General features: G+C 35.9%; 2 protein-coding genes, 1 long non-coding RNA gene, 1 other non-coding gene and 1 pseudogene across 4 annotated transcripts; 1 reads left to right on the top strand and 4 right to left on the bottom strand.

The window, feature by feature from the left end:
* Positions 1 to 10,294: 10,294 nt before the first annotated feature.
* On the bottom strand, positions 10,295 to 10,401 carry LOC132425181 (U6 spliceosomal RNA). Its single transcript, XR_009519374.1, has one exon. It is a non-coding gene; the product is annotated as a U6 spliceosomal RNA (small nuclear RNA).
* Positions 10,402 to 12,859: 2,458 nt separating this feature from the next.
* On the bottom strand, positions 12,860 to 13,850 carry LOC132424144 (uncharacterized). Its single transcript, XR_009519169.1, has 3 exons — positions 13,794 to 13,850; positions 13,129 to 13,205; positions 12,860 to 12,995 (listed from the first exon to the last, which is right to left on the bottom strand). It is a non-coding gene; the product is annotated as an uncharacterized lncRNA (long non-coding RNA).
* A 6,569-nt stretch (positions 13,851 to 20,419) lies between these two features.
* LOC132424413 (pleckstrin homology domain-containing family A member 3 pseudogene) lies at positions 20,420 to 21,211 on the bottom strand (annotated as a pseudogene).
* An 81,237-nt stretch (positions 21,212 to 102,448) lies between these two features.
* Positions 102,449 to 128,384, top strand: OSTN (osteocrin). Its single transcript, XM_060009957.1, has 4 exons — positions 102,449 to 102,547; positions 104,964 to 105,178; positions 124,366 to 124,462; positions 128,222 to 128,384. Exons 1-3 carry the CDS (start codon positions 102,449 to 102,451, stop codon positions 124,448 to 124,450), a joined length of 399 nt encoding a protein of 132 aa, XP_059865940.1. The 3' UTR covers positions 124,451 to 124,462; positions 128,222 to 128,384.
* A 3,895-nt stretch (positions 128,385 to 132,279) lies between these two features.
* Positions 132,280 to 143,835, bottom strand: UTS2B (urotensin 2B). Its single transcript, XM_060009956.1, has 5 exons — positions 143,736 to 143,835; positions 139,577 to 139,675; positions 138,352 to 138,389; positions 136,788 to 136,881; positions 132,280 to 132,305 (listed from the first exon to the last, which is right to left on the bottom strand). Exons 1-5 carry the CDS (start codon positions 143,833 to 143,835, stop codon positions 132,280 to 132,282), a joined length of 357 nt encoding a protein of 118 aa, XP_059865939.1.
* Between the last annotated feature and the right edge of the window lie 344 nt (positions 143,836 to 144,179).

Genomic DNA, 144,179 nt, shown 5'->3' with positions numbered 1-144,179 from the left:
GTATGGTTTACCTATAAGAAATCCAGTATTCCACAGACTTCTCCTTAGTACATGTTCCATGAAACTCAAGAATGTTTATGTAAGTCTTGGTCATTTCGCACTGTTAGTTGTACCTGCCAGTGAATCAGGAACTCACCTCCTCTGATGACCATGAGTTCAGCAGCTGGGCTTCAAGCACAGATCAATTGCCCACATGTGATTCCAGGAGTTCTGCTTGTGCAATGCCCCTCATGCTGACTTCTGCTTCTCAGCGCAAATACTTATCAGTTTGCTGAAGCCAATGTTGCTCTGGTGACAGGAGGGGAACATTTCAGCAGTTTGCCTGCCTAAATGTCTCCCAGCAAAGCTCAGGCAAGTGCTTGAGCATTGATGTGTTACAACTCTCAGTGGTATAGGTCTTTCAAGTTACATACACAGCTATCATTCCTCAGGAAACATATATGCTGCAAATGTGTCTGGGACAGAATTCTTTTCTCTATGAGCACTCTCCTAAATGCAAAACCAATACTCCTTTTATCTTTCTGCTCAGTGCTGACTAGCTGTGGCCTTTTTCCTTTACCGAGACTTCCCTGTGCTCTGTCCCACCTTCCCTTTGTTCTTTTTCAGGGCTGCCCCAGCACATCGGTCATGTGTGAATATCCTTGAAACTCTATGGTGGTAGGTACGGCACAGAGATGGTTCAGGCTGTCAGAGTTCAATCTCTCTTTTTTCCTCAGGAGATGCTTTTCTTCCAAACAGATGATGATGCAGGTGAGCTTGTGTGGGGAGAATTTGCTTCTAATTCTTCTTGTCAGAAACAAGGCACTGTTTTAAACTATGTTTTCCCACATTGTCATAGGTCCCAGAGATGAACTATGTAGTTCTATGTGCCTTTTAGGCCTTTGCTCTGTATGTTCTTTGACACTACTAAAATGTATCAGATTGACTTTAAACAGTAGATTGTAAGTTTTACTAACTTGAGAAATAAAAAAGAGAAAAACTAAAATGCTTTTAGAGTCTATTTCTAGAATAAATTCAGACCTCTGGACCTATGACATAACTTGTATTCTTATTTTTTTGGAAAAGCAAAAATAATAACAAGAAAAACACAGAACAAGAAACATTATATGAATTTTTCCCCTCAGAGTAAGAAGTTACTTTTTTCTTCAAAGAAAAATAATTGTAAAGATTTTATTCAGCCATTGATTTATTCATTCATTCATTTATTCTTATTTTTTATTTATTTATTTATTTTTTATTTTTATTTTTTTTGCGGTACGCGGGCCTCTCACTGTTGTGGCCTCTCCCATTGTGGAGCACAGGCTCCGAGGCCATGGCTCACAGGCCCAGCCGCTCCATGGCATGTGGGATCCTCCCGGACCGGGGCACGAACCCATGTCCCCTGCATCGGCAGGTGGACTCCCAACCACTGCGCCACGAGGGAAGCCCATTCATTTATTCTTCTAATGAGAATTTGTCAAATGCTCACCAAGAAGGGTCAGGATCTATTGAACCACTCTAATATCATGATATTTCCAAATTAATACAATAAAAATCAAAAGTACACTGAGATTAAAACAGGATGACTCAACCTCAAGGAGTCTCATATTCATAATAAATGGCATCTTCAAGGAAATTGATTTCGTTTTGTTTTATAACTTCTCCTGCCAGTGAACTATTTAGGAGGGCACTGCCTTAGAAAAACCTAATCCATAATAACTCTCACATTAAAATCAAGGAGGTCTGGCAGATTATGTGCAGTTATATTCTTTTTCTTTACCAAAATTATCTTTTCACTTTATTTCAATGTTTGTGCAGAAGTAACCATGTAGCTCATAAGGGAACGAGCAGAGAAGATTAAAGTATATGAAAGAGAAGACCCTGACAATTTTGGTTCCACAATAAATACAGATACAGTTTTTCTGGAATAATAATAAAAATGAATAAAAAAGTGAAATTCTGTTTACAAGGCAACATATACTTTCAAGTTTTAAACTGATTGTTAGGAATATACTTTTAGTATTTTTTTTAAATAAAGTAAAATCTATCACAAATCTTAATGCATTTAGAAAATAAAATTAGAGTTCTGAGATATGAATTAACTTGAATATCCTTACTTATCCGCTAAATAGGTTAAACAACATACTTAGTGAGTATAAAGCAGCAGCCAGTGTCCTTTCTGACTCTCTTTCATGAGGACTACCATTCTTCACCAACATACTTTGAGAATGAAGTTATTAGTCAAGTTGAATTAGCATCATTTGATAGATAAGGAGCTCCCAAAGGGGAAAGAGTTATATTTGGTTCTTCTATGATGAATTTGTCTGACTGAGAACCCAATAGCTTATCACCTCTCTCCTTCCCCATCCTCTGCTATACCTGACATTATTTGGAAACAGTAAAATTATTTCAAAACACCTTAATGAGGTTTTTAAGTGAGTGTGTAATTTATTATATAATTATGTTTATGTTCTTTAGAGAAGGGGCTATATGTTTCAGGCTGCCAACTTTTTTGTAATTTTTGCCCGTTTGTGGTGGTAGAGAGGTTACGTGTCAGGTTGGTGGAAGCAGGTCATCCATCTTGGTGTCCCTGCAGCTGTTCGGGGTGTTGGAAATCACTCTAGAATTAGAAACAGGAAACTTGGTCTCTCTGCAACATGGGGAAAATCATTTAACTTCAGTGAAACAGGAGTGATAATATCTTCCTTGCCTTCCTCGTAGAGCAATTATGTGGAGCATTTAATTATGAAATTAAAATACTTTCTAAATAAATTTTGGGCAGTATGATTATTTTCACAGGTATCAGAGATAAAATGAAGAGAAGCCAGGAATGATATGTAAGCAGCAGACCCTGAAGTTCTATTAATAATTGAGGACAAACACAGTAACCCCTGCCAGAGATGCTACAGATCAAAGATACCATCTTAGATGATTGAATTAAAGACCGAGTTAAAAAACTTAATTCAGAAGTGGGAAGACCACTGGATTCTAAGTTTGAATCCCTGATCTCTGATATCAGCTACGTGGCCTGGAGCAAGCTAATGTCTGTCATTAACCCTCTCAAAAAAGACAAAGAGGGCTTCCCTGGTGGCGCAGTGGTTGGGAGTCCGCCTGCCAATGCAGGGGACGCGGGTTCGTGCCCGGGTCCGGGAGCATCCCGCATGCCACGGAGCGCCTGGGCCCGTGAGCCATGGCCACTGAACCTGCGCATCCGGAGCCTGCGCTCTGCAACGAGAGAGGCCGCAGCGATGGGAGGCCCACGTAGCGCAAAAAAAAAGACAAAGAGAGTGAGCAAAATAACTTCTAATCAACAGTTTTCGCTTTTTGACATGATAACATCCAGCTCTCACTCCAATTTATATACCATAATATTATTAATGCAAAAAATTTATTTTTACATATCTCTTCTCTAGCTTCCTCTTCTGAACTAAGTGAATGGTAATATATAAATCCAAATATGACATATAAATACGGAAGGAATTTTGTTTGGAACTATTGCATTAAAGTTTCAACAATGTAAACTGTCTTCATTTTAAAGACAATTCAATTAAAGCCCTGAGAGTTTAGATCACTTGCTAACATGATACAGCTACTAATTGTGTGAGTACTGTTCATCTGTATTCTACAATTATTTCTCAGCCATTGATAAAAATTTGTGATGATTAAGCAATCATTGTTCAGATACTCATATAAATGCAGGGCCAAAACGTCTCCAAAGTATTAGCCCAAATGTGTTGTACCCTCACGATATTTTGATTTGCAGGAACTCTGGCTTGCCATTTAAAATCATTAACTATGATGCTTGAGGCCCCAGATGTTTTTAAACAAATAGATTATTCAGATTTGCAGTGTAAGTGAGCTGCCTTTTTCATTGGAAAGAAGGTTCAGAAGAAAGAGCTTGGGTTAGCTGAGAACATGCCTCCTGAAACACATATTGGAGAATAATCATGGACCTCCTTGAATACCAGGTTTGTTTTCGTTAGTGATAGTTCTCAATAGTTAATGGAAAAGCCAGAAGTCATTGCAAATGAGTTTAGTCTCTGGTCTTTCTTTCTGTGAAAAGGCCCTGATGTCCAAGTGGACAAGCAGGTGAAATTTCAGGAAATCTGTAATGGAAAACTCACATTAAGAGTTTCACAGATTTCAGTTAAGTTTTGTTTTTTGTTCTTTTTTCTCCTCATTCAAGTTTGGTCTTGTAGGGAGAGGGAATAGAGTTTACAGATAGATCTATTGAATATGGAATTCCTGGCCTTCCTAGAGAATTGTGTAAAATAATTCTCGTCATCCTATTCTTGCTGATACTCCATAGTCTTTCTCCTTTTTACTTTCTTTCTCTTTTCCAGTTCATTACATTGATGCTACTTTCATTTAATGAATTGCATTTCTGCCACTCATGCCCTTTAAAATTGTTTTATTTTCATTCCTGGTAGAGGAGAGTGTTCAGCAAAACTTTCTTGATTATTAGTACAAAAGCTGTCTTGCTCTTTGCTTGGTTTCTGAAGGAAAAGTCCACTTGCCTAATTTTGACTTCATTTACATTTTCTCACATTGACCTCCCTTTTACAACTTCATCACTTCTATCATTAGCACAGTATCTACTGTGGGTTGGAAGGCTATACCTACTCTGGTTTGGACTCTAAGCTACTTAGACTTGTGCCAGTGTATATATAAATTCTCATTTATTCCTTAAATAAACTTAAGCCATTATTAGCCCCATAGAAGTAAGTGAATCTCACAGATTTTAAGTAGTTTTGTTTAAGACATATATCAGATTAGGGACAGAAATAAACATAATATTTAGTGTTGTTTTTGTCATTATTGGAAGAAATAAAACTATCTTCTATGTCTGAACCCAGATCTGGATAGGTGATATTTCAGGATTTTTACATACTTCAAAAATTTGGAAAACCTCTGACTAAAAAAAAAAAACCCAAGAAAGAAAACAGCAAGAAAACATGAACTGCCTTGTTTTTTCTTTCCCACTATTTAGTACAGAAGAAAAGTATAAAATATCATCAATATTTACATTTCAAAGCAGAGGTTGTTTAGCACAATAATGTTTGATAAGTAAATGGAGGAAAGCTATTCTTTTTTAAAGTTAGGTACAAGCTATGATTTTTGTTGCTGTTGTGATTACCTCAAAATCTTAGAGTCATTTCAACTTCACTTTTTTCTTGTTGCTTGTGGTTAATTACCAAGTCCAATTTCAAATTCATATTATGGCGAGCATCACCTCTATTTTCTTTCCAGGGAACCCATGGCGTTTCTACGTTGGGGATTATACACGTTTCTTAAGAAAAAATTGAGGCTTGTCCCATATGGCCATGCCATGTTTTTCTAAATTATTATTTCCTGCTTCCTTATATGAACCCCGTGTGCAACTAAAGCTATTCTTCCAAGTACATGTGGATAATCTACTTGCCTAGATTTTTTTAAAGAATATTCCTTCTTACTGGAAAGCCTTATTCTATTATAAATCACTGTCTATCAAGTACACATATGTCCACATTTCATATATCCCTTACATTCTAGGATAACTGTACTAAAGGGAACACTTAAATTTTACCAGTTCTCTATCCTTGTAGCCTGAAGCTTATCATTTATCCCTTCCACTCATTATTTGATCTCCACAATGAGGTTAGAACAATAGGACTTTATGATCCTTAGCTACAAATGCCAAAGGAGGCAAATCTGGGGTTTATTTTCTGTACATCACTCTGTACAATTTTTCACCAAATTCTTTGAAAAAATATTACCCATTTGTTTGTGAAAACCTTCAGAAATCCTCGTAGGGTACTGGAATTAAATAATTATAGAACACAAGACATAGGGAATTTAGAGATCTGATAGTTCCTAAAGTTGGAGAAATGCTCTGAAAAAGAAATGAGTTTAAGGTAGACAGCACTCTTCATTTTATTCATTCTATTTCTTTCATACTGATATTTATTTCAATTAATATTTGAAGGTCATTTTATTGACATTTGAATATTTGAATGGCACTGTATTATCATATATTATAAAGCATCTATAATACATTTTAATACATTTGTTCCACCTATACTTTTTTTTTGTCTTAATTATTTTAAAACAAAACCCCGACTTTGTTATTTCACCCCTGTAGCAGTCAGTATTTATATCCTTAAAAAATTACCTGGATATTTTCCTATATAACCAAATTTCTCCAATTGTCTTGAAATATGTTTTTACAATTAATTTTTTTCAAATAAGAACCAAGTAAGGTCCACACTTGCCAGGTGGTTATGTTGCTTACATCTCTTTTTATCTAAAACAGCCATACTATTACATATTGTTGATCTGCTAAAGACAACAGATCACGTGCCCTCTAATACTTCCAACATTCTAAATTTTCTTTGCTGTTTGTTTTGTGATGTTGATTTATTTTTTTCTCTATCCTTAGTATTCTTTTTTTTAATGGCTGCGTTAGGTCTTCGTTGGGGTGCGGGCTTTCTCTGGTTGCAGTGAGTGGGGGCTACTCTTCATTGCGGTGTGTGGGCTTCTCACTGCAGTGGCTTCTCTTGTTGTGGAGCATGGGCTCTAGGCACATGGGCTTCAGTAGTTGTGGCATGTGGGCTCACTAGTTGTGGCTCGTGGGCTCTAGAGCTCAGTCTCCATAGTTGTGGCACACGGGCTTAGTTGCTCAGCGGCATATGGGATCTTCCCGGACAAGGGCCCGAACCCGTGTCCCCTGAACTGGCAGGCAGATTCTTTATCACTGCACCACCAGGGAAGTCCCTTAGTATTATTAATATACTAATTATTGGCCCTACAGATATGCTAAAATTTGGGATTAGATGTTTTGTTTGTTTTTGAAAGAATAGTTCTTAAATGGTGTCATGTATCCTGCATCGTGTTTGGAGACAGGCAATGTCTTATTGTCCCTTCTCAGTGATGTGGTGGGTGATTGTGCAGTTAATTCAGGTCATAATAGCCTGCATATCAGAAGGTTGACTTAACACAGCTCTCTGATTTTTGGCCACAAATAATCTAAATCCTTCCAGCTAGTGACGTCAAGGTATGGATCAAATGACTGTGCATAACCCCTTTCTTGGGTTCTGAGCTAGGAGACTAAAGATCTGGGAAATTAATTTAGATGTGCATGTGTATTCTAACACAGGCATATTAACCAAATTTTAAAAGTAAAGAACTGACTCACAGGGATTATAAAGAGTAATGGAATCTGAGAACCACCCCCCTTTAACTCTCCATGAAAATACCCTTGAAAAGATACAGATAACAAGGAAAAAGCAACAGTGATTCCAGAGACTAAGCATAAAAAGAGTGGAAACAGCAAAATTATGGAGGGATATCTTTAAACTTTGATGACATTACATAAATGTCATTGAGAGCTGATGTATCCTTTAACTCCTAAACTAAAAGAGCACTGGTACAATTTTTGGGCCAATTTCATTCATATCCCCTAAATAATGAATGTGAAATTTAACTTTATGTAGATCTGAGTTTAATTCTTGGATTCTTGCCTCTTATCTGCTCTGTAATTCTGGGGAAGTTACTTCGTCTCTATAAGCTCCTATTTCTTTATTTATGAAATATAGAGTGGATTTCATTACTTTCCTCAGAGTCTGCATGTAGGAATTAAGCTGGAGAATGCATGTATGTATAATAGTATCATGTTGTTTTAAAATAGGTTTTATTATTATTTAGAAATGGTAAGACTAACAGAGATAACTGTCATTGAAAATATAGTTTGTTATACTTACGGATGTCAACTTTACTGTGGTTTCCATGGCAAGGAACAGGCAAGGCAGGTTAAACATTTTTAGGATTGAGTAGTTTGAATAATTCCATTGGCTCTGGGGTCTCTAGTTTTCTGGTACCCGACCCTGGGGTGATTAAGGCAGGTGACTAGTGGCCTAGAATATGAGAATCCAATAGACAAGTTAGTTGGGCTGTGGGCTCTGGATCGCACTTAAAAGGCATGTGGGCAAATTATTGTTTTGAATTTTTCATCCCTTCTCCACTGATCTAAATGATACTGTTTTTATATATCAGGTTCTCCTTTATTCATAGATCTATTTTTCATCTGTGCATTTTTTTCCCATGGGTCTCCTGTATCCTTTCTTCCTGTATAGCTTTTCAATATATACTAATTGTTTTAAACTTTTTGTTTTGAAATAATCTTAGACTTGCAGAAAAGTTGAAATAATAGTACAGAGTTAATGTATAAGTTTCAACCAGTTTCCTATGGTAACATCTTTTTAAAATTTTTTTAAAAATTTTATTGGTGTAGGGCTTCCCTGGTGGCGCAGTGGTTGAGAGTCCGCCTGCCGATGCAGGGGGCACAGGTTCGTGCGCCGGTTTGGGAAGATCCCACATGCCGCGGAGCGGCTGGGCCCGTGAGCCACGGCCGCTGAGCCTGCGCGTCCGGAGCCTGTGCTCCGCAACAGGAGAGGCCACAACAGTGAGAGGCCCGCGTACCGCAAAAAAAAAAAAAAAAAAAAAAAAAAAAATTTATTGATGTCGAGTTGATTTACAATGCTGTGTTAGTTTCAGGTGTACAGCAAAGTGATTCAGTTTTATATATATACATTCTTTTTCAGATTCTTTTCCCATATAGGTTATTTCAGAATACTGAGTAGAGTTCCCTCTGCTATACAGCACGTCCTTGTTGATTATCTATCTTATATATAGTAGTGTATATACGTTAATCCCAAACTCCTAATTTATTCCTCCCTCCCCCACCTATGATAACATCTTCAATAACATAGTACAATTGTCAAAACCAGGAATTAACATTGTTACGCTGCTATTAATTAAATGCAAACCTTTCTCAAATTTAACCAGTCTTTTGCCTAATGTTCTTTTTTCTTTTCCAGGATCAAATTTCAGTTCTTATATTGCACTTAGCTGTTGTGTCTCCTTACTCTCCTCTAATCTGTGGCAGTTCCTCCCTTTCTCCTACTTTCCTTGTCTTTTATGATGGCATTTTGGATGAGTTCTAGTCTGTCATTTTGCAAAATGTTTCTCAATTTAGGTTTGTCTATGTTTACTCATCCTTAGATTGAGATTATACATTTAAAAAGATAATACACAGAAATGATGTTATGTTCTCAGTGCATGGTATCACTATATCTTCTTACTGGTGATGTTAATATTGATAACTTGGTTAAGGAGGTGTCTGCCAGATTTCTCCATTGTAAATTACTATTTTTTCTTTTATAATAAATACACTGATCTTAAGTATAGAGTTCAACGAGTTCTGACAAATGCATACATCTAGATAACCCACACACCTAAGATATGGAACATTTCCATCCCTCTAGAACATTTGCTTATGTGGCTTCCTAGCATCCTCTCCATAGTAACATCCCAAAAAGCAACTCTTCTGATTTCTTTGATGTATTTCTGGATTCTCTCTGCTAAAATTTGTTAAGGATATTTGGATCTATGCCCATGAATTATATTGGTCTATAAATTAAACTGTCTTTTAATGTGCTTGTCTTGTTTTGGTATTAGGATTATTCTGGCTTCAAAAAAAAGTTGAAAGATACTTCCCTTCTGTTTTCTGAAAGAGTTTATGTAATAATGGTATTACCGTTTTCCCAAATATTTAATAGAATCCATCACCGTAACTATCTGCACCTTGAGTTTTGATGGTAGGTAGGTTTGCAGCAATGAATTCACATTGTTTAATAGATACGTGCTTATCAATATTTTCTATTTCTTTGTGGGTATTTTTTTTTTACATCTTTATTGGAGTATAATTGCTTTACAATGGTGTGTTAGTTTCTGCTTTATAATAAAGTGAATCAGTTATACATATACATATATCCCCATACCCCCTCCCTCTTGCATCTCCCTCCCACCCTCCCTATCCCACCCCTCTAGGTGGTCACAAAGCACCGAGCTGATCTCCCTGTGCTATGCGGCTGCTTCCCACTAGCTATCTATTTTACGTTTGGTAGTGTATATGTGTCCATGCCACTCTCTCACTTTGTCACAGCTTCCCCTTCCCCTTCCCCGTATCCTCAAGTCCATTCTCTAGTAGGTCTGTGTCTTTATTCCTGTCTTACCCCTAGGTTCTTCATGACATTTTTTTTTCTTAAATTCCATATATATGTGTTAGCATACGGTATTTATCTTTCTCTTTCTGACTTACTTCACTCTGTATGACAGACTCTAGGTCCATCCACCTCATTACAAATAGCTCAATTTCGTTTCTTTTTATGGCTGAGTAATATTCCATTGTATATATGTGCCACATCTTCTTTATCCATTCATCCGATGATGGACAGTTAAGTTGTTTCCATCTCCTGGCTATTGTAAATAGAGCTGCAAAAATATGGAACGCTTCACGAATTTGCATGTCATCCTTGTGCAGGGGCCATGCTAATCTTCTCTGTATCGTTCCAATTTTAGTATATGTGCTGCTGAAGTGAGCACTGTGGGTATGTTTTGATAGTTTGTGTCTTTCAATAAATTTTCCATCTAAGGGGACTTCCCTGTGGCTCAGTGGTTAAGAATCCACCTGCTAATGCAGGGGACACGGGTTCGAGCCCTGGTCCGGGAAGATCCCACATGCCATGGAACAACTGAGCCAATGCACCACAACTACTGAGCCTGTGCTCTAGAGCCTATAAGCCACAACTACTGAGCCAGCATGCCACAACTGTTGAAGCCCATCTGCCTAGAGCCCATGCTCCACACCGCAATGAAGAGTAGCCCCCTCTCTCTGCAACTAGAGAAAGCCTGCACGCAGCAACGAAAACCCAACGTGGCCAAAAGTAAATAAATAAATAAATTTATTTTAAAAAATTTCCATCTAAATTGCCAAACGTATCGGCACAGAGTTATCAACAAAATTGCCTTATCGTGTTTTAATGTTTGTAAGATCAGTAGGGCTGTTCTCTCTTTCATTCCTAATATTGATAGTTTGTGGTTTTTCTCTTTCGTCTTGATCTACAGAACTATGGTTTTATCCAAACTGATGATCTTTTCAAATTATTAACATGTGAATGTGTTCTCTTTTTTGTTAGTTTACTTTCTATTTCACTGGCTTCCACTTTTTATTATTTTTTTCCTCTTATATTTGGGTTTCTAGCTTCTAAAGGTAAAAGCTTAGAGTATTAATTTTAAAATTGTATTCATTGTTAATACAGGTGTTTAAAGATTACAAATTTCTCTTTCAGTGCTACATTAGTTGCATTCCACACATTTTGCTATGTTGCATCTATAAATTGCTTCCAGTTGTTTCATAATATCCCACATGTCTTTCCACTTACATTACTATCTACAGCTCTCAAGGATGAGTGACTCATGAAGTCTCCAATACTCTAACACCCAACACAAATACTGCTTCAGTAATTCCTAATATCATACCCTTGTATTCTGAGAATTTCTTTGGGGTACATACCCAGGAGCAGAATTTTTATCATATATCTACCTTGCTTCACTCTATTAATCATTTGAACAATTTACAAAAAACAGTTTTTTCTTGATTTCCATGTAAATGGTGTTTCATTTGTGCTTAAAATGCTTGTTTTCTCTTTTAGTCCACATATCTTTATTCTTTTTTTTTCTGCCCCATTACAACATTGACTAGAAGTGTTAATCTTTGTCTTAATCCTAGTTTTGAAAAGACTGTATCTTAGACATTTATGGAAAGTATCTTGTAGTTTCCTGTTTTCAGCCTAAGCTCCTTCTTAGTGTATCATGGTATTCATCATTGATGAATATTAAATTTTAACAAAACATTTCTAAATATACTGAGATTATTGTATGGTTTTTCCCCTTTAATATATTTTTGTAATGATTTATTTTTCCAAATTGAATTCAGTGTACATTGCTGGATAAGCACAATCTTGCCATAATGTTTTTTAAAATATATTGCTTTATATGTTTTTCTCTTTTTTTGGAATATATGTTCAGAAATGAGATTAACTTGTTATTTTTCCTCTCTTGTTATATCCAAATCTTGTTTGGGCATTAAAGTTATACTGGTCTCATAAAGTTGTGGAACAATCTCTGATATTTAGTTTTCTGGAAAACTTTGTAATTCTGTCCCTTGAATCTTTGGTATGTTTCAACTCGAAAAATAGCTGAGTGTGTGAGAGTGTGTATGTGTACGTGTAACTATTTAACAGTAATATGTCAATTTTCTTCTTTTGATTTGATCCAGTTTTTGTAAGTTTCATTTCTCTAGGAAGTTGTTCATTTATTTAAAATTTCAAAATTGGCACATACAGTGGTTCATTTTGTTTTCTTAATAGTTAATCTCTGCTCATCTAGAGCTGTACTCCTTTTATTCCTGTTATTATTTTTAGTTTCTTTCCTTGTCATAAACATTTCATTTTACTTTTTTTATCTCAAAGAAACATCTTAAAATTTCTGCAATGATTTGTTTTCTTTATTTTCTTCTAACTTATTGTGTTTTAATTATTTTATTTCATGTAACATTAAATTGAATGCTTTCTCTTTATATTAATCATATAAAGCTGACTGCCACCAACAAAAAGAACCCCAGTCAGTAAATTTCCAAAATAGAAACCTCCTTCTTTCTCACTTTATATCCAATTAACTTACATTCTGCAAAATGTTTTTCAAACTCAAACCCCTCATTACGTAGGGCTTCAGAGTCCTTCACACAATCTTTGTATCCAGGCTTCAGGCAAAGAAAAGAGAGCATGTGTGGAAAAAGCTCTTTATTCCTCAGAGATGGCAGTCATTACATCCATTCACATTTATTTATTTTTATTTTTTATGTTTTTCGGTACGCGGGCCTCTCATTGTTGTGGCCTCTCCCGTTGCGGACCACAGGCTCCGGACGCGCACGCTCAGCGGCCATGGCTCACGGGCCCAGCCGCTCCGCAGCATGTGGGATCTTCCCGGACCGGAGCACGAACCCGTGTCCCCTGCATCGTCAGGCGGACTCGCAACCACTGCGCCACCAGGGAAGCCCTATTCACATTTATTGATGAGACCTATTGTTTGGCCACAAATCTCTGTAGTAAAACTGGGAAATGTAGTCTAGCTGTGGACTAAGCAAAAAGAAAACACAAATATTGGTCAGCATTGGGCCAGTCGTGCCAGAGTCCATAATTGTACTCACCAAATATCCACTTTCTCCTTCCCTCCATGCTGACCCCCCTGAGAAATATCCCAGAGACATACCCCGTCACTGTACACTGCTCAAAGTCCAGGATCTTCAGGTGATTTGCTGTCCTTTTCTTCAGATTTGAACATGATTCCTGTTCCAGCAGCCAATAAGTAATACAACTAGTTATCTGTTCCCTTCCACACACATTGCACAGTGTTAAAACCAGGGACAAAAAAAAACCACTCCACAAGCTCTGATTCAGAAAGGGGAAGAATAGGAGACCTAAAACAACCATTATTCTGTGTTAATTCAAAAATCCTCCTGAGCAATCTTAACAGGGACAGTACCCTCCTGTCCCTATCTTGGAGGTGTGAGAAGTTCTTTGCATTCTTAGAATCAAGTAGGTTTTGATTCTACTCTGGAGGGGAGTCTTCTTCTATCTGTGGTTCTCTGGGGCCCCAGACTCTAATTACTGTTAAATTATTCCTCTGTCTGTTGTTAGTCCCACTTTCTTTTCTGTTTCATCAGCGTCACCAAGGATAAGGTAGCAAAGCCCTCTTTGAATTTGTCAGCGGCTGCTGACCTCCATAATACTCCCCTGTCCTTTGTAGCCCATCCCTGCTCCAGGTTAGTGGGTCAAGAATTATCAAAATTTGTTCCCCACTAGTCAGTCTGTTTTGACCACAATCTCTTATCCCAGTGGAGCTCTGGATTAGGGCTAGGACAGGATTTTACTTACTTTCCCAGTGGACTTGTCTCTCCAGTGTGTAGTGGGTGGTGTGGTACTTGCTCCCCTAGATCCCTCCTTGCTAGGTTGCAGTGGCTTGGCTGCTTTCTTGTCCTCAAAGTGGCAGATGTTGAAAGGTAGCCCTCTCTATAGAGCTACTATCTCCACATTCTGTTGATTACTCCCTCCCCTCTCCTCTTCAGTTCAGGAGTAATAATGGCTCTCTCACTGACCCTCACCCCAGGGTCAGTTTACCATCCCTCTTTGGATTTCCTTAACCCTACCTATACCTTGGTAAACATGTCTTTATCCAACTCTCCTTGATTGCCTTATGTGAGCACACCCTCTTACTCTTATTGAGACATAAAGGATGATGTAAGCAAATCTGACTTTGAATTCCAACTCTGCCACTTGCTTTAAAAACAAGTTTTGTGACACAGTTAGTGATTATTTTGCATAAAATTGTTTTGCATGATATAATACTAACAGTATTTCTTGTGCTTGAGCCAAACTAAAAATATATATAGCACATGAGTTTGTTGTGGTAGGAAGGGAAACTTCCACATTTTAAAATAATGTTTAGTTTTGGTTCTCCCAAAAAGCAGAGCTTGAGACAGTCTTACATGTGTGAAGTGAGCCTAGGGAACGAGAGTTGCGGAATTGCAAGAGTAAACTGGGAAAGGAAGACTAATCCAAAGGTGCATTATTGATTTGGTTCTGCTATAAACAACCAGAACTAAATTTCCCTGCAGAGTTTCTGAAGACTAAGAATATGTCTCAGAACTGTCAGTCTAAGGACATTTGAGAGAGGGATTTTATCCCCTGACTCCTGTCTCTCTAGCTGTTCCAGAAAGGCTGCGTCAGCTCCCACAGCATCCTGTATTGAGACATAAGAGAAGCCCTAGGGCAAAAAGCAAGAAATGAGGAACTGTTAAGATATATCTGAAGACTGCTGGTTGTCACAGCGATAGCCAGAGCCAAAAGGTGGTGGGAATTTTTAAGTTGGCATAAAAGTTGTCCAACCTATTACCACCCCTCAACTTGGTAATTTACATACGCAGAGGCCAATTTACAAATGTTTGTTCAATGAGAACATGCAAACTATTCTTTCATGGTCGCTTTAGATTTCATTCATTTTGATAAATACAGAATTGTCAAACTCTCATTCAAGTAAGAATTCTGATTTTTGAGCTAGGAACCTTGATGCCGGAGGAGACTAGGAGGATTGTCCTCTGGGCGCCAAGACACATACTGTTCAAATAAACTGTGACAGTCATATATGCTTCCTCTAAAACTTTATGGCTTCCATTAGTTTTGTGTATTGATCCAGACTTGCATTTTCCATTTGTTTGATCATTATTGTATTTTCTTTTGTGATTGTAAAAATGTCTATAACACTTACAGCATTGCAGAGCACTTGAAATTTTTTTTTAAATGACAAATGTTTATGTGTGACTTTTCCTTTGCATAAGTTTATATCCAAATTTCAGGACTAACATATAATCTAATATATTCTATTTGATCTCATCACTCAAATTTCTAAATTGCCACTCTTCCCCATCCCACTTCTGCCATAATTCTTAGTAGGATTCAGGTGAACTCTAAGATATGACAAATCCTCTTAAAAATAGATGTACTGGGCTTCCCTGGTGGCGCAGTGGTTGAGAGTCCGCCTGCCGATGCAGGGGACACGGGTTTGTGCCCCGTTCTGGGAGGATCCCACATGCCACGGAGCAGCTGGGCCTGTGAGCCATGGCCGCTGAGCCTGCGCGTCCGGAGCCTGTGCTCCGCAACGGGAGAGGAGCCTCTCACAAGAGTGAGAGCCCCGCGTACCGCAAAAAAAAAAAAAAATAGATATACTGTTGAGCATCTTTTCATGTGCCTCTTGGCCGTCTGTATGTCTTCCTTGGTGAAATGTCTATTTAGGTCTTCCACCCATTTTTCAGCTGGATTGTTTGTTTTTTTGATATTGAGCTCCATGGGCTGTTTGTATATTTTGGAGATTAATCCTTTGTCTGTTGTTTCATTTGCAAATATTTGCTCCCATTCTGAGAGCTGTCTTTCCATCTTGTTTATGTCCTTTGCTGTGCAAAAGCTTTTAAGTTTAATTAAGTCCCATTTGTTTATTTTTGTTTTTATTTCCATTACTCTAGGAGGTGGGTCAGAAAAGATCTTTCTGTGGTTTATGTCAAAGAGTGTTTTTCCTGTTTTCCTCTAAGAGTTTTAGAGTGTCTGGTCTTACATTTAAGCCTTTAATCCATTTGGAGTTTATTTTTGTGTATGGTATTAAGTGGAGTTAGGTAGTGTTCTAATTTCATTCTTTTACATGTAGCTGTCCAGTTTTCCCAGCACCACTTATTGAAGAGACTGTCTTTTCTCCACTGTATGTTCTTGCCTCCTTTGTCGTAAATTAGGTGCCCATATGTGCATGAGTTTATCTCTGGGCATTCTATCCTGTACCATTGGTCTATTATTAGAGAAATGCAAATCAAAAGTACAACGAGGTATCACCTCACACCGGTCAGAATGGCCATTATCAAAAAATCTAGAAACAATAAATGCTGGAGAGGGTGTGGAGAAAAGGGAACACTTCTGCACTGTTGGTGGGAATATAAATTGATACAACCACTACGGAAAACAGAATGGAGCACCCTTATAAAACTAAAAGTAGAACTACCATATGATCCAGCAATCCCACTACTGGGCATATACCCTGAGAAAACCATAATTCAAAAAGATACATGTAGCACAATGTTCATTTCAGCACTATTTACAGTAGGCAGGACATGGAACCAACCTAAATGTCCATCAACATGTGAATGGATTAAGAAGATGTGAGACATACATACAATGCAATATTACTCAGCCACAAAAAGAAACGAAACTGAGTTATCTGTAGTGAGGTGGATGGACTCAGAGTCTGTCATACAGGGTGAAGTAAATCAGAAAGAGAAAAACAAACACCGTATGCTAACGCATATATATGGAATCTAAAAAAGAAAACAAAACAAACAAAAAAACATGGTACTAATGAACATAGTTGCAGGGCAGGAATAAAGAGGTAGACATAGAGAATGGACTTGAGGACATGGGGTGGGAGGGAGAAGCTGGGGCGAAGTGAGAGAGCGGCATGGACATATATACACTACTGAATGTAAAATAGTTGGCTGGTGGGAAGCAACAGCATAGCACAGGGAGATCGGCTCAGTGCTTTGCAATGACCTAGAGGGGTGGGATAAGGAGGATGGAAGGGAGGCTCAAAAGGGCGGGGATATGGGGACACGTGTATGCATATGGCTGATTCGCTTTGTTGTGCAACAGAAACTAACACAGTATTGTGAAGCAATTATACTCCAATAAAGATCTATAAAAAAAAAAATAGATGCACTTGGTTTGGTTTGGTTTACTTGGCCAGTATTTAAAAGTAAAACTTCACACTTATGAAGAGCATATAAAATGTTAAAACACAACTTAATTTAGTGAAAGTGGACATGCAAATTAACTTTTTTGACAGTTTTACTGAGATAGATGGTTTGTAGAGTCATTATGCTTTGTTGCAAGTTATACGATCTTCTCTTTATAAATTAAATTCCATTTTTATTTTTAAGACCTGTAATTGTTGAATTCAGTCTTGGAAATCAGAGATGCAGAAGCTATTAAACTCTTAAGTCATTGGGAGTACTTTAACTCATTTCAGATTAGGCACTTTTCATGTCTTTTCTCAGTACACAAGGAATATGTGCCACCTGCAGATAACTAACTTGATAACAAATTCACACCTCTAGCCTCTCCTTACGCCTCACCTCCCAAGGATCACAGGAGTACCTGTCTTTTTCATTTCCTTCTCGTTCCTTCTTCCTCTCCCGCTCAAGATGTGCTTTATTTCGCTTCACAAATTACCAAAACTAATATAAGAAGAATCAGAAAATCTGAACAGCCCTGTGTGTTAAATAAATTAAATTTATAATAATAAAATTCCTCACATAGAGAACTCCAGGCCCAGACGGATTCATTGGTGAATTCTACCAAATACTTAACGGAAAAAAAAAAATCCAAGAATATACAAGCTCCTTTAGAAACTAGAGAAATAGTGTGCATTCCACATCTATTTTTATGAGCCAGCATAACCCTGGTATCAAAATCAGTCAACAACTTTACTTGAAAAGAATATTACATATGAGCATAGATACAAAGTGATAGAGATACAAATTTTAGCTTTATTGCTAGTAAAGCTGTTTGATATACATCTCTCAGGTCTTTGGTTTAGAGTCACACACATCTTTATTTTAATTAAAACAGGTGTGTATTGTACATATTGTTTTATAATATTTTTATTAGATTTTATGCCATGAACATTTTTTCATGTCATTAAATATCCATCTATAACATAATTTTTAGCCCTTCTCAAAGTAATGCCTATCTGTTTAATCAGTTCTGATTGGCTTTATAGAAGTACTACTTCTGAGAATTTTACACATTCCTTGTTCTGTGTATTAAAACGCACACACAATATGAAAAATTCCCTTTATAGTTGAACATAATAATTTTTTCTTTTAAAAGTTATTTTGGTTTATTTGATCTAAGTTAATCTCTCTCTATCCTTTTTTTTTTTTTTTTTTTCCGGTACGCGGGCCTCTCACTGTTGTGGCCTCTCCCGTTGCGGAGCACAGGCTCCGGACGCGCAGGCTCAGCGGCCATGGCTCACGGGCCCAGTCGCTCCGCGGCACGTGGGATCCTCCCGGACCGGGGCACAAACCCGTGTTCCCCTCATTGGCAGGTGGACCCTCAACCACTGTGCCACCAGGGAAGCCCCCAACCTTTTTATCTTTTAAGAAAAAAATTTAGTAAGAAACTTCCCTGGAAAAAAAAAAATAGTGGTTGATTACATTTCTGTCTTCATTTTTTTTAATGCAAAAACCACATATTTATTAAGCATATGATTAACTTAAAAACACCAAACCAGTTTGTTTTAAAGTGCTCCTCATCCAAAACCTTGGACAAAACCATCACTCCAAAGTGAACTGAAAAAACAGTTTACAAGGCAGACACTGACAATAGGTATGGACAGGCACTACCAAAAAATGCTATTTGTTCTTTAATTAAATAATGCCATTCTCAAGTTATGTAGGGCAGTCACCTTGACATTCCTTTTTTATAAATATTCATAAATTAAAAATGTCTAGATATTCTAAAGAGCTGCAAACATTAATACCTTACAACAGCAACTTAAGTCTATTTTCGGAAAAAAGCACTAAAATCCTCTTCCATTACAAGTCATTTATTTCTCTGGTGGAAGTGAGCAAGGTCACTACAGTATTAACCTCTTTTCTAGAACAATGTAAATAACAAGGTATGCACATCTTAAATTTGGTAGGTCATAAAAGTTAGGATGAAATCATTTTTTTTTTGATGCAACAGAAAAATAAGTAAGTAAAAATTAAATACTTTAACCCAGTATTTGGTATTGACAAATCAGTAGTGTCAACTTCATATACAAAGGACAGCACATTCTGGTTTTTAAAAAATCCTCAATGTCATGGTATTTGGGGTAAAAATATTTCGAATATTAAATGTTTCCTTTTTGCTTAAAGGAATATAATACAAACACCATCAAGCTGCGACCGTAACTCAGTTTCAGCTGGGGTAAAATGACCATTTGGTCCATGGCACAAGTTACGTATATCACACTTCTGTCAAACTGAATGAAACCTTAGGTTTATAAGATTTCATGTTTATAAGCTACAATACACACTGACTAAGATGTCAGTCCCTCACAGTTTTTTAGAAAAAAATCTACATTTGTCCTTACAGATGTCAAAATGTTACACCATCATTTGTTCAAAAAACAAGAAGATGCACATTCATACTGTGAAGTTATTAGGAAAATACTCTTGCAAATAAACTATATAAAGATAAAATACACTTCAAAGGTATGTGGGTTGTTTTTTGTTTGTTTGTCTTATAATATTCTATAAAGTGCAGAGTAATCCTAAGGGAAAAATTACTCCCTATAACATAGTTTAATTACAGCAGCTTTTGCAGAGCAATACTTAGAGAAAGGTGGACACTTCCGTTTCCTCAGGAAGAGAAGGATGGAAGAGGATCTTCCGATTCAGATTTTCTTTTGGCCATAAGTCTGCTTTCTTCAGGAATGGTTGCTGATGCCAAATCTCCATTAAGTGTATTTCTTGAACAGTGAACAGGTCTATGTGGGTCTTCGAGAGGAACATCATTACAAAAAAATGTCATGAAAAACCTAGGGTTGAAACAGGAATAAAGACACAGACTTACTAGAGGATGGACTTGAGGCTATGGGGAGGGGGAAGGGTAAACGGTGACAAAGCGAGAAAGAGGCATGGACATATATACACTACCAAACGTAAGGTAGATAGCTAGTGGGAAGCAGCCGCATAGCACAGGGAGATCAGCTCGGTGCTTTGTGACCGCCTGGAGGGGTGGGATACGGAGGGTGGGAGGGAGGGAGACGCAAGCGGGAAGAGATATGGGAACATATGTATATATATAACTGATTCATTTTGTTGTGAAGCTGAAACTAACATACCACTGTAAAGCAATTATACTCCAATAAAGATGTTAAAATAAAAAAATAAAAAAATAAAAATAAATAAAAAAAATATAAATAAATAAATAAATAAATAAATAAATAAATAAATAAATAAAAAAAAAGAGTCTGTATCTGTGTAGGTTCTTCGGCGCCGCTGGGAGATTCGGTGAAGTGTAGACACTGTTTCTTTTATAGAGTGGCTACTCCTCTCTGAACTGCAAGAACCAGGGTGACTGACAGGACGTTTCATCATTTGAACAGGATTAGTTGACACAGGAGAAACTAAGGGATCCAGATGGCACAGCTGAAACATCCCGGGTTTAAACTTGGCATTCGCTATCTTCACACATTCCTCAAGCGTTGTGATGAATGTATTACACGTCGCCCTAAGTAGAGAAGAGGCTTCATTCATGTTCTCTATGCTGGGAGATGAATGATTCTCATCATGGTGAACAAATTCTTGGATCGTATGAACTTGCTTCATTAGGAGGTCACAGTAGAGGCGAAGCTCAGACATTTTGGTTTTCAGAGATTCACTGGTTTCATTTATTTCTTTTTCTTTTTTAGTCCTAGTATCAGACAAACAGGCTTTGGAGCTCCCCAGAACAACCAGCCACCTTCGTCTTTCAGCTGCATTCACTGCCTTCATGTAGAAATGCTGCTCTCCTGGAATGATTAATTCCATTCTTGTGTTGTCTGCTGAATGGACTTTAATTTCACAAACTACCATCTTTACACTTCCTTTGCTCCCTTTGCAAACATCATCTGGTGAATCACAGTAGGACAGGATTCCATTATCTAAAACAAAACAACGAGGCTGCCAACCTGTGAGATAGTTGGTCCACTTGTACAGAAGTCCCTCCATGTTTCAGAGCCCGGCGCCGCGCATCCTCCTGGCCCGGCGCCGGCCGCGGTGAAGGGGGAAACGCGGGGCCTGGGCAGCCCCTCCCGGCCCGCCCGGGCCCCTCCCCCGGCGCCCCCAGCCGGCACCGAGCAGCCCTCAGCCCGCGCGCGCTGCCGGGGCATGGCGGCCCTCAGAGGCCGGGACGGCGGCCGCCGCGTGGTGCTCGGGGGCCTTGAGACGAGACATCCCCGGGCGAGCCCCGGCGGCGACGGCAGCAAGGTCGGGACCGCGGCCGGCCTCCCGCTCGCGCTTCCACCGCCCGGCTGCTCCCTTCCCCGCCCCCTCTGTCTTCATATTTTTAAAAGGGGAAATGTTTACCATACTTTAAAGGCTTCTTGAATATCCATCATCAAATATTCTAAGAGCAATTGCTTAGAGGGTATTTTTGTTCACCCAAATTTTAAGCAAGGCTTTAACAATTTTTTGGCAACTCTGTACAACATTGCCAGCTTATTTATGAGCATATATTACCTGTGTACAAATAACAGAACATGTCGTAAAGATATGATGATTTTTCAAATGAACTTATATTTCCTTCATAACCCAGGAAGATTATGGAATAGCTACCTTGATGTACTTCATGAAATAAGGATTGTTTAGCGTCAAGTGCAACCGTGTATAAAACAATCTTCCCAATTAGATTCATTCATTGAAGACTCCTGATATCCTTTCAATCTTAATATTGGTTTAAATGTTGATCAGGAAAATTGACAGTCTTCCCTAATTTGAGTTCAGATTTTGCTCATGAATTCCATAGAGCATTTTCCCTTTAAAAGTTTAATGAAACTTAACTTTAAAAAGGTACCACAAAAGAGAAGCAGCTGTAAATGCCAAGGCTTGCACTGACTAATGTAATTCTAGTCTATAATCACAGACTCCAATCTGCCCCCAAACAAATTACACTGTGACAAAAACTGTCTGCAAAAGAAGAGTCAAAATGAATATAATATTGGAATCAGCTTCAGTGGAGTGACCCAACAGAAAAGTCACTAAAGATTAAAATGGGATCTGACAACAAGGCAGGATACAACTCCGGGATCCAGAGTACAGAGGTTTATTGCCAATGCTGAGCTGGAATCCTGGCCTAGAAAAGGGGGATGTCCAGAAGGAAGCCACACTGGGATTGGAAAGCAGGCTTTTGCCCATAAAGGTTAGTGATACCGAAACCTCAAAAACCTCGGAGGTTCAAATTGGGTAAGTCAGTATTTTGGAGTGGCAGGGTAGGGTTACCTTCCTGGTTCTGCTGAGTAGCTGAGAACACAGCATACTGGAGCCAGGCATTTGGGGTTCTGTTCCTAACCCTGGCTCTTATTCTCCCAAGAAATCAGTGTTAGCCACTTAACGTTCTCTGTCCCAGTTTTCTTCTAACTATAATCAGATGAACACATTGACCACATACTGAATTTACTAGGATGTTACCAGTTAGTGTTTTAAAATAGAAGATAATAAAATAGAACAGAACAGAAATTATAGAGCTATAAGAAATTTTACAGATCCACTAATCCAATCCTTTCAACACTATGGCTTTGAGAGAAGAGACAAATCACACATCTAGTGAGTGCTTTGAAAGCTTCTCTTTTTCAACTTGGAAATAAAAACTAGAATACGTCCTTTGAATATTTTATTGTATCCGGGGCTGGACAAATAGGTATTGTTTTGTGGAGCATTAAAAATTATGAGGTAGATAGATATGTAGTGACCTGAAAAGTATTAATGATATATACCTTAGTGAAAAAAATTACACAATAGGGCTTCCCTGGTGGCGCAGTGGTTGAGAGTCTGCCTGCCGATGCGGGGGACACGGGTTCGAGCCCTGGTCTGGGAGGATCCCACATGCCGCGGAGCGGCTGGGCCGGTGAGCCGTGGCTGCTGAGCCTGCGCGTCCGGAACCTGTGCTCCGCAACGGGAGAGGCCACAACAGTGAGAGGTCCGCATACTGCAAAAAAAAAAAAAAAAAAAAAAAAAAAAAAATTACACAATAATATGTGCAATACAAGCCTGTCTCTAATAAAATTAAATAGGTATGCATATACCTCTAAGAGAGAGACCTGTTGTCAAGTCAGTATTTTATGGTGGGGTTATAGGTTATTTTCATTTTCCTCTTTTGGCTTATCAGTGATTTCTAATATATTGAATATGTATTTAGTTTATAATAGAAAAAAATTACATTCTGTGTCCTAAAATGCAACATATATTGAAATCTAAAAAATATAGGTTTTATTACCCTAAACTGATTCCTTTTGATCTTTTGACTACCTGTACAAACATCAGAACTGTACTGTTAACTCAGACCTCTCTTTGAAGCTCCAGACACAGTTATTCAAATTTTCTATGTATAGTTTAGGGCCCCATTGCTCTCTACTTAGAGTCTCCTCTGGGACATTAGCTCTCAACCAATCATAATACTACCCTGCCTTTGGAGGCATAATTGAGTACTTGATATCAAGGCCTCAGGCCCACTTTTGATAACAAAGAAACAGCTAGTTCCCAAAGTGCAAACCTTCTTTTGTCAGCACATAAGTTATTCTACCTTTCAGAACAATAATTAAAATATCTCAGATTCTGACCACAGTCTTCTATAAATTCCATCTTATTGGATCATTTACCCTCAGTACAGCTGAACTTCAACCTCAGCGGAATCATTGATTTATTAAATCCTCTGCTTTCCCCCATCTGTCAGCTCTTTACTCTTCTCCTATCCAGGTTAGAGTCCATGGTCATTATTGCAACTACTCTCTTCCCTAAAGTCAGTGCCCCCTTTCTCTTTTCATTTCACATTTTCAACAAACCACATTCTTCAAATTAATGACTTTTTGATTTTTCTGTGTCTGTACCCAAGGTACTAAAAAAAACCTTTTCCTTATAAATTCACAATCATTGATCTTAACCCTGCAAGACAATTACTCATCCCTCTGATTTTCCCCTTACATTCCACCAAAACTGCTTTCATCATTATTATCAATGTCATCTACTTCACCAAATCCAGGAGAAACTTTTTTGTTCCTTAGCTTATTAGATCACTTAGTTATCTCCAAAACAGTCATTCGCTTTCTCCTCTAAAATATTCTGTTCCTTTAGCTTCTAAACCCTAGAGAATTTTAATTTTCCTTTTTTCTGGCTATTTAATCTTAGTCTTGCTTGAAGGCTCATCTTCCCATACTGAGCTGTAAGAATTTTCTCAGGGATCTGTCCTAGGTCTTCTTGTCCTCTACTCTTCAGTCTCCATCTAGGACTATGGCATCTATTCCACTCCTTTGATTTCAATGAGCACCTATATTCTAATGGATACCAAATCTATACCATTAACCCACACCTCTCCTTTAAGATCCAGGTCATTTATTCAACTGTCTACTTCACATCTATATTTAGGTGCTTCACGGACACCTTAAACTCAACAGATATTTAAAACTAACTCGTGGTCTTCCTCTTTCTCCAATAGTGTTTGCTCTTCATTCAGTGCTGCCTAGTCAATGGCACCCCCTTCTACCCATATGTTCAAGGCAAAACCTGCTTGTCATCTTTGACTCCTGCCATCCCCTATCCTCCCAAACTAGCTTCACCAGTTAATGCTATCTCCAAGATAGGTCTCATTCCACACATCTCTCTCCATTTCTAGTACCCACACCTTAAGCTAGGCTACTGTTATTTTTCACCTGTAATAAACTCTGATAGGGCTTCTTCCACCTACTCTTATTTTCCTCCAATATATTCCCCACATTGCTGTCAGCTTGATCTTCTAAAAACTAACATTTGATCATTTCTCTTTCCTACTAAAAATCTTCATATAGCTTCCCATTGCCTGTAGGGCAAAGACCAAATTCCTTAACACCATCTGCAAGACCTTGCCTGGTCTGCTTTCTACTTACTTTTCTAGTCCCATTCAATGATAGTCCTCTATAAAACTATAACTGTGGAAAAGAAATATTATCCCCATTTTACAGCTCAGGAAACAATTCCCTAAGAATTTAAACTATTTAAATTTAAATTATTTTCTATTGTCAAATGCTTAGAATTTAGTAGAGCCAAGATTCTGACCTAATCAGGTTGGTTCCTATCCTCTTTTTCAGAATGCAACCTTATCTCTATAGCTCCAAATTTATTTAAAATAATATATGTCTCAAAAGAGGATAGTATTGAAATCAAACAAATATTTCACCTTAAGGAATATGCTTCCAGAGATAAGACAAAGATTCACTGAAATAAAATATAAATTATGGGTTTTTGTTATACCAAATACTAGTAGATGCAATGTTGATAATAATACCCAAGATGTATTGAGCACTTACTCAATATGAATACTTTATACTCATTCATTCATTTATGCCCCATAAAAACTGATTGAAGTCTATAATATTATGATCCCCATTTGACAAATATCTAACCTGAGACATGGAAAGATAAAGCATTTGTCCAAACTTACATATGAAGTACAGGAGCTAAACTTTGAACCCAGGCTATCTACCTCAGAAGTTTATTTTTCCTAACACTCTTTTAATGTATTAATATTGTAATCTCAATTTTTGAAAAATGATGGAAGATAGGAAGTAGACTTCATAGGGCAGGATAAAATCCAAGCCCTTCACTCACTTTTCTAGATTTTTCACCACCATATGGCCTCCCTGTGACACTCTCCAGACTTTCGGCACAAGATACCACTCACAAATCCCTGACTCCTGCAGTTTTCAGTCTGTGTGCACATGATCACATTCAGTCTGTGTGCACATGTTCTGCATATACATTACTACATCCTTTTTCTTTTTTTTTAATAAGTTTATTCTATTTATTTATATTTGGCTGCGTTGGGTCTTCCTTGCTATACGCGGGCTTTCTCTAGTTGCATTGAGCGGGGGCTACTCTTCGTTGCTTTGCGCAGGCTTCTCATTGCAGTGGCTTCTCTTATTGTGGAGCACGGGCTCTAGGCACGCGGGCTTCAGTAATTGTGGCTCGCACACTCTAGAGCGCAGGCTCAGTAGTTGTGACGCACCGGCTTAGTTGCTCTATGGCATGTGAGATCCTCCCGGACCAGGGCTTGAACCTGTGTCCTGCACTGGCAGCAGGATTCTTAACCACTGCACCACCAGGGAAGTCCCTACATCCTTTTTCTTTTCATAATCTTAATTATGAAGGTCTAAGCCCTTAAACATAGATAGCGCATTATAAAGTAGCACTAAATAAATGTGTGGTGAATTGAACTGGTCCTCCAAAGATAAGAAATACATATTTCCTTAAATGCACATATTGGTGGCCTAAGGTAAACAACTGAAAATCCCTATTAGTGTTTCAACTTTGCCATAAAAGTGTATCAAAACAATGATTTGTATCTCAATCAGTAGAAAGAAAACTACCAGAATATTATTAAATAAAAACTTGCATATTAGAAAGCAATTTATATTATGTAGAATATTCAGAAAACAAAAAATGAAGCTGTTAATTATGTAAGTGTCTTTAAATGTAAAACTGATTTCTTAAATCCACACATAGAAATGAACCTCATGTCTGTCTTTTATTCACAGTTGTCATGCTACCCTTACTCATGATATATATAACAAGATTTTCTTGTATTTTTTTCCTATATTTATTTTATTATTATTTTATTTTTTTGTGGTGTTCGGGCCTCTGACTGTTGTGGCCTCTCCCGTTGTGGAGCGCAGGCTCTGGACACGCAGGCTGAGCGGCCATGGCTCACGGGCCCAGCTGCTCCGTGGCATGTGGGATCTTCCCGGACCGGGGCACGAACCCGCGTCCCCTGCATCAGCAGGCGGACTCTCAACCACTGCGCCACCAGGGAAGCCCTTTTTTCCTATATTTAAAGGTGTTATAAACAACATTCTTCCTGTCTTACATGCTATGGATACACCATAATTTTATTTTTTGATATTTTTCCCATTTGAAATTTGGGGAGAGAAAGAAGCTTAAATTTAGATATTTAATATATAACACTATATTTGGTATCTAGTTCAACCAGTAAGTCTGGTTTCTGGGCTCTTTCTTCTGTAAGAGGAGACTTTCTCATTATAGTAGCCGAGCACTTAGTCACAGCTTTAGGAGTTCTGCGGAGGCTGACTACATGTCTTATGAATATGTAGGGTGTGGTTGGAAAAGCCCCGGGAAAGGAATAATTATACTTGCCTTCTATGCTCAGTCATTCAACACCTCCAGGCAAATATCTTCTCAACAATTAATTGGGGGATTTGTAATAAATGATTTCAAAGGTTTGTCCTTCTTACCTTAGGATCTATGATTCTAGGTCAAGTGGGGAAAATTTTACAAAGCTAACTTCTTCAGCTCTTGTCTCTACTATTGTTTGACAGGGAATATAGGAAAATTAAAAGGACTAAAATTCCAGTCTGAAAAGCCAGAATGTTAATAAAATTTTGATACTGGTCATTTCTTACGTATAATTTTTTTTTTTTAAACCATGACCTGGTGCTACTCATAGAGATTCCAATTTTTTTTTTTTTCTTTTTTGCGGCACGCGGGCCTCTCACTGCTATGGCCTCTCCCACCGCGGAGCACAGGCTCCGGACGCACAGGCCTAGTGGCCACAGCTCACGGGCCCAGCCGCTCCGCGGCACGTGGGATCCTCCCGGACCGGGGCACGAACCCGCGTCCCCCGCATCGGCAGGCAGACTCCCAACCCCTGCGCCACCAGGGAAGCCCTCTTATGTATAATTATAGCTTATGTTTCAGTGCATCAGCAGTTTATCCAGGAATCTGAAAGTACATGGGCATGGCAGGCATTTATAACATTAATAAGGACATACATCCAAGCTACAAAGTAGGCAAAGAAAAGCTTTTATTCTTTTTTAGAACTTTGAAGGATCAGAAAGGGATCTCTGACTTTCTTAACAGAGGCTCTGAGATGGAAAATAATTTTGATCAAATAGCTTAGAAAGGAAAACAAATTTAGTTTCCCTATGACAGCCGAGTTCTGAAGATGACTTCATTTCAGAGTCCTGTATTTGTGACTCAAGAAAACCAAGAAAGTGTTCGTTACTCAAAGCTGCAAGAAGAAGGGAAATAAGAAACCCAAAGTTAAGCATGGCCATCCAGCTGGCACATGTGCCCGGGCCACAATTGGCTTTGGCAAGTCTTCATCCTCAAGGTCTCCAATGGCTTGGAGACACCCACCGCAAGAAAATCATGGGTTTTAAAATACAAGAGTTAAAGAACACGTTGATGTCATTTTGGTGCAGGAGCATTTAGAGAAATGTGTTCTTGTCTTTGAAGGTTGGCTAACCTTGTGAATGCTTCAGACTTGTAATGGGACTCTTTGCCTGGGAGTTGGTGCTACCGTCTCTGAAGAGATTTGTCTTATAAACCATCGCCACAGTGCAGCCTGAGCCTTTGTCCTTTCACTGCTCCAGGCCCAGGAGGAGAAATTTCTACCTAAACTTCTTTTTAAAATCAGAAGTATCTTTATGCATACAGACTAGTCTCCTAGAGTCTTAGAATAACCAGAAACCAGTTCTTGAAGTTACCTGGAAGACTCTCAAATGATCGTATAATCTCTGCTTAATCGACTTCTTTATGAGGGAATTCTTAAGAAGTTCTTCCACATAAAAGAGTCAAATTTGTCTCCCTTTAATTCCACCCATCCTCTAAGAGCTACAAAGAATAATCTACCCTTCCCCAATCTCTTTTCCAGATTAAATATTCCAATTCTTTCACCTAATAATTTCAAGTACTTTGCCATCCTAACCATTCTTTCCTGCATGTGCCCAGCTTAATTTTCATCTTTTAAAAGTGATTATGGTAATTTTAAAAAATATTTTGTCTGGATTGCACTGAAATACTCCTACAAAATAAAGCAGAATCTTGATGCCCTATAAAGTGGGTTTACTCATATAATTCTGGCTTTTAGATCATAAAAAAATCTCAATAGAATAGAACTCAAGTGGAATCTGTCTACAGTCATTATCAGTTGGATTTGATAAGCACTGTACGGTGTGACCCTGTCAGATAGAAAATAGAAGTATAGGTCTTTACAGCAGTCATTGAACACTGCCTCCCCACTCTAAACATATATACCCAGAATAGAATATTGACCCTGCCAGTCTTTCCCAAATAAACATGGTTTGGACCAAGAAGCTCTTTCACTCTGACATTATTTCAGCTCTGACACTCCTGGGTTGTAGCTGCGGTGAGCCTGTTCCTTTCCTCTTCCTTCTCTTGGTTAGGTTTTAATCAACTTTGCTTCTCAGCTGGGCTTGATATCTTCATCCTATACTCAGCTCTGCTCCGTCTTTCAGCTGCCAGCTTTCCTTGGCAACTCGCCTCCACCTCCACTCTTTCCCAGGGAAACCCTTTGAGTCCCAGTCACCAATTACACTTTGAAGCTTTATCCTCACCACCCTGCCATTGGATATGCTCTTTACTTCCTCTAATAACCTATGAACTCATCCTTCAAAGAAGATAGCATTTTTTGTATTAGAATAAAAATCACATTGGATATTTGTATCTATTTCTCTTTCTTTAAATTGAAGTATAATTGATTTACAATATTATACTGAATATTAGTTTCAGTTATACCACACAGGGATTCAAGATTTTTATAGATTATACTACCTTTAAAGTTATTATAAAATAATGGCTATGGGCTTCCCTGGTGGCGCAGTGGTTGAGAGTCCGCCTGCCAATGCAGGGGACACGGGTTCGTGCCCCGGTCCGGGAAGATCCCATATGCCGCGGAGCGGCTGGGCCCGTGAGCCATGGCCGCTGAGCCTGCGCGTCCGGAGCCTGTGCTCCGCAACGGGAGAGGCCACAACAGTGAGAGGCCCGAGTACCGCAAAAAAAAAAAAAAAATAATAATGGCTATATTTCCCTGTACTGTGCAATATATCCCTGTGGCTTATTTATTTTATACATAGTAGTTTATATCTCTTAATCCCATACCCATATCTTGCCCCTCTCCCCTTCCTTCTCCCTACTGGTAACCACTAGTTTGTTCTCTCTATATATGAGTCTGTTTCTGTTTTGTTATATATATTTGTTTGTTTTATTTTTTAAATTTCAAGTATAAGTGATGATAACATAGAGTATTTGTCTTACTTTGTCTGACTGATTTCACTAAGCATAACACCCTCTAGGCCCATCCATGTTGTTGCCAATAGCTGAGAGAGGATTCAAGCATGTTCAGTACCCTTACTGTTATCAAAAGCTTATCATCTAGTAGCAGTCATTACTACTTTTGATGATAGTAGGGGTACTGTACATGCTTTAATCCTCTCTGTGTGATTCATCATGCCCAGCTCTGCTTTGAATGTAGAAGTTATTCAGCATGTATTTGGCTGAATGAATGAATAAATGATGTAGCTATGTATCCAAGACTAGATGGTCCATCCTAGACAGAATGAGCTTCTTACTCAATCACAAGTTATTATTCTTAGTGAGCTTGGGTGGCGAAAGGAAGGTAATTAATAAAATTAGTTTTAGGGGCAGCAGTGGTAGAGGGTGAATTCTGATTTAGGAAAGAAAATCATGACCTCATTTTTCTGTGAGTCTTGAAAAAGTCACCTACTCTTGCCAGAACTCAGTTTCCATATCTATGAAAAGAAAGTGATCAACAAGCCAATCTTCATGACCTCTTGTAGTCTGGGCATTCTTGAATTCTATTCTTAGATTTCATTCAGTCTTGAGCTAAAATGAACCTGAACATCTGGATCATCCCTGGAGCCAAATGAGTTTTAGGAACAGGAGCTAGAAATTAGATTTAAAGAGGTCCTAGTTGTTCTTTCCTGGATCTGTACACTTGAGCCCATGTAAGAATGAATTGTACTCTACAGCTGTTGAGCTCAAATTACTTCTTTCAAAATTATCTCCTTACATTCACTCTGCTGATGGAATTCTCTTTTTAAAATAATAATCTATTAAATCTAACATTTCAATAGTATTGTTATTGTAAAACACTGTATTCTAAAAAGTATGTGAAATAAATGTGCGTAAATTAAATCCATTTTCTGATGGAACTTGCAATTTCTGAGATTAAATACATTTTTGATTAATTATCAAACTATTTTTGAGGTTAAATTTCTTTGATAGCCCGCCTCTCTGTGATATATTTACTTACATCTTTAAAACAAAGAAACAAATATATTAAATGTCTTCTCTTAGAGTGATTCCTAAGGGAAGAACTCTAGTTATTGGGAGATAAGTCCTAATTAATCAACTCTATAAATTTGAATGCTAATAGTTCTGATCTCTTTAAATTAGAAGATATCGGACCAACTATTATACCTCCAATCTGATCTTTTCTATAATACAGAAATAAAAATTTCTAGTTACAGAGTTCAGGTAGTCTACAGTAGCCTTATAATTCATCACTTTTGTTATTTGGCTATAAGTAATTAGATTGAGTTGAAAACTTTCATTTCTTCACATCTATGGTTTTACATTAGATTACCAAAGTACTTTTCATATAATCATTGCATTTAATTATAACTGGTAGCACTAATCTTGGAAGAAGACAGAATACAAAGTTAGGACTGACTTTATGGAATAAAAATGTAGTGTCCAAAATATTCATGTTTTATATTTTAAATCCAATTAAATTGATGCTGTTACTGGGAAGAATATAATGTGAGTTCATTAGTGACTTCGCCTCTGACAGAACTGTCTTGGACAGTGGAGATAGTTATTCCTACATTAGAATATGTTGTGCATCAAAAAATCAGCTTGTTTGCTTGTATTGGTCTCTTGTAACTCTCTAGACTTGGTCAAGAGTGGCCCCAGTTTTAGCCTCATACTTTAGAGCAGTACCACTTCATGAGTGGATCCATGACAGAATAAGAAACTTGTATCAGAATGTAAATTAATATTGGTTTCTTTACCTAGCCGTTCTAAAGAAAAACGTTAGCAAAAATAAATAACATGCTTAGTGATGTAGTTCATTTACATTCTGGTGAAGCAAATTATCTCATCATGGAACAGTAACAAGTAGTTCATGGTGTCAGTTAGACTACTGTTCTATAAGTAGTACTGCTTTAGAGATATCCACTCTGCCCCTCCTCCAGCCATGCCCCTCCCACAGTGTGAGGAATCTGAGGGACCTAGGAGACACAACTAACCAGAAACACACTCCAACTTCTAAACCGTGATCTGGGCACACAAGACCTTGGAATTCTTTGTCCAAACTGTCTAAGGTTATTTGGGCCTCCTCCTCATGTCCTTTTTCCCAAAGATGAATCACACTACTAAGTGCCTTTTTGTAGCTACATAAAGAGAAGTTGGTTGTGTGGGTTGGAGTTTCCACCTTCGTGCACAGATGCTCACAGGACAGGTCAATGGAATTTGGAGTGAGGAGGAAGGGAGTGGTCGACTCTTCAGGGGCCAGGGCCAGCTCTTCATGCATTGCCACTTTTCCAGCAAGTAGCTAATTCTAAGTTTCTACCTGGTCTTCTAGTTCAGTGTAGAACATTTCCCTGTATGATATGTAGAGCTCCACTGTACTCTTGCCCCAGCCCTGCAAATGTTAGGGAAAGACTCCTTCCAGCCTATGGGCATCACTTTGAAAAAAAATCAAAGGGATTTTAAAAAACATGCAACTTTTAAAAATGTTCAATCCCTACTCTTCTAATAGCATTTGCTTGGTTTTTTTTTTGAAGTTTTTAGAATGCAAAAAAAAAAAAAATGTATGGTACTAGGATTTTTATATGCCTTCATTTTCTTTAAGGAAATCATGTTTTTCTTATGCTATTTTATTTACCAGAATTTTTTTTTCCTCTCTTGTTCCCTAGTGAATAGTATGCATCCTTTAAATAGTTTTCAACCAGTCCTGACCTTCCCCTCACTTCTCACACCTTTTAATGTCCCAACTTAGTGATAAGATCTCTCATCTCTAGAATTGGCTAAATCCCCCAGAATTCTAACTGCTTCCTTCAGTTTCTTTCTATATTTTATAGGACACTGTTTGAAGTATTATTTCTGAATAAACTTCTTTTCAACTTCACTGTTTTCCTCTTTTCTTTCATCTCTGTCTCATCATGTATTTACGTATGTATATATTCAGATATTTATATGTATATAATTTATTTTTATATTCATTTCTTCCCCCTTTGTTGTGAGTTTCCTTCAGGCCAATGACTATATCTAATTCTTCTATTTTTCCACAGCACCTAATATAGTGACTGTCGCATAGACACTGAATAAATAATTCATGTTATTTAAATAAATCAAGCAAAATAAAATTGTTATATACTATTAGAATAATTTACAGAGAGAAGGAGCTGCCTGGATATTTAAGATTTTAAACCATACTTTAATAATAAAAGTAGAACATTCTTCTATACCTCCTATAAAGTTGAATGTCAAATTAAAGATTCAAAAAAAAAAAAAAAGCCAATATAGAAGCAATGCCTTAAAACTCTGGAGAGGCCTTAGAAAGGGAAAATCATTTTTGATTGGCTTTGTTATTGTTTTTCAAGAATGGGTATCTTCATTTTGAAATGTATTATTTTAAGATCTAAGGGTTTCCTGCTAGTGCGAAGTTATCTTTTTTTATATTTATATTTGGCTTACCATTGAAACCATTCATTTATTCTGTTTCCATAAAACCCCTAATAACTACTTAAATTTTTTCTGTTCTTGGCTCTTTGCAAAATCATAAATACAGGTTTGAAAACTAAATTTGATTTTGGGGCAAATTATTCCCCTCCCTGTGCCCATCCCCACTAATTGCTAAGGAACTGTGATTGTATCCATCAGTTTTACTTATGATAGACTCATGTCTTATTCCCTAGGAAATGGAAAGCCTGCTATATTTTCTAGCCCCAAACTTGGGGGGGAAGGAGCTTAAATTTAATTTATCTACATTGCAGCTGTTCTACAAATATTTGTTCTTTGCTGTTTTCTTAAAAGCTCTCAGGGAAATTTTCATAACCATAACAAAAGTCTATCTTAGGGCTTAATTGCTTTAGGCTTTCTAATTTCTGATATAAATCTCTCCTTCTATAGTTTTAGCATCTTCTCTCTGAGGCTGAAAAGTTAAATCAATCAATCAATCTACCCAATACCATTCTCATGATACTTTTAATCCACTCAGTTTTAAATTTCGCCAGAATCAATTACCTAGGCCACAGTTGGATTAAATGATAATAAAAATATTTCACTGTCCACTTCACATTACTGAGGTGCTATAAAAATAATATTATGACCCAGAGTTACTTTAAAAGACTTGAGAGATTAAAAATGCTATGTTTTATCATTTTTGTTTTGAGAGACTGAGGTTATTTAAATCAGAATTATTATAGATTATAATAGTTATTCATTTTATACTGTTATTATATACTATATAGTTATTCATTTTATCACATTTTTAGCTAGAACCAAATTCTTTGTCCTGAAAAATCACAGAAGAATAATCATAAGGGCAAAAGGTAATGTGTAGCAAATAAAAAGCTTCCCATTCAGATGCTACTAAAGGAAGTGAAAGTCATTTTTTAAGCATATACAATGGGCCAGGCTATGTTCTAGACACTTAGGTTTCAGCAGCAAACATAACAGATAAAATCCCCTGTCCTCATGGTTCTATTGGAGAAAATAGACATTAACAAAATAAAAATGTAAATCAGATAGTATGTTAGAATCACTGGATATAAGTTATATGTAAGTTCAGCTTTAATCAATACTAACAAAGAGTTATTTAAGTAGTTGTATCTATATACTCCCATTGGTAGTGTATGGGAATTCCAGTTGCTCCACATCTTTACCAACAGTTGGCATCATCTATCTTTTTATTTTTACCTATGTTGGTCAGTGTGAAGTATTATTTTTTTTAATTAAAAAAAATTTTTTAACATCTTTATTGTAGTATAATTGCTTTACAATGGTGTGTTAGTTTCTGCTTTATAGCAAAGTGAATCAGCTATACATATATCCCCACATCTCTTCCCTTTTGCGTCTCCCTTCCACCCTCCCTATCCCACCCCTCTAAGTGGTCACAAAGCACCTAGCTGATCTCCCTGTGCTATATGGCTGCTTCCCACTAGCTATCTATTTTACATTTGGTAGTATATTTATGGCCATGCCACTCTCTCACTTCCTCACAGCTTACCCTTCCCACTCCCCATGTCCTCAAGTCCATTCTCTATGTCTGTGTCTTTATTCCTGTCCTGCCCCTAGGTTCTTCAGAACCTGTTTTTTAGATTCCATATATATGTGTTAGCTTATGGTATTTGTTTTTCTCTTTCTGACTTACTTCACTCTGTATGACAGATTCTAGGTCCATCCACCCCACTACAAATAACTCAATTTCGTTTCTTTTTATGGCTGAGTAATATTCCATTTTATATCTGTGCCACATCTTCTTTATCCATTCATCTGTCGATGGACACTTAGGTTGCTTCCATGTCCTGGCTATTGTAAATAGAGCTGCAATGAACATTGTGGTACATGACTCTTTCTGAAGTAGTATTTTATGTTGATTTTAATTTCCTTTTATCTGATCACCATTTGAGAGCTTTATTGTCTGTTTGAATATCCTCCTCTGAAGTGCTTAACCAGTAATTCTATTGTTTTCTTCTTACTGAATTGTAGGAATTCATCATATATTTGAATATAAATTTTTTGTTATATGAGTTACATCTTATTGAACTCTGTGGCTTTCCTTTTCGTTCTGTCAATGTCGCTTCATGAGCAGAAGGCCTACATTTTAATAAAGACCCATTTTTCAAGTTTTTATTTTTATGATTAGAGTCTTACTGAGTTCTACTTAAAAAATCTTTGCCCATCCCAGAGTAATGAAGGTATTCTCCTGTTTTCCTATATGACATATATTGTTTTATCTTTCACATGTATGTCTACAATCCTTCTGGAATTGGTAAGTGTGAGGTACAGGGCAAAATTACTTTAATATAGATTTCCAACTGTCCCAACATCACTTATTGGAATAATAAAAACACCTTGTCCTCCATTGCTATGGCACTTTGTGTAAAGTGGGACAAATTTTGGTAAGTTTGAATATTGATAGGGAAATCAAGTAGAGAAGGGAAAACTGATGATGTGGGAAAGGGAAAACAGAATAAACTGGAGTAGGCTACTGTGGATGTGCGTTAAAGTACAAATGGAGGGCTTCCTTGGTGGCGCAGTGGTTGAGAGTCCTCCTGCCGATGCAGGGGACACGGGTTCGTGCCCTGGTCCGGGAGGATCCCGCAGGGACACGGATTTGTGCCCCGGTCCGGGAGGATCCCACATGCCGCGGAGTGGCTGGGCCTGTGAGCCATGGCTGCTGAGCCTGCGCGTCCGGAGTCTCTGCTCCGCAGCGGGAGAGGCCACAACGGTGAGAGGCCCGCGTACCGCAAAAAAAAAAAAAAAAAAAAAAGTACAAATGGAGATGCTGACCTTAGCTAAAAGCATAGGCAGTCATTAATAATGGCAATATTAGTGATGATAATCAATAACACTTATATTATTTACCATGAACCAGGTACTTACTGTTCAAAGTACTCCACGCACACACATATATACATAGGAACTCATATATATGTAGATATAAATATGTTTTTAATCTATTTTTTTTCTTTTTTAAACTTTTTAAAAAATTAATTAATTTATTTATTTATGGCTGTGTTGGGTCTTCATTTCTGTGCGAGGGCTTTCTCTAGTTGTGGCAAGCGGGGGCCACTCTTCATCGCAGTGTGTGGGCCTCTCACTATCGCGGCCTCTGGTTGCGGAGCACGGATTCCAGATGCGCAGGCTCAGTAATTGTGGCTCACGGGCCCAGTTGCTCCGCGGCATGTGGGTTCTTCCCAGACCAGGGCGCGAACCCGCGTCCCCTGCATTGGCAAGCAGACTCCCAACCACTGAGCCACCAGGGAAGCCCTGTAGGTATATTTTTTTATGTGTAAATATATATGAACTCATATATATATATTTATACAAATATACGAATTTTAATTTGTAACAACACTATGTACATATGTACACAGATACATGTATTTTTATGTACATGCACAGTATTGTTAGAAAAATATATGTATACATGAAATTAGCTATATATTCTATACCATATTCACTTCAAAATATACTATGCCATATATACTGATTTTATGCAAGAAGTACCTTAGGCAGAGAGTACATAAGTAATTTGGCCAAGAGTGGTAAAGCTGGGGTTTAAATCCAGGCAGACATTCAAAATCTCTAGGCTTAAACTTCTATGCTGTATTCATCCATAGACACTTTTTTCAGTCAGATTAGTTACTAGTGAATTGATAAATATTATTAAGCATCTATAGTTAACAGACGTTTAACCCAACAGCTAATTTACCTATTTTCCTATGTTTTGAGACATGTCTTACTAACTAAGCTTAAATTAAAAGAAATCTCATCTCTCATGTGGCTTTCATAAATGCAGCTGCTAAAATTAATAGGAGAAATAAATTTGATCAATCACTTTGAGTTTCCTATGTGATGTATTTTTTTTTTTTTTGAGTTTACTTAGGGCATGCTTTCTTTTTTGTGTGTTTGTGATGTATTTTTTTTAAAGGAGAATATTCCTCCTTTATCTGAAGACTGTCACTCAAAAAAATACATGTCAGTAACAGATTTAGCTTTCAAAATTCCATTTTTTGGTTGTATCCTGCCACACTCTTAAAATGTGAATTGAAAACTGTGTGGGATGAATCCAAACACTACATTGGTATCCTCTTTAAACACATGCAAAATTGCTCTAGTGGTACTTGTTTTATGTAATATCATGTTTGGAGGGAACATACACATGGTTTTATAAACACACATTTTAGTCAAATTGCATGTTCTAACATCAGCATAATATTTGTGTGGTTTTGCAACAGCAAAGTCCAAATAAGCTCCTTAGCCTTCTAACCTCTGGAAAGCAAACTACAGCATGATGCACATCAGACATTATAAGTTATATTTCTCTGTTGTCCATTAAAACGCTGGCATATATCAGACAGTTTGGTGAAATTCAGACCAATGCAAGCAGAATGAAACTTGAACTTGTGTTTAATGTCACCTAGGTTTGAATCACTTCCCTTAGTTTCCCTACAATTTCCCTGAGGCTTGCCATTTGTATGTCTTTTAAAAATATATACATTGCTCATTTCATTTCATGATTTAAAAATACTGCTGTAAATAGAGAGTTGCTAAATATACCACACATACACCACCAATTTTCAAAGCAGGGAGACAACATTCCGAGTACGAGAAAAGCCCAAAGAAAAGGACAAGCATGTCACAGCATGTTTGGGAAACATGAGGCAATAAGCTTAGCGGGCGCAGTGGGTGATGGTTAAAAATGAGTAAAAAGAAAAAAAGCAGAACTTGTATGGAGTCAAATGATAAAATCCTGGAAATTAAATTGAGGTGTTTAATTAATTAGTTAATTAATTTTAATAATACTTTGAGTACTTAATTCAGAAGGCACATTGTTATGTGCTGATGATTCAGATTTGAACATGATATGATACCTGCTCTCAAGGAGCTCAGAATTTCACATGGAAAAAAATGCATGAAAACAAGGCAATACAGTATGATAAGAGCTATAGAAGGGGCATGTTTAAAATGCAATGAGGATTTAAGGTTAAGACTTATTCAATATTCCTAGGAAAATGAGAGTAGAAAGGCTTCGCAAAATAGGTTTCAGTTGGTCAAAGTGTTAAGACCAAGTAATGGTTTACTGTGCATTTCTCGTGGAGGGATCAGCAACTACAAAAATCCAGAGGCAGGTATTTTAATTCAGATGGCACACTGTCAGGTAAATTTTGTTGCTCCCTTCTCTTTAAATATCACAACGACTAATAAAATATACTTCTAAAAATAAAATTTTAAACAGAAACAAGTTTGTGTTTGACCGAAACAAAACTTTGCAGGGACAATTGAGGACTTCAGCCAATGTTTTCTACACCCTGGTACCAGAATCAGAGTGAGGTAATTAATTTCTCTGACTACAGGGTATGTATGTATGTCAAGTGACGCAAGCCATGTTTATTCTATTAAATGAGAAGCCAAGATTGGCTGTTCCAATCAACAAGAGAAAGGCTAAAACACTGTGACCACTTGTAGTGATTACTTAAGTAGAAATTGTATATCTGAGTTGCTGAGAGAAAGAATACAAAGCCATACACAAAGGACCTGTGTCAAGCCATCTGGGGTTCAGTGAATGAATAAGTCTTTTCATAGTTTTGTCACAGGAGAGTAGCACTCAGTTGTAAATATAGGACCTGATTCTGGATTGGGGGATGAGGATACAGGAGTGCATCTGCAAAATAGCTATATTGGATCCAAGGACTACAGATACCAAGAGCATTATAACAAACAACAAACAAAAACCTCCCACTCAAACTAAGCCTGAAAACAAAATGTCTAAAGCACAGAAGGAAAACTAAAATTGAGAGAGCAACTCTTAAAAGTCCTTTTTTTTTTACATTAGTATTTATTTCATGGATGCAGTTTAGACACTCACTAATGAACAAAATTAGAATGCAGACAAATATACAAATACCATAATAAGCATTATCAAAGAAAATAATTGGCACTAGTATTATAAGCATATTAATGGGCCTGGTGAGAAAAGTGATGAAAGAACACTGCAGCCAATGGCATTTTTCTTTTTATCAAAAGAAAACACTCAGTAGCACCATAATGGTAATACTTAAAAGAAACCTAAGATGGAACATTTTAACTGTTAACTGTTATCACTGAGGTTAGCCTGTTTTATTTAAGTGAATTATACTGGAAGTTAACAGTACAGGCAATATTTTGGCCAACTTCCGTTTATGGCAGCTGAACATCTTCCATAAAGAAAAGCAATGGAAAATAAAGCCAGCCATATGTGGACCCCTCCTTAGTACTTGGTACAAACTCTGCACTAACCAGAATGACCTTTTTGACTAAAACCGTATAATGCTGAATAAAGGGTGTTTGAAATGCCCATGTACTCACACATATGCACATACACACGCATCTTTTAAAACTCATTTTAAAGTGACGTGAAAATAGAGATATGTTGAGCAGAATAAACAAATAAAACAGAAACCCCGGGATGTGTAGGGTTGTATACCCATTTACTCTGAGAATGTCTGCCAAACCACGGAGAAAACACTTTGATGACTACACATGATATGGGAGCATAAGGTGAAGTTCAGCAAACTCTCAAGTTGACATCTCTCAGATAAAACTGGGACCCCCAAAGGGCTCTACAGGAAGTAAGGGTGAATCAAACACATGACACAGACAATGAGAATTTGAATTTCTTACCTCTGACACTAGATGGAAAGGGAGAAAAACGTGATACCCCCCTAGAAATCTTTTTTTAAAACATTTTTAACGAGGATAACATGCATATATTAAAGTTCACAAGTCTAAACTATACAGATGTTTGAATTTTACATTTAACCACAGCAGAGATGAGAATACAGAACATTTCCATCACTGCAGAAAATAACCTCTTGCCCCTTCCCAGTCAATACAGCCCCTATCCCTGGGGTAACTATTCTTTTGGCTTCTAGCATTATAGATTCGTTTTGCTTGTCCTTGAACTTCATATAAATGAAATCGTACAGTGTGTCCTGTGCGTGTCTGGCTCCCTTCACTCACTGTGATGGGGAAAATAATGAACTTCTAAAGGTATCATCAATCACTTCAGCTAAAACCAAGGACACATTTCTTATCATCTTTTCCAGTTGAAGTTAGGTGCCTGCAACAGTTTGGAAGAGCCATGTCAGGGTATCTTCCTTCGTGAGGAAGATGCCAGTGGTGGATCTTAAAGAAAAAGATCATTAATATATCTCTCTCTGCGGGATTCTATTGTTCCTTCCACAAGTACCTGGGTTATTATTTCACCTCCATTGCCACAAAGTTGGTATATCCCATTGCTATATCTGTAACATTTTTTTCAGCAATCCCCTGCTCGTGCCATACCTGTGGTCTAGAAAGTTCAAGTGCAAGAGGGTCAAAGGCATTTTCATAAAACTTACACAGGTTTAGTATGTCACCCACTTTGGCTCTTGTGTGCTACTTAGGGGTGTTAAGTGAGCAGCATATGCAACCAAGTAGTAAATTATTCCCACGTCCATCCAACTAAAGGATACAGGTGGTGAACCACAATTAAGTTTGAACACTTTTGTCCGGGTGGCCACTTGAAGGACGAACCAAACAGTCCAGCCTGGGTTGCTGTTAGGGGAAAGAAAGAAGTATGTTCAAGAATAAAGATGGTGCAATCCAGAATTTTCAAAACAGGAGTGACCAGTTTTCAATATAGGAGATCCTTTTCTGAGAAACAGCCATATTTAGTGACCACATTGCCTTACTAAACTGTGTAGCTCATGAGGAGCTGAGAAAGACGAGTCAGAAATATTTTTAAGTCCATATCTGAGGAGGTTGTTCCAGTGCTCGACAATTCCAAATACCTGTGAACGGATCATAGGGATCATGGAAGATATTTCAGTCCCCTTGACTATACGTCCATCGAGTCCCCTCCTCCTGCAGTGTGGCCTCTCTTACCACGGATCAAATGAGTCAACTTTGAACAGAACTAACACATCAGACATTCAGTGGTAACCTCTGCATTAGAAATATTGGGTCCTATAATGTGTGCTCAGTCCACGTGATGGACGTGTTTCTGTGTCCAAAGCAATGGCAGTCTAGGCAGTGAAATCTTCTTCAACAGTTAGATCCATCCAGTCTCTAAGACTGGGCCCATACCATGGGCATCTATATAAGTGACCCAGATAGTTCAATCAGCAGCTGCAGTTTGTTTCAACAGTTCATGGATCCAAATAAGAGTATCCTAAATCTGCTAATCTGTGGTTTTCCAAGGGGAAGATCCAAAAGCTAGACCAAGGGCAACAGAATCAAATATAACAAAGTTCCTTCAGCGGAGTATGGCCAGAGCTATGAGAATGGACTTGAATTCTGCCCACAGAGAGGAACAACCACAATCAATTTTGCTTCTACATTACTAGTACTACGGTTGAACAGTTGCAGCAGCCCAGAACACACTGGTGAATAGCAGTTTAGCTCAACCGGCAGCGTACCAGGACTAGGTGTTTAGGAGACCTCTGTGAATCAAGGGCTCCACTGAGCTAGCGACTTTGCTTGAGGCAGTGGAGTGTAAAATAAACTTTCTCCCAAGTGCACAAGGTAAAGCTGAGATGCCTCTGGGATGAAGTTAGCTGCATTCTTGGATATACCATTTCCATTTGATGAGCAAGATATTTTGAGGCCTTCCTACTATATTATTTACTGTATTCAAGTTGACATATCTTATCAGACTATCAGGCTGAAGAGTAACAGGAACCTATGAGTCAGGTGTTTCTGTGGAAAGTTAACAGCTGCCTTTCAAAGTGGATATAACTGTTAGACATGGAAGAGAGGCAATCAGTCCAGAATCTCAAGGGGAACCTCCAAATGGAGGCTGCTTCATTTGCTTGAGTCTCCAACTGGCAAAATCATCTGTCACAGAAACTTGTAGCTCAAAGTTGTCATTGGGATTGTGGGGCCCCAAAGATACTAACACTTCTCTACATGTGACTCTGTCCAATTGAGAGAATCCACTTGGCCACAGATGGAATTGAGAAATAAAAGCATATAAATATCAATTCCTATTATATATTCAGAAATAAGAAATAACAAAAATTCATCGAGTTTGTCCAAAGATACCCTTCTACAAGGTCACCTTAGTTTCCCTTCCAAATTGTGAACTCTGCTCAAACTTGCATAAGGTGAATCTAGGCACCCCCTCCTGCCATGGGACTGGGTAAGATGCTGATTTGTGGTACCTGTGTCAAATAGAGCCATAAAAGTGTGAGTTTCTCCTTTTCCTTATGTTTTTTAGTGTATTGAAATCGGTGCATAAAATGGGGGTGAATAAAAAGAAATGAAATTGAGTTATTTGTAGTGAGGTGGACGGACCTAGAGTCTGTCATACAGAGTGAAGTAAGTCAGAAAGAGGAAAACAAACACCGTATGCTAACACATATATATGGAATCTAAAAAAAAAAAAAATGGTTCTGAAGAACCTAGGGGTAGGACAGGAATAAAGACGCAGGCGTAGAGAATGGACTTGAGGACACGGCGAGGGGGAAGGGTAAGCTGGGACAAAGTGAGAGAGTGGCATGGACATATATACACTACCAAACGTAAAATAGATAGCTAGAGGGAAGCAGCTGCATGGCACAGTGAGATCAGCTCAGTGCTTTGCGACCACATGGAGGAGTGGGATAAGGAGGGTGGGAGGGAGATGAAAGAGGGAGGGGATATGGGGATATACGTATGCATATAGCTGATTCACTTTTTTATACAGCAGAAACTAACACAACACTGTAAAGAATTATACTCTAATAAAGATATTTAAAAAAACTGTATACAAAATATTGTTATTTGTGTATTCCACAAGCATTTATTCAATACCTTCCGTGTACTTCAAATTATAGAAGGCAATGCCAAATAATTGGAAAAATACATTCTTTGGAGTAACGAGACATTAGAATACAAGGTAGAAAGCAACACATTGTAAAATGAGAGAGAAAGAAAAAGAAGAGAGATTGTATGTGCTTGGGAGGATCCCAGAAAGCATCACGTTAAAACAAGATGTTTCCATTTGTCTTCAGCAAATGTCAACCACAATGGAAAAACATTAAGACCGCTAAGTATAAAATACTTCATCATGACTCTGTTTCCATGGTGTCAATTTTGTATGTTTATATAGACTATTTTCTTGGTCTCATGAAAAAGATTTTAATAAATCTATAAACACAAAAGCATTGAAAGCCATATTTGCCACAAGATACCAAAGTTCTTAAATATTAGTGATTTGGAATATTACTGTGTATATTCCCATCCTGGATTAGTTCTCTTTTTGAGATTTGGGGAATTATTTTCAGACTATCTGTCTTCAGAAACTATTGATGCTGTATGACTTCAGCAGCACAAATTAGGTCCATGAGTAGGAAGGTAAGTGCTTACTTCAGGAGCTCTGTTTTGACTTTCACAAATGGGAAGGGCTAGAGGTGGCTTTATGAGCCAATTACAGTTCATTTCAGGACTCCTCTTGCCTTTAGTGTATCTCTGAAGAGATATTCTCCAGAAGATGTGCTTTCCTTCTTTAAATAAGTATATGCATTCGTGTGATGAAGGGAGAAGCAACAAAGAAATCCTGCTCAATTAATACATGCTGGAACATTGCCATTAATGAAGGATAAATAAACCTCTATAGTCGTTCATTTGAAACGTCAAGAAAAACAATGGATTTTTTAAAAATAACAAACATTTATTTAGTTCCTATAAGGTGCCACAGTTTTAGGCATGGGGGACCTTGTAGTGAAAAGGCAAATGGCCCATGCTCTCCATGCAAGACATTTTGCAGGTATATGAGATGTGGGTTACAGGGAGAACGGAGGCAAGAGATTGGAGAGGAGAGGAGGTAAAATACATGCACTTAACAAGTAAAGAAATTTCAAAATGTAATTTCAAGTAGTGGCAAGTGCTATGAAGACGATAACTTAGGGAGATCTGATAAAGAGGGAGTTGGCAGAGACCTTAGGTTAGGTGGGCAAGTAAGGGAGCCATATATAAGAAGGTGATATTGGAACTGATACCTGAGTTATCAATTTACAAAACAACAAGCCAGGTAACAATCCAAGCACAAAAGCAGTAAGGGCAAAGGTCCTATGGTGGAACACAGCTTGGAAGATTCCAGAAAAAAAAAAAAAGACTAGTATAAAAGAAGCATGGTGACTGAGGTGTAGGATGCTCCAAAGTGAAATTGTAGGGTTTGGCAAGATCATGTAAGATGATGTAAGCATATAGAAGCAGTTTGGATTTTATTTTCTTAAAGCTCTGATTTGAAGTCATGGTAAGGATTTCTGTATACTTTTGCATACACTAGTGAAAGGAAATTTTGATGTTTATATTTATTCAAAAAGCAATTACTGAGGAGCTCCAATGTGCTACAGTGTGGAATTGGAGTAGAAAGTAGACAGGAGGATAGAGAGTACTTACTCTCTAAGAATTTATAGAGTGATCGAAGAAAAAGTGCTAAAAGTCCCAATATATTATATTACATTTATAAAGTATTTTGGATAGTCTAAAAAATGATATAACTTCCAGATGGTAAGATCTTTTCATATAATATGGCATATATATTGAGCCTTGAAATATAGGTATGAATTGAGTGTATGGAAATGGGGGCATGGGTAGGTTCTGGAAAATGCATTAAGATAGAAGGAAAAATACAAGACCTTTTATGGAATGCAGGGCATTTAACCAAGTGTTGCTGATACTGGCCATATATGTCAGACAATGAAGGGACATTAATTAATTCTCTCATTTATTCAGTGAATATTTATTGAGCAAGTACGATGTAGGAGGTGTCATACTAGTTGCTAGAGAACAGTAGTGAATGAGATAAAGTCCTTGTTCTTATGGAGCACTCCAGTAGGGGGAGACAGACAATAAACAAATAAGTTAATATAGAGTACAAGAAGACAGTAAATGCTATGGAGAAAAATAAAGCAGAGAGTAAGGGAAAGCAGTTTGTAGGTACTTAAGCTTTTACAAAATTGATCGAGAAAGACTTCTCTAATAAGTGACATTATAGCAGAGACCTGAAGGACATGGGAGAGTGACTCATACAAACATCTGGGGAAGAGTATCAAAGCAGAAGAAGCAATAGGTGGAAATGCCCTGAAGTGGGAACATGCTTGGAATGTTCAAGAAAAAGTATAGAGACAGGTGTAACTGCAATATTGGAGATGAGCTGGAGAGTGATAGGAAATGAGTTTGCAGAAGTGCTTTGTAACAAGGGGATTTAGACATGAAGCACCTAGGTGATAGCAAGTTGGGAAGCCATTGGACCACAGTGAACAAAATGGTGGAATGTTCTGACTTTCGTTGTCAAGAGATGCTATGACTAGTGTGGTGAGAAGGCCCAAAGAGGATGGAACAGAAGCAGAAGACTATGGATATTATCCAGGTGAGAGGTGTTTGTGACACAGATCTGGATTTTTATGGAGGAAGTGATGAGAATGGTCAAATCCTGGAAATACTTTGAACAGATAAAATTTGACAATGGGTCAAATACTGATAAAAGAGGAGTCAGATTGACACCAAGTGTTTTAGCACAAGTAACTGGAAGAATAGAGTTGACATTCACTCAGATGAGAAAAACCCCAGAAGAACAGGGATTTGTTAGGCAATCTACATGTCAGCTGTAGACATAGTTTGAGAGGTCTATTTGTAACTAAGCAGAGATTTTGATAGGCAGTTGAATGTATGGGTCTAGAGTTCAGGGCAAAAGACTGGGCTAGAAATAAAAATTTGGGAGTCATCAGGAGATACATGGTCTTTAACACCTTGTGACTGGATTATATAAACCATGGAATAAATCTAACTGAGAAAAGAAGGCTTGGCATTGAGTCCTGAGGTACTACAGATCTAGAGGCCAGGGAGAGGAGGAAGAATCAGCAAAGAAAAGAGTGCTAATGAAGAAAGAAGTAATAGGGGAGTCAAAAGGAATCAGTGCCGCAATAACTTAATGAAGCAAAAAGAGAGTAATCAACAGTGACAAATATGTTTAAGTAATTTGGAAACTGAAAAGTGACCATTGGATTTGGTATCGGGGAAGTAATTAGTGACCTTGACAAGAGCTGTTAGAGTAGACTGGTAATAATTAAAACCTCACCAAAGTAGGATTAAGAGAGAAAAGATAAAGAAGAAATAGTGAAAGTTAACTCCTCTGAGAAGTTTTGTTGTATAATGTGCCAAAGAAATGGAACAGTAGCTAGAGGAAGAGATACAGTCAAGAAAAGTTTTGCCTCCTGCACTGCTGGTGGGAATGTAAACTGATACAGCCACTATGGAGAACAGTATGGAGGAAAATAGAACCACCATATGACCCAGCAATCCCACTACTGGGCATATACCCTGAGAAAACCATAATTCAAAAAGAGTCATGTACCACAATTTACAATAGCCAGGATATGGAAGCAACCTAAATGTCCATCGACAGATGAATGGATAAAGAAGATGTGGCACATATATACAATGGAATATTACTCAGCCATAAAAAGAAACGAAATTGAGTTATTTGTAGTGGGGTGGATGGACCTAGAATCTGTCATACAGAGTGAAGTAAGTCAGAAACAGAAAAACAAATACCATATGCTAACACATATATATGGAATCTAAAAAAAAAAAATGGTTCTTAAGAACCTAAGGGCAGGACGGGAATAAAGATGCAGACGTAGAGAATGGACTTGAGGACATGGGGTGGGAGGGGAAAGCTGTGGCAAAGTGAAAGTTGCATCGACTATATACACTACCAAATGTAAAATAGTTGGCTGGTGAGAAGCAGCAGCATGGCACCAGGAGATCAGCTCGGTGCTTTGCGATGACCTAGAGGGGTGGGATAGGGAGGGTGGGAGGGAGGCTCAAGAGGGAGGGAATAGGGGGACATGTGTATGCATATGGTTGATGTGCCTTGTTGTGCAACAGAAACTAACAAAGTATTGTGAAGCAATTATACTCCAATAAAGACCGATTAAAAAAAAAAGATTGCCTGAGATGAGACATAGGTTAGTCTAAATTGAATGCTGCTGGAATGGTCCAGTTGAGAGAGAGAGAAAAACTAATGAGAGAAAACAGAAAAGGAGAACTACATCAGTAATGTATTTGAGTGGTCAAGGAAGTTGCTTTCTAGCGCACCAGTGGTTTACCCATACTAATAGGAGGGAAAGCAGAGTATATTGGTACTAATATTTACAGGTGAGTAGATGGGGTAGCAGAAGTTTGTAGACAATTTTTTTTATAATTGCTTTCTTCTGCTTGGTGAAATAGAAGGCAATTTTATGAGCTGAGAGTGAGGCCAGGAAGGAGGTGGTTAGAGAAGAGTGGTTAGAGAAGAGAGAAGATTTAGAGGAGTCCTCTAAGGAAGTAGGAAGAAAAAAGTACATTTCCCTAAATGGACTATAGGTCAGGATAAAATGTCTGTCTGAGATTAGCAGGCTGCATTTAAAAGTGATATAATTAAGCAGAGCATGTAGGTTTTACTCATTACGATTGCAGGGTGAGTGATGGTTTTGATCAACTTTAATTTTGTAAAATTAGTATGATGTGAGGGGCAGTATGATGCATGGATGGATTCTAAGCTATATGAAGACAAAAGGGGTATAAGTACAGTGAAAAGGTGATAAGATCTAAAAGGCATAGTCCCTGGAGTATTGGAGTTTAGATACAAGGTAGACTGATTTAGAGCTGGTGGGTTTGAAGATGTTACAGTTACCCGCATTTGATAAAGTCTAGTTGTTTTCATTAAAGTGAATAGTCAAAGACGGACAAAAAACAGATTATTTACAAAGCGGTAAAGAAATCAGGATAAAATGATTAATTGCCAGTATAAGGAATAAGGACCACAGACTTAATCTTAGAGTATGTAAGATGTTCTGAAATTCTTAAGAAGAAAAGTGACATAATCATTACTTTGAAACAGGTAATCAGAAAGGAGCATGGAAGGGGAATATATGTAGGCAGAGACTGAAAGCAGGAGAAAAAAATTAGCAGTCTCATGGCACCATGAATAGCAAAAAGACGAAGGAGAAAACTGAGGAGAAGTCGGGTTGTGTTTTGCTCTTAATGTAAAGAAACATATGGACTGGATGCATTGTCTCAAGAATTTGGCATTCAAACCAGGTAGATAGGCATGTAAATAAATAATTTTGACCAGATGTGATAAATGCTATGCCACAGGTATGCACAAAATGTTCTGTAGATGCCAAAAAGAAATTGAACCATTCTGATGATCCTGCTATGAGCAAAATTGAGGGATAAAGGAAAAACTTAATTGAAGATATAAATTGTTAGCTGAAAGCTGAGGGGTAATTTTCCAGGTAGAGTAGGTAGAACAGGGTGTGCTAAGTAGAGAGAAGAGGAAGCTTAATATCTAAGGACTGTAAAGAATACGACGTGTCAAGTATGTAGTGCTGTTTGGGATTAGTTTGAGCATGGATGCTAGAGGAGACATCATGGGAAATAAGACTAGACTTAGAAGTTGAAGCCAGTTGTGAGTGACTTTGGATTTGATCTTTTTTCCTGCAGGTAATGAGGATTCACTAAAAGTTTTAATTGTGTACTTTCAGAGGTTGTGTGTGTGTGTGTGTGTGTACAGTGAACATGTGCACATGTGTCTGTTTAAGACAGTGCATGGCGTTCCTTTTTTTGCATAAGTCTGAACTTATTTGGTCACACTTTGATCTCCCATGAAATGAGTGACAACCTAAACTTGGATTGTGGTTACAATTAAAGAGTGTAAAATTAGCCTTCCTTTCTAGTAATCCAATTGGAAACATTGGCCTCATCACTATTACACTTTAACAAATGAAACTGATAAACAGTTATGTGATAGGAGCAAAACCAGAGCCTGGCCAATATCGTCAGGGGTTTAGATTCTCTTTGAATCCACGTCTGTAAAGTGGCAGATGGGAGATGGACATATTTGATAACTCTAAGGTTTTTTCCACGTCTAAAAGTGTGATTACTCCATGCTAAGAAGAAAAAAGGCAAACTATACCTAAAATTTCACTATGAATATCCACATATCAGAGAAAATAAAAATCAAAGTAGCCATCTTCTTTTTCCAAATAAAGAATAAAATGTAAAATACAGTTGTCCAAAATAGAAGTTGGTTAATATACTATTAGGCCAACATTGAATAAGTACACAATCATATTGAATGCTAGTACATCTATATTGATTTTCAAGGATAGTGTGGAATGTTGCTGTCTAGTCTGGTTAGCATAATTTTTTTTTTTTTTTTTGCTGTACGCGGGCCTCTCACTGTTGTGGTCTCTCCCGTTGCGGAGCACAGGCTCTGGACGCGCAGGCTCAGCGGCCATGGCTCACGGGCCCAGCCGCTCCGCAGCACGTGGGATCTTCCCGGACTGGGGCACGAACCCGCGTCCCCTGCATCGGCAGGCGGACTCTCAACCACTGCGCCACCAGGGAAGCCCGGTTAGCATAATTTTGTTGATGTTCAGTTCTTACTGAATTTATTTCATTTGAATTCAGAGAAATAAACCAAAACTTTAAAACAAAGCCAGCAAGTTTTTCCTGTGTTTATATGTTTATGTAAATTTTGTGACAAAATTTTGTGACAAACCCACAGCTTTCAGTGGGTGCATGAGGTTTAAGTGGTTTCATCTCAAACTGGAACCAGATGTGAGGACTGGTGAAGTGACCAAATGTCATATTGCAAAACCAAAACAAAACCACCGTTCACTGTCTTCGTCTCTGCTAAGCACCAAAATGATGTGTTTCAAGGACCAGCAAAGGTCTGAATGAAATTTGTCTTCATTGGGAATTAGGACTTAATTCAAAACCAGCAAAGAATAAAATCATCAAGGGATCTGGGTGAAATATTTGAACAATAGATTTCAGAGGAAACTGCTAATTGTTGACCAAACCCATGGAGCCTGATAATTAATCATATGGAGGTATTTTCTCTGTTCTATTGTACAAAAAACATATTCATACCCATTTTAATATTCTGCTTCTTTATATCCCCAAGTGAGACTACTTTCCTCTTTTTTTTCTCTTCAGTCTCATTACTAATCACTAATGGTCCAGCTCAAATTCATTTATGAAATAACACTTGCCATGAAGACTCCATTCTTTCACTAGAAATCATTGAATTCCCTTACTTTATAAATGGGAATCTATGTCTCAGAGATATTTATTACATTATTATATATAAATATTTGATTATATAAAGATATATTACATATATAAAGGTTTGGTAAAGTCATACTGTTTATTGGAGATTTATAATTCCTCTAAATTTCTACAGCTTTAATTATCTATAACATAAAATATATTTGCCATAACTAGAGAAGGGTACCTCCCGGTTTATGAACATTCAATTTGTGAACAATATAATCCCACGTTGAACATTGGGGGAGCTACCTATTAAAAATTCTAAGATGTGAGAAATATCCCCTGAATGCTACAATCTGTTGTCTACACTGATGCTTTCTTCGTAGTTCCAGAAATATGGGGAGAGCAGCACTCTTTTTAATGTCTTTAAGGGGTTTCAAAGTCTGAAACTAGCACTTTAGTTTTACAGGTCCTCTACTATTGCACCATAAGGTATTTTTATTCCTGTAGTATTCAAACGCCCTGAGTTTTCTAATTCCTTCTCATCAATTATTCAACTAGAGAAGAGTAGCAAGATAAATTTTACTGTTCACTTGACATGAGCAAAGCTTTCAAAATAGGTAATGTCAAGTCACTTGGAATCAAGTAGTGACCTAGGAGAGAAAATAACACAGTAGCCTAAAATTGTCATATATATATATATTATACATTTTATATATATATATATATATATATATATATATATGTAACCTCACATATCATATAAACTAAAACTCAGAAAAGTAAAAAAAAAAAAAATTGTACAAGATCACCCCACTATCTCATAAAGCTCCTCTCTACAGTGGTGATTAATTCCTTTTAAGGTTGTAATTGGTAATCTTCTGAAAAGACAGACAAAATATTTGTTTCCTCCTCTGAAAAATGTAAAGGGCTTACAACACATGGCATGAAATTAGGACACCTAAACAGCACCCAAATATGTGTAGATAAGTAAAGCCTTTTTACATCCTGGATCTATGGTGTGATACATTCAGGATGTTGTTGAGGTCTCAGACACTCTCTAACCCAAACTTATAAAGAGGTCCCAAGTGAGTGTTTGATTTCCTGACTTCCCCTAAGGGTAATGGCCTCCAATACATAATCCTTCAATAAACTGGCTAATTTAAGTAAACACCAAAGTTGGCAATGGTCAAGGATATAGGGATTTAAGGTAATAATAGTACCGGCATATGAGGCCTTAAGGAGCAGGGATTAATATTCCAGTAAATTGGCTTCTCATCTCTTCTGCAATTCCATTCTCTGAATTTATAATTTTAGTAGATACCATTATCATCACTTACATTGACTATTATTCAAAAAACATGGAATCAGACCTGCATTCTATACTTTTGTCAGTTTATAGTTCAAATAGTAAACATATATTGATCACCTAATATATGTCAGGTACCATGCTAGGCTCTGAGAATATAAAAGTGAAAAGAGTGATTTTCTTTGAGGGGTTTGCATGAGAGCAATTTCAGAAAACCGAGAAGACCGAAGCAGCAAATTACAACGTTCATTTATTAACTTATAAGTAAGAGACGCAGCAAAAAAAAAAAAAAGTAACACCTTACTTCTACAAGGCAAACATTTGGTTGCAGAGGTCAAATGCCTCCTGAATAAAGACTTTGTTAGTTTATTTACATAAAATTGTTATATAAATATGAATATATAAAATATATTCATAAATTAGTTTATTTATATAAAATTCCAAATCCCAAGTCTAGCAGGTGAAAACACAAATGAAAATACATAAGTTTTCATCCTTTCATATCTCCAAAGAAAAGAGGGGTACAATTTGTTCTTTACAATATTGATTCTTTATGAAATTATAAATGGGCAAATGAAGCATTGCTCCTTTATTATAATATATTTAAAAATCTAGCAAAATAGATGCTTAAAATATATAAACTTTGCTCATTTATAACTATATATCTATATATACTTAAATATCTAACATATACTTAAACATACAAATATAAATGAGTAATGTTTATAGCAAAGAAAAGGCTGTAAAACTGAAAATCCAATACTACAGAGGGAACAAGAAAGTATATTTAAAGGTATATTCTGACCCAGAGGAACTAATATGTCCTATGTTATGTAAACTCTTCTAAAGTATTCATTGTAGATAGAAAACTGCTCAATCATTATAAGATACTAGATACCAAAACCACCAACATGTGCATGCACACGTGCGTGCACACACACGCACACAAACACTCTAAACAAAGTCCCATTTTTATACTTACATTCAAAATCTCCTAAATAATGTATTTTTAAAAATCTGACAAGTAGTGAACTAAGTGTGCAATATATTTTGTAAAAATAAAAAATTTCCCAAGAGTACATCTTCTTCCCCTCATTTGATGTTTCTGTATTTTGTTAGAATTTGTTAAATATAGATTAGAATTTGCCTGACATATGTTATATTTCAACTTCATTTTCAACTGTTTTAAAAGTTGTAAGTGTCTCTTCAGAATAGTGTTTAACTGATCATTTTTGTTAGTTTTTTATTAACTCGTTAGCTTGACTTTACCCAATTCAAAAGTGTCTACCTTTGGAAGGGGATAATTAATCCTTTTATATTCATTGTAATCCTTATCTGTTGATCCTATTTCTCTCACCTGTTTTTTCTGTAAGTATATGGAAATATGGAAAAGGGATTGTGTTTTTTTATTTCTTCCTTTCATATATTTTGTTGAAATTTCTAGAAATTTTTCTTCAACATGTGTACCTCTCGTGATATATTTACATCATTGTGATATATTTATATATCTAGCCTGGGGCCTCCTTATTTTAGTGTGAAAGCAAATAGTTTTTGTGAGGTGTTAAGTGCTGAGCCCCTCCCTGATGGCAGAAAATAAGCTGAAAGATCTCTTTTGTCTGTAAGGACTTAAATGAGAGGGTGAACCTGCAGGAGTTTGGGGAAAGAACATGGATAAATAGTACCAGATCCCAAATTTGGATATCCGAGTCCCATCCAAAGAGCAGCTCAGAGATTAGCCAGTGACATGCAAGCATCAGGACAAAGGGCTGAAGGAAATAACAGGACAGCATACAATTGCCCAGGTCCATGCAGCTATTGGGCAATAACTCCAGCCCAAGAATGTCTCATCAAATGCAAGATAAAATTATAGTTACAACTCTGATTATTCAACTTAGTATTTGACCTTGGATACCTCCCTTTATCCTTTTAAACATCATAAATTAAAGTGATAATGATTTTATAATTAACTAGAACCTCTTCAAAACTCAAATTCTTGGGCTTCCCTGGTGGCGTAGTGGTTGAGAGTCCGCCTGCTAATGCAGGGGACGCGGGTTCATGCCCCGGTCCGGGAAGATCCCACATGCCGCGGAGCGGCTGGGCCCATGAGCTATGGCTGCTGAGCCTGCGCGTCTGGAGCCTGTGCTCTGCAACGGGAGAGGCCGCAACAGTGAGAGGCCCAACTCAAATTCTTGACAAAACTTATTTTCTCAGACTATGCTGCTTTTGTTTATCACTTAGGACAACATGAATTGGAAATTCCTTTAGAAAAGAGGCCAGTTTTAGGCTATTCTAGGTTTGTTTCACCTGGTTATCATTTTATCCCATATTTGAGAAGCCAGAAAAGTACCTGGTACAGTACTCACTCTTTCCTGTTCCCCTCAGGTGACTTTGAAATGATTGCACCAGACACAACTTATGGGTCCCCCAAAAACTTTCAAACAATAAAGCTGTAATTTTAGGAATAGCAGTGAAGTTACCCTATTCTTGTTCTTCAATTAGCTAGAATGTTTGGGGCTGGAAATCTTTTTGGAACAATCCCTCACGCCTAGTTAGTCTTGCTTGTCAGTTTATATGATAGGTCTCTGGGTGCCAGAAGACCATGTCAACCCTGGAATGTGATCTTATGAGGAAGCCCATTTAACTGACAGTGAAAAAAAGGGGTTAATAACGATCATGTGCATGCAATGGTCCATTGAGCTGACTGACTTGCGAGCATGGCATACTTTTGAATGTCAACTCAACTTGTAAAAAATCTTGTACTCAAACACTTAGGTCTGTATAATAATTTAAAAATACAGGTTAGAATACCATGGAGTGCTTTGGAAATTTATTTAGGTAGACTTTATTCCAGGAAAATCTCATCATGTAAGTTTGATAACTAAAACAGTGTGGTAAATGTTCCAGGCAATTGCCTGCTAACTTGAAATCTTGTACACTCAGTATAAAAATTATGGCCACTGAATTTTCAAGAAAAAAAATGAAAAAGTTTTAAAAAATTTTCTTCTTGTAATTCCACAGTATATTTATACTCTTAGCTCATGGAATTAATAAGAAGAATGGATTCAGATACCATCTGACCCACTCTCTTTTTTTTATATTAGGAAACGGAGGCTTAGAGGGGAGAAGTGGCTAATTTGGTTTTACAGACAATTACTGCAGATCTACGAATAGAACACAGCTTTCCTACACCCAGTGTTCTTTCAAGGCACTCCAGATTATACTAAGCTAATTGTACATAAATGTGGTTATGTACAAGAATGCAAAGTTTCAACCTCTAGTTCTGATATATTAACTACTAAAACGAGACAAATTCTTTTTTCACTCAAATAGGGTAAATTAAATAAAGTTTTGAAAGAAAACAACAATTTCCAACATATATAATCATTAATAGTCTCACTGATTAAGAAAAAAACAACAAATTTATCTTTGAATTCTAATAAAAATCAGATTTTTAAAATAATGAATTTTAAATATGAAAGGAAAATAACCAAAAAAAAAAAGAGGAAACAGGTAGCCTCTAGGGATATTAATTCAAATGTAAACAAGCACCCTTTTAACATGCCATATCTATGGAGCTGGAACTAGAAATGATAGAGAAAAAAACTTGGAAGAAAACGGCTTCCTCACTGTGTCTTCCAGTTTCCTGGGTTATACTCTGTTGCATTATGGTTTAAAATGCCATGCTGAGCAATGTATGGGGCCAATAATTTTTTTGACATTTTATAGTTAAATAAATTTTAGGTTTATTCAATTATTCAATCATAAATCATCCAGCTTGATTTAGATTCAAACTTATTCAAAGTCAAATCAGTTTCTTCTATAGCAAGGACGTGTGGTGGGGAGGAAGCAACAGTGATAAATACCACAGAAGATGTTATTTTATATGAATTAGAGTATAAACCTATATTTTATTTGCTCTTATTCAATGAAATGAAAAAATTGCCAACCTGAAATGGTAAATACTTATAAATTTAATCTTTTTTCTACCCTTTTTTTTTTTTTGGACTTTTGTTTTTAAAGATAATGAGACTGAAAAAGTTGTGTTTAACATGAAACACAAAGTTTTATGGAAATATTCAGAGGAAATTGTGACTGTTTAAGAAAATGTTGCTTCAGGGTAGTGACACCACAGGGAAGGGATTTCTTAAAACAATCCCTTAAAGATGGTTGAGGTTTCTGACCCTTGGCTCTGTGGACTTAGATTGAGGTGTAAATTTTGTAGACCAAATTTTTTGCAATAGATAATATTAAAGGGAAAAATAAAAAAAGAAAATATATCCAGAGTGTTTCAAATTCCTTTATTTTCATTCATTTTGAACTTTTCTACTAACTGAAGGTCATTCATATTCAGAATTATATAGCTTCATCTGATTTATCAAACTTTCTCTTTTATAGAGGGAACTATATCTAAATGTTAAGGTATTTGTATATTATTTGCATATTAATTTATGGAGGTCAGAAAACAATTTTAAGGTAATACTGCTTTTTCCTTTGTTCTCTGAATCTTTCCTCCAGCCTGTGCAACTCATGTAAAACCTGAAACATTACTGTTGCTGAAATAAGTGTTTTGGGTTTTTTTGAATGAATGAATGAATGAACTCATATATATTCAAGTTTAATCTTGGAGAAAATGTTTGATGAAAGTATCACTAATAGTATTTTTATTATTATCGACTCTAAGTAATATGTAAAAATTCTTTACCAGGGTCAGAGTGGATAACAACAACGAGTGTTCCTTGCAAATTTATTCTGCATCAAATTCTTTGTTAAAATCCTTTCATAGAAAAAAAAAAGGAAAAAAATCCTTTCATAGATTATTTTATTTAATCATCAAACGTTTAATCATCAAAACGACCTTAGTCGTTACCTTAGTCGTTACCTTAGTATTATTAAATATATCCATAATGAAACTGAGAGAGCTTAAGTAACTTGACATATATTACAGAGTTATCAAGGAGCATAGCTAGTTAGCAGCAAATATGGAATTTAAACTTAAATAGTACAATTCCAGTGCCCTAGGCTAGACATTATCAGATTGTTTTTTAGGTTGGAGGAATCGATCTATTTAGGAATGGTGAAGACGGACATGGCAGCCTGAAGTAAATGCCCTTTATGTAAAATTTTGAGTTCTCTTACATAGGCTTAAAAGGTATATAAAGTATATACCAAGCTGTACTCCAATGATGATTTAAAGAGAATTAAAAAGCAATAAGCAATGTCTAGTTAAAACAATTCTTTTGTTCAGCTTGACTTTATCAATTTATAATTTGTGAACTTACGATCCACAGTGTTCTGTCTGACATTTTGCTTTCCTTTCTTGCCCTTGTAGTCTCTTTTCCAAACATCAACAGAATGATCTTTTAAAAAAATAAATCAAATCATCCCATTTCCAGATTTAAATCCTCTAGTGGCTTCAGTCACGTTTAGAATAAATCCCAGTCTTTACTAGGCTCCGCAAGGCCCTATACGAGCTAGCCCTTGCCTATCTGTAATAATCTCTATCCATTTCCTCCTTAGTCACCTTACCTTCCAAACACTAGAATCATCGCTCTTCCTAAAATATGCCCAATTCTTGCTCTCCATGAAAAGATCTTCAACCTCAGATTATTAAATGGCTCAATTCATCATTTAATTCAGATCTCCACATATGGTATCTCCTTAGAGAGGTTTTCCCTCGGGAATTTTTAAAAAACCACCCCCAACCTCATCACTCAATTCCCTTCATGGTTTTCACTACCTGCTTATACGACATGATAGTTTACTTTTTTATCTATAAGTTCCATGGGGGCAGAGACTTAAGAGCAGCAACTGTTGACAGCTGTGTGTTCATTGCTCTGACAATGCCTGACAGTAAGCATTCATTAGCTGTATGTTAGAAAATAAATTTTATAATCTTGAATTATTACAAAATCATTTTTTAGGTCTGGTCAGGCACACTTGTTCATTTTAAATCAGATTGAATAAAGCGTTGGAGTATAAAGATGTTTAGGAGACAGCAAATAAGTTTATGAAAGCATATTCTAGCCTATATTTTTGCTTTTGCTAGTGTTTAAAGGAGGAGGAATGATAGATAGATGGATTTTATTTCTGAATACTTACATATTTCAAAGTGAATCATAAAATAGCTGAACCTCTTTGATTATTTCAAATAGCTACAAATGGAATAATAAGGATAGATGACCCAGCAATGAAGACAGGGCTCTCTGGCCTGTTTCCCTCATTTGCAAAATCGAGGAACTGGACCTAATGTTCTCTAAGACCCATGTGGTTTATTGTCCTACAAACTGAATATTGTAATTTGAAAAAATAAATCCTCATCTGTAACTCTAAAATATCAAAAATAATAATATAATTTTACAAATTTAATTTTCATAAATTATAACTATAAATGGCAATAACTTGCAAAAATCCTTTTTGATTAGTAAATACTACCACCCAAATCCTCCATTTAACTAATTGTGTGACATTAATGGAGTAGCTTCACCTTCCCATGACTCTATTTCATCAATTGCAAAGTGGAATTAATTATACTATACACCTTATAAGATAGTTATTAAAATGAAATGGGCTAATGTGTGATACAACATTAATGTAATATGTAGCATATTATAAGTGCTAAATAACATTAACATAATTAATTAACTTAAGGGTTTAAGCATAAGTTAAAGTGAAACATTCTACCTAATCTTAAGAATACTGATCAACCTCTACACTCCTTTTTGAATAGGAGTGGGGATGTGGGAGATATTTCAAAAATAAACTTATACATAGAACTGATTTAATTAACACAAATCTGAATCCTTTCAGTTCAGACAAAAGCAATAAAACAAGTAAACAACCTGAAGTAAAGAACACTCGTGGAATATGAAATGTTGTAAAGTCAATTTCTTAATTATTATAATAAAAGAGAATGTGAATTATTTGCAAAGAAACTTCAAAGAATAAGTACAAGAAATAGAAAAAAATAAGACAGCAGAATATAAACGGTAAACTAGAAGAAATCAGGAAGAATATTGAAAATAACAATGAAAAAATATTAAAATTTGAAAATACACTAAGATTTTCAAGACATGGAATAGATATCATTAGAACAGTAGCAATGAGGTAGAAGACAGATGAGTGAACATGCAAAACCAAATGGAAAAAAATAGTGACAAAAATGCTGAAAGACAACAGCTATAGAAAGCAAACAAAATAGACCCAATCTAGACATAAATGGTATTTCTGAGGAAGAGAAAAATACATAAATGGAATGGAAAATACATATGTTAAGAGAGATGCTACTCAAGTGCAGGATAATATGGCAAAATAACAAGCAACCCTGACTCCGTCTACCATGCTAAAGCTTAGATACCAGAGAAGGGGGTAAGAAAATTTATAAATCCCAAATGATTAAATAAAACAGAGCATTATAAAAGGGTAATAAATGTAACATAATATAACAAAGATTTCTAAATTAAAAAAATTATCAATTAATAAATATAATACATCTAAATCTAATAATATAAATGTAAACTTACATAAATAATTTGATAATTAATACTGAAAACATAAAAGTAAAACATTCCTTATAATTTTATTATTTTATACAAGATGGTAAAGGAATGTCATCAAGAACATGATAAATAGGTTTCAATGGAAACTTGCAAAATTTGAAAACCTACATGGACAAGATAGAAAGCTATAAAAAAATTGGACAGTTGACATATCAAATAATCATTTTGAAAAACCGAAATGGCAATCAGAGAACAACTCCTCCACATTCTGAAAAAAATCCCCCAATTAACACAGCTGTATGATCAATTCTCACAAATTTGCTTTAACCACATTGTTATTAAAGAAAAAATGGGGGGTGGGAGGAGCTGTGTGATTTATCTTGTAAGGCCATGTGAACCTAAGCCCAAAAGTGGAATAAGAATAGCACAAAAATCATAGGTCTAGTTCACCTATGAAAATAGTTGTAAAAATCCTAAACAAAATGTCTGATAATCAGATACAAAATGCTTTAAAATAATATATTTAGTTCAGTAGACTTACCTTTGAAATTCAGATTATCACATTAGTGAAGAAAAGGAGAAAATCAAAGAATTTTTCAATAGATACAGAAAAAGCATTTGATAAATATTAACAAGTATTTATGTTTAGAAAAAGAACTTAAAGCTAGGAATAGTCCAAAACTTTCTTAATTTGATCAAAAACTCAGGAAATCTCATGATTATGGAAAATCTTTAGTTAGCCATATATCTTTAAGATCAGAAATAGGATGAAAAAGCCTGGTAGCTCAGGCCTATGATTGGGGGAAAAAAAAAAATCAATAGGTGAGAGAATGATAAGAAGGGAAGAGACAAAACTGTCAGTATCTACAGGTGATAGAATTAACTACATTGAAAACTCAACAGAATGAAAAATGTTTTAGAATTAGAGAGTTGCATTGGCCTTCTAAATAAAAAAAATGAACTTAAAAAGTGTAAGAGCATTTTTTAAATTAAAAACATTACTTTTTATTGGTAACATCCAACTGGAGTATATATTAGATACCATTCATAATAGGAAAAATAAATAGGAATTAACAAAGAATTTACCTTGCACAGCAATTTATGGAGAAAAAAATTTAATTATATTAAAGGCCATAAAGGGCATAAACACAGGCTAAACATTACTTTCATGTTTATGGATGGAATTTTTAACACTATAAAGATATCAATGCTCCAGATTAATCTATAAATTCAACACAAATTTGAATCAACATCCAACAGGGCTTTATTGAGGAACTCAGAAAAATTATTCAAAAATTTACCTTGAAGAATAAAGGTCTACAGAGGGTTATTTCAATTTGGAAAGAGAAGAACAAAAATTTATCCTACCAGGTATTAAGATATATTACAAAACACAGTAATAAAGTACATCGTGCAACTAATTCAGGAATAAATAACCAGACCGAAAAAACAAAACAACAGTGGACTTAGAAAAATATCCATGCACACATGGAATGAAGGTGAGTAGAATGTAGAGGTTAAAAGTATGAATACTGGAGCCCCACTGCTTGAATCCAAAACATGTTTCTGGAACTTAATAGTTCTGTGACCTTAACCTAACTATTCACCACTCTGTGCCTCCATTTCCTCTTCTGTAAAATAGGAAGTAAAAATAGTGTCTTCTTTATTATTTTATTATTATTACTACTATTATTATTATGGTGAGAACATTTAAGTTCTACTCTCAGCAAATTTCAATTATACAATACAGTGTTATCAACTACAGTTACCATATTTTACACTAGATCCTCTGACCTTATTCATCTTATACCTGAAAGTTTGTGCCCTTTTACCAACATGTCCCTGTTTCTCCCACCTCCACCTCAGTCCCCAGCAATCACTTTTCCACTCTCTGTTTTCTCTGAATTTAACTTTTTAAAAAATTGTAGATTCCACAGAAAAGTGATACCATGCAGTATTTGTCTTTCTGTGTCTGGCTTATTTCACTTGGCATAATTTCCTCAAGGTAAATATGTAAAGTGATGGATATGGATAAATAACTAGATGAGAGGAATCCTTTCACGATGTGTATATATTGCAAATCACCACGATGTATCTTTTAAATATTTTATAAATTTTTATATCAATTATACCTCAATAAAGCTGAAATTTTTAAATATATATATAATATAAACAAAAAATAATGTCTTCTTTATAGGGTGTTTATAAGGATTAGTTGAGTAATGCACTTAGAACACTAGTGGGCATAGAGTGAGCTCAGTAAAGATTAGTTATTATTAATACATATCAGAAAGGAAAATGAGCACCCCTTTAGCAGATGGTGTTGTGGATACTGGCTCGATATCTGGTAAAAAAGACACTAAGAACCCCAGGTGAATTTTTTAAGTTAAGTATGAAAGATAAAATTATAAAGTTAATGAAGAGAATTTCTTTTTTAATTTTAAAAATATAAGTTATAAGATATGCACTTGATAAACTTGACTACCTTAAATTTCAGAATTTGTGTTCATGACTGATGCCATAGACAGAATTAATAGAAGGGGAAAAGAACAGGAGGAGATATTTGCAGCCTTTAATACTAATAACAATCTCTAGACTATAAAAGGAGCACATAAAATTTATTAATATCAAAATCCACCAAAATAAACAATGACCCAAAATAACTGTAAATGGAAGAAGTTATACTACAAAATAAAACTCTGTAAGCACTGAATTCTTTTAAATATAAATAATATTAAACAGCTTTGAAAATTATGGCTATTGAAGAGGATGTAAAGTTGTAAATCTTTACCCTGTAAAAATATCACTCAATAAAAATTTAGATGCTGGAAGTAAACAGAGGAGGAAGGAAGACATATGTACACAAACGTCTCATCCTTTTAAAGCAGAGAAACAATAGATAATGTTCAAAGTTAATAAACTAGGGAACAGTTTTAAGAAACAATTATAATCAGAATATAGCTGCCCAAATTACCAGCAAAATATGAAAACAAAAGCACATAAAACAAAGCTAACATAGACTAAAAGTAAATGAGATCAAAAGAAACACTGAAAACAAAATCAAATATAACTTTAGAAATCAGAAATATGGAACATGTGCTCAATTTCCAAAGCCTATCATCTACAATATTTAATATGCTCCATGTTTGCTACCTTACTGTCAGCATCTTGAGAGCCGGTTTAATGACTGATTCACCTTCTTGCCCAGTTCCATGCACATTAGTAGGCACTAAAAAATAAATTCTTGATTTATAATGAATGTATATAGAGTTCACCCTTGAATAATGCTGAGATTAGAGGTGCCCTACCTCTGCACAGTCAAAAATCCACATATAATTTATAGTGAAAGGAACCTTCCTTAGCAGTTCCTTCTTATCCATGGTTTCACATCTGCAATTCAACCAACCACAGATGCAGATGAATGATGTAGTCCGGTAGCAATTACCCCAGGAAAAAAATCCATGTAAAAGTGGACCCAAACAGTTCAAACCCTTGTTATTGAAGGGTCAATTGTATTTAGAAGCCTAGTTAAAGGGCTGCAAAATACTTTAAACATAGTATTCAAGGTTGATTAAATCCTACTTCTGATGACAATATTTTAAGGAGGTTTGAAGAACAATTAAGAATAATGTATTAACCCTTGTCTGAGTGGTTCAGTCTACTGTCTTAGCAGGAAAAAAAAATGGCACACTTAAATTGAGTAATTGGAGGAGGGTTTCAAAATGTATTCTTGGAAAAGTTATGGGTCTGATGTAGGGAAGCAATAAGAAATGTCACAGAGACTTCCTTGGTGGTACAGTGGTTAAGAATCTGCCTGCCAATGCAGGGGACACGGGATCCAGCCCTGGTCTGGGAAGATCCCACATGCCACAGAGCAACTAAGCCCGTGCGCCACAACTACTGAGCCTACGCTCTAGAGTAGTGAGCCACAACTACTGAGCCTGCGTGCCACAGCTACTGAAGCTCACACGCCTAGAGCCCGTGCACCGCAACGAAGAGTAGCCCCCGCTCACTGCAATGAAAGAAAAGCCCATGCACAGCAATGAAGACCCAATGCAGCCAAAAAATAAAATAAATACATTTATTAAAAAAAAAAAAGAAATATCACAGTATCCTAGGACTAATAACAGTGGAGTTCTGACACCATCCTGAGTCCTGGGGGAAAGTGAGTTTTGAGAGCAGGAAAGCTACCTTTCTGGAGCTGTGACCCACCATATAGGGAGCCGGCCCATTACAAGCCCTGAGGAAGACTGACCAGGGCAATAAAACCCCGAATATACTTCTTTCCCACTCACCGAATCTCCTAGAGTGCCTCCTACCCCTCAAAATCAACTGAACTCTAGAGAACAAGGAGCCAGCTGATACAGCTTAGAGTTCAGCCTCCCTGAGCAAAGTGCAAATAGAGAAAGGTGAGTAGAGGTTCTGGAGGGGCAAACAGAAGCTATATGGCACAGACTCTACTTCGCAAAACTGTAAGAACAAGGTCTATGTCAACTGTTTTCCATGGTAGGCAGGTAAATATTTATTCATAAATACCATGTGTTGGATTTGAGCTTCTATTTGACCCATAATTACAATCTCTATCTTCTGTGTATCTAATATATTCTCAAATAAAATGGGAAAACTGCATTCTATTCACTCAGAGAGAGTTCTCAGCCACAGGTCTTATTTTGTTTTCCCTGGGTTAGGAAATTGGGTCTATGATCTAGTTTCTGGTCAATAAAAAATAAGTCATGAGTGACTGAGCTAGTTCTCTATTCAGTAAAAATGTTCTGACTGTGCAATTCTCAGTACAGCAAAGATATATTTCTTTCTCTGCAAAGCAGATCCAAAGAAGCACCTAAAGAGTATCTTCTCTGTTGGTTATAAGGGTAACCACTATTATGGTGCCAAATCTTACATGACCCTTTTTACCACATTATTAATGAGGACAGATGTTTTGAATTGAGAATCACACAAAAGCCAAAATATGCTCCTGACCTTAAAAGACAGGATCAAACTTCCACTGTACTGTAATTTTTTTTTCATCCAGAGGCATTTATTTTAGGATGCATACTTTTTGTTAGAAGATTTCTGTCAAATGAATTGAAATGCTTTCTTGGTCCCTCTTAGCTGGTTAAATCTGAGCACTGCAGAAACTTTTCAACTGGGCTCAAGACAGGCAGAGAGTATAATGTAGAAGATATTCTTACCAAAGAATTGAATTTTAGGTCTCATGTTAAAAAGAGGCAGCCTGGGGCTTCCCTGGTGGCGCAGTGGTTGAGAGTCCGCCTGCCGATGCAGGGGACACGGGTTCGTGCCCCGGTCCGGGAAGATCCCACATGCCGTGGGGCGGCTGGGCCCGTGAGTCATGGCCGCTGAGCCTGCGCGTCTGGAGCCTGTGCTCCGCAACGGAAGAGGCCACAACAGTGAGAGGCCCGTGTACCGCAAAAAAAAAAAAAACCACTTCCAACAAACAAAAGCCCAGGACCAGATGGCTTCACAGGTGAAATCTATCAAACATTTAGAGAAGAGCTAATACCTATCCTTCTCAAACTCTTCCAAAATATAGCAGAGGGAGGAACACTCCCAACTTCATTCAACAAGGCCACCATCACCCTGATACCAAAACGAGACAAAGATGTCACAAAGAAAGAAAACTACAGGCCAATGTCACTGATGAACAAACATGGAAAAATCCTCAACAAAATACTAGCAAACAGAATCCAACAGCACATTAAAAGGATCATACACCATGATCAAGTGGGGTTTATTCCAGAAATGCAAGGATTCTTCAATATATGCAAATCAATCAATGTGATACACCATATGAACAAACTGAAGGAGAAAAACCATATGATCATCTCAATCGATGCAGAGAAAGCTTTTGACAAAATTCAACACCCATTTATGATAAAAACCCTCCAGAAACTAGGCATAGAGGGAATTTCCTCAACATAATAAAGGCCATATATGACAAACCCACAGCCAACATCATCCTCAATGGTGAAAAACTGAAACCATTTCCACTAAGATCAGGAACAAGACAAAGTTGTCCACTCTCACGACTATTATTCAACATAGTTTTGGAAGTATTAGCCACAGCAATCAGACAAGAAAAAGAAATAAAAGGAACCCAAATTGGAAAAGAAGAAGTAAAGCTGTCACTGTTTACAGATGACATGACACCATACATAGAGAATCCTAAAGATGCCACCAGAAAACTACTAGAGCTAATCAATGAATTTGGTAAAGTAGCAGGATACAAAATTAATGCACAGAAATCTCTTGCATTCCTATACACTAATGATGAAAAATCTGAAAGTGAAATTAAGAAAACACTCGCATTTACCATTGCAACAAAAAGAATAAAATATCTAGGAATAAACCTACCTAGGGAGGGGCTTCCGTGGTAGTGCAGTGGTTGAGAGTCCGCCTGCCAATGCAGGGGACACGGGTTCGTGCCCTGGTCCGGGAAGATCCCACATGTCGCGGAGCGGCTGGGCCCGTGAGCCATGGCCGCTGAGCCTGCGCGTCCGGAGCCTGTACTCCACAACAGAAGAGGCCACAACAGTGATAGGCCCACATACTGTGGAAAAAAAAAAAAAACCTACCTAGGGAGACAAAAGGCCTGTATGCAGAAAATTATAAGACACTGATGAAAGAAATTAAAGATAATACAAATAAATGGAGAGATATATCATGTTCTTGGATTGGAAGAATCAACATTGTGAAAAGGACTCTACTACCCAAAGCAATCTACAGATTCAATACAATCTCTGTCAAACTACCACTGGCATTTTTCACAGAACTAGAACAAAAAATTTCACAATTTACATGGAAACACAAATGACCCCAAATAGCCAAAGCAATCTTGGGAACGAAAAACGGACCTGGAGAAATCAGGCTCCCTGACTTCAGACTATACTATAAAGCTACAGTAATCAAGAAAGTATGGTGCTGGCACAAAAAACAGAAATATAGATCTATGGAACAGGATAGAAAGCCCAGAGATAAACCCATGAACATATGGTCACCTTATCTTTGATAAAGTGGGCAAGAATATAGAGTGGAGAAAAGACAGCCTCTTCAATAAGTGGTGCTTGGAAAACTGGACAAGTAAAAGTATGATATCAGAACACTCCCTAACACCATACACGAAAATAAACTCAAAATGGATTAAAGACCTAAATGTAAGGCCAGACACTATCCAACTTTTAGAGGAAAACATAGGCAGAGCACTCTGTGACATAAATCACAGAAAGATCCTTTTTGACCCACCTCCTAGAGAAATGGAAATAAAAACAAAAATAAACAAATCGGATCTAATGAAACTTCAAAGCTTTTGCACAGCAAAGGAAATCATAAACAAGACCAAAAGACAACCCTCAGAATGGGAGAAAATATTTGTAAATGAAGCAACTGACAAAGGATTAATCTCAAAAATTTACAAGCAGCTCATGAAGCTCAATATCAAAAAACCAAACAACCCAATCCAAAAATGGGCAGAAGACCTAAATAGACATTTCTCCAAAGAAGCTATACAGATTGCCAACAAACACATGAAAGAATGCTCATCATCATTAATCATTAGAGAAATGCAAATCAGAACTACAATGAGATATCATCCATACCGGTCATAATGGCCATCATCAAAAAATTTAGAAACAATAAATGCTGGAGAGGGTGTGGAGAAAAGGGAACCCTCTTGCACTGTTGGTGGGAATGTAAATTGATACAGCCACTATGGAGAACAGTATGGAGGTTCCTTAATAGAACTACCATACGACCCAGTCATCCCACTCCTGGGCATATACCCTGAGAAAACCATAAAACACAGACCTACTAGAGAATGGACTTGAGGATATGGGGAGGGGGAAGGGTAAGCTATGACAAAGTGAGAGAGTGGCATGGACATATATACACTACCAAATGTAAAATAGATAGCTAGTGGAAAGCAGCCGCATGGCACAGGGAAATCAGCTTGGTGCTTTGTGACCACCTAGAGGGGTGGGATAGGGAGGGTGGGAGGGAGGGAGATGCAAGAGGGAAGAGATATGGGAACATATGTATATGTATAACTGATTCAGTTTGTTATAAAGCAGAAACTACCACACCATTGTAAAGCAATTATATTCCAATAAAGATGTTAAAAAAAAAAAGATCACACCGTGGTAGCATGATAAAATAATTACATGAAGAAATTAGAAATTGTGAGCTCATTTAGAGGCTGTGTTAGTTTTTATGGCTGGCATAACAAACTACCACAGACTTAGTGGCTTAAAACAACACAAATTTATCATCTTTCACTACTGTGGGTCAGAAGTCAGACATAGGTCACACTGGGCTAAAATCAAGGTGTTTGGTAGGGGTGCCTTCCTTTATAGAGGCTCTAGGGGAAAATCCATTTCCTTGCCTTTTCCAGTCTCTAGAGGCCACCTGCATTCCTTGGCTCATGGCCTCCTTCAAAGGCAGCAATAGCAAGTTGATACACCTAAAGTTACATCTCTCTTACTAGCTACAGCTGGGAAAAACTCTTCACTTTTAAGAACTCATATAATTAATGTGAACCCTCTCAAATAATCCAGATTAATTTCTTCTCTAGGTTTGTACACTTAATTATAGTTGCAATTCCCTTTTGTCATGTAACTAACATATTTACAGGTTTTCAGCATCTTTAAGATTAGAAAATGGGCATCGTTGAGTGGTCATTATTCTGCCTAACATTGCTTAACACTGGTGGTTTTTAGGAAAACGTCTTAGTAATATTTAATTTAGTGACATTTTAGTAATTTTGTCATACGTAGTAATTTAGTAACTTTAAATTTAAACAGATATTTAAAGTAATATTTAAACAAGTCTTTTGCAAATTTTATGTCTAAAAAGATACTGTGGGCTTCAAATTGTAGAAAGTCCTCATTATCCAAAGACACTTAAAATAAATCTTCTTAGAAGGGGAAACATATCCTAATAAATAAAAAAAAATCAATTTTAACTAAAATCAATTTGAATTAATTTCATTTCAAACTTAATTTAAGCTATAATACATGGTAATTCTTAGAATAAAAAACTGAAACAAGAATGAGTCTTTTTAAAAGTAATTTTTCAGCAAAACAGTATGATAGCAGAGTAGAACACTATTTATATTGATCATTTAAAGCAAAACAATAAATAAAGGCCTTTTGGCAATTAGGAGCCCATTTCTGATTAAGGAAACTTAGTTAATTTAGACCAACCCTTCTACTAAGGGTAACTAAAGAAACTGGGATAGATGATAGATAAACAGAGACAGATAGATAAATGGATAGAAAAAAAGGTAGACAGACAGACAGATGATATATAAAGAGAAAGATAGATAGATGAATAATCCATTAGAGTGTCCTTGCAGAGCTACTAAGACAGTAAAGAATTGCCTATTCAGTGTAACTATGTAAGAAGGAAGGAGATGAGGCTCTGGAAAAATGAGTCTAGCATTTTAGACACTTTGCCCCTGGAAATATCTATTGATTCTTTTAAAGACTACGAAGAAGAAAACAATTTGAATCACATTTTGACAACCTTACAGGGCTGGGTGGATAAAAATTGGAGTTGAGGACCTGCTAAGGTGGCAGGTCTCTGTTAAACTTCCGCATATTTTTGGTTGAAATTTGAAAGAGCTATATCCTGGAAGAGAATGTGCACTCAATATAAACTGGCACTTTCAGGGACTGTAGTCCGACTTCAAATCAACTCAAAAATTTTCAAATATACGTGGTCAAAATAATCAGGAACACATGGCCACAGAATGCATGAATTGCATCCAGCACAAACAAAATGTAATAGAAGCCTATTCAATGGAGCTCCAGATATTGGAGTTGCTAGACCATTTTAATTATTCTTAATATATTCAAATAAATAAAAGATGAAAATCTATAGAGTAGAAATTCTGCAATTAAAAGATTTTAAAACAAAATTAATAATTTAACAATAGAATTTAATAATTTAGACACAGTTAATAATATAATTTAATAATTTAGATATAGCAGCAGCCATATGTGAAGAGATAATAGATGAGAATTATCCAGTGATAAAATTTAGGAAGGTATGTGTGATCCAAGCAATTCTGACCTAACTATATTTTACTGATATTCCTGAAAACTGGAAACAATAACAGTGTGTAAAAGAAGCTAAAAGCACACACACAAAAATTTTCAAAGGAGCAACAATTGGACTGAGAGCTGAATCCTCAACAAAAGTAATAAAATAAAATAAAATAAAAAACAGTGAAGTATACTTTTACAGTACTAAAATAAAACTCTAGATTGCTATACCCAGAAAAACAAAATAAAACAAACATTTTCAAAAATTAATGTGAAATAAAATTACCCTCATATAAATAAAAATTATGAGAATTTTTCTTAACAGACAAAATGAATTACAAGGAGTAATTTTCAAGCAGAAAGAAAATAATTTCAGATGGAAGATCAAAGATACAGGAAGGAATGAAGAGCAATAAAAGTGGTCAATATCAGGCTGAATCTAGTAAACATTGACTATATCAAATAATAATAATGTCTTAGGGTACATAGAGAGAGAGAGAGAAAGAGAATTAAAATATGTAACAATTGCATTGAGATGAAATGTAGTGGTAAAAGGAGTTAAAGTGTTTTAAGTCCCTTGGATTTTTTTAAGGTAAAAGTGACAATTAATTTAGATTAAGTCAAGGACATTGTATTCCTAAAGCATTCACAAAAAGAATAACTACAAATAATTTTCACCTAACAGAAAAAAAATGGAACCAGATAAATATGTAATCTCCCCAAAAGAAGCAGAAGGTGGAAACAAGAAAAGAGAGAGGAAGAGAGAGGAGAGATAAATAGAAAGCAAATAGGAAGCTGACAGATTTTAATACAACTATATCAATAGTTATATTACTTATAAGTAGATAAGTGCTCTAATTAAAGGAAAGATATAAAAATCAAAAAATAATAATATACTAACTGCAAAAAACATCTCTAAAATATGAGTACTGCAAGGTTGAAGTTAAAAGACTACAAACACTAACCAAAAGAAATCTTCTAAGTTCTATCTGTATCAAAGTAGACTTTAGTACAAAAAAAGAAAATTTAGAAATAAAAACAAGACGCATCAAATGGTAAAAGGTTACCCACTAGGATCATAGAGAATAAAGACATAAAATATACATTTTGCACAGTGTCATTGTCTCAAAATATGTGAGAAAAAAATAACAAATGTACAAAAAGAAACAGACAAATAAGTGACAGGGGATATTTTAATGCAGCTTATTCACTAGCTGATAGAACAAACAGGAAAAAGAAAACCAGTAAATATAGAGAAAATTTGAACAATGTGATTAGCAAACTTGACCCTATTGAAATATATGGAACATTGCTCCCAACACCTGCAGAATACACCTTCTTTCAAAAACACTTGGAATATCCACAGAAAATGACTAAACAAAATAATTTGAGAACACACTATTGGCATTTTCTTCTAAAGTTGAAATAACATGCCCTACCTTATGACAGAGGAATTCCACTAGTATATTAAAAAAAAATCATACATAGAGGCATCAAAAGACACAAACAAAATTATTCATAGCAGCAGTATTCATAATGGTCAAGAACTCGGAAATACCGAATAGCAGAAGAATGGCTATTTAACTGACAGCACATTTATACACTGTAATAGTATATGGTAATGAAAATAAACTACAGCCAAAGGCAACAACGTATTCGAATATCACTAACCTAATATTTATCAAAAGAATTCAGTCAAGGATAATATATACTGCATGTTTCCACTGGTACGAAACTCAAAAACTAAAGGGTTTAGTAAAAGCTAAACTAAAGGTAATATTAGAAATCAGTATTATCATTATGTTTATTCAGAGGGAAAAAATAGTGAATGAAGGGAGAGTGGGTGCTGGCAATATTCCATTTCTTGAACTGGGTGATGATTACACAGATGTTCTCTTTGTCATAGTTAATTGAACTCTGCAAATATGTTTTCTCTGTGTTTTTTTCATATATGTGTTATACATTACAATTATGTATGGGAATGTATAACTATATATGTATATATAAAGAAAAAATATATGCATATATGTATATACATATAATGGAGTAAGAGATGACATTACTTTCTCTAATTGAAGTCAACATACTATCAAGTCTCTGACAACTGATAATGGACAGCACTTGACCTTGACAAATAAAGGTGTCTCAAGCTCTTCTTTATAAAAATAGTCTATTTTGGGTAGTTAGACTAGATATAGCACCAGCTGTCCTCTCTTCTTTGGCCCAGATCCCTCCCCTCACACTGTAGTCAGCATCTCCTCTAAATTAATATTGAACACATATTTAAAGGCTATAATATTTAACCAGTGCTAAAATAGTAGGCTTCATAATACACCTACATGACTTGGTTGAGGCTATATATAAACTATCTGAATGTACCTATTCTAGTCCCAAAACCAATATTATTTCCTTTAAGTTCAGGTTTCATATCTAACGTTCCTTTTATTTTTGATTCTCTTGCCTAAAATAATTTACTCTACAGACTAGGCATTCATCAAATTTTTGTATTAACCATTGTCATATGATTTTTAAGGTAAAGTATTAATATCTACATGTTGAATAAGAGGAAAATAAAATTTCAAGAGATAAACTACCCATGAGCACACAGGTAGAAAATGGCAGAGTTCATATTCAAAGTCTGACTCCACAGCTTAGGTTCTGTCTTCCAAGTTCTGTACCCTCCCTAAACAGAAAGTTAGACTCAGAACTTTTTTTTCTTAGTCCTCTCATTAAGACTCAAGAACATGTTCACAAGAGAAAGGACAAGAAAAATTTCCTCTTCCAAAGAGATTTGAACTAATTTTTTTACACATCTCAACCCACTCTGCGACTCAGAGTTCTTTACTATAAAACTCTTTGGTTTGCCATGCAAAGAAATTCCAGATGAGTCCCTACCGTTGATCCTCCAGACATCCCAAACCTGTCTAAATTCTCTAGTTTATGCTAAAATAAAAACTGAGTCCCTAATACATAAAAATGACGTTTGTTTTTCTACCCCCAAAATAGAAATTTAACTTTGCATCATGTGAATTATTCTAGTATCGTTATTAAAAACTCATCTTTTCATCTATGTCTGTTCTCCCTCTAGCTGGTGAATTTCTCAAGAGAAGAATGTTTGTTCTGATTTTTCTAATCATTTTCAAAGCACTTAAAACAGTGCCTAGTACAAATAAACATTCAGTTAATGTTTTTTGCTCAAGTTTTCATAGAAATGAAGAGAATTAAGTCAAGTCAAAAGAGCAACAGGAAAATCCACTGTTGTGTCTTTATTATTAAGGTTAATTTTTTTGGCTTAGTTTATGCTAAATAATCAAGGTCATTTTCTTTCATTCTCACCTGCTTTTCATGTGTCAACATATTTAAAAAGGATGCTAAAAATCACCCCTAGTAATATGTGTAGAAATATTTCCTTAAGCAATTATATTTGCAAGGTTTTTCCACTTTTACCCTAAGAATTGGTAGTTGATGGAACAAGGAGGGCCAGTAATAACAGTTGCTAATGGTAACATATCCTGAGGACAAACAGGAGGGAGATCCTGGGAAGTAGCTTGGAGAAAACCATAGCGTTAAGGGAGGATATCAAAGTAAAAATAGAATACAAAGTAAAAATAGATGGTTAGAAATCACCATCTTTCGTTGAATGGATATCCTGGCAGTCAAAGTCCATAAACAGAAGCAACTTGAGCCAAGACTTCCTTTGAAACCACTTCTATTTCATGGAAACTAATTTTTAACATGCTCAGTGGTTTAGGAACATGAAGAGTCAGTTTACAAATCATTATGCACTTCATGAAAAGAAAAAGAAATTGTCAAGAACCCAGATTTTAAAACCATATAATGGAGTTAAACATTATTAAGTCATGTGACAAATTAGAGGGACACCAGAGTAATTTCAACACAGTCAAATCATCAGCCTTCAATCTTCATAGTGATTACGCTCTCAGCTTACATACATCTCTGCATTACTGTGGTGTCTTAATAACATCTGTTAAAAATCCTGACATGTTGGTAATGTGAGGAGAGAACATCCTTCAGTGTACCTATGCCAATAAGCAAATGTCTGTTCTAGTTACTGAGGTTTTTAGTCTTTCTGACTATATATAGCTCATACTTCTCTGATCTCCTTACTTCAGAATACAGTGTATCGAATAGCTCAATGAAAACCAGCAAGTTGTGATTATTAACTAATTCATATGTTGGTTTGAAAACCCAGGTCTATGATAAAATGCTCTAATAATAGGAGTGAGGCAAGTGTGCAATAAATCTGGACTTGGTAGGATAATTGCATTAAATTTATCTTAAGTATAAGGCAACCATCTTGTTATTTGTTAAGATATTTTTTTATTTTCCATTTCTGATATTAAGAAATTATACAATTATTGTATATTCTGGACCAAATATAATACCCTCTTCTTCTAGAACATGCACTTTAATCCACAAACACCTCTGTATGTGTTTCTCATCACTGAGCACTTGTACACATCCTTCAAATCTTAACTCAACTCATGTATCTCCTACTTTATGAAACCATCGTCTACTCCCCCAGGCAGAGGAAGTTAGGCTACTTCCTTTACGTTACCACTGAATTTACAGCAGCCGTAGCACTTATAATAGTGTGCTTATTTTTCTCTTCTTTTGGAATGAGTTTCTCAAGTGTAGAAGTGGTTTGTTTAGCCTAGCTCTGGAACACAGTTGAGAAAAATAATAATTTGTTAAATGAGCCAATCTGCCTTCTGGATCTTATCTCCCATAATACCTCACACCAGTACCATGTATGCATTTCATTATGCTTCAGACACAGAGGAATATTTACCATTTTAAAACCTTTCACACTTTTTGTTACAATAGTTTGGTTCAAAGAGTTGTTTCAGTCTGCATGGCCCATCTCCTGACTGAGACAGAAGACATTCGTTGATAGACAGTACAGGACACCTGTTCTCTGTCGTCTTTAAGGAACTCTAGAGAACTGCCTCGGTTGCCAGAGCTTCTTCCATCAAGCATCTTCATTTCCATCACTGCCCAGTCCTACGGTAACTTGCAATTACTTCTGAGAAAGACCAACCATTCATTTCCCTGCATGTTAGCATGCTGATACTTTCCAATATGCATATTACCTGAGAGTGAGACCACAATTTGCTCAAAGTTCAAGACAATCTCTACACTGTATTGGGTATGTGATTTGGAGCCGGCAACTTAACTTCACTTTGTCTCAAGTCGTCAGCTGAAAAATTATGATACTGAAAGTAACCACCTCAAAATACTACCTATTTTATAAAATTCGATTGAATGTGAAACTGCGATGATAGTCACCATTTATTGAATACATATTAAGCATTTACATTTGCTTTACATACATTATTAAATTTAATCATCCCTACAGAATTACATTGGTATCCACTAATTAATTACAGAATTAGTATTGGTATCCACTTTCTACAGAAATGTGTGTATGTGTGTGTGTGTGTGTGTAGGAGACTATATCTAGTATTGTAATCTGGTCACAGTTAATTGAAATATGACAGGTTGGAGTAGGGAGATAAGACCCCTCAACTAATATGGATTTTTATCAAGTGTAATAATAAGGTTGTTAAGACAATAAACCAGCAATCAGCTTTCAATTGGGAGCTGTTTTTTTTTTAACAAAATAATGTAAAATCTAAGAATATGTTAGCAAATAATCTGGTTTTTCATGCCAGTTCTTTGGATACTTTTCTTTCCAAGCACCATCCCCCTACTTTCTTCACATATCTTACTCCACCTGGTAAAGGAAAATAATAATTTCTATCCCCTTGTCAGATAAAGTATGCGTGAAAGGTGATTCCAGGTAGGACATGTTCCCTATGACTAAAATAGAGCTCAGAATGGGAAACTTTTACCTTGATAACTTGAAAATAGGGGAAAGATTCCAGAATTCATGCACCAAAGATTAAAATACAATGGCAAGTAAAAAATCAAATAGTCAATCCAAGTAGTAAGGTAACCAGTGGGAATCAGTAACAAAACCAACTTGTGATTTGAGAAACCAGAAGAACTAAGGATAAAAAGTTGTGGAGTAGACAAAATGGAAGTTATCTGGAAATGTTCCTGAAATGGAGCAAGCATGGCTCCAGTAGCCAAACACAAGGCAGGTAAGGGTTTTGTAGGTCAGGAGTGTTTGATTGAGCCTGAGAAGAACAGAAGGCATACTCATCCTTCATATCAGGAGATATGAACAGTGTATACAAAAATAAAGCCACCTTTTCAATTTCAGTTTCCATGTATTAGCTTGTCTACTTGGTCTGTCTACAGGCTCCTTAGAAGCAAACCTCTTCTTGAAGCAGATGCAAACCTGTCTTTTAAAAGAAACATTTGGAGAATCAAAGTTTTTTCTCTGCCCCAATAAGGGTGGTAGAGAAAACAAGGCTTCTGAGAAAGTAAAAGCTAATTTTTTAAAGTTGTCTAAATAAGATGAAGTAATAATAAATGAATTATACTGATTATCATGTTTATACTCCCTTTTAATGCTTTTGAATTTAAGCATAAAATGCTATATTTTAGACCTAGAATCAGTATTTTTAAATCAACTAAGAAAATACTAAATTAAATAAATCAATTTTTGCTTACTGAGTTAATTCAATCAATCAATCAATAAAGCTTTCATTGTAAGACATTAAATGTAGAAAAACATTTCCAACAGACACTTATTTCAGAGTAGTTCGATATACTAATAGCCCTTGCATTCTAAATCTCCAGTTCTACAGAGAGCTTCCTATCTGAGATCTTGAATTCTTTGGACCAAGGTAAACAGATACTGGGCCAGATTCTATATCTCTACGTCTAATTTTTCCTTCCTTAATCTAGCCTGCCTTGTTTCTAAAAAGAGACGTTTATACACATATGTGATCAGTATATCCTCTTCCATACACTTTCTCCTAATTTTCCCAAATACTTTCTTCATCCTAGCAGAAGTTTTCTGGAAGAAAAGAAAAGAAAGAATGAAAAGATACATGTGTAATTCTAGGTAACTTGCTCTAGTTTAAAGGGTGAGTAGACATTACTTATATTTGGGAGGTTTATGATATGTAGTTAGAATATGGGCTGTGAACACATCAGGTTTGAATCTCAGCCCCTACCACTTACTAGCTGGTGAACTCTACTAAGGCATTTAAGCATTCCATGCCAAAGTTACTTCTTTTCAAACTTATGACTAATAGTAATACCCGCCTCTTAAATCTACTTTGAAGATTAAACCTGATACGGAATGTAACACTATTAGCAGAGTACTGGCTCTGAGGAAGAACTGAATAGATGTTAATTGTTATTACTATTATTACCAGATGTCATATTTTGGTAATATGGAAATGAGCTATTCTTTGTTTCAATTTCTTTTGCCTTAGTCTAAATATCACCCTTCTGTACACAGGAACAGGGGGGTCATGAAGCTGTTTAGATTAGATAATCATAACCAAATAGATAATTAAATACATAGATAATTTTTCCTCAATAAGACAAGGTTCAATAAATCATGATTATTTAATAGTGTTATGCTCAAAGATCCATGAATAAAGTAATGAAGGGAAATATGTTATTGGGAGTTTCATTGCTTAGTGAACTCAGAATCTTTGAAAACTTCAACATTTATTATTTTGACTGATTTTTACTTCCTTCTGTTTGTTTTATGTAAATAATGAAATTAATATTCTTCCAGTAATTTAACCTATTTTTGTTGTTATTTCATGCTAGACTTTAAGTATGAGTAAAAAACAAAGATGAGATGATAGTTCCCCAGTGCTGCTCAGAGAGGACTGGACAAAACTGGGAAGTATTATGGGACAGACTGGGAAGAGGATGGTTTTTCTCCCAGATTTGACTTTCATTGCCAACTCTCTGCACAGTTAAACTCCATCTTTACATTCAGCTTCATTACCATGTCCACATTTATAATTAGATTTAAGGCTAAAGCCTACATTGTAATGAAATGTAGATAGTTCTGCTTCACTTTGGCAGGTCAGTGAATTCTAATACCTTGGCAGGCAAGTGAGTGAGAGTTTATTTCAGATAATGAGCAAGGTTCACAAGTGCTGAAACAGAAGTTCAATGTGAAGAGTAAGAAACAGTATTTTTTTTAATATTCTAAGAAATATAAAGGAACAAGGCTAAGCACATGTGATTTCTATTCAAGTAAATAGTTAGTGGTGATAATTGTAGGTAAGATAATTTTAGGGCTGGACTTTAGAGCTTCATTTTGTTTTACATCCATGGAAGCTGAAAGATGATGTGAATCTTGAATATTAAAAAAAAAGTTACTTTTCTTCCTTTATGATTGTAATCGTGTGGACCTTAAGGGCTTCTTCTAGTCTTGGCCTGTGGATGGTAAGATACATCCTTATTCAAAAAACATGTGTGCACACACTGAATGTTAGGGTGAGATCTGTCAGCCACTCTTCAGGCAGCCTGGCAACTAAAATAATATGACAGAAGGTAAATCTCTCAAATCGTGTTTAAAATATGCTTCTATAAAACTTTTGTTATACCATTTGGATAGCACCAATCACATGGAAATGTCATTATTTTTCAAATTAACCCTCTCCTCGGCAAGACCTTAAATTACATGAGGATGTGGGCTATCTTGTACAAACTCTTTACCCTATACCTTGACTGTCTCAGGACCTGGCACACAAAAGACTCGAAGGAGTGTTCCTCTGTGGAAATGAACACTCAATCAGGTAGTCAATATAGGCATATTTGCAAATAAGCAGTTACCTGAGTTGGTAAGTCAAGGACATTTGACAATTGGAAAATTCCTTCCAGATGAGGATCTGGAAGCCCAGAAAATGTAGGACTTGTCCAGGACCTGCACAGGACAGGGAAGAGCCAGTCTCACTCCCCAATCCCAATTACATCAGTCTGTGGAGGACCAAATGGAGGCAGGGGGAGGTCATTGTTCCAGTAAGTATCTTATTTCTAATCTGCAAAGGGAAAACCTGTGGGATACTCCTAAATTAAATCATGCTGGCAGCCAAAAGTCCAGTTTTGCAGAAGACCACGGGATATGAAGATTCTGCACGAAGAAAAAGGTAACTTGCTTGCCTCTGCTAAATATCTACTCACTTCCAGTGCACAAAGTCATAAAAACATTAAAAATGCCAGTGTGTGTGTTTGAGAGAGAGAGAGAAAATGAATGAAAGAGAAAAAGATTTGGATAAGAAAATATTTCCCTCAAATTATATTAACTGTATGAAAATAAATTAATAGCATTTAGATTAGACATAAACGTTAACTTTACAAAAATAAAAAGGAAAATATTACCTTTACTAATTCCTGACTATTTTTTTATGACTGAAACCTATTGCTATTCCAGCTAAAATTGACACTTGTCACTTTCTTGGCACTATGCACTTTCTATTATCAATAAAAAGTAATAGTTAGGAATCTGGCCTCTGAACCATACTGAACCTGTTGATTAACCTCAGTATACCTCAGTTTCCTTATTTTCAAAATGAATATAGTAAAAGGATTAACCTCATAAGATTATTGTGATGATTTTAAATAAACTGGTACATGTAAAACACCTTAGAGCAGTATATGGTTCATGGTGAGTGCTCAGTAAATGTTAGATATGTATTTAACATGTATTTAAATAAATAAAATATGTATCTTAAGATGTATTTCCAGTTCCTAAACATTGAATTATAAACCTTTCCATATACCTCCTAACTTGAAACTTGAAAGGAAAGGAAATTCGGAGTTTAAAGAACTTCCAAATCATTTGTACGTCATTCCTTCCTTTGTCCTCAGTTTGAGTTCATTATTAAAAAGACAGAGAGAACTACCATGAAACATTTGTTTTAGCTTGAGAAAACAATGAAATCAAACGCAAAAAATTATTACTGTAGAGCCATCTGCTTGTGGTTTGAACAAAACACTGTTATTTAATATATGGAGGTAGTCATCAGAGAGATGAGTGAAATCTGGCAACAAATATTCTTGCCTAGGGCTTGCATTTATACCTACACCTGTCTACCCCCATTTGGAATGAAAATATAAGTTTGTGAGCAAATATAGTTTAATAAGAGAACTAATTCTGAACCAAAAGAGATGAACGATTGTATCACATATTACATGTATGTTTTATTTGACCAGTGTATCTGCTTAGGTAACAAGATGTGAATTGATTATAGGGCAAAGATGAGCATTATCAAATGAAAACTTAGTTTGACTTGCCCAATATGTCTGTCAACCTCACTAGGGTATATGTTTTATATTTTAAAACTTTCATATGGTAATAACTTTGATCAATAGATGATAGGTTATATAAGCAAGCCACCTCTTTATCTATTTGAAAGTAAGTCTGTAGATACTTTTCAATTTGTTGTTAATAGAATCAAAAGGCTTAGGAGAACATAACTAGTTCTCTAATCTGAGATTAGAAGTGATAATCATTTCTTCAACACCTGTAATAGATCTGCTTTTTCTTAAGTACATTTTGATGTGGAGGATCTTCTTTGAGGGAAATAATTCTATCATCAAAACATCTAAATAAAATGTTATTGACAGTCTTTTCGCTCCTATTGAATTCAGATCTCTCTTCCTGTACTTTACGACCCAAGATAAGGATGAGGACTCGGTATAATTTTTTTGTCCTTCAAATTAAACATATCCATTCTTCTAAATGGTTTTTAGAGTAACTGTTTTCCAGGTGCCACCCTGACCTGGGTCCCCATTTTGGGACACTCTAGTTTACCTGTATCTCTCTCAAAGTATGATACACTCTGACAAGCATAGAGTAGAGTAGGATGATTACCTTCATCCTTTGGATATCATCATGTTGATGTCAAAAGGTTTTAGGCATCCCTATTGTAGTTAATTTGCACTGGGTGTTTTACTTAGAGTAAAGCTTTGCTGTATCAGATGCCTAAGAGAGTTTAATAATCCTGTTAGTGGCTGTATGGTCAGGCCACCCAAAATGGCTCTTCTCTTGCTTTCTGTACATCCCCTGCTCAACCAGTCAGCGCCTGCTTCACCTACACCCTACTTACATGACTAGCCTTCCTACATACTTGCCCCAGGCCCCAGCTAGTGACTGTTCTTATCAAAGGGGTGGTGAGGGGCATACCCTTCTGCTAGTTTCCCGGTAACCAATGAGCCCACCTGACATCAATTCCCCCATAGCTGGTAACATTTCCCTGCCCCCGGAGCAAAGCTTGCCGCCATGTCCTGACCTGCATCTGCAGCACCAGTGGGGTGTTGCTCCAGGACCTTGCTTCAGACATGTAAGCTCCCCCATCCATTAAACCATTGATATCTCTGTCTCTGACACCAGGCTCTTACTTCAGCCTTGAAGCTGGGCAAGCACAGGGCCTGTAGACCTGCAGGGTGCAGCCCAACAGTGGCATTTCCTACTTACTTAAGAGGTTCCAGCTTACTTATCTTAGTTGCCACAGTATATTAAACAAAATTTATTTATTTTGTGATGCCTGAGGCTTCTTCCCAGTGTGAACTCACAGAGATGAATTTAAGGGATGTATAATTCAGAGACATGACTTCTCCACAATGATGGAAGTTGATGGCCTAAATAGATGCATTCCAGGAATGGCAGGGATACCCAGGACTGTCACACTGACTTCTCAACATCATTGGTGTAACACAGTGGAAAACAGTGTTGAGGAAGGTTTCAAGAAGAGGTTTTGGAGGAGTCACTCATGAACATAAATCCCAGCTCTCGCATTTATACATGCATGACTTTGAACATATTCCAAACCTCGTTTCCCCATGATTTAATTTTGGATAATTCCTACCTTGTAAGATGTGTCTAGAATTAGACGGAGAAACAATATAGTGTAGTTGTTAAAAGCATAAGCTTTAAGGTCAGAAAAATTTGATTTAAATCTTGGCTTTACCACTAACTAGTTTATTCGCTTTAGCTACGTTTTGGTTTCTTTGGTAAAAAGAGAATAGTAATTTCTCCTTCACCGTGTAGAAGTGAAAATTTAACAATAACACAGTCACATGGTAAGTTCTCAATGAGTTATGCTGATTATTACAATGACTGTTTAAAAAACTGTAATACAGTACCTGTCTCATAGAAGGTCATCAAAAATGGTTATTCTTATTATACAGTGTCCACCCCTATAATTTCCTATAACTTTAACTTAAAATAATAGTTCCTGACTCAACATGAGAGACAAACACACTTGATATGATAATTGGTGAAAAACTTTCTAGAATATCAGGTAAGCCATTAGGAAAAGAAGCCCTAAAAACAAAGATGCAAACAAGAGCTAATCAAGGGTTGAATTCCTCACAGTATAGTATGGAGTCCATCCTGGAGTTATTTGCATTTCAACTTTGCCTTGCCTATTAGAATATATGTTCCTAGAGAGCAGAGTCACAACGTCACAGACACAGCAGAATTCCTTGCACATCCAATGGGACAGGTAAATACAATTCTTTAATATTCAGAGTTTTCATCTATATAATGGTGTTAATAGTAGTTGCCCTATTATCTAAGAGTATTGTATCACCAAGAAAACAATTACTACAGCAGTAATATAACTTATAAACAGATTTGTAAATTTTGATGTGCTATTTGCTGATAGGTTATTATCATTATATCAGTACATCATTGTACTAATTTAATGATAATCAAGTGATTTTCTCCTGGAGTGTGTGTGTGTGTGATAAAATGACAGTTTGGTCTTCTAGTGTAGCTTCTGGTGTTTCCTACATTTCCATGTCCTTAAACTGATCAAGTCAGTAATTTGAACTGTTACAATTTAGCGGATAGAATCCTGTAGCTAAGGTAACCAGTAGGGGTGATCTTAATAAAGGAAGGGTGTAAAGGGTGGAGGTATCAAATGGCAAAGGCATTCCATCAGGGTCAGCCAATGTTGCGCGGTAAAAACAGTTCTTGAAATAAGGCCAACGAGTCCAATCGAGGCTCTAGGCCCATAAAATAAAGGTGAAAGCCAATGCACTTTGGCTCAAAGGTGATCTGTAAACCTTCAGTTTGTTTTAAAATCTCCCACAACTGCAACTACATAAATACAGTGTGCCCTAGACATGGGCTACATCCAAAATCAATGCAGGGACTTCCCTGGTGGTCCAGTGGTTAAGACTCCTCACTCTCACTGCAGGGAGCCCAGGTTCGATCCCTGGTCAGGGAACTAGATCCCGCATGCCACAACTAAAGATCTCACATGCCGCAGCTAAAGATCCCTCACACCACAATGAAGATCCTACATGCTGCAACTGAGACCAGTGCAGCCAGATAAATAAATAAATATTTTTTTTAAAAAAATCAATGCAGACCAGAGTAACATGAGGAGTTCTATAGAGTCTAGAGGTAGAAATAAGTCTTCTGACCTGGGAGATTAGCATATGGAAATGTAGCCTTTTGGAGTTCACTTCAGGATAAATACAAGGGAAATATGAGGGGGCTTGTGAATGCAGTTCTTACACCTCTGAATTTCATCATTAAAGGGATGATTTATACAGATGAAAAGTGCAGTGGAAAAGGTAGGACAGGACTTCCCTGGTGGCGCAGTGGTTGAGAGTCCACCTACCAATGCAGGGGACACGGGTTCGTGCCCCGGTCCGGGAGGATCCCGCGTGCCGTGGAATGGATGGGCCCGTGAGCCATGGCCGCTGGGCCTGTGCGTCCAGAGCCTGTGCTCCACAGCGGGAGGGGCCACAGCAGTGAGAGGCCTGTGTACTGCAAAAAAAAGGTAGGACATAGCTAAGAGACAGGCTTTGCAAATTATTTCTATAATATGAGTGCTTTATAAGCTGTTTTCACATCTAAAAAATTGGGATGATAATAAATAGAATATTGTCCAAAAAATGTAAAGGAATTATTGAAATATTGTTATACAGCAAAACAAGCATAACAACATAAGGAAGAAGACTTATGTTACCTTTTAGTATATAGGAAGCCACAAGACAACGTCACTTTCACAAAATCATGCAAAACTTTTAACTGTTTTTGAGACCATCAGGGATTTGAGGTCAGTAGATAACCAGGGTTAATAAATTTCAAATACTTGCAGTTCCTCTGAGGGGAGAGAGGGCATACAAATAATTTCACCCTTGGTAGAACATTTGAAGAAAAGGAAGCCAACGTAAGAGTGGTGAAGAACAGAAGAACTGTTGAAATTTTAACAAATTTTTAAAGTAAATGTGTCAGTGGCATGAGAGTTTAGAGTTCCCAGAGGCCCAAGATGTAAGTGAAATCCTCATTCATTTGCTAGGCCTATAATATATTAAAATTACACACACACACACACACACACACACACACACACACTACCAGAGATTAGAATAAGAATAGGAAACAGTAAATGAATTTACAGCTAGGTCAATAGAAACTATTTCAACTGAATTATAGGGAGAAAAGACATAAAAAAAATCAGACCTCCCAAAAGGGATAGGACAATATCAAATGATCTAACATACATGTAATTAGAATAACAGAAGAAAAAAGAAAGAATGAAACAAAAAATATCTGAAGAGATAATGGCCATTTTTTTCCCAAAATTAATGAAAGAAAACAACCAGGAAACTCAGAAGCCCTCAGGATAAATATAAAGAAAAATACAACTAAGCACATCATAAAGCACATCACAGGTGAAGAGACTTCCAGTCAGACTACACAATAATAAAGAAGAAAAGCTATCACCTCAGAATTCTACCGTGAGCTATAATAAAATTTTAAAATGAAGATAAGTTAAACACTGTCTTGGGCAAAAATACTATGAGAAATGTTAAGGAAAGTTCTTCAAGCAAAAGGAAAGTAGTACTACTTGGAAATGTGAATCTAAACACACACACATACACACACACAAACACACAAAAAGCAGCATCAGCAATGGTAAATATAAGTTTAAAATTTTTTTTAAAGCACTAAAAATTATTAACTGTGTAAAACAAATATAGAAAAAAGAATTGGGTTTATAAAACAGAAAATTAAAATGTGTACGATAATACCATAAAGGATGAGAGGGATAACATGGAAGTATACTATTGAAAGATTGTTACACAATATGTGAAGTGGAAAAATATGATTTGAAGGAAGGCTGTGGCAATATAATGATGCATACTATAAATCTATAGCAACAACTTAAAAATAAAACACAGGTATAAACTATAATCCAAAATAAAGTAGAACGAGAGGAAATAGATGAGACAAAAAATCCCAGTTTTTAAGATGGTAGTTTTAAAAATAAGTATATCATGTAAAAAAAATAAAGTATATCAATAATTGCAGTAAATGCAAATGATCAAAACACACCAATTGTAATTTAGAGATTGTCAGATTGGGAAAAAATTAGCAGAAACCAATTCTATTCCATTTATAGGAACACATTTTAAATGTAATGGTACAGATTGACTGAAAGGAATATGATGTGGGGAAAGATATACCATGCCAAAAATAATCAAAAGAAAGCTATATGAACATATTAATATCACACAAGGTAAACTTCAAAACAAAGAATTTTATTAGGGTTAAAAAGATAAATTACATAATGATAAAGAGATATGCACCTAATAAAGAGCTTAAGCATTCATAAAGCAAAAGCTGATAGAACTGAAAACAGAAATAGAGAAATTTCTCAATGTACTTGAAGATGTCAGCAAGTCTTCCTCAGTAATTGAAAGAACAAGTAGACAAAAATCATTAAAAATGTAGATTTAAACATCATCAGCCAACTTAACTTAGCTGAGAATTATAGAACACTCCACTCAATAATAATAGAACGCACGTTCTTTTTAAGCCCACATGAAACGTCACCGAAGTAGACAGCTATATTGTCAGCCATAAAATAAATCTTGACAAATTTAAAAGAATTGAAATAAAACAAAGTGTGGTCCCTGAGTACAAAACAATTAAATTAGAAATCAATAACAGAAAAATATATGGAAATCACCAAATGTTTGGAAATTAAATGACAAATATCTAAATAAACAATAGTCACAATTTTAAAGAAAATCAGAAAAAGTTCCAAATCAAATAAAACCTGAAAACAGAGCATATCAAAATGTATAAAATTTAGCTAGAGCAGTACTTAGAGGAAAATTTATAGCACTAAATGCCTATATTAGAAGAAAAGAAATATCTATAATCAATAATCTAAGTATCCATGTTAAGAAAATTGAAAAAGATGAACAAAGTAAACCCCCATCAGAAGAAAAGGACGGAAACAAAACATGGCCCAAATTAGTGAAATAAAAGGATGAAAATTGAGAAAATCAATGAAAACAAATGCTGATTCTTTAAAAAGACAAACAAAATTGATAAAATTCTAGAATGACTGATCAAGAAAAAAAGACTGAAGAAAAAGAATGCCAGAATTAAGAATAAAATAGAGGATATCATCACAGATTGTACAAATAACAAAAGCAAAAAAAAAGAATAATATAAATCATTTTAATTTAATAATTTAATGAAATGGACATATGATTTGAAAAATGCAAACTATAAGAGTACACTCAGGAGAAAAAGATAAAATGATTAGCCCTACACCTACTAAAGAATTTGAAATTTTAGTTAAAAACCTTCCCACAAAGGCAACTAATGTCACAGATGACTTCATTGGCAAATTCTACCAAACATTTCAGGAGAAAATAACACAAATTCCATACAAACTCCTCCAGGAAACAGATGAAAGTTGTTATGGGCTGAATATTAGTTCCCCGCCCCCCACCAAATTTATATGTTGATATCCTAACCCCCAATGGGATAGTATTAGGAGGTGGGGGTATTTGAGAGGTGATTAGGTCATGATGGTGGAACCCTCATGAATGAATTAGTGCTCTTATAAAAGACACCCCAGAGACCTCTCTCATACTTTCTGTCATGTGAGGACACATTGAGAAGTTCATCATCTATGAACCAGGAAGTAGCCCCCAGTAGACTCCAAATGGTCAGACACCTTATTCTTGGATTTCCCAGCTTCCAGAACATGAGAAATAGATGCTTGTTTTTTAAGCCTTCCAGTCTATGGTATTTTTGTTTTAACAACCTGAAGGGACTAAGACAAGGGTATAATTCTTCCCAATCATTTTATGAGACCACCATAACTCTCATACCAACACCTAAAAAAATATATTTTAAGGAACTGAAAAGCCTATCTCCTATCTCCCTCATGAATAAACATCCTTAAAAAGTTTTAGCACTCCAAATCCAGCAATGTAGAAAAAGAATAATACGTTGTGATCAAATAGAGTTTATCTCAGAAAAGCAAAGTTACAATTCGCTTTCAGAAAACTAATAACAGAAGGGAACTTCCGCAGCCTGATAAAGGGCAGCTATAAAAACCCTACATTATCATATTTAATGGTGAAAAATGAAAGCCTTCTTCACCCCAAGATCAGGAACAAGGCGTGGATGTTCACCCTCCACTTCTATTCAGTATTGCACTGGCAGAGTTGGCTGAGGCAATAAAAAATTACATACAGGTTGAAACAGAAGATACAAAACAGGTTTTCTTCCCAAACAAGAGAATTTTATATACATAGAAAATCCTGTTTAGTCTGTAAAAACCTACTAGAACTGATAAATAAGTTTACCAAGATCACAGAATAAAAGATCAATATACAATAATCAATTGTATTTTTGTAAACTAGGAATGTCCACTTGGAAATTGAAATTTTAGAAACTACATTTATAATAGCATCAAAAAACATCAAATAATTAGTGATACATTTAACAAAATACATACAAGATTTGTACAGTTTTGAAATTTAAAAACATTGTAAAGAGAAATCAAAGATCTAAATGAAAGAGAAACATACTATGTTCACACATCAGAATACATTTTTTTTTTTGCCGTATGCGGGCCTCTCACTGCTGTGGCCTCTCCCGTTGCGGAGCACAGGCTCTGGACGCGCAGGCTCAGCGGCCATGGCTCACGGGCCTAGCCGCTCCGCGGCATGTAGGATCTTCCCGGACCGGGGCACGAACCCGTGTCCCCTGCATCGGCAGGCGGACTCTCAACCACTGCGCCACCAGGGAAGCCCCAGAATACTTTTAAGATGTCATTTTTCCTCCAATTGATCTATAGATTCAATGAAATCCCAATAAAATCCCAGATAGTTCTTTTTTGTACATTGATAAGCTGATCTTAAAATCTATACGGAAATGTAAAGGACCTAGAATAGCCAAAAGAATTTTGGAAACTTCTAGAAGGAAACACAAGAAAAAAATCACTACAAACCTGAGTGAGGGAAAGATTTCTTAGGGTACATAAAGCATGCTCCATTTTTAAAAGATGGCTAATTTTACTTCATCAAAATTATAAATGCCTGCTCTGTGAAACGAAACTATGAGAATGAAATGACAAGCTACAGAATGGGGAAAAAAATTGCAAAACATAAATCATAAAGATTCTTGTATCTAGAATATATAGCGAACTCTCACAACTGAATATTAAGCAAAAGTTTTAAACAGACGCTACACCAAAGAAGATATACAAAGGGGAAGTAAGTACGTGAAAAGATTCTCAACATCATTAGTTTTTATGAAAATACAAATTAAACACAATAAGATACCAGTATACATTTATTAGAATGGCTAAAGTTTCGAAAATGGCAATGACTGTCCAATGCTAGCAAGGATACTGAGTGATTGGATCTCTCATACATTTCTGGTGGAAATGCAAAATGGTAGAGCCACTATGGCAATCAGTTTGACTATACCCTATCAAGTTAAACATACACTTGCCACGTGATCTAGGAATCCCATTTCTATGTATTTGCCCAGGTGAAATGAAAACATATATCCACTCAAAGACCGCTATATTCATGTTTATGGCAGCTTTATTCATAATCACCAAAAGCTGGAAGCAACTCAAATTTTCACCAACTGGTAAATGAATAAGCAAATTGTGGCACATCCATCCAATAGAACACTCTCATTATTAAAAAGAAACCAAGTGCTGATACATTTAACAATATGGATAAATCTCAGTCAGAAGCATTATTCTAAGTGAAAGAAGCGAGACACCAAAGATTATATACTGTATAATTTCTCACAGCCTTCTGGAAAAGGCAAAATTATAGGGACAGAAATCAGATTGGTGGTTATCAGGACCTGGGGGTGGGGTAGAAGATTGACTGTAAAGGGCAGGAGGGAAATTGGGGGGGGGGGTTTATAGACATGGTCTTTATCTTGATTGTAGTGGAGGCTACATACTGTCTACATTTGTCAAAACTCATCAGACTGTGCACTTTAAAAGGGTGAATTTTGTGTATGTAAATTATCCCTCAATAAACCTGACTTGAAAAAAAGCATTAGGAAGTATGGCATAATAGTGTGGGTAATGGTGGCATTTGCAGTCATGTTGATCTTTACAAAGGAACCCATTTGTATGTCTCTTAGCGCAATTTTGAGGTTAAACAACGTGCTGGGTCCTTTATCTCTCAGGGTTTGACCAGCGGTAAACACAATAGGAGATTGTATCCAGGAAGCAAAGTGAAATGTCAGTGTTTGTTTCCTAGGTTCCCTCCCCTGTAGATCACTCTTGACTACCTGTGTCCCTTGATGAAATGTTCCACTTCTGCCAGGCAACTTTCTCCACTAAGATCCCTCTGTTCTGGGTCCCTGTAATCTCACTTTTATTCCTTCAGGTTTAGGAATACCTGGCTATTAATGGGGGTTCAGTATACTGCATGATACTTTCTGGTTCCTCCACACCTGCCCACATTAAATTATTCTCAAATTTCTCAATTTGAGTGTGCCACCTCTTTCTTGCCAGAATCCTGACTGATAAAGAAAGCGAGATTCAGCTCCTGTTCTCATCATCAATTTTAAGCTGTGAGCACTTGGGCTATCCCTTTCACATATTTGAGCTTTAGTTTTCTCATCTGTTATATATGAATAATAATACCTCATTAGCAAGGTTATTATGAGAATTAAATAATGATATAAGTTTTCAGTAATTTTTTTTCTCTTTTTCATGTTAATCTCTTCATCTATTATTGGGTGTTTATTCTCTTTCTATCTCTTCATATGCTTCTATTTTAGTCTCTCTTTTAAGTAACAGAATTTCTTTATCATGTATAAATGCATAAGTCATTTACATAGGGCTTTGTAATGTGCAGAAGCCCATATGAATGGCTTAAATGTACCATGGTTTTGTTCCTGGAATAAACTGTTGCTAAAGAACAGTTAAGTCAAACTTTTGAATTAGGTCAACAAAATCCACAAATAGGGTGGAATCTTTGGACTGTCTAAGCAGGGACAGATCTGGAATAAATCAGCCACAGATATCACTTGTCAGCATGCTAAGGGAGGCATTTCCAATAAGGGTAGAAGGTACGTCAAGAATATTGGCTTCTAGTAGCATTATGATGAATCCGTTAAATCTATATTGAGAGTTTCCAGCATGTGGATTCAAGTTAACGTAATTGTTTTATGGCAGTAATGTCTAAACAAGGACACGATTAGGCTGTATTTTTATCTTGACTTGTGAACTATCACTGCCAACTACTCAAATTTCAAGCTTGTTGAGACATATGTTATCCCTGGAAGCCCTTCACAAAAATGAAGCATTTTACTGTCCCACCAATTCAGTGTGCTCCGGTCAGTTCTCCATCTAGATCTAAATTAACCATGTGCTAGTTCCTATACAAGCGAGTAGCATTTTAAATGCCTTTTAAAGCAAAACCAAAAAGAACAAATTTATTTCTATTTGTGCAAAAACATAATCTGATTTGGATTCTCTTTTCCAACTTTTTAAATAGTGAGACAGAGTGAAGTCGTGGGAAGAAAACTGGATATGGAATTACGATCTGTGTTAGAAAACTGGCTCTGCTGCTACTTCCTAGCTGTGTGATCTCATTAACTCATGAGACTCAATCTCTTTATCTGTTAAATGGGGATCTACTGGTGAATTAAATGAGCTAATAATCATCTGACAACATATTACCTTTAGGACTTAATAACTTATAATAACTTATTTTTTATAATTCGTGTATGTAAAGTTACAAATGTGATTAGTAGGAAATGGGAATGAAGGAAAATTTCAGACACAAGCAGGGATGTTTTGATTAAAAGGAAATTAAAATACTGGAGAACAAGAGCAAGATAAAAATGATTACAACGACTGCATTTATAGCCCACATGTCCAGTTCAGTATTTATAGGTTTGTTAGTGACAGCCTTCCCAGTATAGCAATGTTAATTACAAAGTAGCTGTCAGTTTCACTGACAGGGCTGCCGCACCTGACTGAGGCTGAAACTACTCACCATTTCCATACATGATCATTTATTTAAGGGTCCAAAATATACATCAATAAATCAGTTTGCATTTCTGATTTTGTTTCCCTAAATCTTAGTTTGAAATATCCTAGTGACTTTCTTTTTAATAAATCTTAGTGCATTTTATTTCCCAAATGTGAGTTGTAATTATCAGAGCTGGACTAAAACCTCAGGAAGAAGTGATGGGTCTAAGGCTGAACACAATACTAAATGTATACTTAAATTTTCCGGAGCCCATGCTCCTTTTGCTACTTAAATTCCATGGTCAAAGCAGTAGATAGAATAAATATGGAGAGGAAGAACAGGAGAAGGAAACAGAGAAAGAGAGATAGAGACTGGGAAAGACAGAGGAAAAAGGATGAGAGAGAGAGAGAGAGATTGAGGAGAAGCTTGGGAAAATGTTCAGTGGAAAATCTGTAGAAATGATGTAAGAGAAAGCAAAGGCAGGGATTGGAGTAAGGGGTGTATAACTGAGACTATAAAAACTCAGAGCAAAAACTCACCATCAGAGCTGAGTTTGGGAGAAACTGCACAGACAGGACTCTAAAGTGAGAATCTCCTGATTTTTCACAAGGTAAGTTAAATATAAAAGCTGATGAAGAGTTAGGCTTTTTCCTTTTAACTTTTTAAAAAAATTTCACATACTTTTTAAATGTTTTGATTTTATCTTGATTTAGCTAAAGTCAGAAATGTTTTTGGAAATACTTTCCTCTCTAAAAATGAGTAAAAAATCTAAGATATTTTTGTAATGCAAACTTAGGGTGGAGATAATTGTTTGCTCAGGCATTTTATATTTATTATATTACTTTTGCTTTTATATTCTATTTTAAAACAGAGAGAAAGGGAACTCAAGATAATAATCCTATAAGTGTGTTAGATGTATTAATTTTGCTTTCATCAAATATATCCAGTGTTAGGAAATTCTTAAATGTACAAAGTAGCCTAATTTTAAAAACCTAGCTAGAAAAGAAAGTTTTTCTCTTATCTGTATTTCTCTTACAATTGGAACTTAGGAAACATCCCTAAACTAATAAAATTCTGTATTCTATATTCTTCAAACCCATATTATCATCTGATTTTATGCTTACAAAACTCAAATAGGCAAGTATAATATTAATAACATAGCTTAGAGTAGACTTAGATCAATGTCTATTCTTCAGTATTTGAAGAGCTCTTGCTATTAAGTTATTGAAATAAGAGTTAATCTGAAACATACATTTGAGTTCTGTTTAAGAAGAAATTTAAAATTTTGTTTCAGGTTTTGACCTGTGGAAATAGTGTACACTCAATAAATTCAGTTCTAGCAAAACAAAATATAGCTCCTTTGAATTACAATTATAGATATTATAGGTTTAGGAATGAGATTATTATTTATTTCTGAGTTATCTTTCTAGAAATTAGATAATTTAAACAATGATTTATGATGATTTTAGTGCTCATGTAAGCTATGGAATTGATAGCACTATATTTAATGGTCTCCCACAAGCATCAGCACATTTTGTGTCTTCTCTTTACTTTGGTACTACTCTTCATCACTCTTAATAGAACTTTTCTAAGAAGAGCTTCCTGCAGATATGTATTCGTCTCCTCTTTATAAGTGAATTGTACTGTGGCTTCATTCAATAAGTTATTTAAGGTATTTAAGGTTATTTGCTTTCACTCTTTATTTCTCAGGGTTTTAAACTGATTCCGATACAATGAATCATGGGCAGTAAAGAAGCAGATATGTTTAGTAGACTAGGTATGGGGACCTCAGGGTTATAATTTTAACTTCTTATTCAAATACTTTCAATGATTTGAACATTAATTAATAAACTTAGATTGGTTGAGCTTGTCTCAAATGAACAGAACTCAAAGTAAGCAGTCTCAAAATATTACCCCAACTGTGTCACTATGTAGTTGTGCAACTTCATGCAAGCTTAAGCACACAGTAGGGCTCGACAACATTTGTTATTATTGAAAGAGATGAAAGAACTAAAAGTGCCAGTGATACTGAATGTGAGAATGACCTGGGGAAGCTCCCATATCAGTCACTTTTCCCTATATTAGAGAATGAGGACTCAGTATCACAGAATCTTGGGGCTAATCCTTAGACATCATCTAACTTAACCTCCTTGCCAATATTTCATCCACTGTGATCTCTACACATCAGACAGAGTTTGCTTAGGTTCAATGGTGTTATCAGAGGAACACATGCTTTGGAGTCAGGAAACCAGCTTTTTAATCCCAGTCCTGTCTTCAACAGCTTTTACTCAGCTTCCTAGGGGCATTTTTCTCTCCTCAGTAAAACTAGAGTCTGTGTGGGTACAAATGATGAGTCACAAGTTCCCTCCTAACCCTAGGCATGGCTCTACACAGGCCAACTCCCATGTGCCTAAAGATCTCTCTGACTAGAGATATTTTTAGCTGAGTCCTCCTTCTTTCTGCAAATAATTTTCAGGGTACCTCTCTGGAGCAATGGTTAGCATCACCAGCCAGTAATTGCTGGTGCCTTGGCTGGTTTGAACTGGCTGTTGCTCAGCCTTGCCTCTTCTCCCTTATCAATGCCTCATCAGCTCTGGTCTCAGAACAAAGCACCCACTCCCTGCAGAAACAAGCCCTCTGCCATGCCTCCTCCTCTTAATCCATTTTACATCTCTCCTTCATTTCCTCTCCCTCAGACAAGTTAATTACCTCTGAGTCTGGCTCTTTCCATCTATTGAGGATGGTAAATTCCACAGTTTCTAATGAGAGCCTCCTTCCTTTCTAAAACCCTATGCTCCTATGACACATAAGACTCTAAACATGTGAAAAATGCACGTTTAAAATATCACCTGGGCCACCACTGAGAACTTGGCTGCTGACCCACCAAGTAATAGCTGTGGCTTTCCATGGACCTCTCCATGGCTTCCCTGTGGTCCCACTTTGGTGGTTGCATTTCCTTGCAAACTCTGACTTGTCCATCGATGCTGGGGCACTAAGAGGTTTAGGAAGTGACATCTCCTCCTCTACCTCCTTGGCAGTCCATCCCTCCCTGACTGCTCCCATGCTTGTGTAAGGTCTAGTTCCTGTAACAAGCTCCTTAATTCCTGTAACACTCAGGCTGGCTCTGCTTCCATGACACAGCCTGAGTATGCTACACTGTCAATATTACAAAAACTATGGGAAAATCATGACTGTAACAACATAATTAGTGATTTTAAAAAAAATATTTAATAGAGATATCTTATGAACTATAAAACAAAATATAAATCATATAAAATCATATTAAAATTCAATTAAAATTTAGTTTTGTTAATATAACTAGAGTTTGAAGAATAATTATGTTTTAAGTATAACAGATTTCTTCCCTTTGTTTTCTTCTCATTATAATATTCTTTGTAGTTGTATGCTAATATTTTCATAAAATATTGTGGCTGAAATTAATAATAATGCATAATATACTGTAACATTAAATGTTAAAAGCGATTGCCATTTATAATTCTCTTTAGTAAAATTTCCTTCCCCCAATCAATATTACTTTCTTTATTACATTTTATTTTCTATCACCCTGCTATAATTCTATTTTATTAAATAGTATATATAAGTACAAAGTGGGGTAAAGGGTGAAGGAGGTGGTAGTATTCCACATTACCCTGATGCTAATATATGCTATGTTTAACTGCAGTTATCCAACTTTACCCTTTGAAAGCCTTTTTATACCACATAAAAATGACCTCCGTATCAAATGGCTAAACAGAATGTTTATGTGCAACTCTACCAGCTTTTCCCTATCTCTAGTTTTGAAGATTCTTATTTTTCCCATTATTCATTATTAGAATTAAAGAACAAATTCCCTTACCAGAATTGCACGCAATCATACACCAAGTTCTCTTGTCTTTCTAGATAACATAGTTTTATATGAAGAAACATAATAATTCAGGGATCTGAGCACAAATTAGTGTTTGATAAGGAGAAATCTGAAACTTTATTGGCACAATGATTAGGGAATAATGATGCATGTCTCTTTCATTAGAATGAGAATCTGTGATGTGAAACATTAATGGACATACTGGGATTCTGGCATGAACTTCATCATATATTACTGTAGGTGTAAAACTTGGGCAAATCTCTTCCCATCTCTAAGCCTTAGTTTCCATATCAATAAAACTGGGAAGTTAATATCTGTCCCACATTTCTGTTTACCTACTACATAGGGCTGCTTCATTCATTCATTCATTCAACACATAATGTTGACTCTCTGCCAGGCGTTATGTTGCGTGCTGAGATACAATAGTGAACATGTCATAGTTCCTACCGTCAAGGAGTTTACAGTAACATTTAAATAGTTTGTTAAACATACATACCTGGGCTTTTTAATAGTGGGATCTTACTAGTGTTATTGTAGGTTTCTGCCTTCTTAACTTTGTGCAAGAAAGATACTAGTAGTATGATTGAAAATTCCAAATAGAAAAAAAAATTGAGACATTTAACAACAAAATTTTATGATTTATGGCAGTAGTGTCTGAAAAAGAACAAAAATGTTGCCAGACAGAATAAAATCAGTTAACACATGTATACCAGTAAATAATCATTCTTCCTGATTTTTAGCATTCAGGGAAATTCATTTCAAAGAATTTTTTTTTTTTTTTTTTGGCTTTGTTGGGTCTTCGTTGCTGCACGCAGTCTTTCTCTAGTTGCGGTGAGCAGGGGCTACTCTTTGTTGCGGTGCGTGGGCTTCTTATCGTGGTGGCTTCTCTCATTTGGAGCACGGGCTCTAGGTGCACGGGCTTCAGTAGTTGTGGCACTCGGGCTCAGTAGTTGTGGCTCGCGGGCTTAGTTGCTCTGTGGCATGTGGGATCTTCCCGGACTACGGCTCGAACCTGTGTCCCCTGCATTGGCAGGCAGATTCTTAACCACTGCACCACCAGGGAAGCCCCCCAGGGAAAGTCTTTTTAAAATGCAGGTGTCTGTCACATTAAGAACACCTCATCCATAAACATTTGACTTTATAAGCAATCTGTTTTGGAGATGGGAAAATGTTTATACTTCTACGAATAAGTTATACTTGAAGGAGCATGAAACTGAGAGTCTGAAAGCATTATATTGTTGTTCTGGCTCTTCTTCTAACTGGCTATGTGGCTTCGGAAAATTAACTACTGCCAACGGAAGAGCAATGAGAAATGAGAAAGAATACATTCCTGACATTTTCATTTCTTAAAAAAAAAGGAAATGTTAAATTTCTCAGTCTCAATTTGCACCTTCCTTTCAAAATCACACTCAAAATATAAAGCAAATACCCATCACACAATGCACTGAAAATAGCAAATTTCATAAAGAGAATTTTAAACAAACGGCTAAACACCATGAGTATTTCTCAGATGTATTTCTGTGAGAATGATATAGATGATATGTATGCTAGTGACAGAAACTACCAGTTGTAATTCAGTTGCTCTTGGGTGAAAATCCTCAGTGATTTTAAATCTAGTATTTGACTTTATGAGGATCCAAAACTAATCCCCACTTCTGAAGTTCTAAGTGCCAAAGCCACACTTAGTTCTCTTGTTTGTGGAGCCGATTGCACCATAGGCAGTGGAATTGCAGCACCAATAAAGAAGAGACTCCAGCGTCCAAGTCTCTGCTTTCTAGCAGGAAAGTGTCTCAAGCATCTGGTTGCTTCTCTCATCAATGAAAACTAGACACAAACTTAATACCCTGTTCAAATGTCACTCAGTGAAATATCAAGGTTATCTGTATCATGTCAAACTGTTATGTATCCTCTTGATTGTTTAACATAAGCTTTGCTGATTGTCTCTATCAATGGCCCCAGATTCCCTAGGTGGTTGTTGAGTATAAGCTTTACTTTCCTTGGAAGGACTTGTCGTCAAACACTTGCCTTCAGCTCAGAAATAATCATTTTTATACCGTGTAGTTAATCTTTCCATATTATCTTATAGTTTTCAAAATGTTTCCATGCAAAATTTAGAGTCTCCATTGAAAAGTTCACCTATGACAAAATAAGAATAAAAATGATGCAGTGTTTTTTCACAGATAAATGTATATCTTTATATGTTTTAATAAATAATATTAAATATGAAAGTAAATGTTTTTATTGCTCTTGTTTGACAAAAAAGGCAAATCCATAATGATTTGTGCTATTTGTAAATTAATTAATTTTAAATTAAACAAAATTAATTAATTAAAATGTGAGTTCATAAAATGAGTTTTATTAGACAATTTTGACAGTTTAAGCATCTTGCTCAAGGTTACCAAGCACAGCAAGGATACTTATCCCTATCCTTCAAGTCTAATTCTGAGTTTTTCCTCACCATCATAGAAATACTTTTCTGATGATCAATGTCTATTTATTGACTGAAAATTTTTATTTTTAAAATACTCATTAGTTTATCTAAAGATTTTTAGAAAAACATTGTGTGAAAAATATATGTACATATGTGAAAAAACTATGTGTATATGTGAAACTGGTGGTGTGTCTGATATCTGAAAATTTATATTTTCAAAAATTCCTATTTTGTAACCAAAATAGGAGCTTTTGATAATAGTGATTTTGTATCCACTAAGACTTGTGAGTACTCTGAAAATATTCAAATGATTATTTTCCTTTGATAGACTGTTAACTACAAATGCAGAGGAATAAGGAATCAATCAAATCTTTAAATTTTTTAACATTATGTGATTTTTAAAATTTATAACTGATAATGCATTAAATATTGTACAATGCTTTCTTTCTCTGACCCCAAAAGAGCAGATATAACTGCTGCATGCTAGGGAATCTGGATCCTCCCTCAGCTCTAACAATGTTTGTTTTGAAAGTATGGGGGAATTGAGTATACTATCTTAAGCATGATGAAAAAAAATCCAAGTAAACATTTGAAAGTAAATAGATATAGCATATTTCATCCATTCTGGGCACATTTAACATCTCTGAAGTTGGAAGGTCTTACACTTGATAACATGGCGTAATTTAATCGGTAGCATTTTTTCTTTCTTAAAATACATTTATAAAATGGGATTGCTTACCATAAATGAAATCTTAAAATCAAAGATTTGAAGGCCCTGTCTTTTCAGCTAGAAATACTTAAAATTCAAGAGAAGCATATTTATGTGAAAACCTAGATGCAACATCTTATGCATAGACTCAGCTGATTTGAGGGACAGCAGAAAGGTTTTCCCAGCCAAACCTACACCAACTATTATCATTACCTACATACAGAGTCTGTGCTTCCACCAGAAAAGAGCTGGATTCAGAAACGGACTTTACAAAAGCTAGAAGCAACTTTAGAGGTCAGGGAGACTAACCTCAGTTTACTCAGTCTAGAGAGGAAAGGGTTTGTCCAAAATCATACAGTGAATTAGCAGCCGAGCCAAGGCAGGGCCTGAGTCTCAGAACCTCTAGATCAGGTCTCTTTGTATCACAGCGAGCCACACAGACTGTGTTAACCACTGTCCCTTTTAGGCCCGTCTTTAAAATAAAAAATGATAGTTATTCTGCTATCTACTATCCTGGAAGCTTTCCTCTATTATCAAAAAGACCTGGGTGACCATGACTTTATGGGGCAGGGTAAAGGGTACATTGAAGAAGAACTTACTCCGTTTTACAGATTTACTGCGGGACCAAGCTGATCCACCACTTGCCTAGAAGACCACCCCCGTTTTCAGAGAAAGAAGATTTGGGGAGTGCTGTGTGCAGGTACACACGGTCATTTCCCAATGTCAGAACTAGAGACCCTTCAAAACACGTCCTATTAAATCTCACTTAAATGTCTGCAATGCCAAAGCAGAAGAAGAGGATTAAAAATAATAATAATTACTTTTTTAAAGTCCTTTATCTTTAATTAAGGCTTTATTTTTAATTTCTGTTGAAAATAGGGTGGATAGAGTCTATCTGGAATAGTTCTAATCAAGAAATTATCCCAGAAGTTATCAAGAATCAACCCCAAAACTCAGTCCTTTTGTGAATTTCTAATGGTTAGATCTACTATCCCTAAGTCAGACGTTGTTGAAGAGGAATTTCCTTCGTCACCTGAGTGATTTGTTTTTCTTCAACACCAGCCCTCAAAGGCAGATAGTTTGGATCAGTGGCAACCAATCTTTCTCCCACAGAGCCCACTTGAGAGATCATTTTTCACAGTAACAATGACTCATTGCAGCACTGATTCTCAATAATGCAAACATCTTTCTTCATTTTAACAGACTTCTCATTTAATCCTAGTTTAAATATAATTAAACCAGTTACTTTACTGCTGGACTTTCAGAGCTTAATCTTCTTATAAGGCAGATCCCATGCCCACTGTCTCTTTTGAAGCTCCTCACATTAGAGGAATGTTATTCAAAAATTACTCAATGAAAAGTATAGCTGTACTAAAAAAAATTGCAAACACCTCCAGTATCATGTATTCACACAATGAACATCCTTTGAGTGTTCTTTCTGTGATCTGGAGTATACATGGGGCTGGGTAGATTTTTAGTCATGGGCTATATTTATCCACTATCAACAAAATAGGAAAACGGAGCTGAACCTGGTCTTTTCCTTCCCTCCCTATAATTTCCTCTGTTTCTAATTTTGTAGCAATCAAGTTTCAACTAGTTAATCAAATGTCTTTTGTGTGGCAGGTGCCAGGGTGTTTGTTTTCATTAGTGTACCAAATGCCATATTTAGGAACTTGGCCTTTTCGTTAACTGGCTGCAAGCATGGCTTTAAACCATTAAATGGGTGTATTTAAACTCAGCATTTATTTTTATATCTCCCTATCCAAATAATCAGGATGTGGTTATCTGTAAGATGATACATGATGACTTTTTTCCTATATACACCCAAGCACAAAAATATATGCCTCAGACATAATCATCAATATTACAAACACTCATCATCCTGTGCCTTTTATAAGATTGCAGAGATGAAGAGAAAACTGGTTAGTAAAATGTGCATAAAAATAGTTGAAGGAAATCCACATGGGGAAGCTCATAAAACTGAGCAATTTCACACTTTGTAACCTGTTTTTAGCATGATAAAAAAAAGTGGAAGAAAAACATCACAACCATAGTTTATCTTTGATTGAATGAAAGAGCTATTTTAAAAAAAAAGATATGCCAGAAATATGAGCTCATTGTAAAAATACACTTATGTTTTTGATATGTCTTCCCTTTTGCTGAGGGAAGTCAGAGACAGCAGCAAAATCAGAGGGAAGAATGATTCAATGGCTGATTTTCTAAAGAAATAAGTAATGCAGTGTTTGGTTGGTATTTTTACCAGATAACTTTTACATTCATGCTTGTTATTTTTCTCCTGTCTCAATTTAGAGAAATAATCATGATTAGCTGATTTTAGATACTTATCAAAAAACTCAAATATTAAATGTAAGTTTGTCAGAAAGAGAACACAGAATTTACTGCTCCCTTCCAGAAATTGTGGAATACAGATAAACAGCTAGTGAACAACATTGTATGACTAGATTGCAAAGTAGAGTAATTGATGACATAATGAAGAACTAGTTTAGGCTGCATTACGTGAAAATTAAGATTATATTTGATAAATAAATGTTATAGACAATACTAAAATATTTTATCTCCATTTTAAGTATTAATACACATTTAATACAGATGTTACTCTGTCTAGGTCTTATTTGTCTGTATTCTAGCAGATACATTTATTACTAAAATCCACACTGAGGTTTCACAGTAACAACATTTTAAGGAAATGTCATAAAGAAAATCTTGGATCACACCAAAGAGAATGTAGTTATTAAAGAAATATTTAGTAATATCTCATAAATGTTCTTTCACTTACAAATTATAAATGCTATATGGGATAAAGAGGTTATACATGAATTAATCCAATCCTCTCAAAAAGTTCTTCTGAGGTCAGAATTACTCCTCATTTCACAAATATGGAAAATAAAGCTCAAGTAGGTTAAATGACACACACTCAAGGTCACACTATTTCTAAAGTAAATATGAGTCAAATCCAGTTCTTCAGATCGATCCTAGGATCCCTTTCTTTTTGCTCCCTGTAGGTTTCCAAATGATTTTTTTAAGGCAACAGAAGTTTACTGAAACTTCTCATTCATGAAGGATGGCCTGGGGGACTTCCAATGTCATGTGCTAAGTGGTGAAGTCAAGCCCGTTCTGTTGGTAGCTCACAGCCCGTGAGCTTCTCCCAGCAGGGCAAGGCCTTCTGCTTTAACCAGTGGCAAAACTGGCATCCCGTAGGCCTGATCTCGGTTGTAGATAAGCTTTAATTGGATTTATAGTTTTTTTTAATGTAAAAATTCATAAATGATATACCTTTGTGCTTACTACACAGAATTAACAAATGTAATCTTTTAACATGTTTGCTTTACTATGTATATAGAGAGAGATAAAAACTGAGTCCCTTATGTTTTCTCCATAATCTCATATACTCCCCACCCTCCCCAGAAGTAATCATAGTCATGAATCAAGTTCCATTGGTTTATATTTTAATTATATGTACAGATTTCAAAATAGATGAAATTGCTTTACGTATTTCCAATTTAGGTAAATGGTAGCTTGGCATATGTATTGTTCTAGAACTTCTAATCTCCCCTCAAATCTGTTTTTTTAAATCCTTGCATATAATTACACATAACATTCAGGTCATTTGTTTTGAACAGTAGATAACACCCATATTTAATTTACTTGAGTAAAGTCCATAGTATGAATTTACCTCATTTGATCAATCCATTTCCTCTTGAGTAGAGTACTTGAGTTGATTCATTTTTTTACTACTATATAAAATGAAGTTATGAACTTTCAGATACATGTCTCCTTATAAACTTTGGCCCAGTTTTACTTGTGAGTCTGTTTTTAAAATTTTATTTATCAGAGTTATTTAAATGTTCCAAATGCTAAACTTTCTTTTTTATATCTGTTGAAAATATATTCCATTTTTAATTTGGTTTTTATTGTAATTTGTTTATTGTATTTATCATGTAGAATTTTTCAATTTTGATATAGTGTAATTCGTTAATTTTTTCCATGAGATCTACCTTTTGAATCTTGCTCTAGAAATCCTTACATATCACAGGACATAAAGATAGTCTCCTATTGGAACTGTGGTGTTTCTGAAATTTTGAATTGAATTACTTTTAGACACAGCACATTCTCTCTTGCTCACCACAAATCCCACCAGGCCTTAGTCTCTCATACCTAGTCAATTTAATATATTTCCCCTTAGGTACATGAGGTTGTAGTCTGTGGATTAGAGAGTCAAAGAATAAAGTTACACAAACTAGATTTTTCAGACTTGGCTTAGTATTAAATTATGATTATACCTCTACAACCCCAGTCTAGGTTTCCATGGAAATGAAGCCTTGATAGAATTCATTCTGGGAGATCTACAGCTTCTATTAAGTATTATATAAGTTTTGCAGAGGTGCACTCCAACATAGAGAAGCTGAATAATTTGGTTTATTACCTGCCTATAACAAACTTTATAGACATTTTTGTTTTCTATCTTGCCAGACTAATCAATGTTAACCATGATGTGTATGATCCTTAGATGCTGGACTGGAGATTGGCAAGTGCACATTTTATCCTGGCTGTGACGTTGGTGGTCTGGAGCTCAGGAAAAGTGCTCTCAGTGGATGTCACAGCAGAGGTAATGGAAACTAGCTTAAGGGACCATACTTCTTTTATGAACATAAGCCATTTTTACTAATGTCAGAAGCAGGTGTTGCTGACAAGTAGGGAGAAGGTTTGATAACACAAAAATCAAGTAAATAGGCATTTCTTTCTATACCTTGTCCTCACCGTGGATTCAGAGAAAACCAGGTATCTAAATGTTAAAAAAAAAAAAAAAAAAAAAAAAGCTGTAAGTAACAACAAAGATTTGTATTCCATAGACCAAAAACTATAGGAGAAAATTCATTATAATTTCAGCCATATTTATAATTGAATCAATTACATGAAGATAAAGTGATTTTATGTGAAATTTGAAGTCATTTACATGTCAAGATTTGAGTAGTTGGGCCAAAATTTTATCACTCTACAGATGTTTTCTTGCTGCCAAGACTAAACTATAAAGGAAAAGAAATGTGAGGACATCGCCACACAGAGAAAAGTTAATTTGGCTCATTTGATCTTAATAGAAACATACATTCTTTGTGCTTCTTAAATAACATAAAGTGAGAATCTGAAATGTGTTTTACTGAAGGACAAGTTTTATACAAGTTTTGTGAATTTTTCCTGATGATTAAGAATATCTTTAAAAAGAAACAAAAATCTACTTTGTATATACATCAGTCGAAAGAATGAACACATAGTTTTTGGAAGAAGCTCTGAGAGATAATAAAAGATCTCCTAAATTTGCCCTTTGGAGGTTTGCCTCCTGATCTTAAGAGTTTCTTTCTCATGATTATAACATCCTTCCCCTCTTTAGTTTCTATGCTGCCAGGCTTATGTAGGGAAGTAACAGAAGTTGAGGTTTTCTTTAAAGTTGTGGACTTTGAACTATGAGTTACAAAGAGCTATAGAGATTTTTAATGTTTTTATATGATGAAAGTAGTGTTTGGGGATAATTAACTTCATGGCAGTATTCAGGACAGAATAGAAAAAAGAGAGAGAGAGAGAGGAGATAAATAAATTATATGCTGATTGAGAATGTGCACTAAGCAGTGAAGAGGACCTGATATAAATCTCTCCTCAGGGGAATCAGAAAGCGCAGGGCAAGAGGGGTTTTCCAGAAAGAACTGGCCAGACTTAGAGCAGATTTCACTGGTTTAGGAAAGAAGGAGCTCAATGACTTTAGGTCTCAGAGCTTTGAGGTAGACTCTAAGTATTGCAAAAGAGAATTGTGTGAGTCAATGATGAAAAGGCTTGGAAAGTACTACTGTTTCATTTTATTGAGAAAAAAATGAAGGGAATAGAAAGAGAATAAGAGCAGTAACTCAAAAATAAAGACAGGAAGTGAAGAAAAAGAGTCTTTCCCAGACCAAGAGTCTGGCAAGAATGTGACTAAAGGAAGAAAGGGAAGAGACCCCTGTAGTTATTAACCCTTCTTCCCACAGGGGAATAGTCTCAGGCTCTTGGGAAAGAAGTAGCATCCCCTTTACAACAAAATGACTCCAGATTGCTAGCAGGAGCATTTTCTGAAATGCTGTGACTGCGCCTGAGAAAGGAAGACAGACTTCACAAACCGGAAGCTTACACTTCTATGGTTTGGATGACATGCCAAGTGGCAATATGTGTAAACAAACAAATAAACAAGAAATCTGACATGGGACAATAAAGTCCTTGGGATAGCTCTGACTCATCGTAGACACTCATTAATATGTGTTAGTAAATCACATGGGTGGAGATGGTAAGCTCCTTCAGGGCACAGACTGGATTTTACTCATTTTTGTATCTCTTGGGTCTAACGCAGGACTTGCACAGTGGATGTTTAGTGGTTTGAATCAGTAAGGAATGAATGAGTGGTGAAAAGAAAATAACATGAGGTTTAGATTTTTTCGGAATTCATTCAATAAATATTCAGCAGAAATTTACTGAGTACTAACTATGAGCAAAATACTGAGATAGGCATTGAATAGAGCAGATAAAAGACTAATTAGACATAGTCTTTGCCCTCAAGTTACTCACAATCTAATAGGCAATACAAATATATTGTAGCTAATCTAATACAAGGGAAAATGTAATGATGGCAGTGATGAAAGAAGTATAGATAAAGTGCTTTTGGAGTAATAAGGAAGGATGCAGTTGTTACTGGGAAAGAATCTGAAAGAATAATCAGTTATACTAAATTTTAGAGGCAGGCCTCCTTTAGAGGAGTTTACCCTTTCTTTTTCTTTCTGTGTATGTGTATGTGTGTGTGTGTGTTTAGTTTCCCTTTCATTCCTTTTGGATAAACCTCATCTCTATGTGTTTTTGTCCCCAAAAGTCTTTCTCTCTGGATCATAACTCATGAGAAATCAAGGTTCATGACAGACATGTCAGCTAAAAATAGCAAAAGCCAAATGCAGATGATTGTATGTATTTTCTTCTCGTCAATGAATGGAATCACCTTTCCTGCCCTATAGGCCTTTGATTCTAGAGTCTTAGATGTTCAGTCACCACCCACAGTCAAGGAAGAGAAATCAGCCACAGATCTGGCAGCAAAACTCTTACTTCTTGATGAACTTGTGTCTCTGGAGAATGATGTGATTGAAACAAAGAAGAAAAGAAGCTTCTCTGGTTTTGGTTCTCCCCTGGACAGACTCTCAGCTGGCTCTGTAGATCATAAAGGTAAACAGAGGTAAGTGAACTCTTAGAGAAGGAACATTTTCATTTTCTAATTCTTCCACTCTGGGTTCAGAAACAGAGAAGTCCACATTAAAAAAATACAATGAAAACCTTGTAGGTAAACAGATTTAAAAGTGTCTTAGCTAATTTCTGAGTTTAATGGCATCATCTTAGAAATAACGTTTAGGGAGCAAAATAACTGCTATGGTATGCACAAATATTTTTGTCAAAATGTTTTCTGAAGAAGATTCTGTTGCATGTAAATATAAAGTAGTTCTTACAAGACATAACAGCATTTGGGAAGCAAGGGGAAACGTGTGTCCTATGAGATAAATGTTCTGGTCAGTTGCATTTTCTAGTTAATAAAGGTAACCACAATACCATTTTATTTTTACCCTTGTTACACAGCATTCCAAATGATGTGAATAAGTCCCCTTTCCTATACCAAGAAGGCAGTGAAGAGCTCTCAGGACCTGGAGTCAGGACACATATGTTTAAATCAAATTTCTAAGCATTTCTAGCCATGCGACTTGTATAAGAATCTTATTCTCTGTGATCTTCAGCTTATTTATCTGGAAAATGGGGATAATTACTTACCTCTATAAAAATCAAATGAGTACTTTGTAAACTGTTAACTATTATAACAGAATTAGAATAATTAAATCTCTCTTTAATCATTGAATAAGTGTCAGTACTTTAAAGCAGTCATTCCAAACTTAATTCATTTTCTACCCCCTCAGTATCTGTTCCTCATGCAGTACATTTCACAGCAGCAGTGACACAAAAGATCACCCAATTCCCCAAAGTCTGGAATTTGGGGAATTTACTAGGATCCCTTTTGCTCACCAGGATTCCATTTGCTTAAATGAAACGTTCCATTATTCACTAAATTCTCTAAATCCTACTTGTTTTATATGTTTAATATCTCCAGAATATCCTTTTACATTAAGGCTTTCCTAATTCTGGCCTAAATCATCTTTTTGACATGTTTTCTTTCTCCAGTCTTTCCCCATCTCCAGTCTTTCCCCATCTCCACTTCCACCACCATCCTCACCCCTTTATTGGTGAATGCATCCTTTACTCTGCTACCAGGGGGATCATCTAACACAAAAATCTTTTCCTGAGGGCTTCCCTGGTGGTGCAGTGGTTGAGAGTCCGCCTGCTGATGCAGGGGACACGGGTTCCGGGAAGATCCCACATGCCGCGGAGCGCTGGGCCCGTGAGCCATGGCCGCCGAGCCTGCGCGTCCAGAGCCTGTGCTCCACAACGGAAGAAGCCACCAGCAGTGAGAGGCCCGCGTACCGCAAAAAAATCTTTCCATGAAAAGTTCCCATTGCTTACAAGATAAAAACAAACTCCTTAAGGAAATTCTATGAAAATTTTCATAATCTGGCACCTCTTTTCTTCCTGCACTCATTTCCACATCCTTTAGTCCAGTTTCACTTAGTTACTTGGAGTTCTAGGACACATCACATTTGTTCCTGGTCCGTGACTTTGCTTTTGCTCAATGATTCTCATCAATACAGGATGCAATTTGCTAGACTTCTGAAAGATTCTCAGAGTTACACAAGTAAATAAAATCATCACTTTGGGACTATAATTTATCCAACATGTACTTGAAAAAAATACCACACATGTGTTTTGAAATTCAGATCGTATTCTAATTAAACAAATGTAAGTTAGTTCCACTTATGTTCTAGGCACTGTGTTGGGCTACGGTGGAAAAAAGAAGGAAAATACAGTCTTTGTCCCTCAAAGAGATCACATACCAGTAAGAAACATAGAAATATTTATAACAAATTATAACACAAAGCAAGAAGAGAGGCAATTTTTAAAGAAGGTTATAGAAAGCCAAAGGTTAAGTGGAGAAAATATTGTGCCTTCTAATAAATAGTATTTCTTAGATTCCTGGATCTTGCCGTACAGTCTACAAAATAGTTTGAAAGTCAACATGTAAACATTTATGTAAATATTTATATATGAATTTATGATAGCATACATAGCATATACACCAAATATTTATTACATAAATCTTATATATAATCTACATTGAGATTCCATCATAACAATTTCTTTAGGAAGTGTCATAAAGAGATACTATATTAGGAGATATAATCTATCTAACATAGCTTGGCTTGTAAGAAAAGGAAATTGGCAAGCACATATTCATTTGAACAGATTTTCACATATAAAGGCTAAAAATAAACTATTATAAGTGTGTAAAAAATTAGGGAATATTCTTCTCATGAGTACTTCTCGAGGAAGCTACTGGATGAAATTCTTCAAACAATCAAAATGACTGGAGAGGTAACATCATAAGAATTGGTGTGAACATAACTTTAGACTTAAAGTGTGATGATGGTTACAAAAAAAAAAAGAGTGCCATGTGTTATAGTTATGCAGTCTGACAATATAGAAACAGCAAAGTATCAAGCAATTCAGGGACAGTAGGGGGAGCATATGAAATTTAGAATGAGTTTTTGATTGCTTCACGGCTATTAACTGAGCATAAAAGGATATTACAACAAATAGCTGCTTGCAGACATGGAGAAGAAGGAAAACGTGGAATTTTCTCTTTATAGAAATTGTACAGCTAAAGCAATGAAGAAACAATAGAATTAGTAGATGTAGAAATTCTCCTTTATAGAATTATCCCAGCTAATAAATGAAGAAGGAGTGGTAGTATTAGAATGTCTCTATTTTGCAAAACCTAATGAAATGATGGCTCTAGGCAGTGATTGTCAGTTTCTGCTAGCATCACAAAAGGAAAAACAGTGAGTCATTATATGCTCCCTGGTGGAAGAACTCAACACTACCTATGTAACAGAATTGGAAAGAAAAAAATTTCTTGCCTCTAGTTCTACCTGCCAATTTCCAGGAAATATAGAAGACAAAGAAATGACTTCAGAAACATTATAGGGAAGCAAACAGCAATTCAGACTGTAGAAGACAGCAGAATAAATAACCTAGTTTCTTCAATAAATAATTTACAAAGATTTGAAGAAAAACAAGAGGTGGAGGAGGGAAGGGATCCAAAAGATCAAAGTAGATTTAAGGGACTTATTAACTACTCACAATTTTGGGGGGTTCTAATTCAAGCAATTGTCTGTTTAAAAATTAACATGTGTAAGAGACAATTGTGAATGTGCACTGTGGCTACTTAATGATTTTAAGTAATTATTGTCTCTTTTTTATTTTATTTTACTTTTTTTGGCTGTGTTGGGTGTTTGTTGCTGCGCGCGGCTTTCTCTAGTTGCGGCGAGCGGGGGCTGCTCTCGTTGCGGTACTCGGGCTTCTCATTGCGGTGGCTTCTCTTGTTGCGGAGCTTGGGCCCTAGGCACGTGGACTTCAGTGGTTGCAGCACGTGGGCTCAGTAGTTGTGGCTTTCAGGCTCTAGAGCGCAGGCTCAGTAGTTGTGGCGCACGGGCTTAGTTGCTCCGCGGCATGTGAGATCTTCCCCCACCAGGGCTCGAACCCGTGTCCCCTGCATTGGCAGGTGGATTCTTAACCACTGCGCCACCAGGGAAGTCCTACTGTCTCTTTTAAATATGAAAATGGTACTGTGGTTACATTAAAAATTAGATTTATTGTTATTTAAATATTTAGTTGTAAGTATTTGTCTGGGATTTGCTTCAAAGTAATACAGGAGTGGGAATGGAATAAATGAAACAAGACCTACCATAATCAGTAATTGTTGACTTAGAATGATGCATACATGGGAGTCTATTATACTAGTCTATTTTCACCTGTGTTTGAAATGTTTCATAACAAATTAAAGAAATGAAATGAAACAATAAGATAAACAAGAGATTAGACCTGGCAGAAGAGTAAATACATTCACCAAATGATAACGCTAAGAAAATGACTCAGAATATATCACAAAGGTATGCAGAACACAAAGAGAAATTATAACATACAATTTAATCTAATTAGAGTTTAATGGTGATAAGTAGAAGAGAATCACTATTTAAAGAAATTATGGGTATTTTTTCAATAATTTTCCAAAAATGGTGAAAAAAGATGATTTGCTGAATTCTGTAATAACAGCAAATTTTGACCCAAATAACTACTACTATTTTTGAAAGGTTAATTGGATTAAGAAAAATTATTCTGTTAAAAGGAAGTCAGGTAAGAGATGGCTTAAAAGCATGAATATTCAGGACATGTTCTTGGGGTGACTAAATAGCATGGTGTAGGTTCAGTATCAACCTACAACCTAAGAAGCAGGGTTAAAAATAAAATTGAGAAGGAGAGTTAGGACCAAACAGGGATGCTGTATTCAGCAATCATTCATATTGTTACCCTCCGGACTGTGCAGTACAAAACCTCTATAATCTTAGTCAGTGTCTCTGGAACCAGATTGTGATGGTCCCATTGAGTGTTGTATAAAGAAAAGATATTAGTAATTAATGATCTTCAGAGGTCAAAACTGGTCAATTTTCTTTTGCCTTTTTCTCTACCTTTCCCTTCACCTCCAGCTACTTCCAGAAGGTTGGAAGTGTTAAGGACAGCTAATGCATTTGCACAGAAGTTTACGCATGAGCTTGAAAAATTGAGGATTTCCCCTAATCAAGACTCTATATTTTGTTTCCTGACTATAGTTAGAATACAGAGACTCTGCTCCTTTGTACTCTATGGCTTAACAACAAAGGTGACCTCCTATATCCGGATTGTTTTATTTAGCATTTATTTAGAATGACATATACAAATTAATAGTTTTCTTTTTTACATATAATTTATGTCTTTTATACTTTTATTTTTGATAGTGGATGTTTTACCCCTTCGAATTAGATTCCAAGGACACTTCTTGTGAGATTTTCCTTCAGGATTCATTTTTTATTCAGGAATTCCTGTTCTTGGTTTTAAAGCAAACATTAAATTTGTCTATTAGAGATTTGGAAAACAATGGGAGATAAGTAATAGATATTGCATAATATATTTCTATACACATTCTTGAGTTTTAATTGAAAAATAATTTTAGATTTCTTTCGAAGTATAATGCTAACTCAAAAAACATTAAATGTTAAATTTTTCTATCATCTGTTGCAAAGATATTTGAGAATCATTTAAATGTATATGATAAAGTCACAGGACTAAAATGAATGTTTTCCTACATTTAGTAGCAAGAATATACAGTTTAGAGTTTTGCAACTATTTTATTAAAAGATTTCTAAAAATTATAGTAATTTTGCTTGGGAGAGCTGTACATAATGTTATTTGCTGTTCTTTGATTACATTATATGAGATAAGACCTTTGGTCCTTTAGTCCAGATAGCTTTACTACTTCTTTACTTGCTTTTGAATTATTCACAAGGCCAGGATTATCTTGTTACCTTACTATGCATGAACGTATACAAAACAATTTCTTTGTTGCTTACAAACACTTGTGATGTTCATGTATATGCCATCAATTTTTCTCCTTCTCAGGGCGTGCATTTTCTATTTTCTCATACTCACCGAGAGAAGGTTATAGGTCTGAGATCCATTTTCCATACTGTAGCCCAAAGATTTCACCCATAACTAAATCTAGGAATTCATAAGCTCTTTCTGTGTCGTGGGCCACTGTGGACCCCTTCTCAGAATATTGTTTTTAAATGGACAAATGTCATGAGTTCAAAGGTTACTAATATATAGAAACAGAATTATCATAATACTTAAAATGAATTTGTAATATGACAACATATATGCTTCTTTATTAATGCATAAAATAAGATCTAAAAGACATGTCTAAATAACAATAAATTCAAGTAGTGCTGAACATAAAAACAATTTCAAAGTATCTGTAATGACAAAAATGTGATCCAAATGTATCTGTGATTTCTACTGTGACAAGGGTTTACTTACTACTAACACCCTTGTGATTTGTTCTCTACATTCGTAAGTGAAACAAATGCTATATTTCAATTAGAGGATAATGAGACTAAAGGTGTAACATTTCCCATCCATGTTTATGGATCCTTGAATTACATGACTCCGGATTTTAAAACTCTGTCTCACGCATATGAAATGCATTATTTTATTTTCTATTACTATAAAATATTCAGAAAAGAAAAATTTTAAACTCTGCTTTTGAAAAGGTCCATAAGAGATGGAAATGTGAAGAATGAATGAACAGCTAGGGAGAAAGAAAAAAGAAAACAAACAAACATAAAAAATACCAGGGCAAAGTCCATGTCAGATCATCATAAAATGAAGCAAAGAACCATCTGTTGTTTCCTATTTTATACCATATTTAACATTTTTTTCACCTGAATATGACACTAGCTTCATTTTCAATTGGATGTGCAAGTTACTTTAATTCTCAGGGCAGGGTTATCTCAACTATGCTTTGAAGTTCAAAATATTCCTTCATTCGGTTCACTTGTTTAAAGCCTGAAGTTAATGGTCATTCAGCTTATGAAAAATAAAAGGAAGCAGCTATGACCATATCCCTAGCAAAATCGTATCTACTATTTGAATGACACTTCAATATTAGAAGGTATTGGAATTTTTCTAAAGGGTGGTTTCTCTCACTTCTTCACACAACCCTAAAAATGCCTTCCAAAATATTAACAAAAATAATAATACTTTATATCTGAATTTAATTAGGATAATCATTTTCACAACTATTATTGTTTTAATTCTCCCATTAATATTTTGAGGTCAGCAAAGCAAGTAGTATCATTGTGTCAGTCGGGGTTCCTGCAGGAAACAGGCAGGAAACAGGAAACATTTGAAATAGGAAAATTTGAGAAGGATTTAGACACAGGAAGACTATTTACAAAAGGCTGGGTAGAAGCAAATCATAATGGATGGCACAACAGCCCAGGACCCTGGTCTGAAGAGTCAGATGCCTTGGGAGAAGCCGTGACCTTCAGTTAGGAGGAAATGATCTTGCAAGGAGGCAGCGAGGGGAAAATTATCCTGACTTCACTTCCTCTCTCCTTCCACTCTCTCCTGCCAAGGCTGCCCATTAGGCCTGTCCCAAACCAAAGCCAGGGAGCACAGGCACTTTTCCGGGATCCAGAGAGGTTAGTTTCCTGGACTGAAAGTAGGGTGAGAAAAGTCAGAGAGTGTATCTGGAGAACAGATGGAAGACGCCCAGCACAGTTATATACATTCTATAGATTCAGGTCAATAAACACTTTGCTCTCTAACATTGTTATTATAACCACTTAATTGAAAGAGAAAACTCCATAGAACATAATTAGAAAAGCAACTTTATCCCTCACCCACATGCATTCAAACCCATTCAGTAGGAGTTGTTTCCTATCTCTTGCGTAAAAACACAGGCAGGTACTATGACTCCACAGGTCACACTGAAATAATAAAAATTTGTCTCATCGCTTTTATTAGAAAAACAATCATATTTCAGTAATTAAAATAATAAAAATAATATGTTTTAGCTCAAACTATGAATATTAATAATGTTTCTCCTTTTCAAGCTGGAAAGCTGCACTGGGAAGAGGTGTGTGGTCAGTTTGTCCTCACCCCTTCCTCTACCACACTGGGCTGCTTTATGTCTCCTCCAGTACTGGGGATGTGGGTGCAGAGAAGTAAAGAAAAGTCTTACTTGACTGATGCTATCATGACTTGACTTTTGTGCTCTCTGGCCTCAGTAAATGCTCAAAGATGATTCCTCACCATGGGCCGTTTTATGGGGTCACTGCATAACCCCCGTAGGGAACATTGACGTAAATACCTTGCCTCCAGCAGCGCTTCTCTTTCAGCAGGTCAGTTTTACTCCTCACCTTTATCCTACCCGCTCAGTTTCTTCATTTGACACCACCAGCAGCATCCTGGTGCCTCACCCATAACCCCTGACCAAAAGCCCTTCGGGGAAGTTTCCTTTTATCATTAGCCTAGGCCAACTCTACCCACACGCCCGCTCTACATCTGTTCCACAGAAAACCCACATCCTTGACTCTGGTCACTGAAAGTAAAGCTGTCGCTTATATAACCATTTCTTCACTCTGGCATCGAGCCAATTCTTACAGCATCCTGCCCTTTAGATTTCATAGTCTGTTCTGTGAGGTCTACCCTGCTTCAATGGGTATATGTCAAGATTTTCTTGAAGCCCTTTCTCTATATGAAAGAAGAGGGAAATGTTACTGTTCTCCAAAAACTTGCTCCAGAGAAATTCTCCTTCTTTACCTATTCGGTATCAATCTTTTTCTTGGATGAAGGTTGAGAAAATTAGTTTGTAACAACCTCCTTTACAAATAGTGCATAACTCTAGCACCTTACTTTGGAATGCAAGAGAAAATACCACTGTTTTTTTTTTTGTTTTTTTTTTCCTCTTCAACTTTTCTAGGCCACAGCCAAAACTGAGATAGAAAGAATCCCATTTTAACATTCTGATACACTGGGTTTTTTTTTTTATTCCTAACACCCTAAGAAGATATTAGTCCCATTTTATTAGTATATTTTCACAGATATAAAATGATTTCCTTGGCATAATGTAGCTAGAACATCAAGTTGTTGAACTCCAAGTTCAATGACTTTCCACTGAAATAAGCTGCTTATGATAAAGAAATTAAAGTTATATGTGAATAAGGCACTTGTCCAAGGCCAGGAAAAGTGAGATTCACTTAGAATGCATGCATTAAATAAATCATTTTGAAAAACTGTACCAACGGTATATGTGTGTCTATCCAAAGCCAGACATAAGGTTCAGAGTAAAGTTGAGAATAGCAATTCCAACTTCAATTTGTCAGATATGATTGCACTTCTTGATGACCATGCCAGAGATTAAAGGTGAAAATCCTAACATTTCACCTTTCTACTTCATTGTGAAGCAAGGTTGCAGGCTGAGGCCAACCTAGGTATCTCATGATTTTTGCTACTTTTTTCCAGCACTTAATTGTTAATACCCAAAGGAGGTAGTTCAAAATGGGCTCCATTTCATAGTGAAGAACACAGAGAAAGGATTCAGAATGTGGTGCCCTATTTCCATGTTTCCTTCCTCATATTTAAAAGCCTGTCTGTACTATAGGAAATGCCCTTGAGCATTGACCTTGGGTCATTTTTCCCAATAACTGTTCTTTACTGCTTGCCTCTTATACCCCAGCTCAACTCCATGGTAAAGTTCCTTTACCTTTTCTCTCTACCCTAACTCATATATGAAGGTTTAAAACTTTCTCCTAAAAGGGATAATACTTGATTCCATATATGGGCTTTGAAATGTACATTACCTACTCCCCCAAAAAGAAAATTCTAGAAGACATTTTTGTGTAAATTCATTTGCTGGATAGAAGTTTTGAGTGTCATCAGACCCTCAAAGAGGCTCATGAGACAAGCAAATGAAAATCCTTTCTGCTCAATCCTACGGCTCTACAGTAGTTTCCAAATCAAGCATGCCTGGGTTACTTTACAGTGAACCCTTTAAATCTCATGTTTTGATTCCAGTGTTCCTGGTTTGTTTCTGAATGCTTGTTCATATGGCCCTTTCCTTGGGATAATACTTCAGAAGCTGACATTATGCCTAGTCAGCACCATCATCATAAGTTTAATAGAATCTATTTAACATTGAATTACCACTTTTGAGACAGAACTCCAAAAGTCATAAGTCAACTGTGTGCTAATGAAGTAGCAGTTTCTTTCATCATTCTAAACATATCCCATTTACTTAGTCATATTTCTCAGCCTCGTGTTTCCACGTAGAGAAACTCCAGTTAAGGAAAGACTGGCCCCAAGCCCCACCACTTTATGCACTCCCTCTCAAAGGAGAAGTAATCACGTACTTGATAGGTCAGTTTGCGAGGAGTAGTTGAGCATGTTCAGCTCATCCCTTTTCTTTCTGTTTTCATTTGATAATTATGACTGTGTAAATCTGTCTAATCCTCAGAGGAGATGTAAGAAAGTCATTTAAATGCAAATTAAAGTCTTATTCTACATTCAGCTTGATCAAAATGACATTTTGATTTCTCCACATTGATCTTTCGTATCTTATTTCTGTATTGTTTCTGAAGGTGGACTCAGGAAAAAAAGTATTATGTACTGGCCCCTAAAAACTACATCATCACTCAGACTTAATGTGGTCCTTCATCAGAACATTCTGGAATTTGAATTTGAAAGCCTAATTGTCTCTTTTAAATTTAAACATGACTGTGGACTTCAATGATTTCTCTTTTCATTATTTACAGGGCCTTGCTGAGTCTCCTTCATTTTACTCTGTCTCATACATTAGTTTTTCCAAGCTCATATATTTATATCTAACTTCCTATAGTCAGTTATTAATTCTGTAATTTTAAATTGTGGTAACCAACATTGCAGGACTCAGGGGTCACCATTTGTTTTATTGTTTTCGTATGCCCCATAAGTTCTTCCTGGAACCTCCAAACTTGGCTGTGATCTCTTCTCTTGCGGAATCCCAAAGCAGTTTGAATCTTACCATATTAGATCTCTATTGCTATGCAAACAAGTTACCCAAAACGTAGCAGCTTAAGACAATAATAAACATTTATGTTCTCACTCAGTTTCTGTGCATCAAAAATCTAGGAAAATTTACCTGGGTGATTCTGGTTCAGGGTCTCTCCCAAGGTTACAGTGAAGAAGTTGGCCAGGGCTGCAGTCATCTGAAGGCTACATGGGGTCTGGGGATATCCATTTCCAAAACGGCCCACTCGTAAGGCTGATGACAGGAAGTCTCAGTCCCTCACTAGCTGTTGGCAGAAGGCCTTAGTTCATTGCCATGTAAACCTCTCTATAGGGCTGTGAGATGAACTTAGGAAATGGCAACTGACTTCCCCTAGAGGGGGTGATCCAACAAAGCAAGGCAGAAGCTGCAATATTTTTCATTACTTAGCTTTAGAAGTCATTTCCACAATATGCTATTTGTTACAAAGGTCAGCCCTGTTCAATGTGGAAGCAGACTGCATTATAGTAGAATTTTTGGGGTTTATCTTGGAGCCTGGCTACTATACTCACCTAAGCTTTAAAGTATATTTATTTAATTCTGTGTTTTACTCATCTAAATTACTGAACTATTTAAATGAACATTCTCTATTAGCCATTACTATACTTTCCCTTTTTGCTGTTACTCAATGTTGGTAGAGCTGCATGCCCTTCTTGAAAGGGGCCAAGCATTTTATTGTCCCTTTAAGATGTAACAGCAAATCAGACTATTGTTTTTAGGGAATACCCTCCACACTCTGATTCCAAAACAGTAAGCTGGATCAATAAAAATTGTTGTGTATCCTACAATTGGGGGAAAAAATGTTTAAGTTCACATGAAACGACTATTAAAATTAACGAAGGGGCTTCCCTGGTGACGCAGTGGTTGAGGGTCCGCCTGCCGATGCAGGTGACACGGGTTCGTGCCCCGGTCTGGGAAGATCCCACATGCTGCAGAGCAGCTAGGCCCGTGAGCCATGGCCGCTGAGCCTGCGGGTCCGGAGCCTGTGCTCCGCAACGCGAGAGGCCGCAATGGGAGAGGCCACAGCAGTGAGAGGCCGCGTACCGCAAAAAAAAAAAAAAAAAAATTAATGAAGTATCTGTTCACAAAATAAGCCTTAAAATTTTTAAAGGCTTGGTTATCATACAGAACATATTCTCAGACCATGACATAATTAAATAAGTAACAAAAGGTTAACTAAAAAAGAAGCTACAGTTCTCAACTCATTTCATGAGAATAGCATTATCTGGACACCAAAACCATGGGTGGAGAGAACAAGAAAAGAAAATTACAGGACAACTTCATTAATAATTATAGATAAGAATTCCTAACAAAAAAATCAACAAAACAATTCCAAAAATATATCAAAAAGATAATACACCAATATCATGTTGGGTTTATCACAAAAATACAGTACAATGTTGATTTGCTTTAGAAAGTCAAATAATAGAACTAATAAATTGAAGAAGTAAAACCATATCATCTCAAAAGATGCAGAAATAGCATTCAATAAAATTAAACATCTATTCATGATCTAAATCACCAGTGGACTAATAACAGAAGGGACCTTTTTTAACCAAATAAGGGACTCCTATTAAAAAATCCTACAACATATATTCTTAAATGATAAGCAACAACAAATCCAATAAATTATTGAAGGTCTTTATGGAGAACATTATAAAAATATATGAAAAGGCATTAAAGATAAACTAAATAACTGATCTTGGATAGTAAGTTTTAATATTATGAAGATTTCAATTTTCTCCAACTTGATTTATACCTTAGATTCAATACAATTCCAGGTAAAACTGCAAAAGGATTTCCCATGAAACTTGACAAGGTGAATCTAAAATTTATGAATACTTAGGTGTGAATACAGAAAAAAAAGGAGAAATATGACCCCTATGTCACTCCATAAATAACAAATAATTTTAAAAGGTTTAAAAATATAAATGTGAAAAGCAAAACTGCAAGAGGTTTTAGGACAACATAGGATAATATTTTTGTAACATTAGAGGTGATTTAATGAACAAAATGTAAAACTATTGATAAATTTCAAAACAAAATTAAAGATTTTCATAAAAGACACAATAAAGAAGATTAACTACAAATGGGAAAGGATATTTGCTCATAACTGACAAGGTCTAATATTCAGAGTATAAGAAATTCTCCTACAAATCAATATTGAAAAGAAAAACAAACCAATAGAAAAACAGGCAGCAGACTTAGGTACTTCCAAAAGAAGAAATCCAAGTGGCCAATAAGCAAAGGGAAAGGTGAGCAACTTCATTAGTATTCACGGAAAGCAAACTAAGAACACAATGAGATACAACAACAAATGCACTAGATTGGCAAAATTAAAAGTCCACAATGGGAGGGTTGGCATAGATTTGAAACAATAGGAACTGTCATACACTGCTCTTGGGTGTGTAAATTGGTACAACAACTTTGGAAAACAGTCTGGAACTATGTAATAAAATTAAGTATAGGCATAACTAGCAATTCTACTTCTAAAAATATATTGTAGAGAAATCCTTAAATGTGCATTACAAACATGTGTAAGAAAATTTCTAGCTGAACAGTACATAACAATAACAAAAAAAAATACCTCAAATTCCCATCCATGGTAAAATGTATTAATAAGCTGTTGTATATTCATTATTCATACAATGAAATACCATACAACACTGAACGTGAAAGAACTACATCTACACATGACAACATGGACAAATCTCAAAACACAATATTTGCTGAAAGAAGTCAAGAAGTATTCGCGCATTTCTTTCAAATAAAATTCTAGAGCCATCTAAACTAACCAAGAGACTTTTGAACAAAACATATAGATTATAAAGAAAATGAAGGGAGATATTAGATCAAAATTCATCCTACAGATTACCTCTGTGACGAAGTCATGGGAGGGATTCAACTTGGGAGGAAGAAAACTGAGGACTTCTAAAGTACTGGTAATATTTTATTTCTTAACTTTGTGCTACCAATAGGGATGTTTATTTTATTTTTTTAAAGTGAACATAGGTGAATTTATAGACTCTTTGGTATGTATGAAGTGATTCTAAATAAAAAGTTTAAATATAAGTTTTCTAACAGTTGTTTTAGAATGGTGAACATCTTTAGAAATTGAATTATCAAAGAATATAAATTTTTTTTTTTTTTGGCGGTACGCGGGCTTCTCACTGTTGTGGCCTCTCCCATTGCGGAGCACAGGCTCTGGACACGCAGGCTCAGTGGCCATGGCTCACGGGCCCAGCCGCTCTGCGGCATGTGGGATCTTCCCGGACCAGGGCACGAACCCATGTCCCCTGCATCGGCAGGCGGACTCTCAACCACTGCACCACCAGGGAAGCCCAAAGAATATAAATTTTAAAGAAAATCCTATTTGGCTCAGGAAGTCTGTATTTTAGTCTGAAGTTTAAAATTATATTTAAAATAATCCATCCTTCTTATATTATTTTAATAGTTATTCTGTATCCTTAAACTACTTTCAGAATATTTTAGAATGGAAAAGGTGGATTGTTTTAAATGGATATATAATATAAGCCATGTCATACTGTTATTTTGTCACAAGAGGGACTAGATAGTCAAAAAGTACGGTTTTCCCTTTTGGTCTTAAAAATATCTTTCTATGTTAACATTTATGTTTTATACACTGTGTATTACTGTCAGTGTATGTGTTGTAGATTGTAGTATGGTTATATATATATTTCATATCAGCAAAAATGTAAGAGAAATACTAGTTTACCATTTCACTTCTGAATAGATAGAAACTGTGTAGAAATTATTTAACTTATTAAGGTATTGTTGTTTTTCGGTAAGTAGAAGTAATAAATAGAATCCAAGTCAACATCCCCTGGTTGCTAATACTTTTTGGATCAAATCTGGGTGAAAGAAGGGAAGGAAAGAGTAGGGAAGAAGGAAGGAGAAAAAGAGTTTATTTTTGCTTTTTACCATGCCACAACTCCCTCTAGTTTACTTGACCAGGAAAAGTAGATTAACCATAGTAAAGAAAGAAAAAAATGTTATTTTCATTTATTTTACCTTGACTTTTGAAAATATACATTGGTAGTATGGACCAATAAATGTTCTGTTCTAATTTATAATGATGCATGAAACCATCATACTTCTCTTTAAGAAAGTAAAAGGATTATTTTTTGTGACACTATCCATTCTGCAGAAGCTTTGGGAGGTCAGTTCACATGTGAGGCACTACTCTTTCCCCAGGTGCCATTTTCTTCCTCTTTTTATCAGTCCTTTGAACACCTGGAAGGGGCTGGTTTCTCACTTCTTCTGCTTGTCTGGGACTTTCCCTGAGCATTTTCCTCCATCCCGGGATGGCTTCTACCTTACCCCTTCCCTGGAGTTATAACGGGGAGTGGTCCATGAAGGAATTTAAGGGCTCAAGGAATAAAAATCACAACAGTTTAATGTTTTTATGTATTAACCATTTATACTCAGACATCAGCCCTAAATCATACAGACAAATGTATTCAGTTTTTTTTTTTTAATTTCTATGGTAATAAATTACCACAAACTCCTGGACTTAAACCAACACAAATTATATTATCTTACAATTGTATAGGTCAGAAGTCCAGGATATCCTCACCAGTCACCAAATACCATTCTAGACCAGCGGTCCCCAACATTTTTGGCACCAGGGACCAGTTTCATGGAAGACAATTGTCCCACAGTGGAGATGGTTCAGGCAGTAATGCAAGCAATGGAGAGCGGCAGATGAGCCTTCGCTAGCTGGCCCTCCACTCACCTCCTGCCATGCGGCCCAGTTCCTAGCAAGTCCCGAATGGACGGATACCGGTCCATGGCCTGGGGGTTGGGGGCCCCTGTTGCAGACAACTTTGATATGATTGATGGCTAGCTAGTGAGTGGCTCCTAAAATTCCTTCTGTAAGCTGCTGTGGGATTTCCCTTTCACCTAGTCTATCAGCAGGATACAGAGGAAGTCAAGAGATTAGCAGGCTGTGCTCCTTGGAGGCTCTAGGGAAGAATTCATTTCCTGCTCATTTTAGATGTTGGCAAAATTCGGTTCCTTTTGATTGTAGGATGTAGGTCCTCATTTTCTTTTAAGAATGTCTAGAGGCCACAGCGTTGCTTGATTTGTGACTTTCTCCTCCATCTTCCAGACTAGCAATGGTGGGTTAGGTCCTTCTCTGATTGCAGCTCTCTGACCCACTTTTCTTCAGTCATCTTCCACTTTTAGGACTCCTCTGACTACACTGAGCCCACCCAGATAATCTAGGATAATCTTCTCATCTCAAGGTTTTTATTAATCCCATCTGCACAGTCCCTTTTGCTATGTAAGGTAAATGATTTACAGATTCTATAGATTATGACAAGGACATCCTTTATGGTGGCAGAGGAGGAGTGACCATTATTTTGACCACAAGGAAAATAACTGCTTAAGTGAGGAGTCTGTAAATCTACTTATGTGAATAAAAATTATTTTAAAATATCATGAAGACATTTTTCTTTTTTTCCCAACAGTCATTATTTATAATTACATCAGAAGACTTAAAGCACAACTGATATGCAAAGTTTCCTATGACTCTTGACCATTCACTCTATGCTAATTTTATAGCCCAATATGTTTCCCAATTGAATGTCAAGTTGAAAAATATGTAGTCAGTTTATTATCATGAAATCCAGAAGTGAAAACAATAGGCACCACTTAGGAGGGTGTGATTTTCAGAAACTTGAAGAACGGAGGCAGAGGTATGGCTAGGTGAAGAATAAGCACTAAGTATTTTTTTTGTTTGTTTTTGGTTTTGGTTTTTTGCAGTATGCGGGCCTCTCACTGTTGTGGCCTTTCCCGTTGCGGAGCTCAGGCTCCGGACGCGCAGGCTCAGCGGCCATGGCTCACGGGCCCAGCCGCTCCGCGGCATGTGGGATCTTCCTGGACCGGGGCATGAACCCGTGTCCCCTGCATCGGCAGGCGGACTCTCAACCACTGCGCCATCAAGGAAGCCCACTAAGTTTTTTTTTTTTTTTTTTCCAGATTTTCCCGTATTGGTCATACTGTTGTCTAAAAGACAGTCCTGTAAGATCATACATACAATGCTATCTATATTGACTAGCAAAACGAAGGGCCAACCCGAGAAGGAAGATAGATGTGAATCAGCAGAAAAGAAGGCTGAATTAGATTTAAAAAAAAAAAAGAATAATAATAACATGTGTCTATTCCTACCAATATCATTGGAGGGTAAGCTCCCCATGAGGTTCACTTCCTATTTTTAACATCCTTGTATACACAGCACTAAGCACAGTACCTGGCATATTGAACACATTAAATAAATATTAACTATCTTCAAATTAATTGTTTTAATTAGAATTAAACAATATTTATAAATTTTTTATGTGTAAGATACAGTAATAAAAGTCCCTCATGTTTCCATTGTTCTCTATACTTTTCAGAGCTTTTTAAATGAATTATTTACCTAATAATGACATGAGGAACATTGATAAGACCTGGTAGTTAAGGCAAAAACTTGGCATCAAGAAAAATGAGAGAACTTTGTCCTCTACTATTCGTATAATATTAAATCCTTGTTATGTAACTGCCTCGTTTGTGGGTTCGAAAAGTTGCTAGGCGTTTGCAGATGCCTGTTCCCTTGGTTTGGGTAAAAACTCAGGGCTTGTGAACAGTAAAAATATTTTTAGAAAAAAGTTACCTAGATAAATAGGCATCACTCCCATCTGCTGTAGCCCGTGTGACACTATTTAAGCAGGCAGTGACATGCTGAAGAGCAGGAAATAGGTTTTAACCTGGAGGTCCCAGTGCTTAGCGCAGTTTCTCAGATAAAATACTAAGTGAATATAGGAGAAAATGAGAAACCTGCAGCGTTATGGTAGCAGAGACATTTGAGCACCTACTGTGACCTAGCCCTGAGCCACACTCTGCAAGGATTCATTTAATCCTCATCCAGCATAAGAGGTTGTGGGATCTTAGTTCCTGGACAAGGGATCGAACCCGGGCCCTCGGCAGTGAGAGCACAGAGTCCTAACCACGGACTGCCAGGGAATTCCTTCAAACGACAGTACAATCTTAAGCAAAGGTAATGTCGTTTCTCTAGTGCTTCAATCAGCCTGGGAAGAGTCTGCTCATCACTGATATCCAAAATTTCTCAGGATGGCAAAGGTGGAAAACTCTGCAAAACCACTTCTGAAACCAGTGGTTCTGTACTGAGTTATTAAAAATAATAAAAATTTACACAGGAGAGAGAGTTATTCAAACAAGTTTAACACTGTGATAAGAGCCCCAGTCCAGTTAACATTGTACCTTGTTGGGTTGTCATAATACTTCCTTAAAAATGTGTTATAAAGAAGGACAAATGAGAAACAGTTATAGTATATAATAAAAGAAATGTCACTTATAAAAAAAAAAATCCATGTCAATCTGACTGTACTTAATTATAGGTTTTTGAAAGCAAAGACTACTTCTGACTTATTGATCCCAAGACAGCCACAGAAGGAATCATACAGAGTAGGTACATAGTAAATGATAATAGGAAAAAAACATAGACTTTTTTGTAGTTTTTATTTATTTTTGGTGTTTAAATTATTTAGTATAATACTGACAATATAATGCAAGTAACTAGAAAGAACAAAAGAAGCTATTGGAAATGTTCTGAAGCAAACCTTTTTTAACTCTTTAAGCTGTTGAATATTGACAAAGTTGTCTTGTGAGGTAATTAGTTCATCACTGAGATTTTCAAGTGATGAGATTTATCATTGCTGGTCAAAAATTGAAGCAGAAATTCTTACATTTGGCGCGAGAATTAATTTTAAGACTCTTTCCTATTCCAAAACTATTTGATTACCGGTAATGTTCTATTTCTTGATCTGGGTACTTATTGTGCTTATAATCTGTATATGTCTCATATTGTTCACTTATAAAATACTTATCCTCTTTTCTGTGTGCATCTTATGCCAATAAAAAGCCTAACAAACCTGTAAGTCAACTCCCTTCAGCTGTGAGATAAGTCACTTATTTACATAGCCTTCTTAGCTTCTCCCTATTTCTATCTTCATTAAGAAGACTGAAAACGTCTTTTAATTCCAAGGCCAGTGTATATTATGCATTCACAGCTCTTGGACCTCTTCTGTTAGGATTTTGACTTGATAGTACCAAGTGATGGCAATAACAAATCAAATTAAAATGTTTCTTTTTAAAGAGATAATTTATAGAACATACAAACTGTAAGGCCTCCTGTAGGATTTTTTTAACTTTATTTTAATAATGAAGTATTTTTTTCCCAAACAATATTTGAGTACATATAACAAACATAGACCATCTCATACAAAGCTTCTCTAGGTAAAATCTGAGTGAAGACCTGAGACGCACACTTACCCCACATTCAGTCTTGGCATCAGCATCCTTTCCTCTCCCTCCTTCCCCAGGAGAACCATTCTAAGGGAGAGGTTGGGGAAAACTGCTGACCTAGTGCAATCTTCCTCAATTAACAGAGGAATACACTCAGATCTGAAGACGGGAAAGGGATTTACCCAAACTAAACACTCAGCAGATTGTTTCATCTGGGCTATTTGATTTTGGATAAGTTATTTAATTTCTCTAAGCCTAAGTATCCTCAGATGTAAAATGGAGGTAGTCAAACCTACTTCAACAGATGAATAGATAAGAGATGGTGTCTAATGCATAGTGGGTGCTGATGAATGAGAACTATCACAGTTATTCCAACTCCAGAAGAAAGCCCCCAGATTTGCATGAAATAAAAGAGCAAAACTAATGATTGATAACTTGGACTTTAGCTTAAAAATGTTCTTTTTCGCTTGTTTCAGGAAAGTAGTAGATCATCCAAAAAGGCGATTTGGTATCCCCATGGATCGGATTGGTAGAAACCGGCTTTCAAATTCCAGAGGCTAATTGATTCCAATCGTGAGTACAATTTGAAGAAACATAATACCTGCAGGCTTTGATTAACATTTCACAATGGGCTAACTGATCCATCTTGGTTTGTAAATCCCCCTTTTGATTCCTTAGCTTATAAATTTACTTTTTCAAACATTTCTGTACTTGATTAGTATATAGATGCTAAATAATTTAAATGACATTAAAAAAAACATTCCTAGACCTACTTCACCCTAAAATAAAAGATTTAGTCATTCTCACAGACTTCTATGTAATTATTGAATATTAATATGCAAATATTAAAATTCTAATAAACAATAAGTCACTTTCATAAATATAGATAAATGTGTAGCAATCCCTCTACTATGAAGAAGACACATTCTAGTGACACACACAATTTTGTTGCTAATAACTACATTACCAGAATTATCATCATGAACATAGGAGAGAGAATGGTGTCCCAGAAAGGGTATTAGCCAAGGAATCAGGACATATAATCCAAATCCTGGTTCTGTCATTCATTATCTCATTTCTATCAAGATACCTTATTTCTCTACAGGTTGTACCTTTAGATAATAACATAAGGGTATTGTAGACATTAAATTAGATTCTTGTACTAGTCCCAGAATGTATCGGACACACAATACGTGCAAGTGATAACAGCTTATATTACAGTTCTGAAAATTAACTCTGTGCAGAGTCCTATACTAGTGCTATACATGCATTGTTTAATTTACTCATCATGTTCCATAAAGTAAGTACTGTTACTATCCCAACATCTTGAGAAGCAGTACAGTATAAGGGGTAAAAGTGCCAGGTAGAGAGGTCAGGCTTTTTGGGTCAAATCCCAGGTCATCTATCTGTTAGCTGTGGCAACTTGCTTAAAGTCTAAAAACCTCTTTCATAAAATGAGGACAAAAATAATTTCTACCACATTGCATTGTCCTGAGGATAAATGAATTGATATACATTAAGCACTTAGAATTGTGCCTGAGATGTGTTAAGCACTCAATAATTATTATACAAATAAGTGGAAAGCTTAGATATATTAATTAACCCACAATGCTACATAGCTAGTAATTGATACAAGTATAATTCAATTCCAGAAAGCTTAAATTGTAAGCTTATATTTTAAACAATATATTTAATCACACATATTATATGTTTTAAACACTGAATATTTGTTGCATATAAAATCTAGGCAATGTATTTTCTCCCAGTAGGGCTTACAGAGGGTGCATTCTTCCTCGCAAATAGATAAGACAACCCAGAACTGCTTTGACAATTTCAGGCTACAGAGAGAGGACTCTGCTTTCTGCTTTTCTCAAGAATCCTCAGACCAGTGATGCCCCAAAAGCATCACATTAGCCTTGATCCTCTTTTAATTTGTCATGTCATTTTTTTCTCCTCATCAAATACTCTCAACCACAATGAAAAGTCAATGTTTTACCTCTACTTTCTCATTCTCAGAATGACTTAATTAAAATAAATATTTTTCTCTGTGGAGTCGTTGATCAATGCAGTTAAGAAGTTACTGAATGTCCATAAATACGGGAGGACTTACTGAATACAGCCAACATCACTGCCTTTTTCAGCAGCACCATCTTCAAAACTCAGACTGAACTGTATTTATATCTAGAGATATACCAAGTATGGTCACTCTTGGGGCTGTTAACAATCACCACATTATATTTGAGTAGGAACTAACTGCTATCAAAAATCAAGTAACTCCTTGAAATTAGGGCCACAATCCTGTAGTTTCTTGAAGTATTGAGAACGTTATGACACTGAGGTTAAAATAATTAAGTTCAATTGGTTTCCACATGTATCCTATCACCTTTGCAACCCTTCATTATCACCCATTTTAGTATTTCTGAATTCAACCAAAACAGGTTATGATAAAAAAAATCATACAAGAAGCTCATTTTTTCTATAAATTTTTATATGAAGTTTTAGACCATGAAAACTCCAGAGAGCTACTAAACTACAAAAAGGCTGTTGAATTAACATAATGTTTTCTGCATCACTGTTGAGTGAAATCCAAATTAGTATATTATGTCCTTCACTTAACAGACTTTACAGAGTATCATGACAATCACTGTCCTTATTATTATAACCTCAAGAGAGTAATATCACAAAAAAATATGTTTAGCAAAGAACTTACCATCACATATTTTCTCTTCCTTTTTTCAATCATTGTGTGTTCACCTGCTCAACCATCGTTTCTATTCCTTACTTCCTGCTACTATCACCAAGATTTCTCAGACATTTTTTGACTCCCTCATGTGAAATTTCATGTTTTATATTTATGAATAATAAAGGCCATCAAAATATATTTCTGATTTCCATTCAACTTTTCAAAATTATTTTTGCTATGTTATTTCTTATTGTCACAATATTCCCTTGAATTAAACAGATGTAATATGTGAATCATTTAATAGATAACTTGAGTCATTAAATAGTGTTCACATAATCATGCAGCTAAATCTTTTGAACATATTCTGAACATTTAGGTTAAAAGAACATAAAGTCTCATTTAACCTAAATCTTTTTTTTTTTTTTTTTTTTTTTTAACGAATGAGAACACGGGCTTTGAGAGGAAATTGATTTGCCCAAAATTTTACAGACTTTTGGACAAAGAAAGATCCAGGACCCAGTCTCTGGACTTCTAAGCCAACATTCTCTTCATGACCCATAAGGCCTGTGTGCTAAATTGTTATTGCCCACTTCACTGATTAATCATTTCTTAAGGAAACAGAAACAGTATCTCAGACTTTATGAAAATCTTTGTTTCACTTCTGTGGGAGTTGACATACACTCATTTGGAGCGATTTTATTTGTGGGTTTTCACCTTCTGGGTTTCAATATAAGTCTTCACACTAAAAATGAAACTGATAGTAATCATGGAAGTTTTTCTTGGTTTGAAATCAAGTCTAGATACAGCTGCTGTGTGTTACTTAGTTTCCAGAACAAATGCTAATCTCTTCCCTGATAGGCATTTTGGAAAGGAAGATAATCTGATTTTTACACAATGTCCTCCTCAAATCATTAATGTTTTGGACCCAAGTTTTGAGTTTTTAATAGGCTTCAGTTCTAAGCAACTTGAATTAAGAGTGGTAAAGTTTCATAACTTCTCTAGATGTAATTAGCAAGTTCTAGGTTGCTGCCGTTGAAATCAGAGTGCCCACTTGATGAAATGTGATAGAAATATGACCATTAATTGTGCTACCCCGGCTGCCACGTGCCTTAAGACTTTTAATAATTTGAGGCAAATGTTGCTGTATTATACTGACAATTTTTATTTTAGAACAATATTGACACTATCATTCAGATAAATTAACGTAACTCGCAAATAACAGAAATATTGTGTTTAAATACCAGTATATGGTTGGACCCTTTAAAAAGAGCAAGATGTACGATAATTATCAACATGTTAATATAACAATAGAAGTAGTAATCAGATTTTCTTTATCTTTCACTTGTCATGGCAACATCCTTTGAACCAAGACTGAAAACTCAAAATAAATAGAGATACTGGAAGAATGGAAGTGTGGTTTCAGCATAAGCGCCTAGCTGTTACATTAAAAATATCCTTTTTCAATAAATTTTGATCTGAAATTATCATTTTGCATTATTGTCTCTGCAATAAAAATATGGTGCATAAGTAAAAGCTATAATGAAACCTCATGTAATTAGAGTTTTAGCTCTTCTCCACTGAAGTTGATGAGTTTCCCCTTACCTACAGAGTTCAGATTAGTTTAACATTTTCAACTTTCATTTTTGCAGACACAACTTCCTTGGGTGAAATGTCACAGAAATACGGAAGATGCTGCAGTGAAGTTCTTCACACTCCACAATGATTAAACTTCTAAGGAACCTTCTGTAATCCTTTCCAGAGCTTTAACTTCAGTTCATCACATCACAGTATTGTTGTAACTTCAATTAAATTGTGCAGATAATTTCAATGTATGGATATATTTTAAATATATATTTTAGTTACTCATGAACGGTTACTTGGCCCCAAACCTTACTTTTCTAAGAAACAGAATACAGTGAAACGCTTTCTATGTGCATTTACCATTTACATATATTACTGAAGAATAGTAACTGAAGACTGATTTCTTTCAGTAAAATTTAGGTACAATCCAGTTGTTCACCATTGTTCATCCAGTAAAATTTAGGTACAATCCAGTTGTTCATCAAGGAAAGACAATGCTATATAGTTTCTCTTGAAGTTTTACTTCTCTCGTATCCTTTGTCTGTGAGGCTCTTGGGTAATGATTATGAAACTAGACTTCTCTTATATTCAAATGTCAATCCGGTTCAACCAAATAAAACACAGTCCCAGTTCCAGAAACAAGAGAAAAATGTCTCTGAGCAGAAAAAAACAGCAGTAATTAAGCCCATAAACTTTATTCTCCCAATGAACTGAGAAACACTGCAGGTCGGAGTACATTGACTTAGAACTAGGAAACGAAGGATATTACTCATTTGCCAAGTTTGGTTATCTCATGTCCCCTAACAACTTTCCATTTCTCTAAATTACAACTTATAGTTAATTAAGAGTAGCACTGGCTGATTATGAGAACAACTACACACAGAAGTAACAGATGAAAGTATGGGGAAGTCAAAGAATCACCAAGTAGGAAACCACCAAAGCACTTGGGGCCAATTAAGTTCACCTAATTGTAGCACAGTATATTTTAGCACATTACAATAAACAGTCTTTTTGTTGTTAATCACTCATCTAAGAATCCATTTAATTTGTTTCATATACTGTGTTTAATAAAGCATTGAAGAATATATGAGAATGCTTTCTTTAAAAAGATTCAAATTATTTTTAATTGGCCTATGAAAGCATAAGTTTTGGTATTCTGGAAAGCTCAACTCTCAGCAAAACTGTGTTGTTCTTGTAATTTAGATGCATAAGCCCATTGTGCATTGGATATGCTTTCAAAACATAAAGATAACTTATTCCTTGGACCAGAGATTTAGCATAAGTCAGCAGAAATTTAAAAACCCTCTGAAAACACTTCTTTAAACCCTAGTAATCACTGTCAAACAGACTCTGATATGTGGGAAGAAAAAAAGTTCGGTCAGCAAAGCAAAGGTTTATTTTAGCCTAAGAAGGAAGACTGTGATGAGAAGGTATAGTCATATTAGAAGAAGGGGAGAGAAATGGGTTGTTGTTGATCTTACCTAAAAATGAATTAATGTACGATCCAAAGAACAAAATAAACTCAGACATAGAGATGAACATATGCACTTAGAATACAAAGTGGTTTTGCATATAACTTCTCCTTGAGGGGGGAAATGTTCTAACTGCTGAAAAACTTTAAGCTTAGGAAAAAACTGAAAATGAATGATTCTTTTAATTGTAATAGAGGAGCCTTAGCAAAGAGAACTGAATTTTGAGAAATCTCACTGATTCTTCAATTTCTGTTCATAAACTTACATTAGAAAGTTAGTGGTACATGGACAGATATACTGCAGGACTCATTATTTGAAAGAATTACTTAAGTTATAATTGCTCTTGCCCACCTTTCCCAACTTTCTGATGAATTATAGAAATATGTCTAATTCCTTAGAAGCTCTTTCTTTCCTTTTTCTCCCCTTTGGATATTTGTCAGCTGCTAATCCAACTGGGTACTGTTGGTTCACACTTTGACAAAAGGTATTAAAACCTACTTTAACCTAAAAATTTCTCATGATAAAGATTTAAAGTTGGATTAAACAAATTGATTTCCTATCTTCTATAATTTTTAAATTCAAAATTATGCCTATGGCCTCCATTTTAACTAAAGTAAGAAGTCACAGTGTATCGATTTATACTTTATTCTAATGTGTAATGCATTTGTCTCATAGCATATACACAAGACTTACATGAAGAAAAAAAGAATACACAAGACTTACATGAAGAAAAAAAGAAAAGTGTCTTCTCCACTTATAACTATTTTATTTCATATTTTAACTTTTACCACTACTTTATACAGAATAGAAAATAAGTCAGCGGTATTCTAGTTTAAAATAAGGCATCCTTTTAACATAGCAGGAAATTTAAGACATAATTTCTGTTAAGAACATGACGAGTCATCTCATCTATTTGTATAACCCATTGTATATTACTAAATCCAGCTATATTTCATTGAAAGTCACCAGCTTAAAGGGACTTTTCATTTAGTTTCAAAGAAATAGATTACTTTTTATTTTTCTTTGTTCCTGTAAAAAGCTTCATACAGCAAACTGTGAATATGGATTTCTGAGTTCTGGTGTTAATTATATAACCAGTTTTTCATGGGGGATATTAATTCCTGGTTACACACACACAAAAAATATCTAGCAAATTCTACCTTTAATCTACAGATATCTTTAGGGAATTAAACTTCTTAAAGCAAATTATAAAAAGAAAACAAATTATAAACAGATGACTTTCTCTAAAAGGAAGAAGTATCAAAACCTTTTTTGAATGACATTACCCCTAAAGTTTACAAATGCATAAATATTGTTCAACTGCTCCAAAGTTAATAAACGTGAGATGATGAAAACAGGAGTTTTGTTTTCTTTATGATAATATCATGTTTATGTTCACAACAGGTGTAAATAAGTGGGAACATTCAGGCATTATTGAGCAACGAATATTTATGTACATTTAAGTGGCTCCTAACAAGTGTATTTAAAGCACTACAGGCATGTTACTCAACTTGGTCAGTTTCATGTATTTTTTAATTTTTTTTTTAGCTTAAGCAATATTGTTCATTCTAGCTCATGAGATAGTCTTATCTTTAAGCACCACACAATTAACATCATGTAGATAAACTGCATTTCCCCTGTTCTGTGACGTAAGGGAATGCCAGTAGGCTCATCTGGCCAGCTAGTCATTGATGTTCTTTAATTATAAAGTTACTTCAACTATGCTTCTGTGCCACAACAGGTGGCAAACAAGAATGAAATTGGATTCCCAGCCTTGAATTGATTAAATAAGTTTGCTCAGACGAGATGTAAACAAGAGCAGTTTGATGTGAAAACGTGGGGGAAAAAATGAAGGAAAATCCAATGAGTTTTTGTTTTGTTTTACTTGACGTTTTTGGTACACTGAGTCTAGTCTCTCACAGACATGCTGAGAACCTCAAATAATTTCTGATATTGTGGAGGAGGCAGAGATGAGAATTAAAGAACCCAAAAGCAAATTGTTCTGTACAAAAATTTTCTTAATATCTATCTCTGAAACTTCTAATACATCTTTCTCCTAGAGTTCGATAAACAATAGATTTCTGCTTCTTAGTAATGTATTCATTTGGTTCTGGTAGTCTCAGTGACAATTGTCCTGATGAACAGAAAAGAGATAGTAGCCAGCATAATCACAAAAAAAGAGAAAAGACAATGATGCACATTTTCTATAAATTGAGACAATATAATTTAATTTTCCAAGACATTTTCTAAAATATTTTAAATAAATTTAATAAAATATAATTTCTCATATAAATTGGGACAATATAATTTAATTTTCAAAGACACTGTCTAAAATATTTTAATTGATAGCTCAACAGCCTAGTCATCTCTGGACAAAACTACATGTAGACAATGAATTTATGAAAAGCATACAATAGATAACAGCACTCCCAACTTCAGGTCTACAAAGCCATTCTGATCGTCCCATGCCATTCAAAAGTGCAACTGATTTGTCATCATTATTCACAACATAAGTTTTAAGCATGTAATATGCTGGATAAATTCTGCCACCGTTTCTTTATGCTTGAAATAGCTACAATCTTTAAGCAGTAAAGTGAGTAGATATATAATTTTGTCTAATGTTCTTATCTTTTTTGGCATCCAGAGGAAAAACTTTAGACACAGTATTTCCAAAAGCAAGCTAAAAAATAAACAAAACAAAATCTTTATTAGGAAGATTTTTGATAAAATGGTACATTTGAATAAAATAGTTTATGTACACCTGAGTATGAGAGAAAGCTTTCTAAAACGAATGTTCAAATGGTAGTTATTAGCCTCATGTGGATCTTTAAATTAATTAAAATTAAATCAAATGTGAAAATTCAGCTTCTCTATCACACTAGCCAACTTGCAAGTGCTCAGTAATGCCTAGTGGCCTGTAACTACTGTAATGGGCAGTGCAAATTAGAGAATGGTCACGTCATCAAAGAAAGTTCTATTGGACAGCACTGTTCCACATTATAATGCATATAACGCAGTTCAGAGACTACAGTAAGACACACCCTTCTATTTAAGAGTTGGGGTAAGTTAAGTCCCAAAGGGGAAGTCACATAAGTAAAATCAGTGATAAATATGCTTCTACTTACTGGAGAAAAAAGAAGGAAGAAAATTTAAAGTTTATTTTGCAGACCACCAGATGATATTTAAATAATTTGATCATCACATTGAGTCTTCACATTCTGATCATAAAGGGATGTTTCAGAAAAATCAAACCAATTTGAACAGCATTTTAATCTTCAAATGAATGAATGAGTCATTTTAAATCTTCTGTGGGTTGTTCCCAATCAATTGTCCAACTTACGTTAGCTTCATCTAATTAATTACAAATTTCTCTAATTTCCTTCAATCTAAATAGTTTATAAAATGAAGACCTTGGGGAGATGGGTCTTCAATTCACTATTGATTAATAGGATGCACAATAAAAATGAGCTGAAAAACTCAGTAAAGACACTCTTTGCCATAAATGATAAAAGTCTCTCGGGCTTCCCTGGTGGCACAGTGGTTGAGAGTCCGCCTGCCGATGCAGGGGACACGGGTTCGTGCCCTGGTCCGGGAGGATCCCACATGCCGCAGAGCGGCTGGGCCCGTGAGCCATGGCCACTGGGCCTGCGCGTCCGGAGCCTGTGCTCCGCAACGGGAGAGGCCACAACAGTGAGGGGCACGCGTATCGCAAAAAAAAAAAAAAAAAAAAAAAAAATCTATCTTCCTGCCTAGGTTTCTCTCCCTACCTCCACTCATTCTGTAAACTGTGAACCTAGCGCTCATCAGTGCAAACACATAGAGTGTTATGATAGCACTCAGAGTCTACTTTTCATTCCCAAAAGAGCCAGAGTTTTCTTTAAACAAAACCACATTCAAACCCTATGCAAGCAGAAGTTTATTTTCAGACAGTAAACTGAAGAACTTGGCCTGCTAATCCAATCTTCTTTTTATAGTATTTTGGAAAGTCCCTTTCTGCCCTCTGGATATCTTTGAATATCTCAGTCTGGAAGGAAAAAGAAATCTACACATATCCTAGATTTATACCACAAGAGCGGCTCAATTAAGTATGCACTGGAACATAGTTTGGAAATTTTCTGGACCAGTTGAAGGGAACTTTCATGAGTGGTATCTCCAGTAGAGCCAACTCCTCAATGCTTATTTATCATTTATCATTTATGTGAAGGAAAACCCTAGCCAGCATTCTGGTGTCTCTTGATGTCTATCTGGTTAACTCTTGTGATCCCCATTTTTAGCATGATGCTAGGTGTTGGACAGTTATATTTTTAATGAATGGAAGAATTTAGCAGCGGTCGGTCAACTATATATTAAATAATTAAACAAATTACAATAATTCACAGTAAGTGTAAGATACTCTTGCTTTAAGCTGAATCTCTGAGTCCATTTTACCATCATACATTGCTATTTATGGTGGACTGTTTCTAGTTATGCCAATAAACACCACACTTCAGATATGATGTGGGTTGTTTTTGTCACCTAACCTGGGCGTCTAATTCCTATGTTAATCACCATAAATATTTACTTTGTTCCTACTACATACACATATGTTTTAATATTTCCTTGCTTAAAAACAAACAAACATAAAGCTTCCTTGACCCCCTCAAGCTACTTTAATATCCCAATTTTTACTACGCTTTAGAAAACATTTCTCAAAAATGTTGTCTGTTGTTAGTCATTCCTGTTGTTTGGTCATATTCTCTTTAACCATAAGTCCACCAGATAATTCTTGTCAAAACCATTAAAACCCTCCCATTGCTATTCAGATGGAAAATCTCAGTTCTCATTTTACTGGACCTATTATAGCATTAGAACAGCTGAACTATGTCTTCCTGGAAACAGTTTTTTATCTGACTTCCGAGGCATCTTTTTCTTTGTTGCCTTTTTCCTCGGTAGCTGCTCCTTCTCAGCCTCCTTTGCTAATTCTCTCTCATCTGCCCAGTCTCTAACCTTGGTGTGGCCTGGGACTTGGCCTTGGATGTCTTCTGTTTTATATCTGTCTAGAGTGATTCCCTAGACAGTCTCATCACAATACCAAGCAATATTGATATGCAGATAACTGTCAAATTTAGATCTCCAATCTGAGTTACTTCCCTAAGCTCAAATTTATATACTCAGTGGTTTACTTAAATCATTACTGGGAAGATTTTGTTATACATGTCATAACAAGCTCAAAATATCTATGGTAGAGGTAAGATTCTCCAACTGTTCCTTGCATTTCTCCACATTCTCCAGGGGCTTCCCCAACCCCGCTAAGTTAGCTTGAGATCATGTGCCTAATTTTGGCAGGTAAGGGTGCATTTACCTCCATGTTTTTCCTATCCTGCTACAATGACACACGGTGCAGGGACAAAGTGAAGGAAAATAATGAAGGTACCTAAGGCTTCATGTAAATACAAAATAAATCTTAAACCAAGTTACACCACTGAGATTGTAAGGTTATTTTCTTGATGTGCTTTGCCTAATTTGTCCCAAAGTACACTTTGAAAACTTGAAGGAGGGTGGTACTCTAAGAAGAACCTAAGTTACGGCACAGTCTCAGCAGCTGATTAATGGCAGACAAGGAAATTGATATCATAGGCTGGAAACACGAAGAACCATTTTACAAAGTAGCATAGTATGTGGTAAAACTGACGTCTGCAACAGTTCAGGTTCAGATTGTGTTCTTCTTGAATTTCCAGAAGAAAAACTAGGAAAACAGAATATTGGCAGTATTTTTAGGTTGCTGTTGGATACACTTAGACAGGTATTGCAAGAAATAGTGAGCTCAAGAAGAAAATGGTGTCTTTGCAAATAAATAAAAATAGATAGTTCAGAAATACAAGATCTTGAAATATTGCAAGAGCTGTTTCTGGATCCCAAAACTATAAAATGCGATTTAAAATGACTCTAAGTGAGTGACGCCAGGTAAATATCAATTGGAATAAGGGGCTCAGGGCACAAATCAGATTATATGTATAGCCTTCAAGGTATGTTCCAGATGTCTTCAAGGCAACTCAGTTGGGGATAAGAATGCAAAGGAGTTAAAATTGTTTTAAAAAGATTGTGTGTAGGAAATAGCTGAGAAGCTTTCTAAATTGTTACAAGAACACCATTGGCAAAGAAACCATAAACCCTAGAATAAAAAATGTCTTTGACACTTTAAGACCAAATAAACCTTGGGCCTCCAACTTTGTGAGAGTAGGAGGAGACCTGAGAAAACTGTGCAATCCTCAAGAAGGGAATATTCCCCAAGGAGCCCATATGATGTGTCCAGGGATGAACATGAAAAAGCCAAAAAAGCAAAAACCTCAGAAAGGGCGAAGCCAGAGGAAATAACACAGTGGAAAAAGCACTCCACCTACACACTAGCAGGTCCTAATCAAGAAACCTAATCAAGAAACTTTTATAATATTTGCCCAGTGAGATTTCAGAATTGGTGGAGGCCAGCATTCTTGATGTTGTGTGCCTCTTGTTCTTTTCCTTTGTGAATAAGATTATTGATTGTGATAATCCAGCCCCTGTTCCTCTGCCAATTATTGAATTTTGTCCTTTTAGCTGATAGGTCTGTGAATGAAGAGGAGCCACATTGTATTTGACACAGATTAGTATCTCCTGGAGGGCTTATTCTTTGTTCTGGGTGCAGCAGTGAAAGGAGTTTGGAGTTGTCTCTAATGGGAGACGGTTGAATATAGCCTTTGTGGTTAAGAAAAGATCAAAGGATTGACTGTGGTTGAGGCAGTACTCTCCAAGTACTGTACGTGCTTTCTAACATTTATTAGTCTGTCTTGCCAATATTTTGGTGGCAGCCCAAGTGATTAATTCTAGGCAATGGACTTCAGTAGAAGTGCTGCATGTCACAAAACTGAGGTCTGAACTGAGGCAGTTGAGAGCTGGGATGCATCCTCTATCCTTTCCTGTGTCTTGGTAATCTTGGAGGTAGTCAAGCTACAGCAATAATCTAGATGATATAGCCACAAAATAGAAGAAGGTTGTACTATGTACATTGAACTTTATGATTGGATTTTATTATATTAGGTCTCTGAGATTTAGATTATAATTGGTAACACATCACAGCCTAAGCTATACTAACTATGGAAAGGTCCAGCAAATCTCTATTTCAACTCTTTTCTACCACCAAACTTACCTCGCTTATTAGGATGGGAAGAAGATAGACCACCTATAGCATAAGACATCTCAGCATCCTTTGCCTCCATGAGCTGCTCTTTCAGTTTTTCCAGCTGTTAAAAATCAAGTATGAAAAGTATTAATCTTTAATAACAGCAATGTTTTTTTTTCTATTGAAGAAGAAGAAAGATAGACAAAGAAAGGGAGAAGGAAAGATGGAAGAAAGGAAGGAGACAAAGGAACATAAAAGGAAATAAAAGTAAAAATGAAAATAAACAAAAAGAATTAAATAGAAAAATAAAACGAAACTTGCATTTAGAAACTGGCTGGGAAAGGTCCATGACTTAACAGGTGATCAGGAACAAACAGGCTTATGGTGAAGGAAGTCAAGTCTGAGTGTTCATTAATGGGGAGCCTGTAAACACAACCTGTGTAGCTGGTCTTGATATTAAGTCACCTATAATAACCAGTCCTTTTCAAGGAGTTCCGAAGAGTTATGTGAATGTTTGGATTTCCTGAAATATTTGTCCCTTCTAGCAGTAAGTGAGAAGTATTTTGATGCCCTAGGGTTTCCACCCAGAGTGTAAGCCATGTTAATTTTTTGCAAGCTCGCTGATTGCCTAAACCCTAAAGACCTAACTCTATCAAAATAGAACTCAGCCTGAGCTACTGCACGCGACTGTGTCCTAGATACTAAGAATTGATGGGGCATAATTCTCTCTCACAAACAGCCATACAGTTTGTATAATAGTGGATTTGCATGCAGTTGTGTTTGAGAGAGTTAAGAAATCATCTAATCCAATGATTTTCCAATTTCCTTCATAGCAAGGAGTCAGGAGATAAGGTTGCTAAGGGGCTTTCTGTACCGAAGCCAAATGCAGGTCAAGAAAGCAGCACTTTGGGCCCCTCCCTCACCAAACTAGTTGTTTCAAACAGAGCAGCTCCACTTTTTTTTTTTTGCGGTACGCGGGCCTCTCACTGCTGTGGCCTCTCCCGTTGCGGAGCACAGGCCCCGGACGCGCAGGCTCAGCAGCCATGGCTCACGGGCCCCGCCGCTCCACGGCATGTGGGATCTTCCCGGACCGGGGCACGCACCCGTGTCCCCTGCATCGGCAGGCGAACTCTCAACCACTGCGCCACCAGGGAAGCCCTCCACTTTTGTATATTTCATTTACTGAGACCACATACAATTTTGTTTGGAAAAAAAAATTTCCACTTTAAAAAATAATAATAACTTTTGAAAACCACCAATCTAGTTATAGCCTCCTATTTTACAGATGAGGAGATTTAGGTCCAGAGAATTTTAATTCTTCCATGGTCTCATAGGTAATTGGATAGCTGGGTCTAGAATCCAGATTTCTAGACATTTTATCCCATGATCACTTCAGTTATGGCTCTGTTCTGTTCTCTTTATTTTTTAGTAGAATTTGATTATTTTTTCCCTAGCGAATTACTTCACTCTTCCTCTAGCAGGAATAAAGGTTTTATAATAGAGTATTAATAATTGTAACAACTATTATGTCAAAAGAAAGTGTCTTTTGGTTATTATTAAAATTGAAATTTTAAGTATTTCACATTCTCACCTGGTTAAGTTCTTCCAATTTGTTAGCCAGCTCTATATCTGCAAGACACATTTATCATATGAAAAATGTACATTGCAAGTAATAATTCATTTCAGGTCATACATTCAAGGAAGACAAAGGTCTTTTTTGTATGATTTGAGATCACCTACCTGTCCCTAATATAAAGGTCCAAGCATTTTTTCAATGCCTGTAATATTGAAATATAATCAGTAATGTAATGAGCAAATACCTAATTTCTATCAATAAGCACAGAGTTTTTTTAAATAAACCATAGTTCTAACAAGGACTAGTATTTAGAAATAAGCTAGTTTACTGACATGGGGAAATTCTCATGAAATGATATTAAGTAAAAAAAGCAGGACACAAATCTTATCTATATAATTCCATCAAGAAGGAAATTTCCAGAAATGTTAATATCAACTCCCTCTGGGTTTTACATTTTGAGTATAGCTTTTTTTTTTTTAATAATTGTGTTCATTTTCTTCAATGAAAATATCTTATTAATTTTAAAATCCTGTATTTTTAAAGTATTTATTAAGGTATTGTTTTAACTGGTACACTGTCCCATGAATAGACAATTTTTTTATAAGAACAGATGTTTTCTGAGAGGGTACCACATTATCATATTGTCACACTGTCTCTCAGGTTAGACTTGCTAAGTTTCTGACAATATTTGTCATTTCTTGGAGACCAGTCTGATGCATAATTGTAAATCATATTCTCCTGTTCTTCAAAGAAAAAAAAATCTCAGTTGGTATAGCCTAAATTACCCAATGGTTTCTACTCCAACCATTTCCCAAATTGAAAGAATTTGATTGCGAAAAAAGTGCTAACTTAACTGCCACAAAACCACAGTTAACTTGTGAAATTTCTAGTGGAAACCTGTTTTGAAACATTTAGTGATACTCTTGAAGCATTTAGTAAAAAATAATATTAACTGTACCAGTGGGAATTGCTTAGGTGAGAGGAAAATACGACTAAAGATAACTATTGAGTAACTAGATAGTTACTGATCTCATTAGGACTCTCAAACTGAACAAAATAAGATTTTAATATTTTTTAATAATGCCATTGCTTTTAGCGTGAATACGAGATAAGAAAGACATTTAAGCCTTCAATGCAGCATTAAAATTAGTAATTATTATTTTATTTAATATAAATTAACATGTAGAAAGAACAGGTCAGAAGATGGAATAAATAAAGTTTGACTTTATTCTTAACTCACCAGTGTTGGAAGGTCTTTGGAGATCAAAATTTTTATTCAGTAGAGCCAGCAATAGTTCTTCGCGATCTGTATCTCCTTTATCTGGAAACAATTCATTTCCTGTAATAATTACCTCAATGTAGTGAAACCTCGATTTTCAGTCTGTGTCACTGAACATGTTTCTGATTAAATATGTTTTACAGGTAACTATAATCACTATCAATCACTATATGCACTAACAATGTGTATACTCACCAATAAAATGTGTATAGAGAGAGGTGTGTAATCCCAAAAGATGGGCTGTTTTCACAATCGTTGAATGTACGTGAACACTCAAAGAGAGATTGTGAGAGAGAGAGGGAGGCAGAGATAGAGAATATACCTGGAAGGTTACAGACTAAATTTTACCTGTAATTATTTCTGGGTTAGTAGAATTGCAGGTAAATTTTACTTTCTGTTTTTTCATCTGCGTTTTTTTAAAATTTTCTACTATTGTGTTTAACATAAAAATACGAATTAAAAGTTGTTTTTAAAAGAAAAAATAACATTTGATTTTGAGATTTTATTTGATACACATTAAAATATGAGCCTTTTTGTGTTCTGGGAATTGCCTTTGAATCATCCAAGGCAACCCTGTGGAAGAGGTAAGACAGTGCCTACTTTTTCCATATTGATATCTTTCCATCTTTGCCCATTTACCTCCCAGCCTACTCATTGGTCAGATGCCCAGCTATCTCAGCACTCTAAAAACAGAAAAATCACCCAAATTTTCATAAATACTTTAATTCTGGAGTAGAAGTCAGGACAATAGACTTTATTCAAGCTATAAAAAATGAAGAGGCAACAAGAGTTTAATGCAAACAAAATAATAATTAGTGTGTTATAAACAAAATGAACTTTGTGAGGTGGCCTAAAAAATCAAACCTTTATGGTACAATTTCTATAGGATCATTCTTCCTCTATCTCCTCATAATAATTGATATTGTGTGGACAAAAGGTAGATTAGTGAGTTTAAAATTTAGGAGTGGGAATATTGTGGTTTCAGTTAGAGAAATGGCTCATAATTTAGCTAGATTCTTCCTTTAAATTGTTTCTCTTTCCCTGTGTCTACAAAATGTCAACTAATGAACTCAAGAAACGAAGTGGCTAATTAAAGGAATGAAAGCTTTGCTGAGAAAGAAAATAAATGACTTGGGGTAGGTGGCAGCGTCAAAATTTTCTGCATTGACCAAAAACACTTATTGTTGCTCAATTTCCTCAATTTCAAAGTTCCTCAATTTCCATTACTTCACAGACATAGAAAGTATTTGTGATATTCTAGGTTATTTTTTTCTTTGAGTAGTTAAAATAATAGACTAGCAATGGAATTTTTGCTTAACATCAATTAAACAAGGACCCTCGGAGATAATTTAGTTTAAGAGAAAGATATGACCATGCAATAGTGTAGTAATTTTTTATTATAGCTGTTCACTAAAATGTTAAATTACAATCTTTAAAATGCTTTAATTGAAAAAAATAAGGAACATTGTGTAGCCAGGTGATAATGATTATTTGTTTCAGAAAGAGAACTGTGTTAAAGAAGCAGATTCATTGCCTTCAGTTTAGGGAATTTATAAGACTAGGAGGAAGGTAACTAGAAAAGTGATGATCTGAAGCTTTTGTTTGCTTAATTTACAGCCCACTTCTCTGCATATTTAAGTGGAACATTTTTTAAAAAGACAATTAATGTATTTACCATTCTTTACCAGTTTGGTTTCTAGTAATTACACCTGAATGACTGTCCTCAAAAATTCTTGTCACTAACTTTTAAGAAAACCAACTTTTGTAGGAATCTCTGAGGAAAAAGTTTTTTCAAGAAATTAAATTTTTTTTTATTTCTAAAGTTAAGTGAGATATTGCCTAAGAAAAATAGCAAATAAGTCTTGTTTTTATTTTTAGTATTAAAACACATACAGCTTTAAAAGAAAAAAAAAGAATGTACTTTTCATCTGTCTTTGAACTAAAAGTTAGTGTTGATAAAGGAGATGTTTGAATAAAAAAATACCCAAGTGCAGATACCCCTTTAGCACAAATGATGGCAAAGTTGCTCAGACATGAGAGAGTGATTACTTTTGCAAATACACAGGAAAAAACTGATTGATTACTACTTGAGATACTGAAGCTTAAAAGACAGTTGTCTCCTGCTTGTCATTTGAATGTGAAGATTTTTAAGGGATATAGACAAGAAACTTTACCAGAAAGAAACCTGGAAACCCCTCAAATGATAATATACCAAAAAAATTAAATTGCCGTAGCCTTTCTGGTCACAATATTCACTCCTCCACCTTTTGTGGTAGACAGTTTGTCCAGTTTCAAGCTTATCCACTGAGGCAGGCTTTCATATGGCCCCAAGCAAATAAAAGCTGACAGATTGTGCCATTGGTCTTGCATGACGTCTAACACAGAGGATGGCGACCCCTTGGTGTTCTGTCAGCAGACAAATGCTTATTTGAAAACAATGTGTTAAAAGACTAAAGTGAGTCAAACACTTAGTTGCTTTGAAAATGTGTACATGGAGAGAAGCTCACTCTAATCATCGACAATTTAGATTAGAAAATAATCTTCCCAATAACTAATCTTCTCCATTTATATATAATGAAACTGAGGTCAAAGGGGGTCCCAGAAAGAAATCTTTCCTGTATGTTGCCAATGAAATATACATATCAATATGTGCTATTCTGGGATCAGAGTTGTTATCTAATTATAACCTAGCAAAATGTTTGAGTTGGATTTTACTGTATTTCATATACACATGATATCAGAAGTTACAGTTAACACTAACATCCTAATTTTGCAAAGTCCTTTATGAATGGCCAGATATTTCCCTCCTCACACATATACACTGTGTTAAGAACACTGAAAATCCCATTATTTCACAGGAAAAACAATGAAGTCCTACCAAGTACAATGATTTTGACTGGCCAAAGACAAAATGTGAGCGTCATGGATAAAATCCAGAATCTTTCATTCCCAGGCTTGTATTTAGGTCTCAGGCTTGTATTTGTTTTTCAAAGGGAAAATCCCTATAAATAAATAATAAGGGTTTCTGCATGTAATTTTATTTCCACTGTCAAAAGAACTGCTCTAATTTTCATTGACTTTTAAAACACATTTGAAGCAAAATGGTCTAGTAAAGTTGAATTAGATCTGAAAGGGGAAACTTAATCCCTTTTCTCAACCCAGTGTCATGTAAACAAAATTTATTACGTTCTATCTTGGTTCCCCCAAGTAAGACAAAAGTAAAAGGCTATCTCCCTCTTCCTGACAAGGAGATCAGTTAGATGATAGATCACCTCAGAGTTTCAAACTGGAAGAGATATTGAAGAGCAATATTTTTAAGTTACTATCTTTAAAATGTAAAGAAATATATAAAAGTTTCAATGAGGTTAAGTTGTTTGCCTAATAAATCAGCATTTAATCTAGCTCCACTGATTCCCAGATTAAAAGCTATTTCCACTACAGAATGCACTGAAAATTTTAAAGAAAGATCAAGTTACCATATTACAAGAGCAGAAAATTATTTCCTCTAACTTTATCGTGGCATATGTTTGTAGACATCATAAATTAAACTATTTCATTTAATATAAGTACCCTAAGTATGTTAGAAATCTGATACAGTCCATGCGTAATGTGGCTGTTAGCATCGTCCTCCTGAAAGTACTATGTAAATTTCCCCATGCATTACTCTCCCCAAATCTCTTCACACACAGGTTTCTTTCTTGATGTGTTCTACTAGGAACCACTCTCCTTTCAAAAGTAACTTATTAATAATCTCATTGGATGAAAATCTCATTTTTCTTTCCTCAAGATGTATTTTTGAAATATGCATAGCACTATCACTATTTACACATTCCCATCTTTGGTCATGGAATAGAAATAAGAAACAGATGCCCCTGGATTAGAAAAAAAGAATGTAGTTGAAATTAATTTAGTACAGTGTCAGTTGAAATTAATTTACTTGAGAAGAACAGCATCACAGATTACATGTAATTTAAAACAGCAACTACTGAAGGGCTGTTTGGTTAAATCCTATTGATGTTTAAAACATTATTGCTATAGTGGTAGAAAAATCAAAGCAATGCAAACAGGAAGATAAGGATTATTTACCCACCTGTAGGATTTTAGATTCGTATGTACATACCTTGGATAAAATATGGCAGCCCATGCACAGATTCTAAAAAGAACATTACAAATAAAGTTAAGAGTCCGAAACAAAGAGTGGTTGAGAGGATCTTGTTCATGTTAAAAATCTTCTGTGCTAGCAGAAAGACTGACTATCCAGGTCAAGACGAATATTTTAATGGCTCTGGAATGCTTCAGAGACCACGTTTAAAAGGTGGCAAATGTGCTTCTACTACAAATGATCTGGACAAAGAGAAAAAAAGCTTATAAAATGTAGTGCACCCTGTCAACATGATTCACTTACTTGGAGAAGTGACAGGTTTGCTACTCAGTCAATGACAAGAAGAACCGAATCAATATATCTCATACTTGCCCATTTCACTAAAAGCATGCATTCCTATGCATGCACACGCACTCAAACACATGCATAGCACAAAGCAAAGACTGGGACTAGAGACCTGTG

This window comes from Delphinus delphis, chromosome 4 (genome assembly GCF_949987515.2).
Source record: "Delphinus delphis chromosome 4, mDelDel1.2, whole genome shotgun sequence".
Lineage (NCBI taxonomy): Eukaryota > Metazoa > Chordata > Mammalia > Artiodactyla > Delphinidae > Delphinus > Delphinus delphis.
Note: the sequence above shows the minus strand (reverse complement) of the source record. Positions and strands in the feature narration are given on the sequence as shown.

Bases quoted from the DNA above. Each gene is read 5' to 3' on its own strand.
- OSTN (XM_060009957.1), top strand. From the start codon at position 102,449: ATGCTGGACTGGAGATTGGCAAGTGCACATTTTATCCTGGCTGTGACG. The intron at 102,548-104,963 runs GTAATGGAAACT...CCTGCCCTATAG, and splicing joins CAGTGGATGTCACAGCAGAG to GCCTTTGATTCTAGAGTCTT. The intron at 105,179-124,365 runs GTAAGTGAACTC...CGCTTGTTTCAG, and splicing joins GATCATAAAGGTAAACAGAG to GAAAGTAGTAGATCATCCAA.
- UTS2B (XM_060009956.1), bottom strand. From the start codon at position 143,835: ATGAACAAGATCCTCTCAACCACTCTTTGTTTCGGACTCTTAACTTTA. The intron at 139,676-143,735 runs GTATGTACATAC...TAATTATTACAG, and splicing joins GCTGCCATATTTTATCCAAG to GAAATGAATTGTTTCCAGAT. The intron at 132,306-136,787 runs GTAAGTTTGGTG...TTTATTTTTTAG, and splicing joins TTCCCATCCTAATAAGCGAG to CTTGCTTTTGGAAATACTGT.